General features: G+C 37.4%; 5 protein-coding genes across 34 annotated transcripts; 1 reads left to right on the forward strand and 4 right to left on the reverse strand.

The window, feature by feature from the left end:
• Window positions 1–2,178: 2,178 nt before the first annotated feature.
• Window positions 2,179–23,376, reverse strand: FGL1 (fibrinogen like 1). Of its 2 annotated transcripts, none has more exons than XM_079307201.1 (8): window positions 23,201–23,376; window positions 18,367–18,440; window positions 13,096–13,276; window positions 10,600–10,759; window positions 9,765–9,862; window positions 8,749–8,837; window positions 8,056–8,243; window positions 2,179–3,838 (listed from the first exon to the last, which is right to left on the reverse strand). In XM_079307201.1, exons 2-8 carry the CDS (start codon window positions 18,430–18,432, stop codon window positions 3,679–3,681), a joined length of 942 nt encoding a protein of 313 aa, XP_079163327.1. In that variant the 5' UTR covers window positions 18,433–18,440; window positions 23,201–23,376; the 3' UTR covers window positions 2,179–3,678. The 2 variants fall into 2 exon arrangements, with proteins under 2 accessions (XP_079163327.1, XP_079163328.1); XM_079307202.1 differs by having other exon boundaries at window positions 23,188–23,305.
• Window positions 23,377–33,626: 10,250 nt separating this feature from the next.
• On the forward strand, window positions 33,627–74,210 carry PCM1 (pericentriolar material 1). Of its 29 annotated transcripts, none has more exons than XM_079306426.1 (41): window positions 33,627–33,840; window positions 37,874–37,992; window positions 38,592–38,837; window positions 39,963–40,235; window positions 40,750–40,920; window positions 41,097–41,213; window positions 42,398–42,586; window positions 44,321–44,498; window positions 45,495–45,604; window positions 46,040–46,250; window positions 47,478–47,676; window positions 47,986–48,162; window positions 48,904–49,061; window positions 49,275–49,489; window positions 51,072–51,223; window positions 51,305–51,434; window positions 52,112–52,246; window positions 53,300–53,493; window positions 54,657–54,854; window positions 55,774–55,996; window positions 56,114–56,259; window positions 57,151–57,341; window positions 58,476–58,662; window positions 59,311–59,669; window positions 60,206–60,364; window positions 61,134–61,190; window positions 62,348–62,520; window positions 62,605–62,733; window positions 63,319–63,436; window positions 63,741–63,878; window positions 64,119–64,252; window positions 65,294–65,428; window positions 65,983–66,180; window positions 68,430–68,489; window positions 69,696–69,834; window positions 70,467–70,612; window positions 71,507–71,582; window positions 72,517–72,767; window positions 72,999–73,091; window positions 73,206–73,329; window positions 73,878–74,210. In XM_079306426.1, the coding sequence occupies exons 2-41, from the start codon at window positions 37,897–37,899 to the stop codon at window positions 73,901–73,903; spliced, it is 6,411 nt and encodes a 2,136-aa protein (XP_079162552.1). In that variant the 5' UTR covers window positions 33,627–33,840; window positions 37,874–37,896; the 3' UTR covers window positions 73,904–74,210. The 29 variants fall into 29 exon arrangements, with proteins under 29 accessions (XP_079162552.1, XP_079162564.1, XP_079162541.1 ...); XM_079306438.1 differs by having other exon boundaries at window positions 33,627–33,834; XM_079306415.1 differs by lacking the exon at window positions 33,627–33,840 and adding an exon at window positions 33,851–34,105.
• Window positions 74,211–76,835: 2,625 nt separating this feature from the next.
• On the reverse strand, window positions 76,836–84,164 carry LOC306802468 (general transcription factor IIE subunit 1-like). Its single transcript, XM_079306744.1, has 5 exons — window positions 83,992–84,164; window positions 80,067–80,542; window positions 78,627–78,828; window positions 77,889–78,115; window positions 76,836–77,507 (listed from the first exon to the last, which is right to left on the reverse strand). The coding sequence occupies exons 2-5, from the start codon at window positions 80,509–80,511 to the stop codon at window positions 77,119–77,121; spliced, it is 1,263 nt and encodes a 420-aa protein (XP_079162870.1). The 5' UTR covers window positions 80,512–80,542; window positions 83,992–84,164; the 3' UTR covers window positions 76,836–77,118.
• Window positions 84,165–90,304: 6,140 nt separating this feature from the next.
• ASAH1 (N-acylsphingosine amidohydrolase 1) lies at window positions 90,305–107,735 on the reverse strand. The gene is made up of 14 exons (XM_079306446.1): window positions 107,581–107,735; window positions 102,408–102,454; window positions 102,126–102,216; window positions 100,806–100,892; window positions 99,810–99,888; window positions 98,833–98,907; window positions 97,981–98,026; window positions 96,568–96,712; window positions 95,340–95,394; window positions 95,056–95,137; window positions 94,336–94,467; window positions 93,976–94,099; window positions 93,209–93,265; window positions 90,305–92,572 (listed from the first exon to the last, which is right to left on the reverse strand). Exons 1-14 carry the CDS (start codon window positions 107,698–107,700, stop codon window positions 92,483–92,485), a joined length of 1,230 nt encoding a protein of 409 aa, XP_079162572.1. The 5' UTR covers window positions 107,701–107,735; the 3' UTR covers window positions 90,305–92,482.
• A 3,165-nt stretch (window positions 107,736–110,900) lies between these two features.
• FRG1 (FSHD region gene 1) lies at window positions 110,901–117,857 on the reverse strand. Its single transcript, XM_079306447.1, has 9 exons — window positions 117,727–117,857; window positions 117,339–117,406; window positions 116,365–116,487; window positions 115,373–115,430; window positions 115,086–115,200; window positions 114,593–114,697; window positions 113,761–113,852; window positions 112,634–112,744; window positions 110,901–111,751 (listed from the first exon to the last, which is right to left on the reverse strand). The coding sequence occupies exons 1-9, from the start codon at window positions 117,786–117,788 to the stop codon at window positions 111,715–111,717; spliced, it is 771 nt and encodes a 256-aa protein (XP_079162573.1). The 5' UTR covers window positions 117,789–117,857; the 3' UTR covers window positions 110,901–111,714.
• Between the last annotated feature and the right edge of the window lie 26,322 nt (window positions 117,858–144,179).

Below are 144,179 nucleotides of genomic sequence, written 5' to 3' on the forward strand. Positions count from 1 at the left end.
CATTTATGCTTTCCAAGTTGACTGCTTAAAAAACAATTAAAAAAAAAAAAACAGAAATAAGTGCAAATTTTTCAAAATTTAGATACAGAATACTTCCCTGGATACTTCTGCTCAATCTCTTTTACAACTGCCAAAGAAAACCTATGCTGAAAGCAAAAAAAAGGGGGAAAAAGTAGCTCATTCTTTTGAACTAGTGAAGAGTGAACTAAAGGAACATGATAGGAATGTTCACAGACCTGACAACCTGTGGTTTGAATCCCCATTCTGAGTGTACCATTTCAAGAGCACGAAGATGTAGAATAAAATGCTATGCTTACAAAAGGCATTCAGGAATTGATGTGAGGAGTAACAGTTTTGGGAATGGTGAGGAGAGGTAGACTGTAGCAAGACAGTAGAGCTGAAGAGAAGAATCCCAATGGGAAGCAGTAGGCCAGACTGCAGTGCCTCAGCTCTATCAATGCATTCTAGATATTATAGGGAAAACAAATGCTGTAACATAAAATGCTGTGTTACTGCTCATTTAATTCACTTGGAATTGTGGTTTCCATTCTTTTATTATCCAATATGCTGAGCAAATACAAGAACACAGACATAGAAATAAAATACAAGAGTGTTTCTCTTGAACTAATATTACAAAAATATGTATTTTTGATTCCACATTACTGGCGACATAATTATGTTCTTTATTAACATGAATGACAAAATATTTTCATTGTTATTTTCTCAGTACTTACTTGTATTCTTTTAGGTTAAATGATTTCTATGAAATAATATGGATTCATTTTTAGCTATTTGGGTCCAATGTTCTGTCTAACACCAGAAAAAAATAAACTGGCCTGTGTTCTGCTATCTTGTAATAATAAAGAATGTTTAGAACATGTTTGTACCTGTTGCTGAAATAAATTATTGTGACCAGGCAAGCCTGGCAGAGGAAATAATTCTCTTCCAACATTATGTCTTGTATGGTAGCTATTAAAACTTCCCTTTTGAAAATAAATGGTTTGTTTATATAAGAACAATTATATGACCATTTTGAATTACAACAGTTTCACATGCTTTTCATGTGGCCAGAAAGATTTATTGCACCAAAAAAAGGCCATGGAAAAATGGTGGAAATTAAATACAGTATTTGTATATTGCTGACAGTATGCTAGATGGTTCCTTGTTCTGAAGAGCATTCAGTCGAAATAACATATAAGTGCATTAGAAGATGTACAGACAGATTTGATTCTTCTTCATTTTATGATTTACAGTATAGAAAATGAATCAAATTTTATATCAGAATATGTCAAAAGCACCCTAACTCAGCCAAAAGTTTTCATAGGGTTCTTATAAACAAAGAGGATGGATACATGAAAAAAATACATCATAGATTTTATAAGCACAATCTGTACATTTTGAAAGACTTTTTTTGAGTGTGTATGCTAAAGATCAAACTTTCCTATGTATAAATCCTCCTTGTTTTTTATTTTGGTTGAATATGATCTGCTTTGATACTCTCCAAATTCATGAGTTAATCTTTCAATTTTCCTGTGAAAAACTAAAGATGTTTTTACATCATGGCATTCTGTTTGTTTGGAGTTTTTTTTCAAATAATTAAAGCTTTCTCCTCTTAGAGTGGAAAAAGAATTTGAAAATCATTATGGGAAATACTGTACTCACAACGTTTTTTTAAACTACTCCAAAACTTCATTACATTATTAATAACCCATACCTAGAGACATATGCATAGTTACATATGAACCCAACTGAAGTTCTGTGACAAAACTGAATAAAAACACTTTATCAGAATTTCTGTTTTAATGCAGAGTTTCTCTCACTTTCTCTCTCTCTGCTTTCCTCCGTCCCCCTTACCCCTCAGACACACACACATATCGGGTGATAGGACTTCCTCTCAGATACCAAATATAATTTTGTGTAACTAATTAAACAAAGTTCAAAATAAGCAATTGCAGAGCTGTTCATTGGTCCTCTCATGCATGGATACAGGGATGTGCTAAAGGCTAGACACCTCTAGCACAGTATCAATTGATACATCAAGACTGGATTATCTAGAATATCTGGTATTACCATGAAAAGAAGAGACCTTAAAACCTCTATACTGCAGGTTTTTATTGGCACAACTTTTACATTATAACATGATTTTAGCTGCCTGAACACTGCTTTTTCCTCACACTGTTTGTTTGTTTGTTTGTTTGTTTGTTTGTTTGTTTTGTTTAGGTGTAACATGATTTATCTTTTTAGTGAGATTGTTTCATAAGAACTCTCTTTCTTCCTCCCTAGTTGTTCCAAACATCCTCCCTCCCTTATTCCATGTAATTCTCTCAAGGATTCTTTACAAACTTTTGTTTCAGGAGGATGAAAATGGATGGAAAAATTGCCTTACAGAGTTATATTCAGCTGACCTGTATTCATAGCAATGTGGTTATGAACTTTACCAAAACTTAGTTTCAATTATGTTAAGCATGATGGAAAGTGGCTGCCATGTGCAAAATTGTATTTGCACAGGGGGACAGAGAGTGGCAGTTCAACTACAAAAGCAAAATTATTTTAGGAAAAGCAAGACCAGGTCTTTCTTTTTTTTTTCTTTTTTTTTTTTTTCTTTTTTTTTTTGTTAAGTCTTCATTTGCATCTGCCCAGCAGAAATGAACATTTCATTGGATAGCTTTCCAGAGAGTATTCCTATCTTCTCCATGGCAGCAAGCACCAGTTAGCAACTCTTGCTATTACTGGCTATTCAAGTCTATGGTAGTGCCAGGCACAAAAGCCAGGGGTAGGCAAAGTCTTTCTTACCATTATTCTTGTACAAGAAAAATATTATTAAAACTCCAAATATCAGTATATTGAAGTCCTTAAAAAAAGAGAAATAAAAATAAAAATAAAAATAAAAATAAAAATAAAAATAAAAATAAAAATAAAAATAAAAATAAAAATAAAAATAAAAAGAAAAAGAAAAAGAAAAAGAAAAAGAAAAAGAAAGGCATTACAGTGACCAAGAAGGAGAAAAGCATAATTACCAACCATGTAAAAATGCTAGATTGAGATATTGGGACCAGCCCTAGAAATGCTTCAGCAAACAACAGATAATCCACTTCTCTATGCTGGGTTCAATTGATTGTACCCTGGTAGCACCCCTTCTCTTTCTTCAGTTCCCTGCCTCATTCTTTAAACCCTTTATGTAGGATATGTACACAACACGTGCAAATATTACATCAGGGATTTACAGGAAACTCATTTCTTAAGTCATGAACCTTTCAAGCAGGTATGTTCCAACCACTGGGTAAACCTTATGCTTCTATTTGAGTAGGGGTTTTTTTTGTAATTGTGTAAGTACAATTAATTTTCTTTTTTGAGACAACACAGTAACAATACTTCTTTTTTTACGGGTGAAAGGATTTGGAGTTACTGTAAAACCAAAAATTCTCCGTCTTAATGAAGATGTCCTAATTCCTAGGTGAGCACTTGTCTTTTTTTAAAAAAAAACAAACTGGACCCATTAGCATTAATATTTTTATCTGAATGTTCATAGCCTAGCTTGTCTTTTTACTTACATGTCATAAAGCTGTTTGTTGCAGAGGAATTATTCCAAATTTATACATACATAGACTGAGAAGTAAAAATATGCCCATTTTAATTTGGAATTAATATCCTAAGAGATTAATAGTGTTAATAGAATATTTAAACAATATTACGTTCAAAGTCTGCAGGTCTGACCTTCATGACAACGGATTTTAGGGAATACCACCACCCATGCCAGGTGTACCAAACAATCCCATTGTCTGTCTTGGCGGTGTAGGGACCTCTGTAGTACAACCCATTCAGGTTGGCAGAGTGACACCTGGTGGGAAAGTAAAGGGAAACAACAATAAGGCCTCCTGCTAAAAAGTTTCAAGCATTTGTTATTTATTTCTCTGTGAGACAAAAATTTTGTCATGTTGATGCCAGCCTGTAAAACAGCTGCATTAATTTCCATTTGTGGATTCTGTGCACATAAACAACAGTGGTTTAATTAGGGAAGAACTGCAAAGGTGTTTTGCTTTTAACCAAAAGTGCTCCTTGTTCTTCCCAAGTTTTCTGACATTACTAGCTCTTGGAGTTTTTCCTGCTAATTTTTTCAGTGGAAAATTCTTCCAGAGTTGTTCAGCATTAATAACAGTAGGGCATACACCTTACTGTGGGAAAGAAATACTGTTGTGTTTTTCTGTTGTCTCAGACTAGCCCCACTCAAGTTTTCCAGTCACACCACATGGTATTTTGTATGATAAAAAATGAATACCACCATCAGTTTGCCTATCCACCTGTGGACTTCTGTTTACAAATAGGTGAATTCTGACAGCTGATTACACACATGTACCAACTCACTGGATCACTGGAGCTGGCATTTTATTTGACTATACAAAACTGAGGGGGGGTTGGTTTTTTTTAACAGACTGAAGCAGAAATGCAATTATAGGCTGTTAAATACAGTAGTTGAAACAAACAAAAAACCCTAGCAAAACCCAAAAGACTTGAAAAGGAAGCAGCACAACCTTGATACTTGCCTGTTTTCTATGAGAAACAAGTTTAGATCTTTATGTGACCATATGGAAAGCAAATTGGCTGTTCCTTTTGCAGTACATTGTGATGAATCAGCTTGATTTATCTGCTCATTCAGAATTTCATTATAAACGTTGTTAATATCTAGCTGTTGGAACACCATGTTGGATTCCAAAAGCAGACTTCAGAAAGTATGCAAATAGAAAACATTTCAAATGAACCTTACGAGTTTTGTTACTGGCAAATCTTAGTCTTTTTGGCTTTGCTTGCACTTCATTAACAAAGTTTTTGAGAACTGAGTTAAAAACTATGAGAAAAACTCCATAGAAAAATTCTCATCTATATATCCTTATTTATTGCTTACAATTTTTAAAGTCAGTTTTGATAATGTGTTAATTGAAAGGTTATAAATTGTGAACATCAAAAGTGAGTCTGTTTTTGAGAAGGACAAACTTGTATCAGAGCTGACATAATTTTTCTAATCATACAAATTCTGCAATGAGCAGGCACTCTGCCTACTTTGAATCAAAACACAGATTTCATTAAAAGAATCATAAGAAGGCACACCATAATTTTGCCAACAGCAATATGAGCCAGTAAAAATCTTAATTAGTACTGGGAAGCATGAATAGTGAAAATTACAGTATTCAGTATCCAACTAGAGGCTGTCTAAAGTAACTGTACATACTAAATTAACAACTGGCATGTGATTATTGATATGATATTGTGAAAAAACATTCATTATTCACGAGTCAATAAATACCTTAAAGTTAGTCTGTGTTCCTCGTATCTTTTCAATAGCCTAATAAAAAGTTTAAAACTACACTGCAAGAGTTTCAAAAGTATAGCCAACTCTCAAGTGTCCATGGGTATTTTATCTGAAGTATGTATTAACTGTGGGACAGACGTGGACATGGGAGTTGGTCCCTGAAGAAGCCTTTGAATTCTTTCTGGATTTACTGACTCCACTGACTCCACATGAATGCAGTTATGCAGTCTCTGGGATGATTGGTGAGGCAGAAGCTTGAGTTAGTGATATCTGGCCCCAAGTTGTTGCCTAACAGATCTCTGTTACCACCCATAAATGGTATAACTAAAAATGGGAGTGCTGGGAGAGAATAAGCTGATGTCCAGCTGGAATTGTTCTCTCTCACTACTTATGAACATGCTGAGCTTTGCAATGCCCTGGATGCTGGAAAGCTTATGACCTGCAGGTAGTACCAGAGTGAACCCAGCTTTGTGGATTTCCATTCAAGATAAAAATCTCTGCTAGAGCTTTGCTTACAAAAGGAAGCATTTTTCTGCAGATATCCAGGATAACAAATGCTGTGTTGGAGCAAGACTGGTGGCTTTAAACCAGCTCTGAGCTACTTCCATGTGGCCTCACTTGTGTCACATCCCTTGGTTTTCATATTATCTGGGCTTTTCTGTATTTCATTAGTCCTGATAGCATAGTGTTGGCTATAAACAATTCCTTCATAGCTGGGAGCTCTTATGCAAACCAGCCAAGAGCACTAATTCCTTCTATATTTGCTAATCTGTGCATGACAAATATGTGTTTCTGAGTGCTTTCCTTTCTCTGCCAGTACTGTTCTTATGAGTAGGACTTAATGATACTGACATTTTCTAGTATTTTGCAGTTTTCAGTTTTATGTTAGGCTGAACATTAAAATTCAATAACAAAGCAGTGAAATAACACTATTAGTAACTCATTTTCATTATCAAGCTAGACTGTCACTTTAAGAGCATAAGCTACACAACCATAATAAGAACTAGCCTAGCAGGAGTCAGCTATCTTTAGAAGTTATGTAGCACCAACTACAAGGTATAAATAACTGTCAAGTCCTGCTATGCAACTACTTTTGCAAAGTGGTCATTCTTTTGTACAAATTAATCCAATACAAATAAAATTTTTAAAAGGTAAAAAATGTATTGAGTGGTCTAAAAGTGATTAGTAATTCAGTCTTAATGAAATCCATGGCATGATATCAGTTTTATGTGATTTGAGGTCCAGATACTCCTTTAAATCTACAAAAGTTCTGATTTCATGGGAAAAGAAGCTCCAACATTGTTGCCTTTCCCTTTCATAACTTAGCTTTCCTGAGAAATGCAAAAAAAACTTTGTCTATGTGTGACTTTTTCCAAGTCTCAAACATACTGCTGACTGGCTACCCATGCAAATATCTTAAAATGTATTAAAATAAGTAGTTAATTGTGAAACACTGAGTAAATAGCTACTCCACATAATCTAAGGTGGTCACAGACTACTTATGAAAACAAAATTTGGCAAATGAGGAGTTAAAAAGAGAAACAAAGGATGACACAACAGAAACAATGGAGTTGATCCAGCCTGGCACCTCTTGCCAAGTGAACTGAGATCACAGTGAGAGAGTAGTATGCCTCCCTGAGCTGTATTTTAAACCTCTATCACACAGCTAGACTGCAGGGTTTCTCTTCATGGCTGTATTTATCTAATTAATTACAGGAAAGAACATAGCTGATCTGTACAGGCTAAGGCTACCAGTTTTATCCTTTCTTTTTGATTTGGTATCTTGCATGTAAGTAGAATATTTAAATTATTTTATTGAACTGTATTTAAAAAAATCTTTCACTCAGTCTAGACATGCACACTGACAGAAAATGAGTGGACACATTACCATCTCCATTTGGAAAGAATAACAAGAGTGAGATACAGTGAAGTGAGGTGAAAAAAATTAGTCTTGATAACCTGGCACTAGTTTAGCTTGTCAGATATTTGCAGTGCTGCCACATCTGGTCTAGTGCAACACAAGAGTGAAGTACAGCAGGGATATATCTGCAAACTCTACATGACCTACTTGTGTAAAAACTAGTTATCTCAGAGGGGCAGAATCATCTCCTGCTCACTGCCTGTTAACAAACATGACCTGTGGCAAATGCCATTATCACAGACCAGCCTGAGCTGCACAGTAGGTGCTGTCACTTCAAAGGTGAGCCTCAGTCTTATCAGCACTGAGATCTCTGCCAGGGGACAAGGGCACATTGCAAATTGTGGGCTTCATTGAAGCCACAGGCTGAAAATTGCAAGGGCCTGAGGCCTTTTTCTCCTTTCTCATGCTAAGGAGAATTTCTCTCGGGTCTGCTGCAGTTTGCCTGTTCCTCCCTGGATCTTCCCAAGGTGATAAACCTCGGGAAAAACAGGAAGGAATTCATAACAAGATTAAGCACCTGCTGTTTTTCAGAAAGTAAGGAAAAACAGTTCTCACGATCCGTGAGAACGTTCTGTTTTCTTTTACTATTCAATGGACGGCCGTTCCTCTCTTCTTCAGCGATCCACACTATAAAAGTGGTTCGCCTTCACAATAAAGTTGCTTCTCTTTGCTGCTAGCTGGAGGAGTCATTGTCGTTATTCTCCGCAGCCGTATCGCGAATAACGACACAAATAATGAACAATCCCAATCTATCTTCTACCATATGTTATTTTTTTATGAATACACGTGGAGCAGAATAGTTGACCATACCCATATAAAATCAAAATACCTGTTAAACCACCAGCCAGCCTTTTCCTCTTCAGCACAGTTCCCTTCATAGTTGTCATTATCCCTGTCTCTAGTACTGAATTTCATTCCTCGTTGATCAGCCCACCATTTTACCTCAGGATGAAATCCACCAGCAAGGGAATCACCAGCTGTGCCAGAGTATTCACCACAACTCATCTCATAAGAATGCTAATGAAAGATGTGAAGAAATAAAAAATAAATAAATAAAATTCCAGTATGTCTTTAGCCCTTAGCATGTCAGAGAGTGAAACCACAAAGAAGAACCTAATGTGTTCCATTTGTTGCTATTTTTATGCTAAGAAATGTCATGTCACTTAAGCATGATGTACTTAATAATGAAAGGCTGTAAATATGGGATAAAATTTGTCATTAACCTTATGTATAAATAGCCTCCTCTAAACAACATTAGGGATAGTTTGCAGTACACATTAGCAAATCAGAACATTTTGTACCATTATTGTTAGTAATATCAACAAAAATAGAAAAACTGCTTTTATCCATGTCTGCTAAACCAAATGATTCATATCTCCTACAGAGTGTGAAATTAATGTATCAGAGTGAAACACTTTTATTAGATATTTGAAAATTATAAGCATAGGGAATCTGTATGCTTATTGTTTGTCTACAGAGTCCACATTTTCATTAAAACTTTTAGTCATTTCATATTTTATACCTCTTCTCCTGAAACTCTGAATCTTGCATACTGTGCAAAACGCCGTTCTCCTTCAAAATCAGTTAGATCAATTCTTAAAGTATAATTCCCTTTAAAAAAAAATACAAATTATTTTAGTTAAATTAGCCCATCTCACTACTTTTCAGAACTGGGCATTACTGTAGGAGATTAAAAGAAAATGTTTTTATCATTAATTTCTATCACCTCAGCATATTTCATGGGATTTTATCTTCTTTCATGCATACTAAAGCATATATTGTTGTTCTTTGCCTTTTTTTCAGCCAAGTCAGTTTAGAAAATTTTAGAAATATTCCAATACAAATTTTCAAATATAGGGAAAAAATTTGCAAAAAAATATGGCCTTAAAGATTTTAGTACAATATTTGAGATGGTAATGAAAGCATAGTAAAAATTGATCAATAAATGTCCACCTATGTAAACTAGATTTTTATACTAAAAATAAAAGAATTATACTAGGATCACATCCTGGTGGCACTGATTTCCATATGATTCAGCTGGCTAAACCAATGGATAAGTTTTGTATCTGTAGCAGTCTACAACAAACCAGAAGTTAGCTTACATTGAGTGACTATTAGAAAGATGCAAATAACTTTCTACTACTGGCCTAATCAACAGGACTGGACTAAAATTACTTCCATGTAATAGCCCACACTGCTAAAAAGCTCTAAGTGTCTTGGTACAGCATATACCTGTCTCTGGACTGTTAATGATGCTGATGGAAAATGGATAGAGACAATTTTTTTAAGGTAAACTTCTGTGTCCTATTCCCTGTTTCACAGGGGCTCTCAGTAGGCCACTGGACTAAAGATAGTTTTGAACCTTTTGTAAGAAAACATATATTTAAATGTGGTTTTTTTCTGAAACTTAGAGAAGTCTATGCAGCCTAATAACAGAATTCGGGGTTTATTGTAACAAAAAGAGGAAACACAAAAAAATGGCCTGGAAAGAGTAAAGAAACAGAAACCATAAGACTATTGTTACAATACAAATCTTACCTTGATTAGTCAAATAATGAAGATTTTTGTTTCCAAGCCAAAATTCACCATTTTTCGAAACAAAATTTCCAAAACCTTCTTCATAGTCAGCCCAGACTCTGAAAAGGGTATCAATTAATAATTTCTAAAAAAAGCAAGTTTATTTGGATGTTTTATAATACAGTTTTAGATCACAGAATAACTCAAACTGGAAGGAACCTCAGGAGGCAAGCTAGCCCAGTGTCATTCTCAAGCCAGAATCAGCCATGAGATCAGACCAGGTTGTTCAGGGTTTGTCCATTCAGATCCCAAAAACTTCCCAGAATGGAGACTGCACATTCTCTTTGGGCAACCTGCTGACTCTTTTCATGGTGAAAAAGTTTCTTCTTATTTCCAGTCTGAATCTCTTTTGTTTCAACTTAGGTACTTTGTTTCTCATCCTCCCACTAGACATGTCTGTGAAGAACATTTTTACTCAAAGACCTCTCAGATTGCTTACTTTTTTTTTTTTTTTTTTTTTTTTTTTTTTTAGATTTTTACAATTGCAGAAGACAATCTAGTCCTTTATCATCATAAAGAGTCCTTGCTCCAACAGCTGTTAATGTATTTGACAGTGAATTGTCCTCGTATCAAATGCAGAAGTTGTCAGAAAAAGATTAGAATGGATGTCTCACAGAAGACAACCAGAAACAGAAGTGGTATTTCATTTGGAGGCTGTCCTACAGAGCAACCATTCCTCCCTTTTATCTAGGATAACAACTCACTCACTTACTTCTAAAGTTCAGATTTAACTTAGCTCCATTTGGTTTGTTTCTTTACTTTGTTTCCAGTTTTAATTATCACCTCTAGTACCTACCTATCAAAATTCTGGCTGCCATCAGAACGTCTCTGAAACACAGTCCAGCCACCTCCTTCAGACATGTCACAGAATGCAAGGAATTCTCTAGGACTCTGGGTTGGTTTTATTCGATAAAATCCATTCTGCTTATGGCCTTCATTGTAGATTTCTGCACAATCTGTTCACACAATGTTAATTGGACATAACATTTTTAGTCCTGTACTTACTGGCAATATCAGAAATCAAATCAATAATAGTAATCAAGTCATGCTATGTAGAAGTCACATAAAAACCACACTAATGAAATGTCTCTGCAAACCCATTTCTTTGACTTTTGGGTAATGTTTGGATTTGTGTTGCTTTAAAGCTTTGCTGGGCTATAATTATTGTGATATATCTTTGAAATAATATCTTCCCACCATGAAATATTATAGTTTTTGTTTCGACTTGACTAGCAAAATAATTCCTCTAAGTGATGTCACTTTTAATTTAAAGTGGTATCATCCACATTAGAATTCTGTTACAACCATTGTAACATGTAAGACACCACTAAGTAACCTTTAAAAACAACCATAGGAGTCTATGTCCAGAAAGTCTGCAGAAGTGCCAAAAATGAAAGTATGGAATCTCCAGTGTTAAAAACCAGAAACAATTGCGAGGCTCAATTCAGTCCCTTCTACCAAATAGGTTCACAAGACTACACCCAAAAAGTGCAGTGTATGCGTAAAATGATACTCTGACTTGGTACCATTCACAGTTGAGTCTGCATTGCTGTTGATGAATATAATGTACAACAATAACAAAATTCAGAGTTTGTGGAAATATTAAAGCAATGTAATTGTATAATCTTGTATTTTTTCCTCTAGAAATTAAGAAATGAAAGGAATTCTTTGTTTATATGTCATACAGAAAAGGCACACAATTTTTTCTTTTTTTCCTGGCTAAGGTAGAGCTGATTAACTTTAAAGAATTCTCTGAGTTGGCTGAACTTCCAGACTTGGTTGGAACTTCATGAACTATCATATTTCTTTCCAGTAAAAAGTGTCAGTGAAGATTAGACATATAAAGTAAACACTTTATACTGAAAACAAATAGTTCTGCCAGAACTTTAATAAACTCTAATAGAAAACATAATTCAAATAACGTCTGTCTTCATAGAGAATGTGTGATTGGCTTAGAGAAAATAGCATTTATTGTCCATTAATTTCTTAGAAGGACAGCAAAACACAAGTGTATCTTAATTTTTAGCAGGTGTATATAGTGTGGAATTTCCCCCTTATTATCTAACTCAAAATTTTCCAGCTCTGTTGACATTATCAAGAAGATAATGCAATATGAACAGGGAAAGGCATTTTCCAAGCTGTAAAGAAAGCGAAAAAAATAATGGGAGGGGGCGGGGGGGAAATAATAAGAAACAGGAACAAATTAGATCTGTTTTTTAGAATAACATTGTAAAAGAATTAATTGGGGAATATGCTAAGAAAGGACAAATACCTTGCAGAGAATCTTTTCCAGTAACAAATGAGTCAGCCCTAATAATAAAAATAAAGTGTTCCAGGATGCTAAGTGCATAAATACATAACTAAAATTTAAAGTCAGATTTACAACTGCTTTTAATTTAATTTTAATGGTGTTTTATTGTAGTTGATGCCTTGGGATCAAATGTTATATATATTGGTATTTCTTCCAGCAGAATAAGCACTACAACCATTTTCAAACAAGGCTGCTAAAATATTAGTAGTTAAGACTTTCTGGCACTGGACAGCTAGAAACAAACACCATCTACAACACAGACTCCTAAACTGTATTTTCAATCCAACTATTGTTTTGGATGGTGTTTCATAATACCAAGAGTTTACATAGTGTTTTATTATATACTGTAGAAGGAGTGGATCACCACCAGAATGCTGGTGAAATTAGAAAAACAACTTTAAACTAGTATTTTAAAAGCTGTGATGCCATGAGCTGAATCCAACTCAGTGAAAATGTTATTAAAGTGAGATGCAGATGTCATTATGCCAGGCTTATGTGTGTAAATATGGATCTCTCAGGGACTTCAAAGTCTGGAACAAAGACAGTTGCTTGTAATCCAGGCAACCTTTGAATGTATGAATGTGAAATAACTCTGTTAGATTGCTAGAACTTCTGACATTAGTCAAAGAATGATATTTAGAAATCTGTAACTTCTGATTAACATTTTGTAAATGTCTACTATTGGTTTTATCTGTTGTATTGCTGATATTTATGCTTCATTTACTGCTCACTGATTGTTTTTTTAAATTATGCACTATTAATAAATCAGTAAAATTTTTAAATTCTGATTTGATTTCTACCATCTGACATTAAAAAAAATGTTTCCCTGTACAGCAGGTCTTGGTAAAAGCTGAGCACTGTGTTTTAAACAAACATTCTATGATGAGTTTTTAAAACAATAACTCAATAGGCCCAATTGTGCTAAACCTTCTGGGTGTCATTACAATGAATGGAAATGAAAAGAATAGCTTCATTTCTAACCTGAATACTGTCTTTTTCCTCTCAAGTCAATGACACTGTTTTCATCTTCTCCGTCACTGGACTGAATCTCTTTCTTCTCTAAGAGCTGTATGATTTTTAACTGCTGCTGTTTCACACGATGTTCCAGAAGCCTCACCTGGCCCTGAAGTCGTAGCTGCTCTTGAAAACATTTCTGTAAATCCTAGAGAGGACAACATATCTTATTGTAAAATCAACAAATTGTTTGTGATATTTAACATGTAACACAAAGAACCAACCAACCAAACCATAAATAAAATTAAACTTCAATAAAACATTTTGGTCACAATTTCTCACAGACACTATGTTGACTTCCATCTCTGTTGCAATGTTGTTTAAATTATTCCATATGCTACTGCATGTAATATATAAAATATACTTATTATGAACATTTTGCAAAGATACTTATTCTTTAGTACTACCAGCTCTAAGTGCAAACATGCAGCAGGGACTTTGGAGAAAACCACTATAATACAGGCCCTATCATAACAAGGCCCCATCTATCATTTTCCATGCACAGAGATTTTCTATCCAGTGAAGGCTGCTACTGATACTGTGAAGGTTCTAAACAGTTTTAAAGAAATGCAATCCACATGGATATGTTTTCAACTTCATAGTACATTTTTTGAATGCTTTTAAATTACACACTTCTTATAATAAGAATGCTAACATTGCCAACATAAATATTGTTAAGTTTTAAGCTCCTTTTTGGCATGCTGAAATAGTCCCTAAGAAGCCGTGGGTATACATGAAAAATAAAATTTAAAACAAAAGTTGAAGTCAATGTTGTGCTTTGACTTGTGTACTTAATTTTGCCATGCAGAGTGGGTGAGATGTGGCAATTCTGATACTGTGTTGCCTAGCACTCACTTGATCCTCAAGAGCTGGAATAACTTCAAATTCTGACATGCTGAATGCACGCTGAGCAATAAATAATTGGTTTTAAATTAAAGACCATGGTAAAATAGCCAAAATGAACAGAACCTGATCTGGAGAACTTAAATTAAAACAATCTGTATGGTTTAAAATATATATTAAATAAATTTCATTTCAGTGTGAAGGGGAGAAAAGCTTTTGGAAACATGATGCATGTTTTGCATCAGTAACAGTGAAATTTTATATGAGCAGAGTTCAGTGGCTTGTAAAAGAGCACAACTAGCAAAAGCAAATTTTGCAAAGGCAAAATCAAAGGGTGACTTTATGGAAATCTGACATTTGAGATCAAATTTGCAGTAGTTCTAAATTGGTGCTACCTTATTCATAGCGAACATTATTTACATATGAACCTGCAATATTTGCCACCCATATGGAAGAACTGATATCTCAGAACATTGCCCTATCACACCAAACTATAGAAATGTCTGCAACAGCATACTGCTGTGGATGGTGAGGTGCACCTCAGTGGTGTCTGCATACTTTTCTTTGCAACAAATCGTTCCATTTCTCTGCAATATTTAGTTACACTGAAAAATTTGATCATAAGACTGTGCAGAACAATCCTGAAGACAGACTTGTGCCTTAAGTATTACTAAAGCATATCAGAGACTTCCTTTAATTCATACTTAACTGCAATCTAAAATACACTGTGAAATAAAAGAATGGGGGGAAAATATACACACTAACTATATAACTAGGCATAGCTGGGCAGTTTTCCAGCGCCCTGTTGGGGAAGGATGCCTGTGTTGGGGCTGCCCAAGTCGCAGCTCGTTCTGCTGCGCGCCCGGCGCTCAGCCCAGGCCGGCCCAGGAGCTGCCGGGCCACCGAGGCGGCGCTTGGCCACAAGGGGACGCTGTACAGCCAGAGGCACATTTCACCTTTCCTAGAGGGTCATTCCCGAAGGACACAGCAATATCCCGAAAGTCTTGTCTTATTTAACAACCTCAGCTTGAAAATATTTTTCAGTTGTTGATACGAGATGCTTAGCATATCATCCTTTTCTTCTAGCCGGAAACAAGAGAAAAAAATAGTTAAAATATATGGACATACAAAGTTACTACAGTGGCTTAGAGGGATGTTACTTGACTGTATGCACTGGTTAATGTGGGACATATTGCATATTACAAGGAAAAGATGCACTATTTATTGTGCAGCCTTTTCAGGGTGGTTGTCTCAATTGTCTCTGCAACTTCGTACAAACCTATATATACAAACGTATAAAAGCTGAATTTTCTATTCATTGGGAATCAATTCAGTGGGAGATTCAGAAGAGCCTTCCTTGATAGGTGTCTGCAATTTGTCAGTCTAGTCCTGTGTGAATACAGGAAATTACAGAGGACTGCAGAGCTTTAGACAAAGAGAGAAAGAGATGCACAGGTGGATTGAGAAAGAGTGAATACATTTTAAAAGTATTGAAAAATATTTCCAGGCTCACTCTGATGAGCTAATGCTAACTACAAAAGAAGAGCTGTCCAAAAATTCCCATGTTCCCAGGAAGATCAAATATTTATTCTAATCACACTAAGTTAACAGTGATAAAGAAGCCACCATGTCACAGTTACCAGTTTTACAGAGAAATTTAGCCTGTATCAGTCTTAATTCAGTCCTCACAGCCTTGGAGGACATGGTAAAACACAATAGGAGAGACCTACTTTTTGCCAATCCCATTGCCAATCCCTGCAATTTCACAGACAAGACTTCAGATGGGCAACCACTCTGACACGTGGCAAGATCTGAGACACAAAACTAGTTTCCATTCTGGAAACAGTGAGGGACAGTGCATTTGAGGAGAGGTAGCTACAGGCAGCTATGTGTGTTTCTTTCAGGTAAAAGAAATGCCTCTATCAGTTCCCCTTTCATACTGCTGAAAGTCGCTCTCCTGCTGTGATTAAATTATATAGTACAAGTATAGAACTTCTGAAAAAATATTACCTTAGAAAAACTTGGTATCTAAATTCAATGTGACACTACATATAACACATTAAAAGGTCCTTTCCTTTGAATCACATTAAGCACAAGTCTGCAACAGGCTGTCTCTCTAAATATTAAACAGTATTTTAAATCCATATTTTGTTATTTTTTATTAAAAATTATTAATTAACTCATAAAAATTAAAAACTAACTATGACCTGATTCTCATCTGTTTTACAGACAATACACTCATGATGGGGTGAACAGTGATATGTCTACCTACACATACCAATTTCCTTATTTAAAAGGCTTTAAGCTCTTAATGCTTATGAAATGACAGTAATTTAGAAGTGACAATCAAGACATGACTAGCCACACTGAATAATTACAGCATAAGGAAAAAAAAAACTAACTTGAGCAGAAATAAAGTTTTGAAAGTAACCTACATATGAAAAGTACTGGTACCTGATACTTTCTCTTATCTCTCTGACTTCAGCTTTGTCATTGATGACTCTCTCTGTCAACTCCAGATTAAACCCCTTAAACTTCCCTGCTGAACAGCTAAACCACTGTTCTCATATTTGGAATTCCATGTCTATTTTTTCCATGGGACAATCACAAGGTAATTGTAACTTCAATTGGATCTTCAGTTAACCAGACTGTTATTTCAACATGCTGCTACAATTTTTTTCACGGGATAGTCCTTTAAAAGCTATCAGAGTTAAATCAGTGCACAGATGGAGTAATAAAGAAGCAAATGTAAATTAGGGTTCTAAGTCAGGAGCTATAACATATTGTTATTCCATTTGCTAGATGTGGACCAAAATTAAATCATTACAGTGTGGAAATACTCAACAAAATGTGAATTTTACTGTGGCTGTCTCTAGTGGACAGTGGTGCTCACTGAGTGAAACCAGACTGAACACAACCTGTTCTGTCTGTTTCAGTGAAGCAACTGTTTGCACTACACATTGAGAAGCAATTATCTAACAACTGCTGACAGCTCTGCTTTTGGGCAAACAGTCCCACATTTAACCAGCTGCTGCAATTAATGTGCATTCACTTTCATTATTGTGTGAATTATTTAGCAGCCAGTGACCTTCCATTACAATTATTGCTACAAATTAGAATACTTCATGAAAACTATAAAATCACAGGTCTTTTTCCTGTGGTGCTATTTCCTATACTTTTTAGAATATAAATTAGGACCAAAATATCTCTATATTGAGATTAATGTTTTAATGAGATTAAAAGTTTAAAACGTTGAGATGAAGTTCTGAATATTCCCAGTTTTTACTTACGTCAGCTAAAGTCCACAATATTAAAAATGAAAAATATAATTTAATGTTAATAATTAAAAAGTAAATAAATGCATTTAATAGTGATGCCTCTATTCACAGCAGACCTCTTCAGAAATTAGTAATGTTTTTCTCCACTGAGCAGAAGTGATTACAGAGCCAGGTGCTTCCCATTCTGCCTTTATAAAGCTATTTATCTGAATGAAAGTTATCCATAAGGTAATGTAAGCCACAAACAATAGTTGAAAATTCAGCAACCAATTCCACCTAGGCAATCATGAATCAAGAATTCAATCCCTTTAGCCTCTGCTATTTGGGATCTGAATATGAAACTAGAAAGGACAGCCATGACATGCAGTGCAGGATTGGTGAGGCTAGAGGTATTTTTAACTGTGAAGCAAGTGTGATTTTCTTAGGGCTTTTGTTGGAGAAACAGTATGGTTTTGGGAGCTTGAAGTGAAGCAGCTTTGATCATTGTTTCTGAGTGTCAACTAAAATGTAGTTACATGGAAAGAAGTAAGAATATGAAGTTATGAATCTTGTCTGAGAAAAAGTTATATGGTGAGTGGACAAGGTAGAAAAGGATGGAAATATTCTGCATAGCAGGTGTCAGTGACCAGAATTACAACTGCTCCAGCCTCTTGCTTTAGGAGTTCTTGTGTTTTGCCCTTCTGTAAGTATGCTGCTCAAAACTACAGGTGTTACTCTGAGCTAGCATCACCCCTGAATGGTAGTATAACCATCTTGTGTGCCTTCTGTACAGTGTGTCTCCATGCACCATATGGTATCTGTTTTAGGAAAGATGTGTTGGCTCTTCTTTCATATCAGATCCAGTCACAAACTGACTGGATTTCTTTCTTCGATGCTATTGCCTAGAGATTTATCTTCCATTGTAAATTTATGCATTTTTTCCCTCTTTCCTTATTGGAAACTTGTCCCCACTGAACACCATTTGAAGATATTTCCCCATTCTTTCATTTTTAAATGAATTCTAATCTTTTCCATCAAATGTTCTGCCATCATGTGTAGAGATTGAGAACACTATAGAGGATAAGGTGTGCAGTATTTAGAAGAAACTCTACAGAAAAATTTAATTACTAGAACTTACAGAGCTGCCAATGACATCCATCAACATAGCTGCAAGGAGAAAATCAATGATTATCAAAATCTTCATTTTGGAAGCTGTGAAGTAGAGAAACAAAGGAAACACTAGTTAACTTAAACATAAAAACTAAAATTTACACTTGACATCTTAAATCTTATTCAAAAGAGTCTATTTAACCTACAATTATTTTCTTGCAAATTGTAAAATTATATATGCAGGATTCATTATAAATGTCTAAAATAGTCTGATAAAATGTAACTCCAAAAGCCAATAAAATGATAATTTATCCTTTTATGCCATTTTGCATTAGAGTTCTCCATGTATTTTAGGACAGCTATTCAATACTCAAACATACTGATTTTATTTTCAAGACAAGAGCAAAAGAAACGTTTTAAACAAGGTAAAGAGGAAAATATTCCTTGTTGATACTTTAAATTTTTAAGAAAGCTCTCTGTCATAGACAAGAAATTAAAATCTCAATTGGGCTAGTTGTCCTTGTTCTAAAGATTTGTGCAAATTTTGTACACCAGGAGAGGATCAAGATAATTTGACCATCTTAGAGTAATTCAGGGGAAAAATCCAAAATAGTTATCAGCTTTTATTCTAATGGTGACAAGGATATCTTTGAACTGATTGCTGTGGATACTTTGTACTGTATGACCCATAGCATTTTAAACCCCATTTTTTCATATGAAAATTATTCTATAGGCCAAACCAATCATCACTGTATCTCACTGTTTTGCAAATGTTAGCTGATAGAACTACAAAATTGTTTTGTAAGACAGATGTGTGCTTTTCACAGAGGAGAAACCAGGGTCTCCAATCAGTAAAATATTTACATAAATTACACATAAATTATTCTGAATTAATTACTTAAACTTCTGCAAGCTATCAACTGAGGAATATTTTCTTTTCTTTTGTAACTACAAATACTTTCATTTAGCATATTCTAACATCTAATTAAACCAGAATATGTGTCTACTCTGCTTTTCCTACCATAGAGTTATTAAGGAAAAGACCTCCAAGATCATCGAGTTGAACCATTAACTTAATACTGACAGGTCCACCACTACAGCACCACATCTACATTTTTTGAATGCTTCCAGGGATGGTGACACACTAAGGCATTTGTGGTTAGACAAAGTGTTAGATTTATAATAGAGATTAATGATTCAATACCAGCATGTGTTTATTGAAACATCAACTTTACAAAAATTTCCACTTGTGTTTCTACTGGGATTACTATAAAACATGAGTGGAACTTTGGCAGACTGTGATTTTTACAGCACAAAGGTAAACAAGGTGCTTATGAGAAGTATGTTTTTAAGTTCATGCAAAATTGGACAAGTCCAACTGTATTTTCTCCAATTTCTGAAAATGTCATAAAAGACTGGAAATTACAGCCCAGACAAATCTCAGATTTCAACACTTACCTGTAAAATACTTATGATGCTTTTAAAAATTACAGTTATTTAAGTAAGTAACGTTGGTTTGGTCTTGGTTTGTTTTTGTTTCTGAGGTTTGCTGGTTTGAAAGCATCATATCTGAAAGCACAGAGTTTTGAGGCCCAAGTGTATCTGTATATAGCTCATCCCACCTCTTGCATAGGACTGACACAAAGTGTAGAGGGTACTCTGTACCCATTGACCCATGTCACTGCATTCAGAATTTTTTTAAGCATTTTGGACATACCTCTATCATTAAGCTGAAAAGCACTATACTAAGCTGATGTCTATCTCTGAAGATTCCAAAGGAATCCATCTATTGAGTGAAAATATGAACTGAAAATCTTAGGCTGAGTCATTTCTATGCCATAAACTTTCTGAATTTAAAACTGTAAGTTGCTCTTCATGCTAACCAAATAAATGTTATACCATTTGAATTAGAAACTTTACTACAATTCGAATCAACAATTTTGTTTGAAGGGGCAAATCCTACAAACTACAGGCTTAAAAAATGGTGGTATGTGTGTGTGAGGAATCTGCAAGAACTGCCTGGCAATTAATTGGTTATTTAGATGTCAGAAGTTTCTGCCATGATAAAGCATGCACTTTCACCTTACAACATTAGCAATTATAGCTATTACAGTCACTTCTATTTTGAAAGCAGCTGTTGCCACCTGTTGGGATGACATTGTCTGTGACAGGAGTGACCAAACAGTACATCTGGAGAGCCTGCAAATGATCTGTCTCTGCTATCTGCTGTCCTGACTCCTTATACACTTAAATATGTTTTCTAAGAGAGAAGTGACTCTATTTTCTTCACTGGAAGATTCTTATTTCATATACTCTGCTTCATCCCTGTTATTTTAATTACAAAACCACAGTATCCTCCCTCACATTAGTCTTAGTATTTGTACTCTTCTATGATGATTTCACTGGCTGTGAATGCCTGAACACCAGAATCAATCTTAAAAAGCCCCAGTCTTAAATGGATTGCACAATTTTACAAGTACAATATTCTTACTTTTTTAAAAAATACTATCTAGTAAATCTTGCATACTGTTCAGAGAAACTTATGCTAGTTAAAAAAAAAAATAACACTATGAGGCATATTAAAGGCAGGTAAGTCCCTTACAGCTTGAATGAGCTGCTATGAGCAAGCTGCACAAAAAGAATGAATGGCTGAGGAGTGTAGAGTGTATGCAGTTGGTTTAGTTTGTCATTTTTAGATGAAGTCACCTTTCTATTTAAGGATGCCTCTTTCTATAGAATGTTCCTCTTGTGGGAAACGTCATAAGGGCTGCACATGGGAGACAATGTGTCAGCTTTAGGGCTGAACTAAAACATGCTCAAAAGATATACCAAAATATAAAAATAGTTTCATAAATTTCTAAATCTGACAATTTAAATAAATTGGTGAAAATATTTTAATCCCAGAGTTTCATTTTTAAGAAAGCAAGCTGGACAGTAAACTCAAGATGGAGTATTGATCCTGGAGCCACTCACGATATAAGGTCACTAAGAATGTAAAACAAGAGGCTTATAAAGAGGGAGAATCTGAGAGCTCCATTTGGCAGGTCTATCAGTCTGAGACAGGGAAGACTGAAACAGAGAAGACACAGGGTAAAAAAACCCACAGAGGAACCTTTAGTAGGGTTGGGGAAAACAAAATCTTTGTGCAGCTATCCTGCAAAGAAAGGGAGAAGGTCAAAAAGACTAGGAAGAGACCTGAAAACTCAAACTTTTAAAAGCTTAAAAGTGACTTAAAAGCATTTCTCTGTATCTGTCACTGCCCAGCAGGTAGACCCCAATGAGGCAGGGAGCAATCAGCAGTACTGGTCCTGGACCTTGCACCTTTAAGCCAGCTTCTCAGCAGCCATAGACTCCTGTAGTTTGTTTTTCTCAGTTTTAGTGACATGAGATTCACTAAGTGGGCAACTTTACAGTGACAAGAAAAGTGGTAGAGTCAAGCCCCTTGCATGTTCAAAGCACTTTGATACACTACCTAAATCATCAGGTTCAGACATGGAATTAATGTGGGTAACTTTTTACTTAGTTGCATTTCCAAAAAAAAAGTTTCAGTAGAGGTTGCATTAATAACAGTTCTCTGAAGGTGCACATCTATGGTCTTCAGTAACATGGAAACCTAAATTTCTATTCAAGAGAAGTTTAACATCTTGCTGTAGGAAAACTCCTTTGTAATTCAGTTTCTTAAACTAATTTCTTCAATTCTCTAAATATTTATCCTTGTTATATAGCTATTTTCTGACAATATCCAATTGAATAAAATCCTTCACTCAAAAAACCCGCAAAAAATTACAAATTTTAATCTGTCTCAAAGGAACCCAAAGAGTTAATAAGTTTTGAGAGACTTCCAAGACTTTTTGTAACACCTGGGTTGAATTAACAAAAAGAAAAAAACCACTTTGTACAGGGGATATCCCTTTCCAGGAAAATCTTAATCGCAGACAGTAGACATGTGGATTAATTATCATGCCAGAGTGAGAAAATTTGGTGTTGTATTTCCAACATGAAACACAAGCCCTTAACAGTTAGCTGGGAAAAAAAGAAATCACCTTCTTTTTTAAAGAAATGAAATGTATGTACAATTCTTGTGAAACCTTGAAATTTTATCCCAGGGGTTAGTTATTTACTATTCCAAGATTATACCTGGAATATGCATTTTACAGTTGAGGAGAAATTTTTCCCCAAAGCCATGGAATCAAAATTCTAGAAATACATCTTTTTTCTTCTCTGCACCCAGGCATGCTTTAAAGGATACACAGATGACCATTCCTATATTCAAATTTCCCCTGAATTTGATGTTTTTTCATTACTAAATAGATTTGATGACATTAAAGAAGTTCTGTGCTATGAAATTTTTGAACCATTATAATACTTTTTTTTTTAATTTAAAAGAGCAAACTAGATGGAATACAGATGCCTGTTTGAGTTGGCACAGTGTCAATAAGACTTGCACTGCTAATAAATACAATAATTGTAAGAGAAAATGTACCAAAATATTAGATTTTTAAAATTCCAATAATTAACCTCATGCACAGATTTTGCTTTGTTTAAATTTGGTGGTGTTACAAAAATTGCTATTTTCCTCTTCTGAAAAACAGGTCATGATTTGATTTACTTTTAGGTTCTAAAAGAAGCCTTGTTCATATAGCCATGTACTAATATAAATTAAGAAACTGCAGATTCAAATACTGGGTTTATTAACTACCTAGAAATGCAGGAAAAGAGCTAGATCTTGGTAAAACATTCATACATCATTATCAACACTGCACCAGTTATATGGCCTTCAAAAACAAAGTACTTTTAAACCATAACTACAGAAATTAGCCAAACTTCTTCCTTCTTCTCTTATAGGTACCTTAAATGTTTACCTTTACCTTCTGGACAGAACTCAAAGTTGTTAAATCTTCGTAAGCTGATGCAAATAATTCCAGAGCCCTTCCCAATCTGCGATTGTTTTTGCTATTAAATTCTGCAGAGTTGAGGCTTACATCTGCTATGAGTCACCAGGCTGGAATGCTGCTGAGAAGTTGCAGTTATCAAGACTAAATTGCAACATAAGAAGGAGATGACGGTAATTCTGGGACTAACACAACACTTCTGAAACAAAAATAAACCAAAAATAACAAAGCATCATCTATTCCCTTTCACTGTTGGGATTCAGGAAATTGGTCTCTCTATCATATTCAGCTTAATACTCCAGTCCTTTCTATAGTCACAGCCTAAATCTCTTAGGCTTCAGAGGTACAGATTTAAGAAAAAAGCCAATAATCATTCAGACTAGAAGTTACATGTCAGAGGTGTAACAAAAAAAGAAATATGCTAAATAAAACCTAACCCAAAGTAACAAACACAGCACAGGCAAAGCTGAAGGGAACAAGAAAAAATACCAAAAAATGTGGTTTTTTAGTCAAGGCATTGAGAAGCACAGCATCTCAATTACTTCATCGGACAAAATTATTTTCTATACAAGATTTTTAGAGCCAGATGAATAAATCAAAGAATGTTTTTAAATACAATCTGTTTTGAGTGTTTGCCCTTCTATGCTGGCTCTTCCCAAATTCAATAAATGACTATGCTTAAAGGAATGTGCTGGAAAAAAAGAAGTCTTAAGGAAATATTGAACAATAACCATAAAATGAGATTTACATTCCAGAATATAAATACAGAATCAAAGAATGCCATGGGTTGGAAAGGAGCTTAAAGGTTACCTAGTTCCAAACCTCCTTCTGTGGGCAGGGACATCCTCCACTAGACCAGGCTGCTCAAAGCCAAATCCAGCCTGGCCTCAAGCACTCCCAGGGATGGGGCATCTTAAATTTCTCTGTCCCACCACCCTTACAGCAAAGAATTTATTTTAGTATTTAATCTAAACCTACTCTCTCTCAGTTTAAAGTCCTTCTCCCTTGTCCTGTCACTACATGTCCTTGTAAGTGGCCTCTCTCTGTCTTTTTTCATAACCATTGAATGTTCTAAGTTGGAAGGGACACACAAGGATCATCAAGTCTGGCTCTTAAGTGAAGAGCCCACACAGGGATCAAACATCACAGCATTATTAGCACCCACACTCAGACCAACTGAGCTAATCTCAGAGTTTTGTACTGCCCTTCATGTACCTCCAATTAAAGATTAATACTTGTTGCAAACTCCCTCAGAATAATTTCTGGTGCATTACTTAGAATCTGGTTACCTGGCAGTACTTCTCTTTACACATCACATTATATTACATTACATTACATTACATTACATTACATTACATTACATTACATACATTATGTTACATTACATCCACTAATTAAATTAATATTCTGAATTTCAAATCTTTATTAATTACAGGAAATTACTCCTGAGGACCCTACAATAAGAATCATTCCAAAATTCAAAATCATTCAGCAATTAATTTTTACTGAGAATCTTACTATGACTAATGACTGTTACAAGGAGGGACAAACCTGTTCATAGTGTGACTCCTAACCAATAGTTACTCAGTGGGTGGGCTCTGAATTTAAAAAGTGGAAAAAAAGCATGGCATTTTACAGTTGTATTCTTTAACAATAAATAAATCAAATTAAGAAAATAAAATTTAAAAAATTATTGAACATTGTAAGTGGATTGTCCATCACTCAAGGGCTTTAAACAAAGACTAGATGGCTAAAATACATTACTAATAGTGTCAAGTCAGAGATTTGTGTTATTCTAGAAATCTATATGCTACCCATCATTAGAATGGTTTTGGAAAAATAAACATACTAGATACAAGACTTTCAAAGAATATACAAATGGATATCATATAAGCACAAAAGGAAGAGAGAAATGTCCTTTTAGACCTGTTGAGTACATTCCATATTGAAAACTGGCAAATGTGGGAGACTGGAGGAGATGACTGGCTCAAAAATTTTCAGGCTCCTGTGAGGGGAAAGGGGCAGACTAAGTCTTGCCCTGGCAAGGCAACTCTCTGCTCCCACCCCTGGGTCCTGTATCCCAGCCCCCATAGGAGCTGCCAATCCCTGGCACACCAGGGGCCGTGCTCCACACCTACCCCGGAGCCCCTAACCCAGCTCTTGAGTAGCTACCAGAAGTCCCACCTGGGGAAGGGCCCAGGAAAGCCAAAATGTACCTCAGCCAGAGCACAAGGCACATATATTTTCTTGACACTTACCTCCCTTGGGTTTTGATCAGCTGAAACACTACAGGAAACAGGAGTAGTAGCTATATTTGTATCTCTTGTCCCTTTTGCCTTCTTCTTCCTATAATTCCCTCTTCTCAAAGTTTGAGTAACTTAAAGTCGGGTGGGTTGGAGTTCGGTTCATTGGGCTGAGTTTGCTAAGTTACTGCTTTGTGAAATGCTTTATGTTGATTGAATGTTGTTTTCAACTTTTTGCCAAAGTTCCCTGATTTTCTGAAGTTTGACAGTAAAGTTTCTGTTGTTTTGACCTCTTGAAGAATATCTTGCTGATATTTTCTGGCACACATCTGACTCAGGTTACGTAAAAGAATATTCATCCCTTTCACGAAATTCACTGAGTGAGATCTGAGGCTCTACAGTGTCAGAGACCTTAATGTGGCCAGTGTGGATGCTCACACAGATATTTAGATTTGCTGTTCTTAGAAGAGTTTGCAGAGAAGTGAAGGAAAACATTGCAAGGATCATTAATAACCATTCTATCATTTTACATAGAGTATATATAAAGGATAAAATGCTTTTTTTTCACTTCTACTAAATCAAGATGTTTATACTTCCCCCAGGCCAAGTAAAAACATTCAGTTCTATTATGTCCACTGTATACCTTTTTATTTAAGTTTAAAAGAAAAAGCTAGCACAATAAATCAATGGTCTTTTTTTTTTCCATTTAGCACTTGCAGCTGAGTACCTCTCCAGGTATTTTAATCTGACAAGGTTAAAACAAATCTTAACAATTTAGGACAATCCCAGACATAGATACCAGTTGGTAATGGGTGGATTAAGAGCAGATCTTAAGAGATGGGCTTAGTGGATGAAAAACTAAATATGAGCCAGCAACACGTGTTTGCAGCCCAGAAAACAAATTTGATCCCAAGCTGCATCAAGAGACAGCTGGAAGGTCAAGGGAGGTGATTATGCCCCTCTACTCCACTCATATAACACCCCATGGAGTACTGCATCCAGCTCATAGGCCCTCAGCACAGGAAAGACATGGCTCTGTTGGAGCAAAGCCAAAGTAGCCCACAAAGATGATCAGAGGGCTGAAGCACCTCTCCTGCAAAGACACAGATGGGACAAAGAGAGAGATGGGGTCATTCGGCTTGGAGAAAAGGAGTATCCAGGGGGATTTAACTGCAGCCTTCCAGTATCTAAAGGGAGCTTAAAAGAAAGTTGGAGACAAACTTTTCTCAAGGGCCTGTACTAATAGGACAAGGGGCAATGGCTTTAAGTTGAATAAAGAACAGACACTGCAACAGGCTTCCCAGAGAAGCTGTGGTGCCTCAACCCCAGAAGAGTTCAAACCAGGCTGGATGTGGCTTTGAGCAACCTGGTCTGGTGGAAGGTGTCCCTGTTTATGGCAGAGAGGTTGGAACTACATGATCTTTTAGGTCCCTTCCATGCAAAAACATTTTCTGCTTCCATGATCGTAACATCAGCAAATGCAAGATAATGTATTCATAATATGACTCTTTATCATTCAGACTCAAAAGAAGTTGCAAGCATACGATGATCTTTAATAATATAAGGAACTATAGATTCTTCCCTTCTGAGTTGTTACACAGTGTTAAGAATGAGAAAAAGTATACCTTTATAGATTATGTGTACAATTTTTATTCAGGAAAGTTGTGAATCACCTTCAGGTTGTCATGGTAGAAATGTGGAAGGGTCAAAGATTGTATAACCACAACACGGTAACTGTGTTTGTCAAAATGTACTTTTATCTTTTATAAATTCATTTGTTTATGCACTTTTCCGCACTGTTTTCATTTGTGTAATGCTAAAGACAAAATAGAGAATATGTAATGTATTTCATTCTAGTATTGGCTAAGGTTATGTATTTGAAAACGTGCATCCAACACTGTATATCCACCATAATGAAATGGTCTTTCACATATGCCAAAAAGTTACAATAATAAATTGAAAATACTTTGAAATGGAATATGATGCTTGGGTTAATAACTTTGATAATAGGTTTTGCTGCTTTTTTTTTTTTTTTTTTTTTTTCTGAAGGGTAAAAGCAAGTAAACAAACAAAAGAACCCCAAAACCCATCCTGATCATGAAAATCAGGACGTCTGAGTAAACTTAACTTCGGTAAACTTTTTTTGCATGAAATAGTAATGATGGGGTATTCCCATACTAATATTTTGTTTGCGAAACAGAACAAAGCTGAAATAAAATATAAGCCATACTCAGCTTTATGACTAAAAAACTCTGCATGTTAGTGTTGTTAAAGGTAGCCTTCTTTTCAAAATAGACTGACTTAAAAACTGCATGTTGTTTTTGCAAGGAAATCCAGTTAAGTAGCTATCATAATTTATGATGTGCTCATTTACCAGATGCTATTATATCTTCTTTTTTTAAGTGTATTCTACAAATAAAAGCATTGTGTACGAGATTCTCACCCATAATGCTGTGGAGGTTTGCATAGGTGGTAGGTGATTAATGCCTTCCAACATTAGGCTACTGATGAAAGTGAGTACAACTCTATCTGCTTAAGTGGAGCTACTTCAGATTGTTCAACAGTTCACTTCAACTATATTTACATATGAGATAATCCACATATACAAGATAATAAAATTATAAAAAGCTACACTCTATTTAATCAACAGTTTGGACTGCTTTAAAAATTTTATCCATTAAGATTTTAAAAATTAAATATAGTTATTAGCTGTTAATATTTTATGTTTCTTTGGAAACCACAGCCTATCATAGTTACTTCTGCATTAATAGATTCTGTGTATTTCTTCTTACTAAAGCAATTCTGAATTTCAATATTCCTTTGGAATAATCTTTATCAGTTTAACAGAGTCCTACGTAGTCAAGTGACAGCAACTTTGTGTACTGTCTCATTTATATACAAGAATCTTGTACCTGAGTATTAGAATAGCTACAAAACAAGATTAAATTTAAAATTACATGCTCTTGCCAGTACATATCCCTGAAGTTCATGAAATGCTGATGACTGACCCCCCTGAAGGAATTCCACTTATTCACAGGGAAGTATATGAAGTATATGAAGAAGTTCTGTTGTACCCAACATAACCGAAATCAACAGAAGACAGCAGGATTATTATCCACTATTCCAAATCTCCACTTAGTTACTACTGTTTGGTGAGGGTTACTGATTTTTTTTGTCTTGGTCTGGGACATTGTTGCCTTCTTCCTGTATTTCAGCTTCTGCCTCTTTCTTTGTATTGATTATTAGTAATATTTTACTTTTACAGTGACAGATGAGTCAGAGTACTACAAGCCACTACTTTGCTTACTTTTAAAATAAGAGGCTTCACAATTGTTTAAATTTCTTTATTTGTTTTAGCACGCTGTCTTCAAAATGCTTCAAAATCCTAATGAAAGCGGTGGTAGAAATAAGTTGCAGCAAAAATACAACAATCCATTTATAAACTTCTGAAGATTTTGCCATATTTTTATATTCACCAAACATATTGCATGCAGTGACCAGAGCCTATTACTGGAACCTGTGTAGATGTTCTCTAAAGCATGTGATCTCTAAAAGTTACATAATCACATGATCAATTTGAAATGTTACGTCAATAAATGCCATTCCCTAATGAGACCAAGATATAAGCAGAAAAGAACTTCTTAGTATTCTAAAGAAACAGAATGAAGGAACCTTGTTTTTTGATGTATGGATAAAACACACAAAAATAAATGACAGTTTTAAATAATTTACTTCATTTTTGTACAGTGTTCTAAGAAATAGGTGCATAATTTAGTAATTTAATAATCTGTCATTTCAGATATATAATACAGAAATCAGCAGTATATCACTATCATGGATAATAAGACTAGTAAATTCAACATATTTATACATTATTTTATCGCACACCAAATATGGGAAAAAATCCCCAATTCTTATTAAAAATATAAAAAAACAGGTCCTCCCATCTTTTTCAACAGGCAGTAGCAAAGACAGTGTAACTAGCATAGGTGGAACACATTACAGAGTTGAAGACCTAACAAACCTCTAGGTCTGCACACATCTTTGCAGAATAAAGAAAAACAGTGAACTCAGAGAAGACCCATAGCAACCATAAAAAAATTATCACAGTAAGTTCCATTGCTGGTGTTTATTTTCTATTCATCACTCTCAAAATAAAAACAAATATGAATTAAACTACATTGTGAGGAAATGTATCTGACAAAGTGACCTGCTCAAGATCTTAGTGTGAGTGCCAAGAAAAGAACATGGTCCATAATCTTCTGCCTTATTTAGAAGAACAGCTTACATATCCTGACTTCTCCTGCCTTCTTTACACAGGAAGCTTCCTGTTGGCCTCAGTTTTCCTTTTGCCCTCTTCAAAGACATCCTTCTCCCACATTCTACCTTTTGAAAAGTATGGAATGTCTTTGGAAAGGTGCACCAACTAATCCTTTCTCCCTGGTATTGATAAATTTAGTGCTGTTGTCCATTTGTACCAGCCCTAATAACAGCATAATTGGAACCTCTCTACCAACAGAAAAAGAAAGGAACCAGGAAAGTAATTTATTAGAAATGTGACAGAAATATTTAGATTTAAAAGTTATTAAAAACCTTTCAAAATTACTTAAATTTAAATCTTGATATAGATATAGATACATATGTATGTATGTATGAATATAGTCATTGGACATGCAAGGCCATCATACTTTGTTACTTGGTTTCTTCTTTTTCTACTTCTTTTTCTACTTGAAAAACCAGTATCACAAAAGCAAGTACCTATTTCAAAAGCATTATTGCCAAAGGATAAAATGCAGAGCATCATACAATTAATCAACTCTGTGTAGCTACAGTGGAACTCCTTAAAAACCTTTTTTAATCAGAAGTCAGCATAACTGATTATGAACAAAAAGCCACATAATTATTTGGAACTTTTTTCTTTTTGTAGACTGGATGTTCACTAGCAAACTGCTTAGTGGCTGTAAAATGACACTCAACTTCAGCAGATTTCTTCCCTTTTAAAAAATATAAACACATATGAAAAAAATATTAAGTGGCTTTGAAGAATTCACTGTAGCATTTATATGCTATTTTAATGCCTGTAAGTCTTCAACATAACTGAAGCCACATAGCATAGAGAAAGCACTTAATTATGAATGTACAGGAGTGACTGATATCAGGTACCTTGCAGATTGTCAGCTACAAAGCAAAATTAAAAGAAAGGGAAGAATCTACAACCTTTTCCTCTTCCAATTTTAATATAATGTTCAATGAAAAAACATAGCAGAACGTCCAGATTATATCCCATATTTCTATGTTGCTCATGAAATTTTACTTGATTTCTAAAGAGTGAAATAATGAAATAATGGTGCTAATAAGACCTCTTTTAAAACAGTTTTCAAAATAGGTTTTAAGGGAGTCCAACTTCAAAGATGACAATTGGAAAAATGTGGTCTTACAGCTTCTAGGCAGGGCACCATTGGTGATCCTGATGTGTTCTGGTTGTGTGAAATAAATCTGTTCAATAAAACAAAGCTGGTTATGTCTTGTGGGTCCATCCATCACTTTATCACTTGGTCTGACTCCAGTCACTAATATTTTACTAGAATGTAATAGCTGGAGTGCATATAGCAGCAAATGTTACAGATTGGTAAGATAACAGCAGTACCAAGAGGATTATTTTCTGCACCCTCAAGGAAGTGGAAAAGACTTACAAAGGTTTACAATCTCTTCATCTGAGATTTTTCTTGGGATCTGGCCAAGTTAGCTAATATCGATCTTCAATTATTCCTCTTTCTTTTTTTGTTTCTGATGACTGTTTTGCTTGAATGGATAATCAAAAATAGTTTCCTTTCTGTCCTAGTTTTTTCATTAGTATTAAACTGGTGGATCTTGACCAGCCTACAGCTTGGCTTTGTGATCTTAAATGCCTGTTCCTCCCCCCTAACACCTGCCTAACTTGTTATCAGACCTCATAGGGATAAGTGGACACTTCATTTTCCTATATATATCAACTTGAAACTCTTTGTTAATACCTTAAAAGATATTTCCAATCTAAAGTTATGCAAAGAAAGAAAAATACGTTTAATATAGTAGCTTGGTTGCCACTTGGTAGAGTGCAACCATACTATGGTAGACTGATAAATTTTGGCCAGTTTAAATTTTGCAGCAAAAACCTCTTTGTCATAAAATTAGGAAATAAAAAATGGACAACTACTGCTTGAACCAAATGCTCAATTAATTACTATATTTGTTTAAAAATCTCTCTCCCCAGAAGTTTCTCACATCTCCTTTGTCTCAGTAAAACATTAATCTTTCACTTATTTTTGTCTCCAGTCCTTATATGCCTGTATTTAGTTTGCTTTCTTTCACTTTGTAATGATAAAGTAAAATTAACAAGGTACAGCCATCAGTTGTTTAAAGAGAACATAATTATGTCTCTGACATAGCCTTCAATCCTAATTTAATTGGGTTATCTCAAAGATAATCCATTCAGTTTCTGTGAGGATGCACTTATTACCATGTCTGCTGAGGGAAATGCTTATAACAGAGATGTTTGTAGAGGGATTTAATTGCTGTCTGTCTAGAGGCTCACTGATATAGGACTTCCCCCCAAATATTTATTTTGTTTAATTAACAAGACATTCTTTAAGCCATATGAGTTTTGCCTCATAATCATTCCCAAATCCTGTTTGGATTTGGAGATGTTATTTTACAACAGTAGTGGAGAACCACCTACTGGAAATAATGCTTCTTGCAGTGCAATCCACAATTCCTTCGTGCCTGTTGTATCTTTTTGAATACTCCATCCCAAATGAAAAATGACTATGAGGAGGCCTTTCTAAAATAAACAAACAGACAAAAAACACACAAACATGTTTGCAGCCAATTCCAAAAGAGGGGCAGAAAATAAGAAAACAAGAAGAGAAAAATCCTCCATCCTCCTAATGTCAAGTAGGAATCAGAGTAATAATGCTGTAATCTCATACTGTGCTAAGGAAAACATGCAGTTATAACATATAAGGGACTACACTAAAATACTCCATTGTTACTGAAACATATTACAGTCAATTTATTTTTTTTTCCTTGACAAAGTACTACTTTTTAAAATGTAAGTTTGCTGGGTTTTTTTTCTTTTTTTTTTTTTTTTTTTTTTTTTTTTTTTTTTCCTGAAGGAAACAATGAAGGACCTGCACTGTAAGAATAAGGTACAGCAAAAAAAAAAAAAAAAAAAAAAAAATTACAATTATTGTAGTAAGTGCAGTATTTTCTTCTAAGTTCTGCCTTCACCTGCCATGCTGTGGGAGATTTGTCACTGCATCTTGTCAACAACAGAAATCATCTTGTCAACAGCAACACTGCCAATATTGTCATGAATATCCAGACATGATACCTGAGTTCAGAAAAAATAGGAAATTAGTTAAAAGTATAATAAAAATACTGACAAACTAATTTCTTTATTAGCTGCATGACTGCAGTAGCGATTAATAATATATACACATAATATATTACATTAATATATAAAATATATATTAATCAAGGAGCTTCCATCAAACTGTTGTAGATTGTTTGCAAAGTGATTGCATTTGTGGCTGTACCATCAAGTAGCTCGTGGTAGAAATGGGAGAGAGATTCTGCTCAAATATGCTGTCTTACATCCCCCTCTTTCATTCACTCAGTATTGTCCAGAACTATCTCTTTCATATGGGGGAATGTGCTGGAGATAACTTAATAACCAGAGTGGGATCTTCAAGGGACTCTTCCACTCAGCATATTCCATGATTCCAACAACAACTTCGGCTGAATACCGAGCACAGCACACAGGCTTTTACACACAACTACTGTTTTTTAAATGTCAAACCCTCTATCTATATTTCCCCCCTTCCCCCAAAGGAAAGCATAAAGAACCTAAATGGGTAAACTCGATGCCACAAATCAAGGAGTAAAACCCGCCAAAGGCTGACAGGAACAGAGCAGTCGATACCGCTCCAAAATCGGGCAAGAGCCTTGTCCACGCTTAGTTTTGATGTGATTTTACTGCGCAAAAGCATTTACAGAGTTAATCGCCGTTTTCGTATTTCATTTACTAAGAAAATCACGCTCGGCTATTCGCCACTGGCCGCACAACAGCGGGGTGGATGTCCCCCTGTCATGGGGCGGGGCCGTGCCCTGAGTGGAAAACTACCACTCCCAGGAGGCACCGCCGCCGGCCCGGGAGCCGCTGCGCCCCGCACAATGCACGCTGGGAGTTGGAGTTTCTTCGCCCACCGCTGTTCCCCCTGAGCGCCCCGGCGGTTGCGCGGGGATCCTCGGGCGCCCCGCGGTTCGGGTCGGGCGGGGCACGCGCAGTGCGGAAGGGCCTGGGCGGGCGGAGGTTACCAGGTAACGGTGAGTGTCTGTCTGTCTGTCTGTCTGTGTCTGTATCCCTCCGCCAGGGCCCGCCCCCGCGTCCCCGGCAGAGTGGCGGCCAAGATGGCGGCGGTGGCTGAGGCAGGAGCGCTGTGAGCGCCTCGGCTATAGCCCTGTCCCGCCGCGTCGGGCGAAGCGAGGCCGCGCCGTTCCGCCGCTGCCCGAAGGCGAAACGTTCGTCCGGGCAGCCCCGCCGCCGCCTGCGAGAGGTCACCCGGCCTGGCTCCTCCTCCACCGGCGCGGGGTGAGCCGCCTTCCCCTGCTCCTCACGCGGCGCGCTGCCTCTTCCCCGTCTCTTTCGCCCCGTGCGGTGCGGCCGCGCCGGGGCAGGGCGGCGGCCCGTGAGGCAGCGGGCTCGGAGGCAGGTGCGGGGCGGCGGGGAAACCGTGCGGTGGCAGCGGGCGGTGCGGGCCGCGCCCCTCGCACCGGGCAGGGCGCGTTGTCCGCTCTCCAAGGAGACGCCGCCGCCGCGTTCGCGGCAGTGGAGGCGCCTTGAGCAGAGCCCGCCTACCCACGCAGCCCGCGGCGCCCGGGGTTTGGCGCCGGGAAGGAGCGGGATCTGCGCCCGCCGCCCCCGGGCCGGCAGCTTCGCCCGCCTCAGGCAGAGCCGCGGGGCCGTCGCTCGCTCCGCCGGGCCCGTTGGCGGTGACGGGACCCGCCGGGCCTGGGCTGGGCTCCCGCCGTGGGATCGGAGCAGGTCGGGACGGCAGAGCCTGCGGGCGCTGGGAAGGCCCCGGCGCTGGGAGAGCCGGCACACCGCTCCTAGCCAGGGTGTGTGAGCGCTGTCCGGTGGGGCACGATTTGCTCTGTTGGCTGCTCCTGTGTGATGATACTGTACGGTTTGCTTCTAAGGAGTTAATGCCCTGCGAGGAGCGCGCGTCTTAAAAAGCTAAACTTAAGAAGAAATGTTTGGCCCCATTTTTAGCCTGTGTGGTAGTATGATGGCTTTTTGCAACTTTCTGTTTTCCGTTTAATTTTTTTTAATTGTCAAAAGTTTTCCCTTTGAGTATTAGATGCTCTAGAGAGCTCTTGCATTCATGCGAGTGCTGTAGGAAAAAATTGTCTAGAGCATCTTTACTGTAGAAAAAAAAAGCCTTTTGAAGTAAATACCTTTATTGTGCTTGGACGTTAAGTAGTGTTTCTTCTGTGCAATCTACTTATTGCTGTTACATGTGCAGAATATATTTTGACTTTAATCTTACATGTTTTTCCTATAATCCTGCATGACATCTGAAGTTCTTACTTCTGTAGAAAGTATACCTGAAAGTCTTTTTTTTTTTTTTCTCAAACCCCTGGTAAATGTTATAAGGCCTATGGACGTGCTCAAAAGCTTTTATAGAAATCCTGTAACTTGCAGGAACCTGAATTTCACAATGGGTGAAATATAGCTGTAGATAGACAGATAGATAATGGGAAGATAGCAAAGCTTTTGGCGGAGGATTTTTTTGTAGAAATAGCTGGTAAAAAGAAAACAAAAAAATGCATATTGCTGAAATGTGTATGTGAAGGTGGAAAGCACAGCTTCATGTGAAAGAAGAAAAAATCTAGCTGAATCTTTTTCTGTTTTTCAATTGAGTTGAAGAGGTACAATGACATCAGAGCTCTCTGATCTTAAACTTGCTTGCTATAGTTCATTTGGAAGATCAGAGTGTATAACAGAAGAATGTTTAGAAACTTTTTGAAATAGCACAGTTCTGCTATAACACTTTAAAATCTGCTTGCTGGAAATGATGAAGATATTGTTATTTTTGAGCTGTATTTTTCAGGGCATGTTGGTTGAGAGTCCTGTTACTCATAATATTCCATCTGGGACAGTGAATTTACTTCAGAGGTAATGAGAGTCTCCTGCAGTAAAAATAGTTAAGAACAGGTTTTGTGAATGTTTTAAAAGAAATAAATGTTGAGTAGTTACTTGTATTGTGTAAAGGTAAATGCTGCCACTTCTTTGTACAGTGGATGGTAGGGAAAAACTACTTTTGGTATGGTTTTAGTAGAATTATATAACATGATGATGAGGAAACAGCTTACAGAATTGGACTGTAAACCCAGATGGCCTCTAATCTTCCTCATTATGCTCAGTGACAGGTCAGGATACAGTGTCTGTGGAAATGGTGAGTCTTGCACATCTACAAAGCTGAACAGTTCATCTGTAGCTGAAGAAGGTTCTTCAAAATCCTGGCTCTTTTAAAACTGATAACTATGCATTTGCTTTGAATGCTTTTAAGTTTTAGCATGAGCTTCCCTGTGAACTTTTTATAGGATGCTTCTGTTCCTACACGAAAATAAACAAAATGTTAAAGGATCTTGCGTTCTAATTTTCTAACTGAATCAGACAAATTACCTGAAAGTTGCATAGAAGGAACATGTAGTTTTTGTATAGTCATAAGGTTAGGCACATGAGGAAGTTTATGCAGAAGTTTATCCAGTTCTAAATGTGTCTAGGTTGGGGTTTTTTTAGTTCTAGTATTATTTGTTGGTCATCTAGTTCATAGGTGGTACCCTCTGATTGCGTGGCCTAGTGGGCACTTCTGTTGGGATGAAGAAGGGAATACGAGTTCTTGTGAGGGACAGTAGGGCCAAGTTCCCTAAGTATCAGGCACTTAGACCTGTTGTGGGTGTGTTATGATCGTGGTTGTGAGGTGCAGAAGTGGAATGGCTCCTAGCTGTGCCCATGACCTGGGCTGGCACACGGCCGAGCAGAGATGTGGTTATGGTGTTAGGAGCATGCCTGCTAGATCCCATTCCTTTATCAGTTACTGATAGGCTGTGTTTGCATGGCAACACTGCTTTGTGCAAGTGTGCCTGCTGAGAGGCCTGTACTGTGTGATTTTGATTGAATCCTATACCTAAGCAAGATAGGTGTCCTAGGACAGCTTTTAGACTTAGTTCAAGTTTAATCTGTTTTCTTTTCTGGAACTGATACTGAAGAAAAACCGACAAACTTACTATATGCATGTTGAGAAAGTGGTTCCTATCAACTTCTATACTTTCGTTTTTTCAATTAAGTTTAGAATTATGTCCTAACATAGCAGTGGGAAAGAACTGGAAAAGGTAAATCTCTGCAAGACTGCTTTTCTTCTGCATGTGCTACAGTTCTTCATAGGTAAAGTTTGTAGCTTTCTGCAGTGGAATTATGCCAGCAGCACTTAGCAAATATAGTTATGTATTCTTTACCTTTTGGAACAGGCTAATCTAATTTTACTCTCATAAAGGAATACTTTTTCTGATCTTTTAACTTTAACATTTTTTTTTATTTCTAATGTCAACGCAAGAAGTGAAAGTGAAAACTTGGAGCATTTAAGTTGCTTTATATTGCACAGAGTGACACTGATGGAGGGCAGCAAAGCTCTATGAAGCCCACAGTATTTTGTTTGGTTTTGGTAGAAACTGTAATTTGAGTGATAGGTCATTCACTGCTTAAATAGCTTAATGTGTGGTAATGAAAGCAAAAATCCTTTAATTAATGTCTGTTTTCCTTGTGTTTTTTCCAGTGTGTTATTCAGAACTCTGTTGTCAGCATCTCAGTATTAAAATGAATGTGAAAGTTTGACATACAGTGTCTCCAAAGTCACTTGTGTCAAGCAGACATCACCCTGGGCCTGAAAGTGTAGGCTTTATGAATTACAAAGCAGCCTTTCTCAGAATTGTATAGTTTGTTTTAAAGTAAGGACAACTGAATCCCTTAAAAAAAACAACCAAACAAACAAACAAAAAAAACCCAACAAACAAAAAAACAAACAAAAAAAACCCCAGCAACTTTCTTTCGAGATCAGAGGTTAAAAAGCCCGAAACCCACAACTACTCTTTCTTTATTTTTTGATGCCAGTTTCTGTGTTCTGCTCATTGATACATTTCTAATAACACAGGTTAGCAAATGGGGAGTTTACTTTCCTAAACAGCTTTGTGTTTACAACTTAAGAATATGTAGTTGTCTTCTTAGATCATGAATCTTTAAAATTTTCTATGCAAACTGATTTTAATACAGCACATTTCTTTCAACTCCTTCTTATAGATTGCTTTTATTGATCACTTGTCATGGCAACAGGAGGTGGCCCCTTTGAAGAACACATGAATGATCAGGACTTGCCCAGCTGGAGCAATGAGAGCCTTGATGACCGGCTGAACAACACGGTAAAATTATTCTTTTCTTTCTGTTGCCATTTAATGCTGTACATTAGAATTACCAGCTGAATTCTGTTAGTAGCAGGTAACAATGCAAGTCCCTAAGCCTCATCATGCAAGGATTTGCATTCAGTACAGCTTTACCTGGAAAACCTGAGGAAGATGTAAGCAAGCAATGGGTATAATTCAGAGATTGTGAGGTCTGTAGAGGTATTTATGGCAAGCCTTTTGGCTAAATAAAGTAGCTAGACACAGAAGCATTGTAGGTGACATGAAAGTAAAAGCTTTAATTTTGAAAGTTCTGAACTCTTAAAGAGTCCCCAGCAAAGAAGAAAAATAGAACTTGAGGCTTCATTTGAAATTAATTTAATACATTTAGGATTTAAAATAGATTTAAAATATTCTGACAAGCTATTTTTAATTATGCAGTTGAGAAAATTTTATTTTTTAAAGTGACGTTTGCTCTAGAAAATGAAGTGCATATTTCAGTGTGCATTGCTATTTGTACTTCTTAGATGGAAGTAAACTCTCTGACAGAATGCAAACATTTGCATTTTGTCTGTATGGATAACAAATATGGTTTTTTGTTCTCTCTCCTTCCCCTTAAGGACTGGGGAGGTCAACAGAAGAAAGCAAACAGATCTTCAGAAAAAAACAAGAAAAAGCTTAGTGGTGAAGGTGAAACGAGACTTACTAATGACATATCTCCAGAATCTTCACCTGGAATGCAACGACGGAAGACCAGAACTTCTCATAGCTTTCCTCATGCTCGATACATGACTCAGATGTCTGTTCCAGAGCAGGCTGAACTAGAAAGGCTTAAACAAAGAATAAACTTCAGTGATCTGGATCAGGTTTGTGTGAATGCTAGGTCCCACTAGAAATGTGATTGCAAAATGTAGTCAGTTATCTCTTCATAAAAGACAGATGAGTAAAGAATCCTTTTACAAGTGATCGAGGTAGAAAAACCCCTTTTAGACCCCATGAAATCAAATCAAAATTCTGCTTTTGAACTTCAGAAAATAAGAGAAAACTCAGGACCATGACTTTCCTCTGTTTGTGTACTAGCTGTCTTCACTTTCTCTCAGCCATTAATAAATTCCTGGGTCCTTTGAGCGATATTTCTTGCTCATCGTACTTGCATTCTGCTTGAAAATAGCTGTTACCTTTTTTTGAAAGTCTGTTCTTGAACTGCCAGTTCGTGATCCTGAACATTGTTACCCTTGTCTGTTAAGCACAGGAGTACTGTTAAAATGTGCTCCTCAGTAGATTAGAAATTTTTGTGGCACAAATTCTTGAGCCATAACTACTTGTTTGGAAATACAGCGCATTCATCCTTCCCTTATCCAAAATTAAGGAAAAGTATGAAGGATTAATTCTTTTGGAACAAGGCATAAATTTGTGTTAACAGTTTTAGACCAGAGACTAGTTCATCTTTACTGAAGGTTGTTGCTAACTTCTTTGGTTGTGAAGATTCTTTCCAGTGTGGTTCATTGTGTTGACTTAGCAGTTTAAAGGCTGGGCATAACTTCCTCCTCAAGTATATGTTAGGGCAACATGTTGCTATTCACAGGCTTTTAAAGAAAAGCTGAAGTTCTGAGGTATTGTATTCTGCACAGGAATATGTTGCTCTTTTATTATTGTTATTTTCTCAAATATACCTGGAGAAGTAGAATGCCTTTTGCTACAGTAAAGGTCGAGGTCACAGCAAAAATGAGGAACTAAATTCTGAGAAATTTCAGAATGGTTTTGCATCTCTTTGTTCCGAGAGGATGGATTTGTTTTCTGAAAACTTCATGGCAAAGAATCATTGGCACTGTCTTCGACTAGCTTTTGGCCAGTTGGTGACTGATTAAGTAACTTTAAAATCAGTCTAATAATACTGTAGAAATAATAATACAAGCAGGGAAACTAAGCAGTGTTGAGAACATATTGGATGAAAAAATAAAGCAATTGTTCTTTCTTTTGTTTATATATAGAGAAGCATTGGAAGTGATTCTCAAGGCCGGGCAACGGCTGCTAATAACAAACGTCAACTTAATGAAAACAAAAAACCATTCAACTTCCTGTCACTGCAGATTAACACTAACAAAAGCAAAGATCCTGCCTCAGGTTCCCAAAAGAAGGAAAGTGGGGTATCAGCACAATGTAAAGAGTTGTTCGGAGCTGCTCTAAGCAAAGATTTCTTGCAAAATTGTCAAGTGTCTGCTCAAGAAGATGCAGTGGGAGAACAAGCGATGGATAGTAGCCAGGTATTTACACAGCCTATAAAGTCTACTCTTAACCTTCTATGCTGCCTTCTAAATTTCTTCACAGTATAAATCTTTATTGGAAATATTTTACTTACTACTCTTCTGAAACTTGAAGAAAATGTGAAACCAAACTTAATCACTGTTCTTTAGAAATCTGTTTGTCGGTAACAGAAGTGATAATAATTTTCATTTTAGAGGTTGGTTCCCTTTTATATGATTGCAGAAAGTGCTCTCACAGTTGATTTTTTTTTTTCCTATGTTGATAAGCTCAGTTGTGTTTTAGCCTGTGTTGACCAGAAGCCCTGTGCTTCAGCCTTGCAACAACCTGCATGCATAAATCTATCCTTATAAAGGCTGTTGACTTTTAGCCACTTGTGGAAGAGTGCTCATAGGAGTGAAAGTACTAACATGCCCCCCATTCACTACTCCTTTGCTGTTGCTATCACTATGTCTTGTGCATTGAATACATTGCAGTTGCAGCTGAATGCATTCAGTAACTTCAGTGTCTTTGCAGATTGTGAGCAGACTAGTTCAGATTCGCGACTATATTGCTAAGGCCAGCTCCATGCGGGATGATCTTGTAGAGAAAAATGAAAGATCGGCCAATGTTGAGCGTTTATCACACCTTATAGATGACCTTAAAGAGCAGGAGAAATCCTATCTGAAATTTTTGCAAAAGATGCTTGTAAGTTTGAGAACATGATATGTTTGTTTCTGCACTGTAAGTGTTTTTTTAGGAGTTGACGGTTTATGTTTTGATGGTGCTACTGAGGGTGTTGATTTTGATATGTAGTACCTTCCATAATTTATTTTTACTGCCCCCTTATATAGCTTTTGATTTGTGCCCATGAAATATTTCAGGCTAGAGAAAATGAGGAGGATGATGTTCGGACTATAGATTCAGCTGTGGGATCTGGTTCTGTAGGTGAGAGCACATCGCTAAACATTGATGTGCAGTCTGAGGCTTCAGATACCACGGTAAGCTGCCTTCTGGTAATTAAGGTAGAAGTTAGGGCTTTAGTTTGTTTTTTTCATGGGTCTTATTAGTGTCATAATCTGCATTTCAATTAAAAAACAGTAAATCCCCAAGCACTCCATTCAACAGGTGTCCATGCATGTGTGGATTTTTTTTTTTTTTAACATGAGGAAAAAATGATTCTGTCACAACAATCCGAAGAATCTTTTAAATCTTTATTCTTTATTCAAATGCAATAAAGAATTAAATGTGTGCTTTGGTAGAGAATTCACTGACTTGATAGGAAGAAATACCTTTCTATACAGTTTTTCATCTTTAAGTTTGTCTCTGTTAGTGGGGAAAACTTGGATGTTGTGTGATGGGAGGGTTAGAAATGTGTCATTAGTGGGCTGTTGTCCAAGTATATTTCTAGTGATACAATAGAAGTATTGACCTAACACAGAAGTTTCTCTCATTTCTTGGAAAGATGGGCTTCTCTTTAGAAAATGTAATCTGAATTTTGTGCCAAGACAAACAGTCTTCCTTTCTGTTTATAAAAACTTTTTTTTTTAATATGGTAAACATATCTTGTAGTAGATACAAAAGCATTTTAATAACTTAAGTTTTGTGTCTTCCATTATATTGCACTGAAGTAAAGTACCAGAGAGAAAGTGCTCTTTCTGGCCAGTTAGCACACTGAATGTCCCGTGGATAAAGAGAATTTACCTGCTTGGAAATAAAACAGTTAAAGCATTAAGAAGCTTTTGTAATTATTTTTAGCTTTATAAGAACTCTGTCTATCCCTGTAAAGAAATAACTTAAAAGAAATTAAGTTTGAAAAATTCAGAAAAAGAGAGGTAGGTTTTTAAAGAAGTATCCACATGAACTTGTCTTTGCCTTAATATTTGCAAAATTTGCAGTTCAGTTTTTTGTTTGGCTCTTAATTTTGCATCCAAGCTCTCTTTACATGCAGCTTGAATATTTTACATGCAGAGTGCATACTTCTGGTTGTATAATGTTGATTGCTATATGGAGTTTTATTGTTATGCAAATTCTAAGAATTACTAAAAATGTCTTCACTCTTTAGTGAATGTTATTAGATATTAATTTCCATTATTCGACAAGATAAAGTGGTTAGGTTTGTTAAAAATGCATGCTAAGTTGGAGCACATTTTCAAAATCTAACATACTAAACTATTCAATATAGGAGATATCTTTTAGTTTGAGTGGTCGGCCCCGCATTGAGGACAAACTAGGGAATTCAGCTTCACAAGAACAGGTTACAGACATTGATGTTACACCAAGCTCTAAAGGGAAAAGTGAGAGAGCTGCTCTGAATGACAGGGAAATCTGGCATTGTCTGATTAATAGCCAGGATCGTGGATTGCTTCCAAAGGTACACTTCAAAAGTTACTTTAGCCTCAAGTAGGATACAGGCTAGTCTTCCCTCTCCCCCCATCTCCCTTGTTAATTGCTTCAAATGTACTTGTTACTTGCAGTGAATGTTTCCACTGGATTGCTCATCTGTATCCACCTGTCTTTTCATGAATTAATCTTCTTTGCCTGGAATACTTTTTCTTTGAATACAAATGTTTCACAACTTTTTCTTCTGAATTGTAAGCATTGACAGTTAGTATTGATGTAACTCTGTATAGCAGGTGTTTTATGTAGAACATCCTTCTAAGTTTTGTTGTTGACTTCTTGGGAAAACATATTATAAATGTGACTTTCAGACACTTCTCCTGGTTACACTAATATGCCAATGCATATTTAAACTAATACCAAATGCCAAAATGAATTAGAATTTAGTAGCCTTAACTTGTTCAACAAATCGTTTTGTCTAGCTGTTGATGTAAATACTTGGTTGGAAGGGGGAAGACTTTCAAGAGGTGCAGTGTATAAAACATCTATTTTTACCCATTGTGAGCTTTTAAAAAAATTAAATCACAGGAAGAAAATTGATATATGAAGTCTTAAATAACACTGAAATTTTTTTGTCAAGCTTACTAGTATAAATGTAGAACTAAGCCTGAAAAATTTGTTAGCACAATTTTCATGAACTCAGGCAAATCTGGTACTTTAGATAAAGCCTGAATTAATGGGTGAGTGAGACTGAGACACATACCCTTGCTCCATTTCTTCCACTTGTTTGTTCCTGTGCTAATTTCAGTGTGTGATCTATTTTTACTCTACTCTGCTGTTTGTATGAAAGGTGAGAGTTTAGCAGCAATCATCAGTGTGAGTTGCAGTGCAACTTCTAGTGACGCTTCAAAGAGTTTAAAATTCTGCATGTTTCCACCTTTCACTGCTGTAAAGTTGAGCATTCCTTAATATGTAGAACTAGTTAATAAGATGCCTGCTTCTGTTTGACATTTGATGCAGAATATTTGTACTGAATTTTGTACTTCAGAAATTTAATACTATGTGGATAGAAGATTATGCTTTCAAGTTAGTAGTGTTCTTTGTAAATGCTTGGTATTTTCCATGATTTCACCTACAAAGTGCAATAATGCAACTTCAGATAGGATAAGGATCTTAACTGTGGATGTCTCGTTAAAATACTTGAGTAAAAGTTTTGATGCAAATCTCCAGCTCCTAATTAGCATAGGATGAGGAAAATAACTGAGTTTTAATATATTTTAATTGCTTAGTATGCTTTCATTAATTTCATTATAGGTTAGAAAAAAGTTACTGCCTGAATCTGCTTAAACATTCTGCTGAAAATATTAGAGATTTTAGGCCAGTGAATCAATTGAGATCTTGTATGATATAATGCCTTATCTTGCTTACCTTTAACAGTCTTGAAGGTTAATTACCTTCTGTTATGATTTAAAAGACATAGGAAGGCTTGAGTTAGTCTTTGGGTTATATTAGGGCAGCTGACTGGCTTTGTAAGGAAAACTTAAACCCTCAGGAGCTATAAACATGTCTTGGTGGTATAGGCTTCATCCTATTGCGTGTCTGAAGTTTTTAAATAAAGGACTATCAGGTGAAGCTGTTTCAATTTTACTTTTTTCCATTAATGAAGCTGTTCATTTATATACAAATTGTGCTTGCTTTGACCTTTCTTTTACTAGTTCTTAACTGATAAATGGTTGTAGTTACGGAGATGTTGCTCCATCTCTTGCAGGCCAGAGATCCTCAGCATGAAGCTAAAGAGGAGTTGGAGAACTTGAAGAAACAGCATGATTTATTGAAAAGGATGCTACAACAGCAGGAGCAATTAAAAGCTCTTCAAGGAAGACAGGCAGCTCTTCTTGCTTTGCAGCATAAGGCAGAGCAAGCTATTGCTGTCCTGGATGATTCTGGTATGTGGAATGATGGTGTCTCAGCTTATATCATGTTAGCATGCTGACTGAATTGATTAAAGCTGGAATTGTGAAATATACATTAAAAGGGCTTTTTTTACTGCTTCTCTTTCTGAAGAGTTGACAACGTAACATTATAAAATATGTCATTTGAAAGCCCAGAGCTGATTACTGCAGTTTACCTGTAGGAATCCTAAAAGTGTGGGTTTTTCTCATAAGAATTGGTCTACACAATGTTAAGATTCAGATTCAACTTAGGGCAAGATGAATGTTTTCAAAATTTGAGAACAGTGAAACTTTACTATGTGTGTAATGAACTCATAATCTCTGGGGAAAATAAAGAATATTTGTGCTTGATTTTTCTTGTGAACTGTTGGTTTCTATTTGGAGGGAAATAGGAAGAATTATTTGGGTCTTTCAACTGCCTTTTGCATATTTAGTACTACTTGAATTTGAACTTTGAGGCAGGGGAAAAAAAGCTTCCTTTTAAATTCATTTCACTTATAAAGCTTTTTGAAGAGCAATCCTCCAAGACTCCATTTGCAGATTTAAATGTTGCAACTTATACCAATATGAAAGCTTGGTGTTTTGTTAATTTATTATTTTGAGAAAGTGAAATTACCTGCACTCTTGTTAGTTTAGCCATATTAAATAATTAATAATAATTAAATAAGTTTTATTTCTAATAATTTTCTATCAGCCTTAGACAAATGAGTTGCTTTCATTTTGCTTTGACCTTTTTAGCAAAACACGGAACAAACCTAAAGTCCTTTTATCCTTTGGTCCTTTACAAAGCAGCTCTGAGTTGTCTTGTTAGTTGCAGAATTCAACTTTCAAGAGTAAAGCTGGGGGAAAGGACACAAAATTAGAAATACATGCTGTTTTTAGAGGGTCAGTATATTGATGTTGTTGTTAAACCAAACATTTTTATTTAAATAGCCTTTATTTAATTGCTGTGGAAAATACTTATATTTTCCCCTTTTTCCATATTCCCAGTTGTTACAGAAACTACAGGTAGTGTTTCAGGAGTAAGTCTTACATCAGAACTGAATGAAGAATTGAATGACTTAATTCAACGCTTTCACAACCAACTTCATGATTCTCAGGTCAGTCCTGAGATTGTACTGTATAGATTTTGCCATTATCAGTTTTTATTCTATTTAACAAGGCAGTTCAATGTTTGTCTTGCTCATCTGTGTGTACCTGCTAGTGAAGTTATCAGAGTACCCCCAAAACAGAAAGCTCTTCAAACTTGAAAATTCTTAAGGGTTATTAGCTGATTGATCTATGCTTTGTGTCTCATGGGTTACCATGAAAGTCTAGAGAAGTAGTTTCTTTATCAATCTAATTATTAACTCAGTATAAAATTGGAATGTCATTAGAGTGTTTTCAGTATATTTCTCTTTATAATATTCTTTGATTTGGTGTTGATACTGGTGTTCTGTATAGAAAGCCCATAAGAAAGCTTTTTGTTTCTTACAGTTTATTTACCTATTTTTGTAGTACTCTGATTAAAATGGAATTACTCTTTTTATACACAGTCTGTGCCTGACAACAGAAGGCAAGCAGAAAGCCTTTCACTTAGCAGAGAGATTTCACAAAGCAGAAACTCTTCAATGTCTGAACACCAGTCAGATGAGAAGGCACAGCTTTTTAACAAGATGCGAATATTGCAGGGTAAAAAGCAAAAAATGGACAAACTATTAGGAGAGCTTCATACCCTTCGTGACCAGCATCTAAATAACTCTTCTTGTAAGTCACTATAGGCAGAATTGTATTTTTGTCATGAATACAATGTTTTAAATGTGCATGTTTGTAACATTGTCTTTTGGATTGCAATTGCTCAGTGAAATGCTGGTGGTAAAAGTTGTACTGGGGCAATATTAATGTAAAATATTTTTAATGCTGTAGAAGTTGCTGTCTTAAGAACTCTTTGAGTAATGATGATGTGTGTCTATTAGCACTTTGGTTTATAACATTGAAGTTGACTGATGGGAGGATGTGGTGGTTTTTTTCTTCAAGGCTTGTCTGTGACATATCTGGCTTGTGGAAAAAAATGCCATATGAACTTGGGCTTTGTGTGTTTTTATCACAGTACATCTGCATTTGTGTACTTGTCACTTCCATGTGTTAGTAGCTTTATGGCAATGCAGCTTTGCTCCCTCTCTGTCAAAAGGCTTTCAGGTGCACTTGTGGCAGGGACTTCAATCACAGACCATTCTACATGGCCTTACCTGTCTAACTGGACTAGAGCTTTGGCCTTTTCTTATAATGGCTTTGTGCTCTCCTTATTGATGCAGACCCATCTACTTGCTGCTCTCGCTCTCAGTTTCTAGCAGTTCATTTGTACTGGTGAAGTTTGTCCTCTTGCTGGAAACTTTTGAGGAGTGATCACTGCATATTCTAGTTAGCATTGAGAAATGGGGCCTTGAAGCATGCTCTTGGAGAAGGACAGTGCTGATTTATTAGTTACGTTACTATACCCCAATTTTTCTGCATGTATTTAATGCATATAATATCAATATATTTGGATATGATTTCACATAGCTGGAAGAAGCAAAAGAAGTTTGTTTTACAGCTAATAGACAAAATGGCTTAGCAGATGTGAAAAATTTGCTAGGATTTTTCTTTTAATCAAAATTCTAAAATGTTTGATTTTTATTGAAAAGCAATGCAGCCTTAAGTAAACTCTTAAAAAACTCCATGGGCAGATTCACAGCATGAAAGCTCCTACAACTGACATTTGATAAAGCCAAAAGGGAATAATAGAAGTCTTCACAAAAGCTACCTTATTACTCATTCCCTATTGACATTACATGCAAAAAAACATAAGAAAAAAGTTTTTGTTTTGCTAAGGAAAGAAGTTATTAATTGCAGTTTTGTCTATTGGTAATATTTTCTGTCATTATTTTAATATAATTCAGTTAAGCTGATTCCTTATTACGAATTATTCACATAAGCTGTATTTCTTTTCTGTAGTTTTTCCTGCTTCGGGTTCTCCTCAAAGGAGTGTTGATCAAAGGAGTACAACTTCAGCTGCTTCTGGTCCTGTAGGCATAGTAACTGTTGTCAACGGTGAATCAAATAGTCTGGCATCTGCTCCCTATCCTCCTGATTCCCTGGTTTCTCAAAATGAGAGTGAAGAGGATGAGAATCTAAATCCAACAGAAAAGCTTCAGTAAAAGTTCTTTAATTTTTTTTCACTGTTTGTTTTAGTAACTTGGAGTACTTCTTTTTTAATAAGTTTTGTGTTAAGTAGCTATTGCCATTTTTTGATCTACTTAATTTAGTATTACAGACTCCTTAGTAAACAATCTAATGGAGTTAACTGAATTCAGATATTGAAGTGAAATGTTCTTACAGCTTGGAAACTGGCAGTAAACTCTAAAAACTTTAAAGTATATATTTTCTTTTTAAGTCTATTTAAATCTGCATAGATTGGCTTAATAAGGCAAAACAGATTATATGCTCTTGTTTTCCTCCTCAGGAAGCTAAATGAGGTTCGTAAGAGGCTGAATGAGTTACGTGAGTTAGTTCACTACTATGAACAGACATCTGATATGATGACAGATGCTGTGAATGAAAACACTAAGGAGGAGGAAGAAACAGAAGAATCAGAAAGTGATTCTGAACATGAGGATCCACAGCCTGCTACAAATATTAGGTTGTATTTTTTGTTATCCAAAGTCTTTGTAGCCAAGTTGTTGCTTCAAGAAACCTGCAATACCTTATTTGAGTCAACCAGAAGTAACTTAAATCAATGCTTATTACATTAACAAAATTAATTTTCTTTTTAATTTGAGGGAACTATTACACAGACTTTTAATAATTATCTAATCCTTGGTGTCTTATTTATTTAGATTAGCATAAACATTTGGAAAATCACTATAAGACTTCAAAAATCTGTAATTCCTTTGGGTTTAAATACTGAATTCTGTGTATGGCATTTCACTAGATTATACTCTTAGACTAGAGAATTGGAGTAAAAAAACTCTTTGGTTTACAGACATTTACAGCTATAGTCTGGCACCTGTGTCCTTTGAGGATCTTCACTCAGTAAAAATGAGCAGTCACTAATCTATGAATCATATATAGCTTTTTTTAGTATAGACATATACCTGTAAGACCTTAAATATTATTGCAGATCTAGCAGGGGAAATTTAAGTTGCTTTGATTGTTTTTGTTTTTTTTTTTTATAAAGTATTCTGTTGGAGAGATGAATATGGAAAATCTCCCAGTGTCTGGACTGATTTTTATATGGGGTTGGAGTTTGTTGGGGGTTTTGTTGGTTTTTTTAAGGGGAGTGGTCAGAACACCCATTCCTAAAAAAGCTAGGTAGAAAAACGCCAAAGTGAAATCCATACCAGTTTTAAAAAGTTACCATGAGTAATTTATTTTACCCTAGGAACCCTCAAGGAATCAGTAGTTGGAGTGAAATAAATAGCAACTCAAATGTACAATGTGGAACTAACAATAGAGATGGAAGACATCTTAATACAGACTGTGAAATTAACAACCGATCTGCTGCTAATATAAGGACTCTAAAAATGTCTTCTGCTTTAGGTATGTTCTAAAATCTTCCAATAATTTTACTTCTTAGTGCAAATAACTCTGATAGCTGCACAGATTTTGGGAGATCCTTGTTTGATGAACAGAGAATCTAAGAGCCTGATCATTAAGCTAATATTTTTCTAATGTCCAGTAATTACAGTGGACTTCAGAAGTTCAATAATGTGTCTTTGGTATTGTTTTGTTTCCCCCTCTCCCTGTTTCCAGACTGTCATAATAGGGAGAATGACAAACACCTTGCCCTACCCCAAGGTGAAGATGATGAAGTGGAAGAAGATCAAGTTAGTGAAGATTCCGTATCTAGTCACAGAAGCAGCCTGGGTGATGTTGCTGGAGATGCTGAGTTTGAGCAGAAGATCAATAGGCTTATAGCTGCAAAACAGAAGCTTAGACAGTTACAAAACCTTGCTGCTATGGTGCAGGTATGTTAGAAACTTGTGCACAAAAATCTAACATTCATTATTTCATGTAATGTGCAATTTCTGAGATGGAAAACTTTCTTAATGCAACATTTTAAGTGCTTATTTTTAGGCTAGGGAAAAAGAGATGCTGTTTGATTTTTCCTAAATTCAAGGGTGCTACTTCTGAAGTTCAATTCAGGGATTTTCTTGGAGGATGCTAGCCAAAGAGAACACTGGTCTTAATGTTGAACCTTAGCACTTGATTACAAAATACAAACCAAGAAGTGGATCAGCGTTATTTTTTAAAATATTAGACATTTTTTAAGATTATAGTGAACATTCAACATGTTTAGGTTTTTAAACCCTAGGTTTTACGTTGTTCAGTCAGTGAATATTTTTCATTGAAATCTTTGGACGTTGCAATGTTTGACTTGCATTATTTTGGTTTGGGGGCAGTGGTTTTATTTATTTCAAGAGTTTTGAGGGCCAGTTATAAGTTCAAAGTGTTTTTCTTTTAGGATATCTCATGCTAATTTAGCGATGTTAGCAGCACAGTATCATGTATCAAATGTCCCTTCAGAATGCTCACATTGAGCATCATCTAATGTAATGTCTGCACACTGAATACACATAGATGTATCAGAAATGAAAAGACTACATGAGAACTTTAAAATAGTGCTCATTTGGAACCTATGATTTACAATAGCAACCATATAAACACAATATTATTACTTCAAGATAATACTTGTATCAGAAATTTCTCAGCATATAGATCAGTGTTGTTTTTTATGATCACTGTAGAGACGCTAACTGTGCAGTAGTATAAATTGGAATTGGAGATGATTTAGCAGCTTCCTTAATAAATAACCTAATTAATTGCATACCTTCCATTATCATCTTTCCAAGGCTTGTTATGTGTATGTATTCAGCAAAGATACAGTAGGTGTGTGAGCTAGTAGGTGTGTGTCATTCTTGGTCACCAGTGGTCTTTCCTGTTCAGCGGAGTCTTTAGGAAGAAGGATCACATTGGAAAACAAAAGCAGTAGTGGCTGCTGCTTTCGTAATTTTTTTTTCCAATTTGAGAAATGAAAATACAGAAATTATGAAAAAAATAAGAATAGAGAACCTTTAGGACTTTCTCAAATATTTTAGATTTAGTTTTCAAGAGTAGTTTTGTTATTAATAAAGTTGTTAATATTTAACTTCACTGACTGCAGTAAATAAGCAGTCTTGTTCACATCAGTCTCCTATTCTGCCTCCTGCTGTGCTGTTGTTTCTTCATATACTTGTATGTTTCTGTCTGCTGAATTACAGGCAAGTGGTTTATGCTTCCAGAATGAGATAAATTATTTGCATTTGTAGTGGAAGTTTTAGTAGTTGAGGTTGAGCTAAATAACTAAATTCTCTCATTAACTCAATTTGTCTTAAAGTCATGATGCCATGGTGAGAATCACTTCTCTGTTCTTGAGTTGCACTGAAGATAAAGCTATTCAGGCTGATGAGTTTTAAAAAAATCAAACTAGACAAACTTGACAAAATTGGTTTGTTACATTTTCTTAATCAACGTGAAAATAGCCTAATTGCCTTTCTGACATCCTTTTAGGATGATGATCCAGAGCCTCAAGGAACAATGGCAAATGCATCTAATTTTGGTGACTTGTTGGGTGGGATGGAAGAGACAAAGCAACAACCAAATAATGTCCGAGCAAGTTCCAACAAGTTAAAAAAAGATGTACGACTAAATGAAAAAGCAAGGTGAGCCTTTGTCAGAGGATGGTAGAGCTGTGCTTTAGGCGACTTCTTGTCAAGTAACATGTGGATAACTTATTTACGCAGAGAGAAGTTCTATGAAGCTAAACTTCAGCAGCAGCAACGGGAGCTTAAGCAGTTACAAGAAGAAAGAAGAAAACTGATTGAAATCCAGGAAAAAATTCAAGTGTTACAGAAAGCTTGTCCTGACCTTCAAGTAGGTAGAATGTATTTCTTTGCCGTCTTAAGGTGTTGATGAAAGAAACCTAAAATATCTTGCTCACCATTTCTTCCTATGAAAATTGGAATAAACTTAAAATTGGTAATACTTGTATACTGTAAGCAGGTGGACTTCTAAACCTGGAGTTCTGCTTATGTCATTCACTTTTCAATGGTTCTTGTTCAGTAGTTGGTGTATCTTAATTTCACTGTCACTTGTCTTAAAAAGCCTTGATAGAGTGTTCAAAGATATAGAACCTTCTGTCTTATTTTTAGCCTGAAATTTGCCTGTCCACGCTGTCACTGCTTCTTTAATTCTCTTAGTAGTCATTTGCTGGTATCTTGGAGCAATGCTGTGTCTTGTAAGCATAATCAGCACTTCGTTTCTACAGGGCTTTCCTGTTTTTCATGCTCTTTGGTGATTAACTTCTTTCTGTGAAATGAGCAATAAATTATCTACACAGTGCATCTAGAATATGATGTAATAATACATAAATTAAGTTTTGTTGATTTCTAGTTAAGCTTTGAAATAAACATTTAGCCTTGATTCAAAAATCCTTTTCCCAGGATACTGACTTTCTAGCCTCATAGAGCCTTAACTGTGTTGGGTTTTAACTGGAGGTAAGTTTAAAAAAGGCATTACATTCTATTTTGCCATTTTGCTTTCTCTTTCAGTTGTCAGCTGACCTGGGTAACTGCCCAGCAAATAGACAGACTTCACAGGTAACATCCACTCCAGCCACGAATGAGTGTAATGCAGCTGGCAAGCCTTTATTTGAATGTGGTGAATCTGTACCAGTAGGCAATGAGGTATTTCATACTTGATATACAGTAACTTAAAAAGGGTTTGGAAAGGGGAAGTTTCAGGTTGCTTGGACACATTTAAAGTAGCTGGCCAGGTAAGTGGAGTAAGTAGCTATTTTAACAAAGCATGTATAATTTCTTTATTTCATGTCTGGAAAGAAGGAAATTTTGGCTTGTACTGGCAAGACATTTTCCCCAAGTATAGCACTTGATACTAAAGATTAATGTGAAAGTTGAATTAATTTTGAATTTTTACCACGAACATTTGGTAATGTATGTTATAAATGAGAAACAAAGTCTCAATATTTAGCAAAATTTAGATTGGTTTATTTTATATAGACAGAGCAAGCAGCGCGCTGGGGAAAACGTGAGGAGTCACCACCCACTCCACACTTCTACCGAACTTGGCTTGCAGCTCCCTTTTTATAGTGTGGTTTTCCTTGTAGTAATCAATAATCCTTATTGTTTTGTTGTAGTAATTCTGCAAGTTAAGTAGTGGTGGTCAAAGAAACTTCCAAACTTCCGTGTGACGGTTCTTCGGACAGTTGGTCATGTAACCATCTGGTCTTGGTAGATAAAAAACAGGAGAAGTAGGAAACCTGATCTTTAGTAGATAGTTTGTGATTGATCACACAAAGGCAGGAAATCTGATTCTGCAGAATCTGTTGGGCTGTGTGAAAGCCTTGTTTTGCAAGCTGTCAGTAGATACAACTTATTTAGGAAACATAATATTCATAACAGAGGGATTTAAACAGAATGGGTTTAATAATATATTTCCCTTTATCTAGGTCCATGTTCTTTTCTTATTTTAAGTATTCTTGTTTATACAAACTCCAAAACTTCTATGATTAACACGAATCATTTATCAATTATCGCATGCATACTGTTGGCAGATCATCCTTGGAGAAAACTATGAAAGTGTTTGCTCAAACCTGATTTAACTTTGTGTCTTCCTTCACCTTTTCCCCTGAAATTATCTTTAATAATGATCTTGATATTACTTACTCTTTCTTGAAATTTTGCTAGCATTATATTCTAATTCTTCCATTTTACTACAAGCAGTTATGGTCTGAAATGAGAAGACATGAGATTTTAAGAGAAGAATTGCGACAGAGAAGAAAGCAACTTGAAGCTTTAATGGCTGAAGATCAGAGAAGGAGAGAGCTTGCAGAAACAATAGCTACTGTTGCTGCATCTGTTAAAAGTGAAGGGTCAGAAACTCGATGTACTCCACAGCAGAGCAGGACTGAAAAGTAAGAGCACAAATTATTCTGTATTAAGCAATGGGTGGTTCTGTTGTTCAGTGGGATGTCAGTGTTGGGGGCAGTTGCTTATGTTCATCTGAACATTGAATGTGATGATTTAACAAAGCAGGAAGTTAATTTCTTGACTTGTAAAGTGATTGTTATTTAGGAGCTTGCCAGATTTCTGAGTTTTCCCAGCATATTTAGTCTCTTCTGTTCTACCAATGAGGGAATGAATCACCTAAGAAGAAGAAAATGCCTCGAAAATGCCAAATGATCAGAGTAATTATTTTCCATCTTAACCTATTTGATAGCATAGTAAAGTAATGCATTTCCAAAACAGACATTAATTTCACTTATCTGTCCCAGTATTAGAAGCAGATTGCAAGTTTGCATTAGTGAGAATCACAGTATCAACTGGGTTGGAAAAGACTTTGAAGATAGAGTCCAACCTATGACCTGACACCACCTTGCCAACAAGACCATGTCACTGAGTGCCACATCCAGTCTTCTCTTAAATGCTTCCAGGGGCGGTGACTCCACCACTTCCCTGAACAGCCCATTCCAGTGCCCAGTCACTCTGTGAAGAACTTCTTCCTGAAGTCCAGGCTGAACCTCCCCTGAGTCGGGTTAAGACTGTCCTCATGCCCCATCACTGGGAGACGAGGGTGATCCCCACCTGGGTACAGCCTCCTTTCAGGCAGTTGTAGAGGGTGATGAGGTCTCCCCTAAAACTCCTCCAGGCTAAACAACCCCAGCTCCCTCAGCCACTCCTCATAGGAGCTGTGTTCCAGACCCCTCACCAGCCTTGTTGCTCTTCTCTGAATATGCTCCAGCATCTCAACATCCTTCCTTAACTGAGGGGCCCAGAACTGGACACAGCACTCAAGGAGGGCCTCACCTGTGGCAAGTACAGGGGAAGAATCTCTTCCCTGGTCTTGCTGGCCACACTGTTCCTGATAGAGGCAAGGTCACTATTGGCCTTCTTGACCATGTGGGCACACTGCTGGCTCATGTTCAGAATGGTTTAACTCTTTTTGGTGCAGCTTGATTAATTGCAGATAGACTTGCAATTATCAATAGATTGTTTTAATAATTCATCATGAACTTGAAAAAAAAAGTACTCTTTTTCTGAACACTCTTTTTCTCCCTGACCCTGCAATGTTCACTAGGACAATGGCTACCTGGGGAGGTTCTACCCAGTGTGCCCTAGAGGAAGATAATGGAGATGAAGATGGTTATCTCTCTGATGGAGTTGATCAGGCGGAGGAAGAGGAAGAAGATGCATCAAGTTTGAATGACAGTTTCTCTGTTTATCCCAATAACAACATACCAGAAAATGCCTATTTTGTTAAAGGAAACAAAGATAGGTTAGTAGAGTTATTTGTTGATCTAATGCTTATCTGGGTGTATTTAGAAGAGGGTGGAAGAAGCATTGCATTAATTACAAGGCATCCTCACAGCAAAAAAATACTTCTTTCTGCTTTTTAAGGAGCTGTGTGCAGTGACAGTTTCTTGTTCTGAGTCTTTGTAGCTGCAATGCATATAACTGATTTGGTGCTTTCTTTTGTTTTCATTCTTACTAAAAGGCTGCCATTGAGCTTTCCAGTTGTGTGGCAGTGGTTTCAGGTGTTCCCATTTATTTTTAATCAGCTTCAAAGATAACCAATCTGTATGAAATTTTTGCTGTGATATAAATCAGTCTTTTAAAAAATAGTAGTTCAGAGAATTAAACTAACTCTGAATTTTTTCCCTCTGAATTACTGGCTTCTGTCATTGTGAAAACTATTTCTTAATTATTGTCAATAATTTAAACTCTTGTTTACCTGATAGACTTCCTTCATAACTTTAGTGAGATTAAATGAAAATGCCATGTTAAATGTAATATATATAAATATATATATATGTGCAGTTATTTCTTCTGGTTTGGATACCAAAATAAGTTTAGTAGACTTTTTAGTGGGCTAATCAGCAGCTAGACCTGTCAGTGTATATTGTTGGTGGCTTCTATTCTCATCAAATACATGTTATAGAGTAGTAATGGAAAATACTAGAAACAAGACCTAGACACATCCTTAGCCCTTCTTTTTTGACAGTCATAGTCAGGTGGGAGGCTCCTATTTTCCATTTGTTTAGAATAATGTTGGGTTGACAAAATGGCATGTGTGATTAGCTGGCCTGTGCCATGTGAGTTTTTGATGTACAACTTAAACTTAATTTGAATAATGGAAGTATCATTAGATGTTTGAATTGTCTGATTTTGTCCTCATTCGTGTTTTGCCAACCCAGGTGGAGAAATTGCCGTCCCCTTTCAGCAGATGGAAATTACCGTCCAGTGTCTAAGGCCAGACAACAACAAAACATAAGTATGCGGCGCCAGGAAAATTTTCGGTGGATGTCTGAGCTTTCCTATGTAGAAGAAAAGGAACGATGGCAAGAGCAGATCAATCAGTTAAAGAAGCAGCATGAATTTAGTGTCAGCATTTGTCAAACTTTGATGCAGGATCAGCAGGTAGATACAAAGAACGTTCATTTTATTGTTCTTATTTGCCTCTTATTTTCTAGCTCTTTCTAGCAATGGCTTCTGGTTTTTGTAATTTGGTCACTGTTGCATATTTTCTTTCTACAGACCCTCTCTTGCCTTCTACAGACTTTGCTTACAGGCCCCTATGGTATGATGTCAAATAATGTTGCATCTTCACAAATACATCTCATTATGCATCAATTGAACCAGTGTTACACTCAACTGACTTGGCAGCAGAATAACGTCCAAAGGTTTGTGTTAGTGCTTAACTATGGAATTTGAAATGCTTCAGTAACAGGAACATCTTAAGATTACAGATAATGGTAAAATATGAGACTCTAGAACTTCTGAGTTGATTACAAGCTTTTGAAATTGCATGCAGCATTTTTGGCTGTCTTTTTTCCCCCCCACCACCTCTTTAACATGTTTAAAAGTACTTTTGTAGTAATCTTCATTGAAGAGAACCAAAAGTTGGCAAAAATCTGTTGCAATAGGTATTTTTTTAATATGCTTTTGTGTCTGTAATCTTCACTAGACCTACCTCACAAGATTCTGGACTCTGATGGTAATATACAGAAAATCAGCTTTTTGTCCTTTTTTAGTGTTTTGAGTTAGAATTTAGCTTCTTATATTCCATTTGGGTGTACTAAATTTGCCTTCTGAACAACAGTATTTTTTGAAAAAAGATGTAATAGTCATATTAATTAATTGCATGAAAGTTGGAGCTCTTCATCTCTGTTTCGTATTTGGTAAGTGGTATATAGATGCTGTCCTCTTACACAATTCTTAAAATTAATTTTAACCTCAGTTCTGTAAATACTTTGTATATTTGATTGTTTCTATTGAAGTTTTCAGCTTGCTTATTTTTTTAGTAGCTAGTCAGTTGTTTTTGTTGTTCTGGCAAGGATATTTAACCTGTGTATACATGACCACTAGTACAGAGCAGTTGATTTTAAACCAACTCAGGATTAAATATAAGTAATTTTTGTCTCGAAGGTTTTTTAATTAGCTAAATAGTGCCCTTCTTTACACACATTACATATTGTAGGTGAAACAATATGAAGCTCAAATTACTTGAGTATAAATTTACAGTTTTCCTCTAATATTTTTTCCCCAAGTTGTTATTTTTTCTTATTTTCAAGGCTGAAACAAATGTTAAGTGATCTTATGCAGCAGCAAGAACAACAGTGTCAAGAGAAACCATCGCAAAAGGAGAGAGGCAGTAGTGCACCACCACCTCCATCTCCTGTTTTCTGTCCATTCAACTTCTCTCCACAACCTGTGAACCTCTTTAGTGTTCCAGGATTTACTAATTTTTCTTCCTTTTCTCCAGGTGAGTATTGCTGTAAGTGTGAGAAGTAACATGAATTTCAAGAATTTATATTTTCTTATTTAATTGAAATTGTAATGTGAACTTAAGTAAACTCTGTCACTTTTCCTTTATATCAAAATGTTCTGAAGCAGAAGTTTACTATTTATTGCTGAATAGTGGTATATTTTTACTTCAATATGAAGAGCAAGGCTCTCTCAGTATGTAGTTACACTCCATGTAAGGTTTCAAATGTTCTTCATCCAACGTATGAAAAGTAGTGTTTGAAGCTTTTACATACCTTCAGCACTCATTTCATAGTTGAAATTGTGTTCCAAGTGAACCATGTAATTGGAATGTGGCACTTGGTAATTATTTATATTTTTCTTGGAACTTCAAACACTCCTCTTTGTTATAAATGCCTGTAAATGGAGCATGCTAACCAATTTTTGTTCTCACCAGAGTTATACAGTAACTGTTGACTTGGATACAGTATTCCTAATCTCTTTCTCTAATCTGGTTTTGCTGTTGAATTTAGAGGAAAAGAGTGTTGGTATTTTACTGTATAATTCAAAGTAAACAAAACTGTCTTAATATATTTCAGTCTTTTAGGAAACAGGAAATAGGCATAGGCCTAGATTAGATTCAAATTGCAAAGTCTGTTTTCTGTTTGAGAACATTTTTAAAATTACATGGAACCTGTCCAGAAGAATGGTTATATTCAGTTTGCCACTTCCGTAAAGTTTCTGATGTCAAAATTGAAGTAGTATGAATCTATGACTTCTTTGATTCTATAAGTACTTGAACCACTGGAATTTTTTTGTCAATTTGGTGGTGATTGAAATATTGATAAAGTCTTCAGGCAGACAGAAGTCTGCCTTTGTTTTGGAAATGTTATTTTTATAGGAGCTCTTTATTGGAATTTCTTAAAGGACCTTCCTCTCCACTGATGGAATTGTAGTATCTAGTAATGTTTGAAACCTGCCCTAAAGATAAATTCTGATTGCTTACAGTACTTTCAGGATGAAAACAGTTATTGCTTACTTCCCCACTGTACTTTTGTTTCATAATTTCATGCTGCCACACAGTATGTATCAAATTAGAATTTTACTACACAAATAAATGAGGTAGGATCTTCTGACTCTCTTGTTTACTTAGTAGGTATTAACTATAATCCAGTGTTCCCGTCTGGTTTTGGGGATTTTGCACATAATATTTCACCACGCAGCAGTGAGCAGCAGGAGCAACAGCATCCTCTAGATCATAATACTTCTGGGAAAACTGAGTATATGGCATTCCCCAAACCCTTTGAAAGCAGTTCCTCTAATGGAGCAGAAAAACAAAGGTATTTAATGTCAAAGTGCAGCTCTCCTTTAATAATTTCTCCTCCCTTTACTGGGGCTTGTGGGAATTTATCCTTCACTATGGGAATTTATTGTCATAGAATTACAATATGAGCATTACTTTTGTAAATTCTAATTTAATTTCTTTCATTTTTTTTCAGTAGTGCTCTGCTTTTCTATATATTAATTAATGTATCATTTAATGAGCATTTTAAAATCAAATCCAATCTTGGAGTGGTTTTGTGACACTTTCTGTAAGTAGAGGAAGATTCTGTTTTTGTGGGAGTGTTTTGAAACTGAGATGTTTGAATAACTAGAGGATATAATTTTAGTGAATACTTATTTTTTGTGCTACTATAGATGGTACTGAATGTTACTTTAAGAAATGTTTTGACCTACGGTACTATTTGAGCACAGCAGTAACTGCCTAAATATATTCATATTGAAGCCAGAGACAGATGACAGATGGGAAGTTTCATTTGGAAGGGTTCTCTTGAATTATTTTTCAATATTCATTTGTTGTATAAGTAACAAGGTCAGATAATTTGTATTACAATAAACTGTTTGCCTGGTAATACATGATGCTTCTATCTGAGAGATCAGGTTATGGTATATTGAGATTGGTCTGTGGGTCTGTTTTTTTCTGACAGAAGGAATCATAGACAACCTGAAGAGGAAATGGAAAACAGATCAACTTGGCTTGATGATAGCCAAGAAATGAAAAAAGATGATCAGTCTCAGCTAAATGCAGGTTTTGCAGTTCCAGTGCAAAATGTTGCTTCTGGTCATAAAAATCAGTGTGATACAAACAGGAGAAGAGAGTTGGATGAAGAGTCTTTGGAGAGTTTCAGTAGCATGCCTGATCCAATAGACCCAACTACTGTAACAAAGACATTTAGATCTAGAAAAGCATCAGCGCAAGCAAGCCTGGCATCAAAAGATAAAACGCCCAGATCTAAGAATAAGAGGAAGAGTTCTTCTCAGCTGAAGGGCAGAGCTAAAAATACTGGTAGGTTGTAAAGTAATCTTGGATTACTTTGCATTTACAAGACAATACTTTACATTTACTGTGGCAAACTTGGCTCGGATTATAATAATTGTATTCCAGAGAATTTACTCTCCATAAATGGTACCTATAATAATGAAAATAAATTATTCATTTTATATACTACAACTGCATAAGTTTTTTTAGGATTTCAGTAAATAGAAAATAAATAATCAGTTGAAAAAAAGGATCATGGATGCAGATTTGAAGTAACAAGTAGAATCTTCTTCATTGGCTTCATGTTCAAACTGGATTTGCTGATAACTATGCTTCAATAAAATTCTGAGAAGGGAAGGACAGTACTAGTTATTATAGTGATACTATTGCAGTTGCTGAGGATTTAGTAATACTGAATGGCTTCAGTGTACAGGGCAGGATTTTAGTCTAGGAAGCATCATTAGTATTTTGCATCTTTAAGAGTGCCCTTGAGTAATCTTTTTTAAAGTAACAAAAACATTCTGTAAGCTATTTCTTTATTCTTTTTCATTTCCTCCCATTAGGTTATGAAAGTGCAAGTGCTTCTAGTGTGTGTGAACCCTGCAAGAACAATAAAAGCAGACACTCAGATGATGTGGTTCATGCAAAGGTGTTCAGCAAAAGGAATCAGGAGCAATTGGAAAAAATAATCAAATATAGTAGATCTACAGAAATGTCTTCAGGTACTCTTTTCTAAATGCCTAATTATTTTACCAACTTCTGTGAGTAAGGGACGTTAGTTGCTAGTGCAGTATTTAAATGCAGTGAATTTTGACAGAAAGAAGGGACTGTATATTTAGCATGTGGATGTTGCATTTTAATTTCTAATTATGCTGTAAATGTTAGTGTGTAAAAAGCTGGATACTAATTGCTTTTGGGTGTTTTCTGTATATTAAGTACTCGATTTAAGTAATTTAGAAACCTGTTACGGTACAACAAGCAATAATATAGCCAATCTCACTCATTTGTTGATTTTAGTAACTGCAAAACTGATGAAACTTTGCTTAGTGTTTAAACTACATCCTGTACTGCATACATGTCTTCTTCCTATTCATGCTTAAATGAGCTCCATCAAATATCATTCAAATTCAGCCTTATCACATAAACCCTTACATTTTTGCCATCTGCACTGCTTTTCTTGTATCTAGATCATAAAACCTCTCCTGTGCCTTTTTTGGTTCTGCCAGTATTTCTGTTTTGTTTGAGAGATGCGGAGATTTTAGTCATTGTAGCACAATATAAAGCTTTGCCAGTGTAGCTGTGTCCACACTAGGAGCTGTTTATTGGTGTACATAATAAACTTCACTGGTCAAGTTCTCATTCTCACAATAAGCAGCTCTGATGTGGTTTGGATAACTAAGCAGTCTTCCTCCTGCTGTTTTGTATAGACCCTGTCTTTATTTCTGGTGCGCATTTTTGTGTTTATCACTGTCTATCCCCACTTTCCTACAGCGCATGCTAGGAGAATTCTGCAGCAGTCTAACAGAAATGCATGCATTGAAGCGCCAGGTAATGCATTCACTGCTTAGCTTCAACAATATCCTATTACTTTTATTTTCTTCTCTTACCTTTGGTCCTATAACTCACTGTTTAGCAGATGTTCAAGATTAGTGCTATTGCAGCACCTTCTCTATAACCAAAACTAGAGAAATAACCTTGCAAAAAATGCAGTGTTACAAACTGCTTTGAATTACAGTTGTAGAGAACGTGGTTGCCACGTTCTTGATTAGTAACAATTACAAATAAAAAATGTGGTAGATACTACATCAAAAAACTAATTTCAATAGGCATTTTTAGTATGTGTAAAAGCTATTACATATCAGTAATTGGGGAGGGAAGCAATTTGTGGTAACTTTTCAAATGTTGAAAAAGCTTACCTGTCCTTAAAAAATTGGTAAATTTGCAGAAAATCAAATTGCATGGTAATGTTTGCTGTATTGCTAATAACTTCATTAATTTGAATACTAATAATTACACATCTGTTAAACTGAGTTTTCCAAATTAAACTATGTTTCCATTCAGCACTTTCCAAATAATGTATGTAATAATTTGATTGTTGTGATGCAAGGATAATCTTTAAATCCCAAATGAACGGGAGATTTATTAGGGAAATACTACATATGTAGTAGGGTTTAAGTGTAGGAGGTTTTTGTGAACTTGGGAGTGATACTAGACATGTATAAGAATGTAGCATTTATGTTGGGAAAGAGTGGCTTTCTGGAGTTCAGTCTACAGCTTTCTTAATGCTGCTTGTGTTGCAGAAGTGTGGACTGCATGTATTCTATAAACTTGAGACCTTTCGCTCTCTTTCTTGAAATGTCTTAAAACTCCATTTTCAGTGTTCAATACCTATTCTGAAAGCTTCATTGTGATGTGTGCAATATTTTTTTAATAAAGAGTACTTTCTAAAGGTATTGTTCAGAAGCGCAAAGAAAATAATTATGATTGCTCTATGTTGTATTTCATATATTAAAGATTTTGTAAGGTACAATTTAAGGATGTTTGCCCTTCAGGAAATTAGTAAGCTTCATGAAAGCAGCTGTATTAGGGAATCTGCAATGCTTGAGACATAATTTGTATACCTGTAACTTACATACCTGATAGGCAGTTGTCTGTTAAATAGATGCCTGCCAAAGACTTGACAAGTTCCTTTTTTTTTTCTACAGAAACTGGTAGTGATCTTTCTATGTTTGAAGCTTTGCGAGACACAATTTATTCTGAAGTGGCAACTCTTATTTCTCAAAATGAGTCTCGTCCCCACTTTCTTATTGAACTTTTCCATGAGCTTCAGCTGCTAAATACAGATTATCTGAGGCAAAGAGCCCTATATGCTTTACAGGTATGCACACAATTTTTGATTTTGTATGTGAATCAAGCAGACCTTAGATTTTTTTTTTTTTACAGCATAGGTTATCTCTTCCAGGATATAGTGACCAGACATTTAGCTGAGAAAAACGAAAAAGGAAAGTGTGCAAAATCACTTAATTCTGCAACATGGGTGGCATCAAATTCTGAACTCACTCCTAGTGAAAGCCTTGCCTCTACAGATGATGTAAGTTTTTTAATTCAGAAACTACTGGCAGCTTTTCCTGTATTTCAGTTTACACACATGTATTCTTGTCTATTGAAATCTATTGGACCTGAATTTCAAAATTAATATGGACTTATACAGACTTTTCTAAAGAACTAGTGACAAAAGAATCAGTGCAAAAGTCATAAAACATGGTAGGATTCTCAGTACTGGAAATGAGTGATGTGTCAGGGATACATGCAACATGGAGACGGATGTAAATTGGAAACTTATACATTCAGAAAGAGCCAAAATCCTCTTCTGAGTAGGGGCAGGGCAAGTACTGATTACACAGTTCTCCAAAAATTTTTACTTTTTCATATTTAAGAAGTTGCTTACACCTCTGTACAGTTTCTTACATGTTTTGTACTTGAAGTATTTGAAGCAAGTGTGGTAGATACACATAATGGATTTGTATCCTGGAGGTAGGGTTGTTCTCGAGTCAGGGAGTCTGATGACAAATGCTAATGCCACAACAAGTCACTGAAAAGAATTGCGGGCTTGTTCATACATCTGTGAGAGTATGGTGTGTTCCTTCTTTGTATTCAGTTGTCTGGAATTTTTTAGGAAACTTTTGGCAAGAATGTTACAGAAGCATGTCAAGATTGTGAACAAGCTGATGTAGACAATGGGAGTACTATGTCTACTTCTTCAAATTTTGAACCCTTTGCCACTGATGACCTTGGTGAGAATCCTGTGACTTAGTGTTTTAAGTTCCTCCCTCTCTCCCTAAATGTCTGCAGTTGTCTGCACTTTAGTACACTGTTACTTGATTTTTAGTGTGTAAACACATGTTTTGTGAGACAAAACATAGCTAAATTAGCTAATTGGTGAAACACTGAATTTATCAAAGTGTGTAATAAAATATTATAACTAGTTATAAGTAGATTTCAAAACTTGAGGCCTTAAAGAAATTTTTATCATTGTTTATTGTCTGTCAATGGAAAACTTTTTATTTAGATTAAAAAGTGTTTTTATTCTAAATATAGGCAACACAGTGATTCACTTAGATAAAGCTTTGTCTTGGATGAGGGAATATGAGCGTATGAAAGTTGAAGCTGAAAGTACGCTTGACTCTGAGGGCTGCTCTAGTAATTTTCAGGGTGCTTCTACTGCTAAATTAGAAGGTAGGCACATATACATATATTTTGCTTAGTATTAGAAAATAACTGTAGTAACTATCAAGCTAAATTGCTTTCTTCTTTATTTATATTGAAAACTTAGCAAAGGATATTTACATACTTAAGGAAATAATTTTTTTTTAATAGAAAATGAATTTTGAAAGTGTTATTTCTTTAATAGTAATGTTGAATGTATTAAATTTACTGTTTTGTTTTGTTGTTGTTTTTTTTTTAAATTAAAATGAGGTCCAGGTACTGGTGAATGTCAGTCTGTTCCACATTCAGGTGATGTTTCTGAAGTTCCATGTCCTCGTATAGATACTCAGCAGCTTGACCGGCAGATTAAAGCAATTATGAAAGAGGTCATTCCTTTTCTGAAGGTAAGGGGTCTTTATAATGCAGTGTGAATTAGAAGAATAAGAAAAACAGTTGTATAACTACAGAGAAGAACATTATTTAAAATCTAAAAGTTGCCTCTTAAAAACAGCTGCTAATAAATATGTGTTCAGTTGCAGACTTGCTGAAGATGAAGTAAGAATTAGATGTTCTCACAGAAAGATCCTTTGTAGTTTTAAATAGGAGAAATAAATGGTGAGGTTTCTAGGTTTCATAGGGCGGGTGGGCTTCACATCAAAAAGAATAGACATTGCTTGCTTTGGAGCTGACAAAATTTAATATAGGTATGTTTGACAATGTTCTTCTGAAATATTTGGTGCTTTTTAGCAGACAGAAATTAGATCACTAATTAAACAGTAATAGGGTATTTTTTAAGAATACCTCTGAGAGCAGTTGATTTTTAGCATTATTTTCTCCTGTTTATAAATATTTTTAGAGTTGTAGAGAGCTTTTAACTTATTACAGAGAAGAAATGTTCTTCTTTAAAGAGAGAGAAGTAATCACAGTTCCTCCTTTGCAAGGTTGGAGAGCAGAGAAGATTGAGTTGTAAGATGATTAAGGCCTATCCCTGTTCCCTTTTATAGTATGCAGAGTGTATAAACTTAAGTTTGTCTAATAAGGTATTTTGTTGATGCTAAGTTAAAAACTGTATATTGTTGACATGCTAGAGTCAGAGTGCCTATAGACTTGTTTTTTTATCTGCATTTTTAAGGCTGCATGTAACAGTAGGTATCTTAATATACACTTTAATACACTTGAGTATACAGCCACAATATATGAAGCTTCTTATTTTGACCAGACATTTTAAGATGCCAAATACTCATGTACTAGAAAACTGAGATAAATCTTTGTGTATTTTGACCAATCAGTCATTCATCAAGTATGGTGTTTGTGAGATTGGTTAAGACTTTCTTTGTGGTGTGCTGTTCCTTCAGTAGGTGTTTTTTTATAAATTCTGTATTTGAGTTGATGGCTAACTTTTCTTTTGAAGTGGTAACAAAGTTCATTCTGTGATACTTGTGTAGGAACACATGGATGAAGTATGCTCTTCTCAATTACTGACATCAGTAAGACGTATGGTCTTGACTCTTACACAACAACATGATGAAAGTAAAGAATTTGTGAAGTTCTTTCATAAGCAGCTTGGCAGTATACTTCAGGTTAGTAGTTTTTCAGTGCTGATTTGCACCGCTCAAGTTGGCTGATGAGCAACAGATAACCCAGCTTCTCTGAAATTGTATTTTACACCTTGAATACATAGCTGCTGTTCTCCTTCAGCTTTGATACAATGATGAGGTATTACCTTTATTCCTAAACTAATGATTTACTGCACACAGAACATCTTTTCTGTCACAGAAGGTAGTGAGAGGTGTATCTCTGGCCTGTGGCTGTCTTCAAGGAAAGCTCTGGTGATGCTTTTCATGGACATCTTGTGTAAATTCCTGAAAATCTGTACTCTACACTTTTTCATTCTGCTTTTTATTTTCTACAAGCATGGGGTTTAAATCATGAGCTTATTAAGTTCTGTGCTAAGTTACTAGAGATTCCATGTAAAATCTGTTTAAGATGCTAAACTTTTTTTTAAAGATGAGCTAATATATATATAGCTAATTCTGAGTTAGTAGAAATATGAAAAAATTAAAGTCTTTAAAAAATTAAGTCTTTAAAGCTTGAAAACCTGTTTCAGAAACTGAAGAATTATTTCTCTTCACAGGATTCACTAGCAAAATTTGCTGGTAGAAAATTAAAAGATTGTGGGGAGGATCTTCTTGTGGAGATCTCTGAAGTGTTATTTAATGAATTAGCCTTTTTTAAACTCATGCAAGACTTGGACAACAACAGTATTTCTGTAAAGCAGAGATGTAAACGAAAAACAGAAACTACTGAAGGAATGCAGTCTTTTGCTAAAGAGGTTTGTTGTATTTTATTTTTGAAATATGTAGCTTTTCTGAGATTGCTAAATATGTGTATTTTCTAAACTAATTTGATTACCTTATTTTATACCTTATATATGTTTATTTATTTATTTACCAGTTGCTGTGTAATCACAGTATTGCTTGTGTAGGAGTGTGAACTGGTTTTCTTCAGTAATGGCAAGTCCTGTTACAGATACCTAATTGTATACACTTTGTTCATAATTCAGAAGAAATTTCTAATGGTTATATGTGAACACAGGAAGGAATAAGCAAGTGTTGAAATATTTTTAACATCTGGGGCCATTGAGTAGTTTTACCCCAGCAGGCAGCTGAGCCTCTTATAACCACCCTGTGGGATGGGATACAGTCAGAAGGGTAAAATTGAGGAAGATGATGGGTTGAGATAAAGACGTTGAATTCATAGAGCAAAACAAGGAATTCATTCACCACTTTCCATAGGCTGGCAGGTGTTCAGCCACCTCTAGGAGAGCAGGGCTCCATCACATGTAATGGTGACTTGGGAAGTCAAGCACCATCACTTTGGATCTCCCCCACTTCCTCACTCTTTGCCCAGCTTTATATGCTGAGCATGATGCCATGTCATGTGGAACATCCCTTGGGTTAATGAGGATCATCTTCCCTGGCTGCATCCTCTTTGATGTGGACTCTGACCTCTTGCTTTTGCAGTGGAGTGGGGAGCAGAGAAAGTCTTGACGCAGTGGAATGCTGTTCAGTGATAATGAAAAACATCCCTGTGCAATTAACCCTGTGTTCAGCACAAATTGAAAACACAGCCTCATACAATCTGCTGTGAAGAAGTTTAATTCTATGCCAGTGTATTGTTTTTGCATGGCTCCACTACACCCAGCTAACTGCTTAGACATATTGGAGGTCCCAGTTCATTATCTCTTTAGGTTTGCCTGCTGGTTTCCTTGCAGTATCTCAGTTAGGTATCATCTTTAACAAACTGGAGTAATTCTTCTGAAGTTGTCATGTAGTTGGTTTGTTGGTTTGCTGATGCAGAAAGAATCAGTTTCTGGATTTGGTGTGTAAAATACATATAAAGTCTTCAGAAATATGTGCAACTGTAGGATATATTCTTGCTCTAAAAAACAAGCTTTGGCTAGGTTTCACACCATTTACATTATTAATTTTAGTATTGCTTTTATTGGGAGCATAGTTGCCTTTTTAAAAGTTATATGGTCTGTTTACAAAACAAATGATAAACCAGATCACATTCATGTCTTTCTGATTTCAGTGTCCTTTCAGCTTTCTTCTAGAAACACAAATACCAAAGCAAACCCTTAATTAATCTTTAAATGCCAGCAAAAGATTTTTTTGAACCTGTTATAAACAAAAAGTCCTAAAAGTATTTATAGGTGTACCACTAGCTATATTTCAAGATTATCAATTTACATATATCACTAGCATGACTGGTATGAGGGAGACTGTGGAGTGCCTTGTAAAGAGGCCAGAGGAACGCTGAATCCGGAAAGATTTAGACACGACTTTTCTGTTTTATCTGAAGTTGTCCACCGGGCCTTTTACAATAAAGAGTTGGTTTATACCTGCTATGAGAAAACATGGAGCCAGCTTAGATTCAGCATTTCTTCTCTCCTGAAAGAAAGAACTAGGGTTAAGGTCAATGTTTGCCTCATTGCTGTGGCAGAGGTTCAGGTTCAACAAAGCCAGAGATGAGCCAGAAGTGGTAGGTCCTGGTTACTTTACAGACCTGCACAATTATCTCTGTATGGTCTTCTCACAGCCCTCAGCTCTAGAATCTGATGCAGACATACTTGATCTTGCTCAGTTTTCTGGCTGTCTTGAGCCCAGTTAAGTAACTGCTGAAAATACTATTCTTTGTCTTGATCAGAGTTAGAATCATGAAGTGGTTTGAGTTGGAAAGGACCTTAAAGATCGTCTAGTTTCAACCCCCCTGCATACATTAGATGATGTATCTAATTTGATATGCTAGGTATGGTTCAACCACAGACTGTAGGATTGGCCCAGTATAAGTGTAATTGTTGAAATTAGAAGGGTTAGCACAGATTTTTTTTCAATGCTTTGCACCTCTGAAATTTTGAAGTCATCTGTGTATACAAAAGTCCCTGTGGCTTCCTGCTGTTTTAAGATAGCAATTCTTAGTAAGATTAGTATTTCAACCTGGCTTTCGTGAGCTATAGTTTGATTCAGTATTTCCAAATTATTTCAGTTCAGATTTGAAGACAGTTTGTGTTTCTTCTAGGCAAAAAAAGGTCTCCAGGTGGATGTTTGTTCTTCTGTTGAAGATGTCGATGAGGACAAAGTATGTGTATGCCTTTCAACTGTCTTTATTCCTCAGATAAGTTTAGAGATCACTTAGTCTAACTGTTGTCTGTCATAGGAATCAAGTATCTGTAAGGAGTCCATTTTCCAGTCTTCAGAAATTTATTAATCTCCTTTCTGTTATTTTCAGTGATTTATCTTATTGAAGTAACAAAGTAAATTATAATGTCTGTTTCTAAAACAGCTTAACTATTTTTAGCTGTTAACCTTTTCTATTTTAATGGTATGGAATAAATTGATTTACTTTCCATCTGTGGGAGAAGGTAGATGTTCTCAATTGGTACATGTGGTATTTGAGGTTTCAGAGTCCAGGCCTGCCTGTGCTATGAGTATGAAATGTTAGTGCTCAGAATTTGTCCCTTTTCTCCTCAAGTTTATTTTGAAAACCATTCAAGTTTCTTCTGATATCACTGGGGAAATGTGTTGTGTATGAAGTTTTAAATGGTCTGCTGTAATGTTCAGCTTTCTTCAGCCAAGGTGTATATACTAAGCAGAATGTTGAATGCTTTCCTAAATGGATATAGGTAGGCATGTGTGGGAGTGGAGTCAGTGCTTTCTTCTAGGGCTTAGGGCTTCTGTCATACTTCTTTGGAAGTAAAAGTAGGAAGTTGTACATCACTTGTTACAGTTGCTTTACTGTAGAAGAGTCCTTTCAAGATTTGGAGCCAAGCCTGGGGCTTTGCTTGAGGTTCATATAGGAACAGCCGAATTTTCTCATTCAACATATTTAGCAAATTATTCAGTAGGGAGACTGCTGAGGAGGTACTGCCAAAGAGATGAGAAGCTGCAGTTAGGAATATTTTTACTCCTCATTTAGGAGGAGCAGAGAAGTTGCTGGAAGGTAATAATGCAGGTGTGTCCAGCTTCTTGATAATGACTAATCTAATTTAAAGAATTTTTTTAACCTAGCATGATCAATGTCAAGCTTTCCAGATACTGACATACTCTGTAGTTATTAGGTCCTTGAAAGCTGTGTCTGAACAGTGCCATGATCTCTTACAAGAAGTTCTGATGTTCTGTTTTAGGAGTCCTGTTCTGCTGTATTCATTTCAAGGCCATAAGGACTACTTAAACTTGTTTTCAGTAGATACTTTTTAACTTTTGAGAAATAACTCCTTTATGTAGAAACCTTAGTGTAGTCTTCAGATAAATGTGAATTTGCACAGTATTTTCCATGTTTTCCTAGGATAAGGATGAGACTGAAACGGCTAAACAAGTACCAGACTCAGAAGTGTGTGCTGGTAACAGAGTGCCAGAAAGTATTAGATCTGATGCATCTGATCAAGAGGAAGATGAAGAAAGTGAAAGAGGTCCAGTGGCAATAAGTAAGACACTTTTATGTAGTTCATTATTCAATGCTTCCACTGTAGTTTTGACCAGCTAATTTTACAATAGGATTTGCATGAAGTAGTGCTGTGTGACACCTTCTCTCGCAAATTTTATAGTCAGTCCTTTGTCAGTGAAAGTTTTGCAGTACTGTATTTCCTAGTGTTATGTCAAGGGTTAAATATTCCAATTAGAGGAGCTCATTTTTTCACAATCAGCTTAACTCCAAGTTTCTCAGTCTTTAGCCTGAATTATGTGAAAGCTGTGCAAATTTTACGCAGTTTTTCATTTAAATAATGTGTCTTTTTAAAATGTGGTTTTACTTTAAAGTAAAGCTTGCATATATTTGTTTGTCTATGTCATTTTTTTGTTTTACACCAACTACTTCTAACTTGGATTGCTTTACCATTTACATTCTTTGCACCAGCTTGTTTAATAACTTTGACATTTCACACCAATACAGGGGTGTTTGTTCATAATATAGCTGCTGTGAAACATACAGGTCTTTGAAAGTTAAGTTGCTACTGCATCTTAATCTTAAAGAATGTTTTGAAATTAGGGGTATCATTGCATTAAATTCGCCAGCAGGATTTGGCAAATCAAAGGTGGTTCTACATTGATTTGCCTTTAGGTTTATCAAAGGCAGAAACCCAAGCTCTGACTAACTATGGCAGTGGAGAAGATGAGAATGAAGATGAAGAAATAGAATTTGAGGAAGGACCTGTTGATGTGCAAACATCACTACAAGCCAGCAGTGAAACAACTGAAAATGAACAGGTACTGTCAAAATTTTAAAAGCAGAACAAACCTGTGCCAGTGCACAGCTTTTTAGTATATATTTATAGGTACCTCATTTTTTCCTGTTGCACTGTATACTGCTGAAAGTAAAAGAATAATACAAGAAATTGTGTGATACCAGTAGCTGCTACATGCAAAATGTAGCATTCCTCACCTAAGTTTGTTACAGTTGATGCCAAAGTGGATGGATGGACAGAGACAAAACTAATCTGCTATGAGAGAGGAAAAAATGTTAAGCTGCAAGTGAGAAGTTAAACTTTCAAAAAAGTGTAATTTTAAACCTTTAAATAGTTCTTTATCTGTGTCTGCTGAGATGGAGTTCTAATTGGGAGTAATTCACTCTTGTATTCTAGCATGTCTTTTGTTTGTCTTTTCCTCCCTTTTGTGATAATTATTTCTGGAACAATGGTAAAATATTATTGGGTATGAATGTCATTTCACTGTTAGTTTTCTTAAAAAGGTTTAAATGTGTGACCTGGTTTTAGAGAATTTTTAGTTCTTTATATATTAAATAAGATTGACAATTTAGAAACTTGGGTTTGCTTAGCAGGTATTAACATTAGGCAAGGATGTAACTGGAACATTTTACTTTAAAGGCTAAAACAGTAGATCTTTTAAGTGCAACCAAAGAGTTTACCTGGGAACTACTGCAGTGAAAAGAAAATGTTCAGATAAAACATGCTTATCAGTGTTAATGGTTTTGTAAACTGTTGCTGACTAGCTGGCAAATAGGAACTTGCTGTCTTTATTTCAAACTACTGAAAAGACAAATTCATGGAGAAAGCGAACAGTTTCTTTCCAGTAAGTAAATTAGCCAATAAACTATGAAGCTGATCAGTAAAATTTTGTTACCATTTTTACCTTCCCCAATAGACTTCAAACCAAGAGTTGAGTAAGGCAAAAAGCAGTGAGATTTTGTCATCAGAACAAGAATCTGTTAATGTTAAAGGTAAGCCCTGTATGCAGTAACTGAGAGACTAACACTTCCATATGAATTTCCATATGGTGAGACTTGTCTTGGACAGTGCCTCTGTAATTAAGAGTGAGATGATCAAATTTACTGGACTGTTTTTCTCAGAGAACTGTATCAGTTGCCTGGATGTACCTGTGTTGACACAATAAACCTTTTAAAGAGGAAAAATTGAATAATCTTGCTTAGGTAGATGAGGTTTTGATGCTTGATGTGAGCAAGAATTTTAGCTGATTGTTGCTGCTCTTGGCATACAACTGTATCAGAATTAATGTGTGTTACAGTGTTTTGATGTTTAGATTTATCCTGTGTTTGTTCCATTTACTAGTAGCAATTTTTTTTTTTTTTTCTGTGAGTAATGTAACTGATTAAGAGTGAAGAAATTGTTTTCCATCAAAAGAAGGGAGCATTACTGGGTAGTATGAATGTTATTTCTAGTGTAACTGTTGTTACTACCACATTCCCTGTGTTTTTCTGTTGCAAACACTAGCTTTGTTCTTGGCCTTTTTTGGTAGACTGAAAATCAGTATTAGAGTGGCAAAATATTAAGGAACTAACTGTTCTGTATTATATCTCCTCATACTTAGAATGAATATTTTATAATAAGGTACTTAGTTCTGGAAGTTGTGTTTTGCGTTTTTTATTTTTAAACTTTTTTGAGTCAGAAATCAAATCACATACTCTCATGGGATAAATTGCTTGTACTTAAGTGTGTAAGGGTACAAATAACTGATGTTTTACTTCAATCAGCTTTGTATTGGTCTAAGAGACTATAATTCACTTTCATTGCTTATTTGTAGCTTTGGATCATAATTTTTAGAATAATAATAATAATAGTAATAATCTGGCATTTTTGTGTGTTCAGAATATTTTACTACCTCTGCCTAGTTAAAATGTAATTCTGTGGTTTTAGGTGAACAAGATGTGGCTGCAGTTGTACCTCATTACCTCAGTGTCATGGAGAATACACCAGCTTTAACAGTCAATACCCCAGAGTCCTTTATAACAGCCACTGTGAAAACAGAAGGATCAAGCTCATCTTTAGCAGTGAATGAAACTCAAACACAGGATACCACGTGTGCAGAAAACAAATCTGGTGCAAGTTCTGAAAGCTCCATGGCTGGCAGCCCTGATACAGAATCACCTGTGCTAGTGAACGAATATGTGTGTATATTTCAGTTAAGATGCATCCAAGAGAAATGATAAGCTTTTTTCTATTTCAGTGTTATTTCTGGTTTGCAGTCTTTTTTTCCATCTGCAAATTCGGGATTTTGTTTGTTTTTTTTTTTTCCATCTGCAGATTTGATATGCACGTTGGGTTTTTAAATGTACTTTAATAGGAGTGAAAAGAACACAAAATATCACTTCTTAAATAACCACAATTTTTATTAACAGGAGCCTGGTTCTGGAAATGTAAGTCAAAAATCTGATGAAGATGACTTTGTGAAAGTTGAAGACTTGTCCCTCAAACTTGCTGTGTATTCAGAGGTATTTTGCTATTATTTGTGGAATTGTTGTTCAGAAGTGCATACCCTTAAATGTCTATGTTACCATTAGTAAGAATTGTCCAGAATTTTGAGATTTGCTTTTTCTGTTATAAAGGCAGATTTGATGAAGAAAATGGAAACAGAGGCCCAAACCAAGAGCTTGTCTGATGAATTACTGGGTGGAGGTGGAGCTCAAGATCAAGAATTAGCAGGAGATGGCCAAACACTGAAGGAACCTGGTAATTGTTTTCTATATTCTGCATATTGGGAAAACACTCTGGAATGCTGGAATTTAAATGTTGCTGATTGAAATAAGCAGTTATTGTGGTGCTGTAAAAATACTGGGTTTTATTATCATGTATTTGAAAATGTTATGTTGATATGAAGGGATTTTATCTTGCTATCCATCTCCCTTCTATATACTTTTTTAGATTCTGTGGCTGATAAAGTCATAAAAATCAACATATTTAAAGTGTATGTCACAACATAATGGTTTTGAAACTTATCCAAAGCAAAGTTTTTGTTTCTTGTTACACAAGCTTGGGTTTAATAATATTGTAAATTATAATTACTATTATCTGATTTAATAGCACTTAGTATAATTTCCTGACAGACTGCTCAGTGTTTTTCTGATAGTAACATTCAAGAGATTTTTCAGAATAGTAAAACATCTCCTCAGGGAGAAAGAAATTATTTTTCATATGAAGTATACTGTGTGGTGAAATGTGGTCATGAGCTGTTTGATGCCTTGTAGATGTTAGACAATGCTTTTTTTCTTATTTTTCAGAAAGTTTTGGAGCTCAAAATGTGTAAGAATAACACGAAGATGTGTGCATTTATAAACTCTACGTATACAAATGCATATGGAAGATCAGCATTAATTTCCCAGAATTCTGGAAGTGTATAAAAATGTAAAATTTTTAATACACTGCCTCTTAGAATAGGTATGTGATCTTCTGCCTGTGGCAGTTTAAACAGCTGGAACTGAATCCACTTCTATTCAGTTTTGCTGCAGTGTTCTTTTTCTGTCTTAATTTTTTATTTTTTATTGTGACTTGTTTGGTAATTTTAAAATTGTTCAAAATGGTAGTTTTAAATAAAGTTTGGACTTGTCTGTAAATTTTCTCTTTTGAAAAATTTTCTTTGGCTTACAAACTGGATATGCTGAGTTTGTTGCTGGAAGTTAATTGACTTGTTAGCATGCTTGTTTACTCTTCTCTTACAAGAAATACTGCTAATTTTCCTGGGACAAGAAATTCTCCAAGTTTCTTGCATCATCTCAAAATGCAAGGTATATACCTACATGTTGTCTTTATAGCCTGGAGTATAGCTTGTCTATTACAAAAAAGTTCTTGTTCATGGCTGTGAAATTCCTTTCTATCATCACATTTATCTGAGGTGAAGTTGAATACCCCAGGTTTATAGTTAACTGCACAAACCAGCTGTATTTTTCTGCTTTTGCTGAATCCTTTTGCTGTTCAAAGGATTAAACCTGTCTGAAAATGTTAGTATCTTTTCATAGCTAACACTTAAAATTGCTGCAATTGAGGGTCTGGAGAATCTGTTCTAAAGTGTTTGACTTTGTAATGAAATTTAGGAAACTACAATTAAAGTTAATGTTTTTAAACAACTGTTTAAGTCAGCCACCTCCTGGAGTCTCATGGTAAAGGTGGAATTAGAATTACAGAAAAGTAGATTGGGAAATTTTGTTCCATCTTTCAGGTCAGAGTTGCTAATAACACCAAGTCATAAAAATGAGCTACAAGAAGCTTATTCAGTAAACCTGCTGCATTATAAAGATCCTGTTTACCTTAAACACAAGGCTTTTCTGAAAATAGTTAAAATGCACTGGTCATCTTTAATTCAGGATTGTGTTGCTTTTGAGGTTAGTATGAAAATATGGCTATATACTGTGAGAGACAGTATAGTGATGGTGAAGCCTAAATATGCTTGAAGTTTAAATAAAATGAGAATGTAATTCTTCTGTGATTTTTTTTTCTAGTTTGTTTGGAGTATATCTAGGTTTTATGAATTAATTTTGAATTGGCATATTACGGTCATGTGCCTCTCATGTCCAAGGATGAAAGTAGATTATCAAAAGGTTTGAAGTTACTCTGCAGGCTTCTAAACTGGTGGTACTGCTGTAGGCAGAAGAAACTTTACCATTTTGAGGACCAAAGAAATACATTGTAACAGAGGAAAGCCTGTGAAATGGAAACTGTCGAAGTTCTAATTACTAATTTAGCCCAAGAATCACTCAGACCTAAAAGAGGATATTTTTTATAAAGTGGAGTGAGATTATATGTGCAGATTTGAAATAAAGCTAGTTTATATGTTGAATCATTAAATTCTAAGCTCAAGAAAGAGCCTGAGCACACCCCGTTCCTGAATTCTTGCCCTGGAATAATGGGTTTAACCCTAGTCAGTAACTGAGCACCAAGCAGGTGGTTGCTCACTCATCAACCATTGGGATCAGAGTGAGAAGGGGAAGAGTGAAAACAAAGTAATTCATAGTTGTAAGAAAGATTATTCAGTAAAGCAAAAGCTGCACATGCAAGCAAAGCAAAATGGCAAGCATTTAGCCATCTCCAGGAAAACAGGGCTCTATGATGCATGACAAGGATTTGGGAAGGACAGATGCTATTACTCTGACCAGAACCTGCTAGTTCTTTGAGCTCTGTATATGCTGAGCAGGATGCTCTATGGTGTGGAATAGCCCTTTGGTCAGTGTGGGGCAGCTATCCCTGTATGATTCCCCTCCTAACTGCAGCCCCAGCCTTCTCACTGTGATGAGCAGGAAGGTCTGGACTCTGTGGAAGTGCTGCTCAGCAATAATGAAAACATCTCTGTGTTATCAACACTTACTTTCAGCACAGATTCCAAACAGCCCCACACCAGCTATTGAAAACTACCTTTGAAAACCAATAGTATGTGTACATGAAAAATGCATTGAAATGGTATTTCTTTGCTCATAACCTTCTCTCTGTTTTGTCATGGAGTGGTCAGCAGGGAACCTCTCAAGGTCATCTTGTACCAGCAGGGCCACTCAGAGCTGTTTGCCAAAGTAGCTTTTGAGTATCTTCCTGGTGGGAGACTACCACCTCTCTGAGCAACCTCTGCCAGTGTTTGTCACCCTTACAGTGAAGCTTTCCTAATATTCAAAGGGAACCTCCTGTGTTTTGCTTTGTGCCCATCTAGTCTACTTTCATTATGTCTTGCTCAAGTAGTAGAACTGCTGAAATTAAACTCACTTATGTCTAATGCCAGTCCTTCTACTCACATAGTTCATTTCAAGCAGAATTTATTTCTTGCAAAAAAGAACACAGGGGAGTATGGGAGTGAGATGGGAGAAGCAGAGTCTTGTGCTTAAGACATTGCTTGCTCCCTTACTGATCTGTACCAAAATGAAATTTTACATTTTACTGTCCAGTGTTTACCACTCATGATGGTTCTGTAATGCCCTGGGTACAAAGAATTGGAAAAATTATTCTTAGAATGAAAACTCTAAGGCCAGAGTTACTTCTCCTCTAATGCAGTTCCTAATGCAGTTTAGTAACAGCTGTGCCCTTAGGAGGAGGTTGCTGTGTGACACCTGTCCTTTACTGTTGTACACTGAGTGACCTAATGAACCAGTGGAATGCACATATGGAATGGAACCAAGTCATACTGGATTTGGACTCATTTTCACTGCTGGAAGTAACTTACTTCTGGGAGGAAGGTGGAATAATTTATTTCTTACTATAGATTGCATCACTGCTTTTGAAATGTTATTTTAATCAGATCCAAATGTATCCTGAAATTATTCATACTCCAAAACTAATTACATCATCCACAAAGTCTAGGCATTACAACAACAAACACTTGCTGTGGCTGCAATGATAATATTTGAACTGTAGTTACCTACTACAGGATTACCATCTTGCTTAAGAGCAAGTTCAGACAAAACCCTTCAGTGGTAAACTTTGAAGAACATTAAGTCAGAAGCCTTCATCCATTATATGCAAGGTTGGATATTCCTACAGTAGTAGTTACTCAAAGACAGACTGGAATATTTCTTGCCCTACTTTTATATAAGCATCTCTCTCTTCATTAGTCATGAGAGACACAAGCTCTGGGTTTTCACTAACTTCGCCATATGAACAGGGCTGGCCAGCTACCATTAAAATAGGACCCAGAGTTTCCTGTTCCTCCTCTTGCTCAAAGTTGCTGCCAGCTACTTTCATTCCTTCTCTTGAGTGCTTGGCATCCTCTTCAAACTCACTGTTATCACGATGTGATCCATGGATTTTGCTTTTGATGGGAGCCTGGTCTGTGCTAGATGATGACTTGAATTCATGGATCAGAAGAGTCTTGATGATTTCATTATCAGTGACAGTTTCTTTAATATTTTCTTCAGTTTCTTCAGAAGCATTTACTCCTAGTACACAATACTAAGTGTTAGAGGGGTCAATTGTTCACAGTTACCACAGGCATCCTACATAGATGATGTTTTTCTACTCTGGATCTTTTTTACCCACACTAGAATTCTCTTGAAAGTACAGACATTTCTGAGAGCTTTCCATGGTAAACATTACCACTAAAATTACTGCATGGCTAAAGCCAGAATTTCAGGACCCACCTGATCTCTGGCTTTAGAAATACAACCTCAGTCAATCTTAAAACTGGATTTTGGAAACTAAGGTCTGATAACCACTAATACAGAATTGAAACCTTATCTTCTAAGCCAAGCTCAGTACATTTTCAGTGTATTTAACTGCACTAAGGCTTCTGAATTAATTTGTGAATTCACTAAACTTACCAACACTATTGTTGGTGGCTGTTGCTGCTCCTTCCACAGTGCTCTGTGACAACCAAATAGGTTGCTTTTCAATTGCTTTTTCTCTTCTTTTCTTCTCGTGCTTTGAGTTTTGGACATCAATAGTTAAGTTTTGGGTGTATGTAAGGCCAAAAGTAGCACTTTTGTGTGTCCATTTTTCAGGGTGGCTGCAGGATTCCAGCACACTTGAGCCCGACATTGGATCAAAGCTGAATGAGGTTGAATTTTGAAGAGGTAGAATTCAGGCAAGAACCTCTTCCAGTTCCCATTATAAAAACAAACAATGATCACAAACAAACAAACCAACCCCAAACAACATGTTTTTGTCAGCAGATTAGCTTTAGCAAGTGCCCTAATAATTTACATTCCCTTTTACTTCTCTCAGAGGCAAGTGGTTCTGAACCATTGATTTTTGCAAGGTCTCTTCAGTAGTGCATCTCTGGATGAAGCACACTTGATAGAGAAACATTTTTTATAGAAAGGGCTATGAACATTAGCTGAAGGAGTAATCTTGGAAATAAATTTATAAAAATGTATCAAAAAACTAAAAAGGTATAGAAATAATTTAGGATGCCTTAGATATTACAGACTTCATTAAACTGTACTGAACAAAGAAGAATAGAGTACATAGGCTGCAAGTTCAGTATTTCAAAGATTTTACAACTGTGAAGTTGTTGGGAGGATTTGCATTGAACAGAAGTTCTAGGGTGCTGTTCATACCTTTCTGATAATTCTGGTATTTCCGTTGGCTGAGGCTCCAGCAAGTCATAGGGCAGGACAATATCTTCAGTCTCCCGCAGCAGCACAAAGATGGGCTCCATCTGCTCGTTGAATTTGGCCAGCAAGGTTCGGGCGTCCTGCTTCGGAAACGCTGAGCCGTCTTCCTCTACCTCAGTGTTGCAGAAAGTGCAGCGGAAAGTCTCTGCAACATTTCCCAAAGTGGGAATGCTCATGTTCACGGAATGCAAAAAGATCACGGTACCTTGTTAAGCAGTCTGCAGCCTGGACACTTACCCAGACATCCTCACTTTATCCATTTGTTCACAGAAAACTTGGGATAGACTGGTATTACACACTTGTTACGCAAGTGAGAAATGTCTCAGGAAAGAAAGTTAAACTGGACAGATGTGTAATACCATCAGTTTATTTTTTTCTTCTCTAGTCTCACCTTCTCAGTTCTTAATGTAAGAAAAGACATTTTCAAGCATAAGGAGCATGTGGTTTTAGTTGTTCCAGAGTCAGAGTAAAGGCATATGCTAAAACCCAATATTTATGTCTTCAGTAAAACAAACAAAACTTCAAACTTACTGTGTGAAAATATATCACTAGCCTCAATGTTTGCATTTCAGTAACATGACAGAGTCCCTTCATTTGGAAGAAAAGGATGATTTTGCTAAGTGGCAGAACACAAATTTCACCATTGGAATTTCAGGTTAGTCATATGTAAAGCTCATTCTGCCTAGCTCTGGCATTCTTTGCAGATCCCATGACCCAGATGTCAGCACAGTAGCTGTGCTCTGAGTAATGTATTGCACTATGATGCCATTTTGACTCATTTTGAAATAATATTCAGTAGAGTTATTTTGATTTTAGAGAAGAAAAACCCACAAGTTCTGAAACCACTTCTGCTGTGGATGTGTTGTGTTGAGCCATGAGGAGCCTGAACTTCCCAGCCCGGGAGTGAGAGAACAGCTGTGCTCTGGTACCACTGAACTGCAAGATGCTTATTACAGTAGGTGACTGCAAACGATTTTACCCATCTTGTCCAACTCTTCCATCAGAAGGACTGACCCCACAAATGGATTACCTAAGAGATTCAAAACAGTAAAGACAGTGCTGTGTTCATATTCCCATATGAGGAAGTGAGACTCACAAGACTTGGATAAGTTAAGATTACTCAACCAGATTCAAAGCAAAGCTGAGGCCTGGAATCTGATTCTCAATCCCAGCTCATACACTCAAGATTAATCTTCCTTTTGTTTGGCCTGTTCTATAGAGGCAATGCTTTTCTTACCCTCCCCTCCCAGCAACCCCCGTTCACCAGCAAACAAAAAGCATATTCTAACAAACATGCTTTAACTGCAAAGTTCTTGGAAACAATTTTGTGCTATCAAAGTTACTCTTTACAATAACAGCAAATAAGGAATAAAAGTAACACACCTGTAAATGCATCAAAGAGCTGATTGACTTCAAGGTCTGTGTACGTGCTCAAGCAAGATGGACATTTAAAAGAGGATCTGGTGGTGGAATCCCGCTCATCCACTTCTATTTTCCGGCGTACTTGATCCAGTTTGTATTTTACCACATCCACCAGCACCTTGTAATTAATGTAATAGTAATTGTGCCTCGTGCTCTTCCCATTAGGTGCCGTTTCAACTCGCATCCGCAGCTTCACCAGCTTGTCTGCCTTGAGCGTGTTGAGGACGGTGCGCAGCTGCTTCCGCTCGTACTTGAGCAGCTGTAACAAGTCATCCTCTCTCACACAGGGGTAGCGGATCAGCACGTCCAGGGCCAGGGAACACTCCACACCATAGAACCCCCGCACTGTGTACTTGGCCAGGCACTTTAGGGCTGCCGGCACCTCGCCAGGAGCGCTTTGCTCCATCAGCAGCTGAACCACTGTCAGTGGAGAAGTGCTGGGCAGCAAAGAGAAGGGAGGTAAGCTGCAGAGAATCCTTCTTAGCCATCACAGGCAGGTGTAAAACAGGTCATTTGTTGTGCTGCACTTCTGCAACAGTCTTCACTGACTAGAGGAATGTAAAATCCTTTAACTGCATTGGGAATGGGGAAGGTATTAATAGGTATCAGAAATTATCTAATCTTGAAGTATAATGGTTACACCTGAAACATTAATATCCTCTTGTGTAAAGATCAACAGAAGATATCTAGGAAAACATGTTACAGAAAGTTCATAATCCTCCCAGAAGACAGCAAATTTATTAAAGCTCAGGACAAGAAATCTTAGCTGAAACTGTATCTGCCCTAGTGGCAAAGCCACAAGAGGTATTTGAGGTATTTGTGGTATTTCTGCTGGCTGCTGTGATGAAAGACTTTGCAAAGCTGGGTCACAGGATGCTCCAAGTTATCTGGCCCTCACAGTATAGGGTATTTGGGGTAGCACATTTTATGTCTTGGTGCTCTTCTCTTAGAAGTAGGACTTCTGGCCATATTCCTAATCTCATTAGCAAGACTGTAACTAATTTTAATCAGTCTAACTTCCTAACCATTTCTCATTTGTAAGAAATGAGAATTTAAAAAATTAAGGCATGTTTCAACAAAGCTACATCCCAATTCCCTTATTTGAGGCATGTCAAAATCCTACAGTAGTATTTGACATTGCCACCTCTAGCCAGGTTGCTTTGCAGCGAGCCATGCAATGCACAGTCAGAGTGCTGGTGTAGCCACTGGCTCAGGAGCTGGGCTGGTAGAGGATGGCATGTTATGGCACACTACATCCAGCCCTAGCACCCACTGCAGAGGGTGGCAAAGCTCTAGCCCAGGTAACTGCATATTGCTATCAGAGCTTCCAGGGAAACTTTATCAGAAATCCTGGTTAAACAAACAAAACCACTTGCACTAGCCTTGTACTTGGGCCATAATTAAATTTGCACTTCACACGGTGCACCTTATGGAAAACAAAGACAATGGAAACCTGCTGGACTGAGTCTGGAAACCCTAAAGGTGACAGCACCACAATGACCTAAATTTCCTACAGGAAAAGTGAGGGAACACTGGAATGGGCTGCCCAGGAAAGAGGTTGAATTTCTGTACTTGAACAGGACAAGAACTGGAGCAGACTGACCTAGCTTTGAGAGTTGTTTTGCCATGAGCAAGGGACCAGATGGCTTCCAGACCCTCCTCCTAACCAAAATTCCTCTGTTCTGAGAGAGTTAAAGTTAACAACAGTAAGGAGTAAAGCTTTGGCAATGTTAGTCTGTTCCTTGATAACCTTTCTCAGACTAAGAGCAGCATTTCTGTGCTTTTTGAAAAAAGCCTTCATGAATAAGCACTTTTTTAAAATTGCGGGGGTTTTTTGTTATAATTTTTATGTTATTCTTTCACTTCTCCTTTGCCCTCATCCTCAAAAAGGGTTTAAAAAATTTAATCCACAGAGAAATATGCTAATTTATGCTTTTCTTTCCAGCCTAATTTTGAATTTTTTTCTGTTCAGTGCTTTATAGTTAACCGTAAGGAAAGGATAGACAATGTTCTCAGCCAGTTCCAGAGAAGAGTAGGATGGCTTTGAGTTTCCTCAGGGAAGCACTCTGGAGAGCACTGAGCCTTGTCCTTCCACACTGGGCAGAGTCCACAGAATGGAGGCACTGCAGCCTCCAGTCCAGGCCCAAAGGAAAGCAGCCGCCTGTAATCCTAAACCAGCCCAGCCCCACTGAGGAGCACCAAGGGCAGCCCCAGCTTCCCTATCAGAAGTGTTACCACTCACATGCATGGGTCTGGGATACATCTCAGAAAGAGCTGGGTGCCCTCTGTGTGGCTTACTGTCATATGACCCCCAGCTGGATTGTGGCAGTATTAAACAAAAGAACAAGACTGCTTATTCATCCAGTTCTTGGCAAATATGTCAGCAGAATGCTGACACTTCAAGGACTTGTATTAGGTATAGCTCTCATGACTCCTTTTTCTTACCCTAACTCAAGTACAGAATGAAATTATTTCAAAGGGAGTATGATAAGTAGGTAATATCATTAGAGAAGGACCTGAACAGTGAGCAGGTTTGCTGACCTATCTGTTCTCTGGATGGCTCCTTATCTCACACTGGCACTTCGTACTTGCATCTCTAAAGCAAGCACTACTCTGAAGGGTTTCTGAGCACTTTGATCTTAAAAGCTTGTCAGGTATAGTCTTACAACCATGTAAAATAGTCATGGAAGGAAAAAACCAAACAACCAAACACACAGAAACCCCACCACAGTCATACAACAGAGCCTAACCTTCCCCCCCACCATACCTAAACATACTTTAGATATCAACATATTCTGGCATACAAGTGAGCAGTTATTTTTCCAAAAACAAATCCACAGAGCCCACTGTCCATTTGCAGGGGAATTTTAAATATGTAAGCCTTTGGTTCAATAGAAAAGGAAATGGCTTTCTTTTAGAAAAATGACTGAATTTGACCTAAATAAGAGACACTCATGGATAAAATAACCCCCTCAAGAAATCTTCCTTTAGGCTACAAAAGAATCAAAAGTGGATGTATTCTATAATAAAAATTATTTAAAATAAAAACGGAGGAACTCTTTTTCTACCATGCTCTGCTATATTTAACATTTTAGTTCTCCAATCCACTCAAAAAACCTCTCAGCCATTTAATCACCCTATTTCAAATCTCACAGTTCTTAAAGACTACTTATTTTTAAGTTATTGTGTAGTTTTCAGTTGGCAGGCAGCAGTTCTCTTTTGAGAGGAGCTGGAGACCACCTTTACCAAGGAAAGGAGTAGAAAGTATGTAGCCCTCTGCAGCAAGAAGGGCTTTAGACAGGAATCTGCTCTGCAGCTGAGTTGCAGTGTTAAGAGACAGGTATTTTACTACTCATGTAGATTCCCCCCCCCCTCCTTTATTTTCCCCCAGTTGACAGCATGAATGGACAAGATATTCTAGAATCAGAGTTTAACTTTGCACTTTCTCTGCTTTTAAAGTATTTATTTTTATGAGGGTAGGAGCTACCTTATTATTGCATTAATTATTTTTAAAATTATCCAGTAACTTAGATTTTTGAGTGGCCCTTCTGCTTATAGTTTATATGCAGCCATTCCCATAAGCAGAAACTACATTTAAGATCCCCTTCTTGCTGTGGGAAACCTACACAGAGTTACTTGTGCCAGCAGGCAACTATTAAAAGCAGGATTTCAAGTCAAGAGGCATCATACAGAGCGAGTTCTGCAAGGTTTCTCTGAAGCCAGTTGCTTAATTAACTTTTTTTTTTTTTTTTTTTTTTAGCTGAGTGACAAGACAAAGTAGCCATCTCACAATTTAAAAGGCACTAAACCAGAAAGATTTGATAGGATTTTGTCAGACTTCATATAACCCTATCACTTGCAAATCAGTTAAAAACCTTATCATTACCTCTCTTTTATGGGCAGAAAACTTCAGGCTGATGTTGTAGAGAAATTGCTCCTTTCCTAAGAGCTCAAAGTAACTGCAAAACAAGCTTAAGTATTTCCCAGCCTTTTCCTAGACCTATCTGTGATAAGCCCTAATCATCACCCAGCTGGTGCAAGAGTTCCCAAATCACATTTCATTAGCACCTGAATGAGTTCAGCCTTATATTCGTTGTGTCATGATGGAGCTATAAATCTTATTGCTCAATGAAATCCACCTACAACAGGCAAGGACTGAAAATGGGACTGCAATCTTTGATTAATGTTTTCATTAGCATAACTTTAGAAGACTAAAAGTAACATCATCATTAACTTCTTTTGTTGTTGTGAACCAAGTATTTAGGATAAGTAATTTACATAATTTGTTTAGAAGCTTTCAGAACCAAGCCAAACTAGAAATTTTAATATCTTAAAGGAAAAAGTGGAATGTTTACTAGTTCCCATATTTTTACTTATTAATCCTTTTAGGTGGTTCATGTCTTCAAAAGGAAAGAAAGAGCAATTTTTTGCTGTACTTTTCTAAAGACAAAGTTATAGATACTATTTTATGGATGAGACATCTGTGTTTAAAAGCAATGTAGAAATAAGGTTGCCAGACATTGTACAGTACAGAGTTAAAATATTGAATTCTATTAGGATTGCAATCATCACATTTCATCTCAGATCTGTGCCTCTTTCAGAATTGTTTTTTATATATGCACAGTGGAGGCTAATGCTTTGTAGTGACACAACTTAATATCTCCAGTGTACGTGTTGCAGCATGTATTGTGCTTTTGTTACTGCTCTTGGTGGCTGGATTTCTGACTCCCTGTCTTACCAGGCACGTGGGTCCACTGAGGACTCAAGGTGTGGGTGTTTGTCTGCATAGGACAGACTGTGGGACTGGCATCTGTAATGTCACTACACAAGGTAGTGCCTCTGAGAACTGGTGGATACCAGGAAAAAAACTCTCATATTTTAACAGTTGTAAGCAGGAATTTAGATTCAAGAACTTCAAAGGTTTGAGACTTCTTTTTAGAAACTGCAAGAAGAGGTGACTGTAAAAAAAATCCCTGAGATTAGCTCTGGTCTTGCTTCTAATTTACAGTAATAGAAGTAATAGATTGGTTTCATCCCTTATGCTGAGAAAAATTCTGCTATTGCTCTTTTATATCCCCCCCCCCCATTAATAAGAATCCACTTGGCAGATACTCAGAGCTGAGAAGTATATTTGACATAAATCTTCAACTGCAAACGCAGAATGTCCAGAGGGTAAAATTTAAGAGATACACCTCATTCCATATAGTGGTTCCTTTGTTGTCGTTACACAGAAAATGCAGGGTAGCAAGACTGCTTGCTACTACCTGTTGGGTTTAGTCTGTGGGAAATGTTTACAATAAGCAATTCCTGTGGGCTTCCTTGCCCAATGATTTGAACAGGGAAAGTGTCGTGTAACCTCAGTGCTGTTATTCCTGTTACAGCCCTCAGCCTGCAAGTGGAAGTGTAGAACTAGATGAAACAAAACAGCTTTCTAAATTAAGGAGAGGGATGGTGTGGCTGGTAACACTGCTTTCAGAAAGAGGAAATGGCTGTCACCTGTCATGCTGTGGCTGACAACTCCTTTGGCAAGGACAGCTAACCCCCATGTAGCAGACAGAGGAGCTTACTCAGCTCTGCACAGAGCCAAGCCAAGGAAAAAGGGAAAAAAGGAAGTGTGGTCTGAGAAGGTATTTCAGACTGCAGGTAGCCCTGGCACCAAGGGCCGTGGGAAGCAGGATTTGTGCTGGTATGTTGTGTAACACAGACATTATTGAAAGTGGGAGCTTGAGATGGGGATAGGCAAAGTCACTTGGCTTCCTTTCAAACTCATTTGGGTGGCTGGAATGTTTATCTGGAATGGTATGGGCATGCACTACACTTGCAGGCTGCTTAATAGAATGGAGGCAATTGATCAACTGAGCCGTCTCAGGAAAAAATAAATTTAGAGTCTGATCAGAGGTTGGAGGAGAAAATTAGCAGGCTGCTGCTTTGGGGGGGCAAAGTTATAGGGAAGATCATCAGAAAGCAAAGGCAGTACGCTTGACCCATTGGCAGAGCAGAGGCTGGTGCAGATGGCATGGTGGGAGGTTATGGTGTACACCTTGAGTAAATGGGATGTGTGTCCAGTTCCTTTATTGTCTCTCACAGACACATGGAAGACACAATCTCCTGTATCTTTCATTCTCCTCATCAATTAATACCAGCCCTCAGTTTAAAAAATAAAATCGTGACCGGTCTAGCTCAGACAACTCAAGCACTACAAAACAAGGAAACAGCAGAATCATAGTAAGTACCTGTATGTAACCTGCTGCCCTGTGCTCACAGGGCTCTTAACCACACAGTCACATCTCTCCTCTTTTCCCTGCATTTTTCCTTTCACAAAGTCAATGTCTCAGTCAACATGAAGGTGTCTATGTACAGCATGCTGTGTGTGGCTCTGAGCCTTGCTTATTTTGTGAACCATTCAAACCTTGCATTGAAGTGATTCATTTTTTATCAGTTACCCTATGGTACTCTCCCTTCCATGATCCTTGAAGGCTTACTGGGATCAAACTAAATAAACTTTCTTTGACAGCTTTAGACTTTTTGCATTAGTTTATCTTCCTGATAATGAGAAAAGTAAGGGAATATTGTGCCTGTGTTACATATGGAGCTCTGTTGTACAGAGTTTGAAATCAAGACTGCTGGATTCTCTTGAGAGCTTGAGCTGAGATGTAAAAAAAATTAGGGTTCACTTTACAGTACTTTATATGATTGCAGCATAGCTGCATCTTAATTGCCTTTGTAATCAGTACTTCCAAAATACAACCCTTGGTATCACAGAGTGGTAGCAGCTAGACACCATAACTTATAGCCTTGTGCAGCACCTGGCAGAACTGGGGTGGTGAGAGTTTAGTGGACCCAGTAGTTATTGAAGAATGTATAGTCTGTAACATCATTCCTTTCTCTTCCAAGAGAGGTATCTTGAAAACTGGAACAGGTTTTTGTTATGTTGTTCTCATTCTTCACAGGAACACAGTCCATCCTGTGCAGTGAGTGAAACAAGGGATCTCTTAAAGGGAATTTTGGAATCATACAAAGAGACTGTATCTGATTCAAACAGAAAGGGGAATGAGTGGCTTCTATGCTTCTGTCCATTTACAGCCTAAGTATTCTTCAAATGCAACTTACCTTGGTTTTAAATCTGAAGAACAGTTGCTTGAGATAATATGTATTTTTAATTTCAATATTCTTTTCTTAAAGAATTATTTTACATCTACTGTCTCTCAGCATAATTTGAAAATATATGCTGACAGCAGTTGCTGCAGATAAGGAGGCACATTTTGGTTGGGGATTCAGCTGACAGCACATGAAGGGTCAGTAGAGCATACTGCAGTAACCTGCCACTATTGCCTGTCTTCTTGTGCTGTTTTACTTCCTCTTTCCTCTGACATTTCCTGACCTTTCCATCCAGTCATTTTTACTTCTTTTTCCCACCTGGTTCACACAGAAGGGATGAAAGTTCATGGAGCTGGATATGGACTGTCTTAATAGAACTGTTTCCATCTCTTAGGGGACGGTGCATGTACACCTCTTGCAGGAATGTAAATGTAGCATTTTGGAAACTAAGCTGATGCAAATTATATGTAACTACTCAAAGGTTTAAATACTGGTGCAATTCAGACAGTGGGTGTAGCCTGAGAAAAGACTATGCCTAATCCAAACACCTCCAGGTACCTGAATTAAAGTTCTGCTTTAAAAACAAGATGGCAGTGCAGGACTTTGCTACAACTCAGTGCTTGTGATCTAATCTTTTTTACTGCACACACACTTTTTTTTTTTTTTTTTTTTTTTTTTCTCTGAGATTTTTTCATTTTCACTGAAATATAAAGAGGAAAACACCTAGGGATGTTTGTTTTTTTTTCCTACACTGTGTATCTGCCAAATAGAGAAAATTCAGTAAGTTTAAAAGAAAGACAAGACTAACAGTACAAAACATTAAGCAAAGACTGGAGTTACCTTAAATGCAGAATCTCCAACAGAGACAGTCTCAGTGGAAACCTGTTATTGCTCATGTGTAACCCTTGAGCTAGGAGAACAAACTTTGCAAAACAAATTAGACTGAGATTGTCCCATAAACAATTAATGTAATTTGGAGCTGATTCACCAGAGATCACAAAATGTCCTGAGTATAGTGCTTCTTGCTATGTAAACAGGCTAGTTCCTCTTTAATTACTCTCCTCTCCTGTAAGTAACTGTGTGGGAGCAGACATAGTTACAAAGGGCCTTCAAAATCTTGGCTTCTGCCAAGTTACAATGGTCTGAAAAGCTGGTAGGCAGAGCTTGAGGGAACAACCTCATGGTCTGCTTGGTTCTAGATCACAGCCTTTGGCCAACTGGTCTGTTCAGTTTCCAGACTCTCTTAACTGTCAAAAGCAGCTTCATACAAAGTGCATAAATTTTCTTTCCAAGGCAAACTGTGGCTTGTGCCACTTCTTTGAGCATTCCTCCTGGCTCATCTTGTTCTTCTGGTCCAAAGGATGAGAGGTTTTACTGCTCAGAGAGCTTGGGTGTGCCCTTCACACTAACACTTCTGGTCCTCCAAAAGCAGAAGAGTTTATTTGATGTTCCATGCCATAAGCAGGATCTTACCATAAGCTGCTGTTGCCAGCCACTGCAGTGAAATCCAAGCTTTTTCTCCTTGCACCTGTAGACCAAAGAGCTAAAAAAAAAAGTGTAAAAAGTGTCCTGTGTAAAAACAGGACACTTGTTTGTGCTGGGAGGAAGGAGTATCTCGTTGTTAGTTTTGTGGAGCCTGCCTGAAGCTCTCACTGGCTTCTTGTCCATCCACTCTCCATCATGCCTGTTCATGCCAGTGAAAATCTTTTATTTAGTCTTTATGCTTTCCTTGCATGTATTGTCAGGACAGCTGTAGGCCCTACTCTGCAGTTTTGCTTCTAAGCGAAACCTTGACTTGTAATTGACTCTAAAACAAACTCACTTGCATGTGTGTCCCAGAACTACTGCTTGATTTTGATAAAATTCCAATTCCTGCCATTTCCTGTCCTAATTAACTGCCAAAATTTTGCTTTTTAACATGGGAGGTGAGATTATTTCTTCCTCTGAAATAGTATGGGGCTTCACTGCATGGGTTCCTGAAACCGTAAAGGTGAAAAATTTTATTGGCAAACTGACTTTTTTAAATGCCAGCACCCAAACAGCTTGGTCTCTTCTGTAACCTTATTTAATCCAGTTTGCAGTAAACTGGATTAACTCTTTGTATTTACAAACAGCAAATCTGCTAGAAGCTAAGACTGAGGCTGGTTTTTCTGGAACTAGGCTATGCAGAAATAATCAAAAAGCAAGTATGTTTTTCTTGTTGCTCACATAATGACTTTTTATCACAGAAATTTGATTGTTTTTCACAACAGAATTCGGAAAGCTGCATAAATCTCTAATGTAAAATTGAAGAGGAAAATATATATGACTGGTTACTTGACCTGGAAAAAAAAAAAAAACCTTAAGAAAAGTAACCAGACCACCCCCTCAGTGTCTGTGAAGTATCTCAACTATGTGCACAGCAAATTAATACAAAAAACCACACTCATTGTCATTCTGTGTTTCTATGTAAAATAAAAGGCAGCTAAACAAAATCCATGCATTGCAAGTAGCTGCAAACACTTCTTCAGTGAAATGGTCTTCCACCACTGTGCCTAGCAGCAGCAGGGGCAAGGCAGGAAATTTACATTAAAAAGAGTTATGTCTTTCTGTAATAAAAGCAAATTAAACTTTTTTCCTGGCTTGAGGAAATTTTCAGACTTGACAGATGAAAGTTAAATCAATAAGCAATTAACCACATTCATCACTTTTTGTATATTAAGGCAGACACAGTAAAACAGTTGTTGGGGGTTTTGTTTTTAAATAGCTTTGTTTATTTTAGTCAATAGCAGCATGGTATTCAGGCTCTGGACAGATATCCATGGAATTTAGCTGTCCTTCTGCAATTGTAAAGCAATTTCAAGTGTGGAAATGTGGATTGTCTTACATAAGGGACATTACTTAATAACTGTAAATAGTCTACACTACCTTGTTCTACATATGCTAAAGTGGGACAAGACTAATTAAGCAAGTAAACTGATTTTTAAATTGCAAAGTAATTTGATTATGGCTGTTACACAACTTCCACATAAATCCGAACAATCTCCTACTAGGTTGAGGTGTGCACTCAGAAATATGTGATGGGCTCTTTGCAGCCCAGACTGCAACATCTAACTTGGATGAATTGTCTTTTATGAATCAAATTGTCCAGGAGCTGCATTTCACATTAATTTAAATTGTAATGTTATATTTGGTTTACATAGATTCAATATTCATAGTTGAGATTAAAAATGGACCCTGGTATTACAATCATGCTAACACACTTCTGTTTGCATGCTTCAGTTAAAAAAAGAAATTAGATGTATAACTGTACTTCCCCTTGTTTAATCAGTGGGATGCTGATTTTGGCGTGCTCTCAATTTGTCAGTGTTACATCCCCCGAATTGCTTCTTGCTGTGCTACTACAGGTATTATTCTAAGGCCTAGAATATCAGTGTTTCATTTTCTTTAACCAGAAGCAGTGCTTCTTAATCAGCTGCTAAAATCTTTTGATAAATAGCATTCCTGTTGTCCCTGCTTTTTCCAATGCTGTTGGAAGGAGAGCCTCTACTAAAAACCCAGTTTGCAGTAAAATGGTAACCTGGCTACTGAAACAAGGAATGATTTAAAGTCATCTTTTAACCATAAAACATGGAGCTGAAAAGAATCTCAAGGATCAGCTGGTCCAATCTTTTTGGCAAAAGCCCAGTCTAGATAAGAAGGCCCAGCACACTGTTCAGCTGACTCTTAAATGCTCAGAGTTAGGTAATCCTTCACATTTTCCCTGAAGAGATTATTTTGGGTAATCACGTGATTCCCCTTCTGTACACTTCTTAGTGTCAAATTCCCAATTATGAGGAAAAAAATGTAATACCCTTCAGTGTTTGGAACAGGAAGCTGTAGTAAACTGTGCTCTCAACTTCTGCATTATACTAAGTATTGTTCTGCAAGTCCTGGCTATCAAGAGTCCCATTGTGACTGGATGTCATGAACTTACAGGTTTTAATTGGAATGCCTTATGCAATACTGTCTCTGTAGACACCAAAGAGAAAGCAAACACTTCCCTTACACTCCTGGCAACTTTGAATTCCTGGTGCAATGGGAATATGAACAGCACCTCCTTCCTAGGGGGGTGAGAAAAGATTACAAGGGAACCACTGCAGATACCAGCCCCTAAGCTCACTCTGCAGTGTCTTCACTTGTGTATTAGAAAAAACAGGAGCTGGAACTGTAAGCTAGTCCCAGCAATACAGCCAGTGGCACAGGTAAAACTACTGCCTCCTAGGATATTAGGGTGCTACTACTCTCTAGAGGACCTTTCTTTCTTAACTTGAATTCCAGACAATGGTGCAATCTGACCTGGCATCCTTTCCCCACTTTCAAAAAAGCCAACCAACCAAAACAACCTGATTACCTTATTATTGTAACAGCTTTAACTACCAGTTTACAAAATCAGAAGAAATCAGTTTTTCAGACAGTCTGTTTGGAAATGAAAGCAGTTTATGCCATGTGGTATCTAACATGCATGATGCCTTAGACTGAAGTACAAAATCAGTACATGTGCACTTTGGTCACAGAAAGTATCTTTTCTTTATTGTATTAGTTTTTTTTTTTTTTTGAGACAACAGAAAAACCTGTATTAAAAAACCACATTTGTTAACAGGCCAAGAAAGAGCTTCAGCCAGAGAGTCATAAATCAGTAGCAAGACATTCTTGGCTCAGATCTTGTTTCAGGTATTTCCCCAAGACCTTTTCTCTGTGACTAAATATGACACTTACCAGGTTATTTTATAAAAGTGCATATCAGGCATATCCTCATATTATACCAAAACAATAGCAATTCATTTTAAGTGCTTATGAAAGAATAACAGAATTGTATTGCCCCAGATGGTCTTCTTATACCAAATTATTTTTGATGCTTTTTAAGTGCCATTATAACTCTGTTTCCTTTAAAAGGATTTTAATCCTAATAAACCAAACCAAAAAACCAAAAATTAACAAACCCCCAACCAACACACCAAGAATACTGCCAAGACTGAAGAGATCTAGAACTAACTGCTGAACTCATTTGGCAGAAATGGCTGAAATCATACCAGACACTCATGAGGATACATTTATTGTCAGCAGAACTGCTTGTTATAAAGCAAGAAGAGTCTGCTGTGAGACAGGGTCCTTCATTGTTAGAAGTGCTTTGCCATTTCTGTAGAGCCATTAGATTTCTGAACAAAGGAGTTAGACCGAGTAATCTCTTTCCAGAAGGATTTTCTCATGGAGGAGAGCCAATTTGGACAAGCAGCTTCCAGCTCAGGAGAGGTCCAGGGCTACCAAGGGCTACAGGGATCTGGGCATTCCCGCAGGTAAGTCTCTGTATGGCCACTGTACACCTCCATCAGCGTTGTGCACACAGTCAGCTAATGGGCAGGGGGAGGAAGAAGAAAGAAGAAACCACATCACAAGAATTAGTGAAAAACTCTCTCTGCTACAGCTGAAGAGTTCCACTAAAATTAGCATTTACCTTCTTTAGTCAACAACATGCAAATATGAATTTTCTGCATTCTCAGTCAAGAACACTGCCTCCACTTAACACAGGAACTAAACTTCATTCAAAAACTTTTAAAAACTATTTCTTTCAGGTTTTTTTTTCCTAAACACCAAAATTCCAAGGTCAGAGTAAAGCCTCTTGTGCTGCAAGAATAATGTGCTTCTAGTATGCCTAAATGATGAGGTATATTAACTTGTTTTATGTGAATTTACAAAGACATAGATCACACATTAATTCTGGTTGGGAGGGTGCTCAAGATGTCTGCAGAGCAGCTGCTGCCTCAAACCAGGGCCAGCTATGAAGAAAGGGCTCAGGCTACTGAGAATTTTAAAGCTGTAGGGGAAAATAGCTATTCTAACAATTATATTTTGCTTTTAGAAAGTAATGTGAAATTTGTTTTTACATTCACATTTTTAGCTACGAAACCCTGAATTAACCACTTAGGTGTAGAGTAGATAGTGGTCTGCTCCCCATTCTAAACTTCTGGCAAAAATAGAAGCATTACCTTATTGAGCACAGGCTTTGTGGAGAGAACATCATAAATGGCTGGTAGAGAGAGATTCTGGAAGAAAATAATACACTGATAGTAAGGGGCATTAACTTGTTAATGTAATGCTGAGAACCAACTTTTTTACATCCCACTTAAATAACAAGATACACCTTTAAGAGTACAAGATACCCATAACACTTTGATATCAGAAGAATGTGGACTGCAAAAACTTGACCAGACCAGATCTTAATTAAGCACAGCACACTTAAGTGTGTTTGCTGCCTGAGAGTGAGTGTTTGAATTTCACTGGTAAAACTACCCTGAAAACACCCCAAGTCTTTCTCAAATTATCTCCAGGCATCTCCTGTGTATGCAGCTGCTGAAAACACTTTCAGGAAACCCACCTAGATGGTAAGAAAGCCCAAACCAAAACAACCAACCAACCAAAAAAAACCCAAACCAAATCAAAAGAATCCCGAAAAACCCAATCCCCCCCTAAAACTACCATCAAAACCCAACCCAAAACACAAAACAATACCCCAAAACCCCCCAAACAAATAACAAATGAATAAAAAAAAAAAAAAAAAACCACAACCTCTCCCATGTGAAGAATCAGCTTCTTATAACCCAGAAGCAGAGACAAATTATTACAAAATCATCAGCCACTTGTGCCATTACAGCAGTGCTCGAAAATAACCTGAATGCTCTGGGCTGTGTCAGGTCAGTACTGCAACTTGGGAGTTTCAGACCAGCAGGATATGAAGTATTTGAAGAATGTTTACCTCTTGTGTTGTCTGGTTCAGGCATTTCATTGCAGGTCCTCTACGATTATCCAGCACCAGTGGAGGCTTCCAGCGATCGTAGTTGGTTTCTAACACGTACCATGTGCCCTTCTTGATATCAAGGCTGGAAAAGAGGTCCAAGTTTGTGCTTTGCTTCTCTAAGAATATAGTAAGTACATGTATACAATATATACTATATACAGATGCATTATCTTTTTAGGCTTGCTCTGGTATTTTTCAATGATGGTGAAGAAGTCAGCTCTTGCACAACAGCAGTCACAAGAAACAGAGCACACCATTATTGGTGGAACCTGTCCTCTTCTGGAAGATTGTGTCAGGTGTCAGGTCAAGCATACTCACTCCCAGATATCCAGAGCAGCTGTCCTGGATCGAGTTATCACACACCCTTCTCCAGAATTTTTTCCACCCAGAATAAAGTAAGCTGGAGCCAGAAGTCTTGTTTTTGCCAGTCTGTCTTTTGCATCCTGGTAACTGTGGGTAAAATAATGTTGGACTATTAAATGCAATAAATGATTCAAGTACTGAAGATCAAGTTTCACAGACCCAGGGAAAGTTTAGGTAGTTAAGCCTTTCTTCCTATTTCACACACATATGAGAAAGGATCATGATAAAGCAAAGCTTTTCATCTCATTTTGTATTTAAAGTATGACTGTTTAGAAGGGCTCTTTGCAGTTTTTCTACACTTAATACATGACTAAAGTGATGACATACAGTGTCATATTCCACTGAATTAATTTATTGAATAACAGCTTTGTTTCTGGTTACTTCCTACAATGTACCAGTACCTGTTGGATGTGTTTTGATGCACAGTGCTGTTGCACATTTAGATTACAAACAGGTTCATCAGGAAACTAGAAATCTGACAAAAAAATATTTCAGGGATCATGTGTGATGCTTTACCTCCCGTCCCAGAGTACCAGCAAAACCAGAACTATTTAAAGTTAAGGTCACTAGGGAGGATTCTGTATCACAGGGTATTAAGAATACATCTTCAGTATTCATGGTAGTTGAATGCAAAGCAGATTAAATTAGCATAATACTTAGAGAGAGAGGGAATACCTTGTAGCATTCTCTAATACTGTTCTTGTAAGAAAGCCCATCCACATACCATCTCTTCTACCAAGAAACCATTCGAAGATTCCTGCAAAATATCACAATAATTTGTTTTTAGACAGTTCACTCATGCTATTTTAACTTTCACAGCTGGTTTTAAAATGAGCTGTGTTTTATCTTACTCATCTGCAATCTTTTCACCATTTGTGGGCCTCTTTATTAAAGTAACTGGTTTGCACAACGTCTGGAAAACTTGGGTAGAAATAGTGAAAGAAATGAACATTACTCACCCACATAACCACCATCAAGACTGAAACGCTCATTCATTGTCAGAGTGAACAAGTTCTGAAAAACATTAAACAAGCCAACCTTCAGCCATTGCCAGCCCACAAGTACCAGTGATAAACAAGAGGCAGCATTACAATTTAGATGTCAACTGAGCTTCTCATTTGTTAGACTCTTCCCCTTTGAGTAATGGACTGCAAGATCAAGCTCATGTAGAGAAGAACCTATTTTATCACAGCTTGAATAAATAGAAATTAGTTTTTTGACCTGGCAGACAATCAGCAAGGCATGCTTTTAATGCTAAGCAAGTCAAGACTGTGGCCATTTTTTCTTCTTGGTCTGTGTTGTATCACTGAATTAGCAGTTTTCCTTTCCCTGCTGTATGTTACCTTCTTCTCAGACCTCTGAGTACTATTCTAGTTTGAAAGCAGATTTTTGAGTCCCAGTGCTAAGCACACCCTGATATGTTGCTGCTATTCACATGGGCATACAGCTGCACACTCTGCAGTCCATGCTACTTGGAACACACAATTCAAACTCAAATCTCAGTCTTCTTCAACTAATGTTTCAGACAAAAACTGAATTTAGCTACACTGAATCATTTTCAGAATGCACTCCTCCCAATTTATATGGGCAGAAGACAAAATAAATGGATACAATGCAGGAATTTGTGCCAGAAATGCTCCACAAGAAGAAACACTAACTACAATGGAAGATAGAGCATGTAGAAAAGGAGAAGTTGTGGTAAGTTGGACACCCTGATATAGTTTTGTACTGCTGGTTTATAAGATGTATATAAAACCGATTTTAAGCGCCTACTAAACAAAAACCCAACAAATAATATCTTAAAATGCAGGATGCCTTTTCCAAGAAGGATTGGAGAAAGAATTAAATAGCACAAGTGTGCTGTTTTACTTCTGGGATCACAGCATTAGCTATTAGCCAGCAAGAAACTCTAACCACTTCAGCACTTTGAATTCACTCCTGTTCATATTCGAAATTTAATGCTGTTTTTAAGAACTGTCCAAACTGAAACATTTAATTTAGGCAATCTCCTTTCACAAGGAAGGGTGCAGGATTGTTTTCTTTTATCTGTCTTCAAGTAGCTATGCTGTGCACCAGAACAACTAAGAGACTATTTGTTGGAGAACATCCCAAGGCAGAGCATTAAAGCAGAAAAATTTAAATATTAAAGGAAAGTCTGAAGCATCAAGGCCCCATCCCCATACTCACTGGTTTGACTCCAGACACCATGCCAATGTATCCTGCAAAATTTGTGGACTTGAACACTGTTTTGTTGTTTCTCTGAAAGTCCAAGAGTACCACTAAAGGCTTCAGTTCCCGAGTTAACGTCCAGGAATTATTTTTAACGTCCCACCTGCAGGAGACAATACAGCATTTGAAACTTCCCTCTCTCAGTAGTTTTCAAAGTTTCCCTTCACAGCATGCAGACATTCTGTGTGTGATGCCTGTCCTCATGTCAGCCAACATCACTGCTTTGCAGTTACCTGAGCAGCACCAGCAAGGAACAACTAAGAAGTCTAAATGCACAGGCAGGCAGTGAAAAGAACTTTAGTTCTGTTTGAACCAAGAGCATATGTGTTGCTCAGGATTAAACAGCACCATTAAACAGCTGGTTTGTTTTGAACACAACTTTGTTCTCTACCTGCTGGCAAAGGGAGACACAGATACTACCTGTGACCCCAAACCTCAAATTCTTGTTTTTTCAAAGGCAGAAAAAAAACATGTATTACTGGATTTGCTCTACATGAAGGGAAGTACCAATTCTAGTCCATAAACCAGACCGGTCTGTAGGCAAAAGGCTGATAAAGAGCACTTGGCACACCGTTAATTCTCTGGAAATAATCCAGATTCTGGGAGCAGCTTTCAATTTTCTTTAATTTTCAGGAAGCATTTTCACAGTATTTCTGACAAGTGAGAGAAGTCCAACATGAGCCAAACCAAGGGACAGGTGGAGTCACACTACACAACATGGGAGTTTTTAATAGTTAGATAAGAATTTTAATAAAGATAAGCATTTCAATTCCAATTGTGCATTGAGCATCATCTGGATGAGTGGTACTACAAAATACACTGGGATAACAAAAGCAAACATTGAACTACCTGATCACATAGTATGAAAGGAGAACTAATGAGTGCTGGGCAACAAACTAAGAGTTTGTACAGAAATGAAGAATGATGGGAAGTGCCAGTGGAGCATAGTATAATAACTGGGGGGGAGGAAATTACTAAAACCCCAAGCCCTAATCTAATCCACATTTCACTGCATATATTAAAATTGCTGCTTCATCCTTTCATGTAAAGAAAAAGATATACTGTGCCTCAGAGATCAGGCTACATGGGCCATCCTTTGGTTTGAGACAGTTTGAACTGAAGCTGAGAAAAATAGTAAGACAGCAAACCACAACTATTCTTGACGCACTTGGGGCAATTTGAGATAATATCAGAATATCCTGATCTTTTCATTTTAGCCATTTTTTACAAGACACAATGGAGAATTACTTGTCTTATGGTCATCCACAGTCTTATGGATGTCCAAAGACTCAAAGAATGTACGTAGCTATTTTAAGTTCAGCTTGCTTTTACTTTGGATTTAATAAAAACAGTCACAAGTTTAATACTTACCCTAGGAAGAGTCCAAAATCCAAGTTTCTGGCGTGGTACAGTTTCCCTATGCAACAAAAAATAATTAAATACAATTTTCCAAAGAAATAGACAAATTTCAGCTTAGAAACCCAAGAAATGAGTAAGCAGTCAAATACCTGTGAAAGTAGGCAAGGAAAATAGCATTCTCTACTTGCCCTTTTTATAACCACAATATAATGATGAGTTTTTATTGGTCAGAGAAGTGTTTTGCCATCACTGAAATCAAGTAATCTCAGCCTCTAATCTTTACACCTTATCTTAATGCAATGGCAACACCCTGAAGTTCTTCTAAAAGTGAGATGTTTGTAAGCCCTCTGAGAATTCTTTAGAAACTTCCAAACTTGGAACAGGTGCAGACAAGGCCTGCAGAACTAAGTAGGAGAATTAAAGTGTCTCTTTTCTTAGAAGAGACTGTCCATTTTTTCTACCAGCATACACATGCAACATCTAGAAACTAGCTGCAAAATCCTGCATGACACTGAGAAAGTTTCAGGTTGTGTTGCTGGTGTTTGTTTCCCCTAGAAACACAAATATCACCTATTAAACCCTGCCCCCCCACCAACCAATACAAAAACCTCACCATCCAACAAAACCAAAACCAAACTATCTTTGAAAGTATTTTTGTCCTTTTTTTTTAAACCTAAGGCACTTAGGAACTATGATTCCCTTTCTCAAGGAATACCTTTTATTATCAGTCTTTAGGCATTATTACCTTTTAGTCTCCTTAATAGACTTTACTGCCTGCAGTTGAGGAGGCATGTTTTTGCATAACTGAGGTGGACCCTCTTCTACATAAAAGAAAACTGTTATCACTGTTTTGGATTGCATTACCTGTTTTATCTTCTGCCACTATTGATGTACATACAGTAAAAATTTCATAAAAAATGTTAAAAATAACGATTTCCCCTAGAAAAAAAAAAACAAACAAAAGAAACAAAGTTTAATAGTTTGAAACTTGCCATGAACAGAAAAAAAAAAGAAAGAAGCACAGTGCAAAGTTCAGCATTCTGTAATATTTCTGTTAAGTATTTAAATTTAAATCTCCTTTGATCTTTAAAATGGCAGGTTCAGCAAAATCAAGAGCTTCCTGAAAGGAAAATAGAGGGATCAGAATCCCCTGAACTTCTGCCTTACCATGCACAGAACTGAGTCATTGCTATTTCCTCCTCTGGAAACTTCAAAACAAGCTATAAAGTTCACTTTAAAGAATAAAGCTGCTATGTGTACCACTACTGCCACATAAGAGCTGCTGCTAGCAGCAGGTGTACTGCTCCTGTGTGAGGGAAGCAGTGCAAACAGGCAGTGGTGCTCTGTCTCAGTTCTGGAAGAACTCAGTTCCTGCTCCTCACCTGGAATGGCCTTCTTTTGCAGGAGGTACAGAGGAAAGGAAGAAGGATGTGAAAAGAACCACAAGGGAAAGAAAGAACAGCAGGAAACTGAGCCTTGACTTCTTTCTATGTTAACAGCAGACACACAGCAGAGTGCAAAACCAACAGGAATAAAGGATTACCTCACATTTTGGTGCACAGGAGCTGAGACTTGCTCCACTTCCCAAAACCTAGGAGTAAGAACTTGCAGCTCTACAGAGAAGTCCCAGCCTGATAAAAGGCTTATGTGATTCATTCCATTCTCCTCTAAAACACTGTTTTTGTTTGGTGTGAGATGCAATTCATTGCTTTAACTACTTAATTAATCATTTGTTAAAGTCACAGACAACTACAACTAACTGCATATTGGTAAACACACTAATTTTAAATGAGTTGGTATTCAGCTTTCCACTATGTTAATAAAGTGTTGGAAACTGTTACCCAGAGGAATCCCAGATGAATTTGCAATCCCTTGGAGCTCTTCATTGAAAGGATAAGGAAGTGTGGCAGTCAGATGAGCCTGAAAGGAAAAGTTTTCTATGACACGTGCTTAAATTAACAGTATTTTGTAACTCATAACAAATGTCTCCTCAATAGGCACACTTTTCTCACAGCCATCAAGTGTTTAATTTCTCTGCAACCCGTAGAACTTGAGGATGTTTGCAGAGTCCTTTGAAGACAAGTATACACTTAAGGCAATTAAAACTTACCAAAACACTGACGTGAGCAATGGACATGAGCACAGCCTCTCTTAGCAGCAACAGATAGAAAAGTGAAGTAGGACTGGTATAAATTAAAATTCTGCTGCAATGGAGCTCAATGTTGGTGTTTTTGGGCATTTCTGACTTTCACACCTGTACAAGCTGCCTGTATGTCCACCCCACTCAGGCACACAAGGACATGCTGTAACTAAAGATGGTGTAGAGATCTGATCTTTTGCTGTCTCTAACCTTACACTGCTTTCCTCTGTTCCATGCCAAAGCTTACTTCAATCAGAATCAAATTAATTTTTAAGGCGAGGCCTGGTCAAAGCTGTCCCTCTGATCAGACATTTATGACAGTTTTCAAAATCTGATTTTACTCTACTGTTTAAAAGTAGTGGAATATGGTAAAAAATTTCAGTCAAGTGTTTTGCTACAGTAACTAAGTCTTTTGCTTATTTATCCAGTGTTACCAGTCCAAACTTGAAAAGATCTTAGGAAAAATGAGAGGAGGAAGACATGCACTTTTTGTTTGATGGCTTCAATCATTCACAGCAGACAAGAAGGCAACATTTCAGAGTGACTATTTGAAATAGCATTTTTGTTCTGTTCCAGAAATGGAATTGAGAACTTGTAAATTAGCAACTCTGAAAGTTCTTAATTGCCAGATTTAGAAGCATTCTAATTCTGTAGTCAGAGCATACAGTAAAAAAATAATTAAGCTGAAAATACTTACTATTTTATTATCCACTATGTCAACAACTTTGCCACTGGGGAAGAAGGTGTTTGCTATATCTTTAATATTCTGGACAACAGTCTTCAGCTAAAAAGAGTAAGGGCTTTTATTGAATAGATGATCTTAAGTGTAAGAATTGCTAGAATACTAACAGCACTCCTTGACATACTTTTGAAGAAAACACTTTGTTGTAAAAATACATATTTAAATTAAGAACGAAATGTCACCTTCTTAGTGAGACAAAAGCCCCCAGCTCCCCACTAGAATCACTCTTCAAGCTTTGTTCAAGTAACTTTCTTGATTAATTCCAATGTGCCCTTCTACCAGAAACAACAAATTACAGCAAAGCCTTCCTTGTGTTCTGCTGCTTTGAACACATTTTAGTACTCTGCACTCTTCTATCTTTCAGAAGGTTAATTTCAAGCTCTTTGGTTAAGAACTGATGTTACTGAAGACAAAAACACTCGATAAATTTCTTATTAAAGCACATGCTTTCAATTTGCAACATGTAAATGTCACAAGTAAGAGTTCCACTTCATGTGATCTAATTCCAAAGTACACTAGAGATAAAATTCTTCAGAATTTAAGGTGAAACCTGAAACTTCTAATACCCATTGGCTTAAAAGAGACTTTTAAAATAAATATTAGCATGTAAGTAGAACTTGTCTGGCTTTCAGAATGGAAAGGCCAAAGCCAAGGGATATAGCAAAAAGCCCTGGCCTTGTTTGAGAAATTAACAATTACTGAACTAAATTTTCAGTCATCTTCAGAACTGCTGTTTTAAAGTATTTTGAAAAAGGGTCAGATATTAAAAAATTTATTTGTGCTTTGCAAAAACCAGTGCTACAACCAGCATTCCAGAAAAGGGCAGGAAGTTCTTAATTTCCCCCTTGCCATTTCATCATCTCATGTAGCATTTTGAGAGAAGTAGGGAGGTGCAGAGAAGAGATAGTGCCTCAGTTTCACTTCAGCTTACCAAGGCTGTTTCTCTGGTGTGTCACTCCCTCTTCATTCTGCACCACTTCACGACTAAAGAGATTTGATAAATGGAATGGCACATGCTTGTTTATGGCACACTGGTTTTCACACCTCACCATCCCAGACACCAGTGTCTCTACACTTGATGCTGCTAGCTTAAGTGTTAAACAGAAAAAAAATTTACCCAAGCAATTATTTTGGACTGGAATCATATTAGAAAAGTCAACTGGAAATATTATCCCTTTCAGATACTTTTAGCACATTTAAATTTTTTCTCAAAATAAAAGGCTATGTCCTAGCTTTATATCTGCTAAGCCTCATAGCAGGTTCTGAATTTCTCACCTCTGTCTTTTTGTCACGCATCAATTCATCCCACCTCTTGCTGGGAGGTAAATCGAGATTTATGACATATGTGGGTATATTCCCTTTGAACCTGAAAGACAAATACCAGAGATCAAATTTAAAGAAGGCTCTGAAAACACATTTGACAAGATAGATGCATCCCACCTGTAACCAGCAGTAGACCCTGCAACAGGAACAAGTTAGAAGAAAAAACCCCATGTTCAGACTTGCAGATCACAACTTCTCTGTAATTTGCTAGACAAGTTGAATCAGATTACTTACGTTGGTCCTGAAGGAGGGTACATCTTGCTCCTGCATTCCTCTCCATACTGCAAAGACAATAGAACATTACTACTTAGCTTCTTTGTTACAACACTATTATTCTAGTAGAATTAGTTTCAAATTAAATCTTTAGGACTAGTCAGTTAATTCAAACTCTTGGGACCTTGCAGCAACTTCCCCATGCTGTCTGACAGACCTTTAGACAACTTTTCTAGTGTAGTTGGGCAAACACAAGAGTATGACAAATATACAAACTGTAGATATATTTTTACTTCATGTGATTTAATGAAGAGCATTTCAAAAGCACAGTCTTTATACAAGTTCAGGAACTTTAGATCTCAGCATGGACCAGCCTGTTCTGTTCATCCAATTCATAATGCCATTTCATAGTGTCATTCCTAATTATGTTTAGTGTTTAGCTGCACAGTGCAGCTAGGGCAGGAAAAGCATAATGAACTTTAGGCAAACCCTCAGCTGGTGGAATGAGCTATATGGCACAACTTTGGATTCAGTGTACAGAAGTTCGGCTGAAGTGATGTTAACATTATGTGGGGTGCAATTCAGGAATGTGACTAACATATACCTTCACTCCTGGGAGCATGGCTAGTTACAAATGAAAGTTTGTGAACTATTTTAGGCATGTTCAAAGTGAATGCAAGTTGTTTTTCTATCAATTACATAAAGCACGCATACAAATATATAAACATATGCATATACATACCTCAATTATAATTGTTTTACCCAGTGACATACAAGCAAATGCCTACTGGCCACCCACACTTGTTCCTCAAGCCAGTTGAGAGCAGGCCAGATTTGGTCCTGAAACTATGTGAGAAGCTCAGAAAACTCCTTAGAGTATAATATATCTCACTAAGAAAAAGGGAAGGTACATATGTTGTTCTGGGAGCCCATAGAAAAGCTCCCAAAGCACAATTGTTTGGGAGACAGAACACAAACAAAACACAGAGTGATCCTTCCACCACTTCCCTTCCTCCCCACCCTTGATTTCCAGTATTTATTAGGCTGTATTAATTAGATTACTAGTGTCCTTATAATGCATCTTGGTTCCAATGGTAACTGTGACAACATCTCCAGCACCTATGTAACTGGGACAAAGATAAATAATGTCAATGTTCTCCTTGGGCTAATCTCATTATCTATTTTTAATGCATTATTATAGAAAACACAGTGTCTTACACAATGCCATGGACTTTAAACACTGGCCTAAGTTGTTACAACTGGAAATAGCAATTCTAAATTGGGATTGATTTCTGTGTGTTGCAATGCTATCTCTTTCTACTGTTTCCAGTTGGTGGGAGAAAGTGTGAGATGAAGTTTGGTTTTCCAACACTTGAGGTGAAGGAATAAGACCAGCAGCTTTGTGTATCCCAGATTTCACTGCAGTGCAGTTACAACCTTTGCACAGCTGGAACAAAAAGTCAAACACAAAAGGCCATTTAATTTTCAGTGAGGAAGCATCAAAACAAGGAGGGTAGGAGGGATATCAGATGACTAATTAGGCAACAAAAGTCAGAGGTTTTGTGCAAAGCCAGACAAATGCTTAATAGTATTGACGCAACTGACTTGTGCAATTTTCCATCCTGCAATGCTAAAATCCATCAGAAAAAACCGACATTACATATCCTACTGCAATGGATGTACAGATTTGAACCTTCAGGAAATACCTCCACCAAATACATTTCCTGACAGATAGAGCTTCTAACAAAATAGTTATCCAAAGTGGATGAGAATTCAGTTGCTCTGTCAATAGAGCTCACGCTCAAAGAGGAAAGAGAGGCACCTGTACAAAACTGATTTCAGAGGATTTTAAGCTAAAGGTGCTAAACGTTATGTCACTCCTGGCAGGTTCCCTGGTGATTTTAATCCTGTATCTACAGCTATTTTTGTCTTCCCAGAGCTTTGCAGCCTAAGCCACAAAAAAGGTGAGGAAATCAACAATTAAAGGGAGAGAGAACAGAGAAAATGTTCCCTCCCTTACACGTGGTATTTTTAGATTTCTAGCCTGTCTGTGTGTAAAGCAAGGTAAAGAAGCCAGTAATTCCTAGAACAACCTGTACAACTTTCAAAACTGATTGAGGTATCTGAAGAAATTAGAAATTACTAACTGTTTCTTTGGGTTAACTACCACATCACGGAATCACAGAATATCCTGAGTTAGAAGGTACCCACAAGGATCATCAAGTCCAACTCCTGGCCCTGCATGGGACAAGTCCAAGAGTCACACCCTGTGCCTGAGAACACAAATGCATCTTGATCTCTGACAGGCAGTGCCCCACCACCCTCGGTGAAAAACCTTTCCCTCATACCAAATTTAAACCTCCCCTGACACAGCTTCAGGCCATTCCCTCAGGTCCTATTGCTGATCAGCAACAAGAAGAGATCAGTGCCTGCCCTGTGCTTCCCCTTGTGAGGAGCTGTAGAGTGAAATGAGGTCTCCCCTCAGTCTCCTCTCTAAACCAAGTGACTGCAACAGCTCCGTGCGTGGCTTCGCCTGGCACACAGGCAGCAACTTAAAAAACGTCAAGAAAATCAGAAAACTAGAAAGTGGGGTGTTTTCTTGTTTTGAGTTTTTTTACACAAAGTTCTAACAAGGAACAAAAAAATTGTTACCCTCTGCAACCAGTGAAAGATTAACTGCAAAGCTTTCTGAGAAGATTAAAAAAAAAAAAGAAAAAAGAATAATAATTTTCTGGTAGCAGCAGAAAAAACATCAAGCACTTTTTATAACCAGATTAAATAAGCAGCTATGAAGTTACTACTGTGGTCAGTGGGGTTCTCCTCTCTGCAGAGGCTAGACACTGGAAGAGGAACAATAAATTCTGTCCAAGAAAAGCAGGAACATCCCTCCAGCATGACAGAATCACCTTCAGTTTCCAATGTGACAAGCCAGAGATCATCCCCTAGAAAAAGCTATTGGCAGCTGAACCCAAACAGCAGGTTACCACTATAAATGTGCTTTCCAAACATGCACTGAACCCCCTGAGAGCAATACAGCTATTCTTGAACAGAGATTAAATTGTCCCTTTGTTTTGCTTTTCAAAATATACTGTTACCAGCAAGTTGCATATCTTGGTTATCTCATATACTGCCAACTTTCAAACTGAGAGGTAGGTAATGATACAAAACCAGACATGTGGCAGCACAGGATCTAAACACTAACAGGAAGATGACACAGTGGAGGAGAAGTGGAACGTGATATAGAGAAAGATGGAAAAAAGTGGAAGTAGAACAGAAGATTTATACTTTGACTAATTGTATTTAAAATAAAGTGGAACAGAAACCAAATAACTAGCAAGCTGTTGAGAGGAATTGGATGAACTGTAGAAAAAAAATCAAGTAGTAACAGTTACTACTGACTGCAGTACAGAAAATTAATGCACGATTTAATGACTGCTGATTAAATACTTTGACACTTAGTCTGATTTCATTAATATGAAATAGACTGAATGTCACTTGTCCAGTCTAAGGAATACCAGCACTTCCTTTATTTCTTTATTTTTGATGTAGACCATCTCTGGCTTCCCTCCTTAATATTTATGTAGTTTATATTTTTCACCTTCTTATGTAAAAAAAAAGCAGAAAATTACCTCTTTGATGTAATTTAATATAATTCTGTATTTTCAGTCAATCTGTTATATCCAGCATCTTTTGGTCTATGAACTCTGTGATCTAACACATTTTTTTCTCTGCTCCTCTTCCCTGATGGGATGATGCCAATGCAACACTGCTGTGCTGCAGGAGTCCCAGTGCTGTTCACCTTTCTGAACACAGAGGTTAGCAGTATTCTTGCAATACCAAAGAAACAGTGACAAGACAAAAACTGCAGTTTGGACACAAAGGTCAGTATGGTTGAGGGGGCCTCAATGAAAGCTAAAGGGACTGACAGTCTGCACCTCTGAGATGAACTTCAGGGCTTTTATCCTCTGTGTTCTTTGTTAATGAGATGAACCCAGTGGCACTTAGGAAGAATTCTTCAGCAAATGATGCATCCCTGCATCTCAAGCAACAATAAAATACCTAAGCCTAATAGCTGGCTGCACAGCAGCACAATCTGCAACCTGCATATACAGTGGATATTGTGCAAGTGCAAAGATGTACCAAGTGAAATCAAATGCAAATCAAGCTCTAATGCTACTACTTTGTTGTCAGCTGGCACTTTCTCCTATGACTCCACATTCCAGGATACTTTTGGCCAAAATCCTGGAGTGTTTTAAGCCAGAGATAGCTTTTAGTGCTAGGAAGCTGCTCTTGGCCAGTAGGGTGGGACTAGAAGAGAAATGAGGGGAGAGAGAAAACCCCAGTTCTGTGTAGAAAAGACACTAAGGAAACACTTTCCATCCAGATGTCCACAGTAATTTCCTGCAGCTCTTCCTTTTCGCAAAATTCATACTAATTTTCCCGATATCAATGTAATTTGCTTAAAAAAAAAAAAAAAGAAAAAAAAAGAAAAAAAAAAAAGAAAAAAAAGAAAAGAAAAAGACTCGGAGCAAACTAAAGAATAAAAGAGGTTGTATGTTCCTAAAAAATATTTTGTAATTCAGAGATACTTAAAACCTGTCCTCTTCATAGAGGAGGAATAAATTTAGGAACTTCAAGAGATGGAAGAATGCTTCGCTGCTTCAGGAATACACCAGGAAGCAAAGCAACTGTTTACTCGCCCAGGAGATAGAGGCCAGCCTGCTCCAAAGGACTTCCCCCACTTTCCCAATTCCACTAAAAATTAAATATTTCACTTATCAGTTAAAAAAACCCTAATAGCCGAGAGAGCAAGAAACGACACACCAAGTCCACCTGCTCGGCGTTCCTCCCCTGGGGTGAGCTACAGCGCACACACTCAGCAGATTCAGAACCGTGCGCGTTTCTAGCACGGTTCTGCTCTCCCATTCCGGACTTTCCTCCAGGAAATCGCGGCTGCGGTGCAGCAGGGCAGCACTGACACTAGAGACGCGCACGAAACCGAGCGGAGCAGCAAGGACTTGTCGGACACGGCCGCGGCCCGTCCCTCGCCACGGGACCCGCGGGGCAGCGCCGCGCTCCACACGCGTGGGCTCCAGGCTCGCCCGGCCTCCCGGCGGGAAGGGCGGCGGCCGCATCCCCCCCAACGCCGCGGCGACCCGCTCCCGGCCGCGCTCCCCGTCCCCGCCAGGCTCACCGGGTCCGGCGCCCAGGCGGGCAGCGCCAGGGCGAGCAGCGCCAGCAGCGCCCAGCCCCGGCCCGCCATGGTCCTGCCCGGCTCGGCTCCGAGCGGCGCTTCCCGGAGCGGCGGCCACATGACAGAGCCCCGCCCGCCGTGGGCGGGAGCGGCGGCGCGGCCCCGCCCGGGCAGCCAGGGCACCGCGCAGCAGCTGCTTTTCACTCGCCTTCCACAAAAGGCAACTTCCGCACAGCAGTCTGAAATAAAATCGCCTCTCTTTGGCAACGCTCAGAGAACCAGTGGCACCAGTTTTCACTTTGGCAGTACTGCGATTTTTAATTACTCTCTGTCCTGCGGAGATTCTAGGCAGGCTGTGGAGTGATGCCTATATAACTTAGGTCAAAGTTACAAGGTGCTTATAGAGGTTGAGTTATAAGATACCAGTATAACCTGATCTATATAAGCTGATGTAAATACAACCTGAATCATAGCTTTTTATACCTATATAACCTTTTTATACCCTATATCAATAACTATCTATACAATGGCTGGCTAGTATATGGCTAATTAGTTGCTTACTGCTGAATAGGCAAAAAAACCAAGAAAAAACTCACCAGGTGGCTGGCTTTAGTGATAGGTTAGTACTAATGAGAAATTGACAAATGTAAAGCCAATTAGCCACAAAATTAAGAATTTAGACTGGTTGGGACCAGACAGACCAAGGGACACCGTAACTGTGCATGCTCCGAAGTCAAAGTTGAAAAGTTCAGTTGCAAAAAAGACCTTACAAGCCTTCATCAGTGACCCCTGACAATCCCCAGACTGGGGAGGCACAAGTGCAGAGTGAAAGAACTATCTAATAACCACAAGATCATACTATGTAAATTTGTTCTGGCACATATATGATGATGCTACAGTGACACAGGCACTAGTCACCAATACTAAGCAATACCTACTGTACAAATACACCAACTTGACAAAGGTGGCTGGGTTAGGTGGAGATATCCCCCTCACCTCCAACACTTCAATAAACAAGTACCTGCTCTACAGACATCAGTCTATGATGAGATTTATTTCCAGCCTAACTTTTGAGCATCACTGGTAATGAAAGATGCCAGGCAGGTGCATTCTTGAGGATTTTTCTCCATCTTGTGGCATAGGAGTTCAGGAAGCAGGCAACTGGGGAGACAGACTAATGCATCCGTCTATAAGTGTCCTGCCTTCTAGTCATTATTTAAATGGTATCTATGTCATAGAATTGGAGAATGGTTTGACTTGGAAGGAACCTTAAAGATCATCTAGTTCCAAGCCCCCTGCTAGAGGCAGGGCCACCTTGCACTAGACCAGGCTGCTGTAATATCAAGTACAAAACAGCAGCCAAGTTTAGGGGTGGACTGTCATTTTAGTATGAGCATTATTTAGTATGAGCAAATGAATGCAAATTAATGTGGGTGTGTACCTTGGCAACTGTTGGTGGAAGCACCATGAAAAAGTACCCAAACCCTTCCAGGATGCCTGTGTTTAAGCTTGTCTCGTGCTCTGTGCAGTTCCCAAGACATGTCAGATGTTTTTAAGGCACACAGAAAAGAAGTGATGCAGTCTTTATATCATTATTTAATTGCCTGGGCAATTAACTCTCTTACAAAACCAGGTGGAGGTGGCAAGAAAGAGAAGGGAAGTCCTTGGCAAAAGGCTGATTGGAAAGCTGCATGGAGCTGCAAAAATTAAGAAACAGGAAAGGATAAAAAATGTACTATAGTGTGGGAAAGCCTTGGAGGAGAGCATGCAATAGTGTAGGAAGGAGCCAGCTCAGAGCAGAAGCTGAAAATTGCACAGAGCTTTAGGGATCAAGGCAGAAAAAAATTAAGCACTGGTGAAAGAAGATACAGAACCAATCTGAGGATTTAGAAACTGAGGAAAACTACAGTGTAACAGATTTTCATGGGAGTATTCTTTAAAAACAGGAAATCAGGCAGTTTCTATGGGGTCTGGAAAATATTTTCCGTTGAAAACAAATACATGCAAGACAAGAATCCTGTGTTTACTTCCAGATATCTGAATATAATACTATGGGCTATGGTAAGAAAAAGTCTGTTAAGTTGGTTCTGTTATTTTCTGAACATCTGCAACCCTTTTTGCTCATCTTTTTATCTGGGGCAGACAGCTGTCAGAGACTTTAGTATCTTTGTCTAGATGCTTTACTGTCTTTGGTACATTTTTGACAGGAGAAAATAAACAATGACTTTGGAAAATTAAAAACTCTTTCCAAATGCTCTGAAGACAAAATTATGTCATTGCCACATTACACAGTGTACTTTTTTGAGGCCTCTGTGATTCCAGTTTAGTTCTTTCACTGGTCAAGAAATCTCAGTTTAAGAGAATTTCAGCACCAGTTGCCTTCTCTGACTATGGCTATTCTGCTGTGTTCTAATCCCAATGCCTTGTCTTCAGGGCCCCAGCACCTTAGGCGCTCCATTTAGTTTAGGCTTCTTCTGTGTTTTCAAAAATCTAAGAAGGAAAATGCTTCTAAAGATGTAGAGTTAGCTTGCTAACTATACTGACAGCTGGTCCCACTGATATTTTAGCATTTATGTCCACCCTTCTGCTCTCTCATACTCTTCTATCCAGTACTGTATTACCACTCTCCAGATCTGTTCATTCCCCCTTTAAGACAGACTAGTTACTGCCCAAATTACTTCCCCCTTTCTTCTGTTTCAGTTAAATTAAAGCTCCTTGTGCTAGCACTATTGTCAGGATGTAGTATCTTCAAGATGTCTCCGTGAGTACCTCCATTGGGAAAACATCCAAAGACTCCTCATAGCAATAGTTAAACACACATACTGATCTTCACTGTTTTGTTATACCTTTGATTTCATTTTCTTGGGACTAGATTTCTAGTGAATTCCCCAGATCCCCATTTCTGTGCTCAGAACATACTTTTTCAAGACTCTAGTGTGTCATTAATCCCAACATACAGGGCAACCCCAAAGCTACTAAAATACCCTTATTCTCTGCAAGGCTGCCAGTCCCTTGCCAGTTCTAGTACTTCCTCTCCTACTAGGGACAGTTTCATTTCATTTGCTGTGCCATTGCTTTTTACTTCACTTACTGCTCTGTGACAAACATCCCTCTCAGTTCCATTTTTCTCTTACTATCACTTAGAGCTACTTGCAACGCACTGCATTCTCCTATTTAAGCTAATATGAAATGGAAAATTCCCTTTCAAGGGTAATTCCCAGGCTCTTATTCTGCTGCTGAGCAGTCCTTTCAGTACCCTCCCCCACAAGAGTATATATTTCTGCTTCCAGGTGTATCTGTGTTTTTTGTGGGTTCTACCAGGAAAGTCTTTATTCAAACAATATATTCTTGAAAGAAAAACAGATGCTGTAATATCAGTCTACTTCCACCATCAGCATTCACTGCTGATCTATTTAAGATTCACAGTGACTATGGATCAATAACACCTGCAATGAACTTTCAATAAAGAGTTACTCTGGCCGGCAGCCTGCTCCTTGCAGTGCTGTCTTTTTCTCAGTGCTTCTGAGAGTACTTTTGGCAGCAAGCCACTTCCAGAACTGTGATATTCCAATGGTTCAGTGTACATCAGCCACTTACATTTCTGGAGAAGGACATGTAGCATGTACCTACAGCTAGTTAATGACCCCTAATCCCCAGTCCTAGACCAAACTAAGTAGCTCTGGAGAAAAATTACTAACTTTTTTTCCTCCCTCTCTTCCACAGCATACCTCATAGTATGCATTTTTATCCAAGAATTCCTGACTGTGGCCAGGAACATTTGCCAACAATCATCTATTTATTTCTAGATTTTGTCCTAAAGGCAACTAAAGCCAGGGAGCTTTCTCTCTAAATCAGTGCACAGTCTGTCTCCCAGGCTTAATTTACATGGCAAATACCTTACCATCATTAATTGATACACCTTTAATTTTTGTTGGAGCCATTCCCTTAACATGAGTCAAGTATTCACAAATGATACAGTTAACAAGATTTTATAGATGGGTTATTAGTATTTGAGAAAATTTTAATACAATACTGAAGATACTTTAAAAAATGCCTTAAATAAAAAAGAATTACAAAATATTTTACTCTTTTTCAATTTGATGCTGCCATCAAAGTTGCAGAAGAAAAGGGATGTCACTTGCAGTATCTATCTGCTTTCACTTTAGCTCTCCTGTATGGGAAGAGAGAATGAAAAAAGATTAAGACCAAACACAATTACACCTGGGTGTTTTACCTGCCTCAATGTTTTAAGAATGCATTAAAAGCAATTTTTCTTAAACTTTGCTTCAAAGTGTATATAAAGGCCTAACAACACTTTGGATTTATTAATTAATTTTGTTTTCCTAAGGAGATAGAACTACAATGCCTAAAGCTAACCTTGACTTTCCCCTCAAATCATCATAATTGCCTTTTTGTCTCCTCTGAGGAATGTAATTCAGATTCAGTGTGATCTGAAGCTGACCACCTGTGAGAGCCCAGGAGTGTTCTCACATCACTAGCAATTATCAGAAATAGTTTTCTGCATTCCACGCACTGAATTAATGCAAATATTTATACTATATACTGACATAAAAGGCTTTAAAAATGCAAGACATTCTCTTCAGTCTCAGCTCAAGGGAGAAAAAAAATATCACTAGATAACATGAAGACTCTCCTTAATAAACACTACTTCTTTTAAAAATAAAAATTCTGCCTCTCCAAAATGTTCTGGTACCAGAGATACAGAAAAATGTCAAAAATTAGCTCAATTTTCATGATTAAAAAGATTAATACATCAACAATTCCATATTAAACAAATTGAATAACCTAGTTAAAGATTTCCAAAAGAACTAATTTACAGGTAAATTCAAACCTGCAAACTTCATCTATAGAAGTGAAATCCAGATAAAAAAAGTGGCAACCCCCAGGCCTCAGGCAAAACACCCACCAGTAGAAAAATGCTCAGGAAGCTATCTCCCTGAAATCTAGCCTTCTTTTGTACCCCATATTTTACTGTAATTCCATCTCTCAGTAGTTTTTTAATCAATACATTACTTCTAGCACTTTGAAGTACCTGTCAAGTAGCATTTCATGAAAAGTGCCTTCTTTCCTGGCTTTTCTAAGGGCTTTTGTATCTTCTTTGCTTATTTTAAGCTTTTTGTCTTGAAAACTTTGGAATTTCTTCCTGTAAGGGGGAAGAAAAGTAGTAAAGAACTGGAACTTTTTAGAATTTTTGTTTTCCAACACAACAGCAGGTAAGAATCTTAGCTCCTATTAAAGCAGGAGCTCTAATAAAAATACAATAAAATCCAGCAAATCAACCAACTAAGGTTGCACTAAGGCTTCTGTAGTTGAAAACTATATTCAGATTCTATTTTTTTGGCAGTCTAAGTAGGAATGAGCCCCCTATATGACTAACATGAAGTCGTTACAAATTCTAAAGAGCTCCTCCTTCAACCCAGCAGTCAGGGAGCAAAAATGTACTGGATGTAGTTGCAAGGTGCTGACAGTAAGGAAGGTGCAGGGGTTTTCTCTGTGAGAAAAGGCTAGGGGATGCCCCGTGCTGGACAGAGCTGGCTCTCAAGACATCCACTACAGGACACATCCAAATCCACCAGCAGAGATACTGGCACCCCTATGAAAACATATTTAAAATAAGGCAAAATGCCACACAAGCAGAGAAGGAAAAAAAACCTTAAAAGTGCAAAATGGCAGTGTGAACATCAAGCACAGAGAAGGAGAGGAAGAGGATGCTTTAGGCACTGGAGCAAATATTACCTCCCAGCTCATGAATAAGCCCATAGCAGAGCAGGGAAAAAGTGGTAAAGGAAGAGAATGGCTGAAACAAACCATTGTGTATTGACCTATAGCCAATCTGGCTTGGAGAAGCGGGTAGAAGAGTCTGGAGTGAAGCTGAGCTTGGGAGATGGGAGAAGGAAAGGTGGTGTTTTAAATTTTTGTTTCTCAGTATCTACACCCACTTTAAAAAAAAAAAAATTAACTAATTTTTCACAGTTAACCCTGGGACAGTATCTCTCCTTTATCTCAACCAAAGAGCTTTCTAATCCTGTTTTCTTCCCTTCTCCTGCTAATGAAAAGCAAGTGAAAGGCTGGATGGGAGTTGGGCTCTTCCACCAAAGAGGGCCTCAATTAGAAGCAAAAAATGGTACTTGAGCCTGTTACCAGCTCTAAAGGACATACACATAATTGATTTCACACTGTTTAACGTTTCCTTTGTCTTCCTGTGGAACTTCATCTTTCTTCTTAGCTTCTCTTTCAGCACAAGTACGAATCTAATCATTGAAAGAAAAAAAGAAAAAACCCCAAAACACAATAGAAAGCACCTGTATTTTAAAAACATTAAGTTACAGGTTAAAGATTACTACATATGCTTCATAACAGAATGAGAGTCACAATGACTTTTCAAATTCAGAGTTTTCAAACTGGTTAACCAGAGACAACTGCATAAGTAAGAGCTGCCTGAAATATGGGAAACATTAAGTGCAATCCTTGATACTACGGTAAGACATAATTGCCTTCATCTCAAAGAAGCACTATTAAGTTCCTAATTTTGACAGGGAAAATTCAGAGATTGACTTAAAAATACTATTGTTCTGAATAGTTAAGACACTATCTCTATTCGGAGAGATACATATATTTTCCATGTTCAGATAAAGTCAAGATAGTCTTTTTAGATTCTCTTAAGAGATCTCCCCTTCTGGATCATTCTGGTAAACCCTTCTCTCTCCCTGATTTGGTCACAATTCCTCTCTTCTGTCCCAAGCCATTTAGAACTACCAGGAAGATCACATAGACTCTTTTGTCCTCCTGAGTGGTAAAGTATCTTCTTATCTCTATAGGAAGTACTGAGAATTTATGCAGTCCTGGAACTCATTTACCTTTCTTGTGGCCAGATTACTTGACAGTTTAGGAAGCAACTATAACGGTATTAACACAAAATTGTAGCACACAGACACCTGCTTGTTTGAGTATTCCTGCCAACCCTGAGTTAGCTGTAGAAGTTATAGATTACCTTTATCATTTCTTCTTCCCCTGCAGTTTTGCTTTTGGCTTCTATGTCCCCCTCTTCATTACATCTAATAAATCGGCTGTTTGCTGCGAGTAATGCCATTTTCCTCTGCAGAAATAATATCATGCATTGTGAGTATAACAAGGCTATATATAATCCTTGATTTGTAACATTTATCCCCTACAATATACCAAAAGTCTCTGTGAATGGGTTTAATTCTTTTATGTATGGATACTTCAACAGCTAGCCAGCAGACTTCCAGACTTGCTTGAAGCAGACTTGCTGGCTCCTTCAGTTTGAAGATGCTTATAGCTGCCAAAATGCAGCTATTAAGTACTTTAAAAACTTTCAATTACAAAAAATGCATTGCAGTTGGAAAATCATAAGTTACAATATGAAAGAGATTGCAAAAGGCTTTTACTTCATAGACATAAACCATCTGCACAGATTAACTCAAAATACAGCAAGATCAAATAAATTATTCCAAACAGCTTACATCTTGGAAGACAGGTTCCCACTGCTCTCTTGATCCTATTGCATCGGAACGTCCAACAACAAGTCCATCTGAATTTATACCAAGATATTTGCCATAACCAGACTTGAGAGCAATCCTTAAAGAGAAAATGTAGGAAAACAATAGTGTTTTTAATTCATGTGATTCACAATATCGACACATCACAGACACTTCTAGTAGTAGACAATGTATTTCAAAGAGTATTAAAATGCCCTCTCACAAAATCCAAAGATAACAAGTGTCAAAACTTGAAACATTACAGTAATTACCTCGTATCAGACAACTTTACTGCTGTAAACTGCTCAGGAGGACTAGGGCCTTCATCACCTGAGGAATGAATTTTTTTATTAGTTAAGTATGAGGCAGAAACATAAACATATTAGTCTATTAATATTGCAGTAGCAAAAAAAAAATAATCATTGACCATTTCTAAATACTATTGAAAGCATTTATTACTCTAACAATTCCTTTTTTGAGTATTCACTTCTAAAAAACCAATGCAGGTGCTAATTTATGCTCATGTATTTACAGTGCTTAAAACAAGACACAAAATAAAGATGATCCTCATTTAAAGAAATTTATAATTGAGAATTTTTTTTTAATTCTCCTGATGGCTTTGAAAACCTTAATCTCCTTGTAATGTTACTTCTTTCATAACAAAATGCATTATGGTTCAGCTATGGTAACTCAACTCAGTATCCTAAAAGCTACAAGCTTCTCTGTCCCTCAAAATCAAAACAAAAGAATATGGCCACTGTTGCTCTGATCTCACTCCCATACACTGTCAGGGATCTGGAAAAGTCCATGTCAGTCATGGCTCCCAAAAATCAAAGAACAAGCTAATTATCCCAACACATTAGCAGTCCTCTTGTGCAGTGACGAAACAAGTACATTAAGACAAGGAGGCAGCAATAAACATTAAAACTCATCTACATTGAATTTCATTCTTCCAGTGACACCTTATAAGTTTTAATAAAAATTATACCACTTTTTATCCAGCAACTGGTATGGCCTTTAACAGGTAATCATCTCCAGTGCAGTTCAATTTATTGCACACACAAGCCAGCATGAAACTAGATGAGTGAAACTGATTGGTAATTCATTAGGTTTAAGTCATCTGCACGCTTCTGCTAGAATGATTGCATTTTTGTAGTAAACTGGTTTCAGCTGTAACACTGCTTGCCTTGAAGTGATGCTAATTCTATGCTTTCAGGCACTTCATTATTAAAATACTATTATTTTCAAAATTCCTGGAACAAACCTTTGTGGGGTGCTCCAAGTGTAAACAAACCATTGTCGAGGGCATGGATGTAAGCTCCTTTATCCATTTCTATAGCTATAGTTCCAGTAATTTCACCAAAATTACTGACAGCCCACCAGTTTCCTGTAATACAAAACCATGACAGTTTATTAACACAGTAATCACAACTTCTGATTACAGTAGCTCAAGAGAATATATTTCCATGTTTTCTCTGAAATTTTAAATGCAAAAGATAATATTATTATAACCATCTCGCAATCTTTGTGCATTATTTTATAGGCCAGAGCCAATTTAATGGTGTTCCTGCTGCTGCTTCAGAAAGTCCTGCTCTTTGACCTCCTGTCATCCCTAGTTACAAGCTCCTGTGCTTTATTCCTTCTTTGTGTTAGTCAACAGACCAAACTGATTCATTCAGCTGATGTAGCAAAGATACACCTCACAAGGAAAATATTTTTTCTCTCTGGATCTGTCACCTGCAGTTTTGGGGATATATCCATTTATTAGATTTTCCAGTGTAAGAGAAACAGAGATACTATTTCATCTTGCTGTTAAACATGTGAGTTGCAATCCTTAGACTTCAGTTGTTCAAATCAATCTGGGTTTGAGCATTTGACTGCTACAGAATTCTAACAAAGTAAAGGTAGCCTTTCCCATGCGCACAACTTAGAGCTTTTACATTTTTTGAACTGTAAAATTTTCTCCTTGTATACTGTCTTACAAATATTTCCTACCTCACTAAGATAGGAACAGGTTTTTTTTTTTTTTTTAATTACTTATAAAAATCTGAATCCATCCCATTTGTGTCCCAAGTTCCGTTTGGAATCTAGGAAGATACAAATACCATGTTATGAGAAAGAGTGATATATCTCTATAGGGGTTACACTGCTTTACAAAGTCCTATAACGATCTATTTAGCTTCTGCCACATCCCCTACAGTTTCCACACTGTCACGTAACTCCTGGAAAGCCGCTCACCAACAATATCGAGCTGCTCTGCCGCATCTTCTTCCCTTTTCCTTTTCTTTTCTTTGTGCTTTTTCTTGCTGCAAGGGAAGATGCAAAGAAGTGAGAAGGTGCCGCGGGCCCAGCCCTCGTCCCTCATGGCCTCACGCCCGGACCCATACCCCGGCCGGGAGCGGGACCCAGACCCCGGCCGGGAGCCAGCGGCTGCCAGCCCGGCCCGCTGCCCTGCCGGCGGGCTCGGGGGTGTCCCCGGCCGCAGGGGAGGGGAGGGGAGGGAAGGGCCGGCCCGGTCTCATCCCTGCCCAGCCTGCAAACCGGGCCCCGCCGCGGGTGCCGGCCCCTGCGGCTACCGCAGCCCCGGGCAGGGCAGGGGCGGCGCGGCGGGCAGCCCGCTCCTCACCTCTTCTCTTTCGACCCTTTGAGGACCAGCTTGGTGGATTTGACGCAGGAATACTCCGCCATGTCGGGATCCGGGAGGGCGGGCGCACGCAGCCGGCCCCGCCCCGGCCGGGCGGAAGCGCTGAAGCCGCGGCCCTTCCTCCGCCCGGCTGTGGGCGGGGAGCGGCGATGCAGCGTCCCACGTGGGGGAGAAAATAAAACAAGAAGAGTTTAAAATTACATTTGAACGATATGTCCCTGGGTATCTTTCCCTTCCGAGTCTGGCTTGGCTCCCTGTGTACAGTGCCTGCCCTTTGGCGGACTGCAGGCAAAGAGCGCTAAGGAATGAGGCGCCCACAGCTTCTACAGCCCGTGGGTGCGTGTGTGTTGTCAAACACAAATCATGGACATCAGCAAAACCCTCGGACGTGAGGGCAGCAGGCCTTGCCTCTGGCAGGGTTACACGGGAACTGGACACTTGGATGTGCTGGTGAAGGAGTAAAAACTTCCAGGGACGCCTGTGAAGACCAGCTGGGGAAATGAAGCTTGCAAGTCAGCCAGGTGTACCATGCTAGGGGTGAAATGAGGTATAAAAATTTTTTTCCCATCCTGTTAAGCCACTTGGTATTACACAAAGTAAAATCTACCTCACACTTCCCCCTTGGTATTTAACAATCTTTTTCTCATATTAAGATAGCACGCTCTAGACAGGTACCAATACTCTCCTTGGGAGCAGCCTTACTAGCACATATGTGATTAGAATCCCAATTACAGTAGTAATTTGTGTTTAGTCTTCAAATATATTGCTTTTACTTCACATTCATGAGAGGAGAGGCTTCATCCCCAAAAAGTTGCCTGTTGATTATATTACCCGGTTAAATGAAAAATACTATCCCTATGAAGGCTGCTTGTATATATCTTATCTACAGGTACAGAGATGCTTGCACTGGATTGCTTCTTTTTAGTTTCCAAGTTAATTTCCGATCTATGCTTGTGGGTTTTCAGCGCCTCAGAGGTATCTTCTGCAAGTAAGAAATTATAGTCTCATACATGTTTATGTTAAGGTTTTTAAAGTTACTGAAAGCATGAGCAGCTGATAAAGCTTGGTGTGTACAATGTCCCAGTCAATGACCTTGGAGTTGGTGGATGACTGCAGGTGTCTTCCACAGAAACTTTGGCTGGATCCAGAGCCCTGCCTTTTCTCACCAAAATACTTTGAATTTCTCTCTGTGTGCCTCAGATGGCACTACCTCGTATTGTTATTTGTGAAGCTGGAGTAGCTGCTCTGATCGTGTAAAATGAAAACAATAGTCATGAACTTCAAGGAGGTTTTGGCAAGTCCCCCATTTTGGAGCTTTGGGGGCATTCAGTGTGTCAGCAGAAGCAATACCTGAATCAAGCTGGCCCATTTAAATTCAGAATACTTTTCATGTGTGAGTGTGTGTTGGATATGTTACTTTCCTGCTAGTAAGTAGGAAAGTACTTACCCTCTGCAGGGTTCTCTTTTATGTTTCAATTTGCCCAGGAGCAGCTTACCCAAGCAGGCATCCTGACATTTTTGCCCAACTTCCTCTTTGTTGGGATGCATTGCTCCTAAGCTTAGAGGAGGTGATCCTTGACTATTAATCATCTTTCTTGGGAACCTCTTCCCTTTGGGGCTTTATCCTGTGGTACTCTCCCATGCAGATCCATGAAGAGATGTAAATCCTCTTGTCTGAACTCTGTGGGAGCCAGCTTGCTGTTCTCCCTCCTGGCTTCCCTAAAGATCTCCAACTCCAGTATTTGATGGTCCCTGGAGCCAAAGCTGCCCTGGTGTTTCACATTCCCCAGCAGCCCCTCCTTGTTGGTGAAAACAAGATCCAGTATTGCACCTCTCCTTCTTGGCTCCTCTTTTCACTTGGAGGAGGAAGTTGTCATTTTAGCCTGTACATTTAAATGTCCCCAACCCTTTGGGATTCACTTCAAGCCAACTTCAGCAGTGAGCAGTTTTACCAAAAAGAGCTACAGCTGTATTTGACTCTTATCATTAAACACTTTTATTGCTGGTTCTAAACAGATATTCCTGTAAGGCAAATATTTTAGTGAAAAGAGTATGAGAGAGGAGAGAGCAATTACATCAAAGTCAGAACAAAGCATAGAGGAGATGAGTGAAGTAGGAAAAAATGAATGACAGCCACCCTAGCATGCTAACTCACCCTTCAGTGGGTATTTTTGGGGATCTGAGTTCTTTTTAGGCTTTGATTCTGTTGAGAGAAAACCTGCAGGAGTTTGCTTTGTTCTCTTAACTATAACTTTGCAACTTTATTTATGATATATTATAATTTTTTGCCTGCTTAATTATTCAACCTTAGTATTTATGGGGTATTTGTACATTTTTGTCAAAGTGGGCCTGTGTTCACTGATAGAATATGACCAGCACTTCATAGTACACAAGCACTTAGCTGAGAGGTCAAATGAGGGAGGAAAAGATAAGAATAAAAAGCATTTATAAGAGATATAATAAATTTAAAGCTGTTAAGAATTATCTAAGGTGTATTATCTAAACTGGATTATTGTTGTGTTATCTTTTTAATTTTAAAAAAAGCAAGAGCAATTAAAACAATTTATATTTTAGAATGCATTTATTTTTATCATATGATAGATGTGCATTTTGCTATTTGTCCACCAGATGCTGCTATAGCCACAAAAATAAATGCAGATTAGGCAGTCTGGGGGAAAAAAAGGAGGTAGTTTTATTTTCATTACAGATGACCCTTACATAATCATGATCCTGGAAAGAATTATGCATGTGCTTACATTTTGTATTAGGAATAGTCCTGGTGAGACCAATTAAGGAGCTCATTTAATGTAAAGTTGATAGTGGTTGCAAGCTTTCTTAGGATGGGGCTATATCAATTGTTTGCTGTTTTCTTAATTTGCTGTTCTGTTTCCCTTCTTCTGTTTTATGAAGAGAAAGTAGGAAAGACAGAATGACAGCGACAATAAATATATTGTTTTAATAGAAATTTATATTTTTTCAGGCTCTGGTAATGTACGATATATTTTATTGTCACTGGGTATAATTTTATTTAAAATTCATGTATCTTAGGTTTCTTTTTAGATTTAGTGACACCAGCAACAAATAGGCATCATTACAGTTTATGCAGAAGATGATAAAACCTTTTCCTTCAGGGCAAAGTGATGAAATCAATCTGAAAACTGTATCTAAAATGGTACTACTTTGGAAAAGCTATTTAGACTCTAATTTGCCAGTTAGTATTTTTGAAATTAAAACATTTCCAATAAGTCTGGGCTATGGTTGTTTAAAAAAAATATAACTGTTCATTTTCTTTATGGCATAGGACATAAATGGAGCCTTTGTGTTGGCAATTCTAGAAAACAAATCACTTTTTTAATGACTGGATTTTCCTGCCAGCTTGGAATTTGCCGCATGTGCATTTTATTTTGAATGCCTAAAGAGTGAAATCATTTGCCGTCTTTCATGCAGATGGGGCAGATTGGCTGAGGTGTCATTTGCAAAATGTGCTCTTTCATCATTCAAGTTTGAAGGGGATCATTACAAAAATGTAATAGAAACTCAGGACTGATGGAAGAGCTGAGATTGTGTCATATCAGCCTGGACCCAAACTTGGGTGCTTTGGAGATTTCTTTTATCATCTTTAGTTAGGCTAGGAAATATTAAAACACCTCTCCAAACCAGAGAAACTTGAATTAGCTCTCTTGATAGCCAAGTTGACAGATTATATATGTTTTTTTCCTCTTTTATTTATAAGTGTGGGCCCCTTGTGAAATATCAAAGCTCTTGTCTGATGTAACAGCCAAGATTGATATAGTTTTGTTTACTCATTTACAGAAGGAGTGAAATCTGATGTGAGTTAGAACCAGAGCAGCTATATTTTAATTTTTCCCTAGTGGGACAAAGTCTGGAATACACATACTCTGGAATGTTGTGTTGGTTTGTCATAATGTTCAGCAGCAGTTGTGCCAGTGTTGAAGCATCCCCAGGACATGATGGTGCATACCACAGTGGCATGACAGATGTAAATTAAAAAGCTAATTTGATTCTTCACATTTTTTATACTGCATGCTGAAAATGGTTTTATTATAACTTCCAAATTTTAAATGTGATCAGAATACATATATACATATATATATATATATAACAAAAAACTGAATTAGATTTTTAGCACAGGTAAATAGATATTCTCAAAATGGCATTTCTCCTACTCAGGTTGTGGTTCAGTCCCTGGGGTATTTGGGAAATAGGAAGGGTTTCTCAGCCTGTCAGGGCAGGATGGAGCCCCAGCTCAGATCCCTCAATCCTCAGCATCCCTGGTACAGAAACTGTGTGTTGGTTCTGGCTTCTCAGCTTCTTCTGCTTTGCCTGATCACTGCCTCACTTTCCTCTGCTGTCACTCTGTAAGGTTTTGTAGTGAAGTTTTTCTAGCTGGCCAGACCCTTAATATCTGCTTCTCCAGACTCGGATCCTGCTCTTACGTTTTTCAGTGGGCACTCACCAAAATTCCTTTCTGCTGGACACTGAGGAAATGCAAAAGAGAAATGAAAAAGTAGCTGCAAACGTACAGTGGTTTCATGCAGATGCCAACTCTCTATGGTGTTTACTTGAACTCAGACCTTCTGGTTTCTACATGTCATCTCAAATGATGCATGTGTACTTCTTCAAATTTTGTTATTCTTTTCTACTAAGTGTTCTTCATTTTATCCTGATATATTAAGGAAAATTTTTATATGCATACAAACACTTTGGCTTGTCTGTTTGCCTGTTTCTTTATCAGTACTTCTTTTAAACTGGCCAGATTTATACATTTTAAACAGGCACAATCACAGCAATGATTGAAATCTGATGAGTTCTGAAACTGTTGTTAGATAAGTAGGAAAAAGACCTGTAACTTCCCTGATGAGGGTAAGGGTTGCAATATAAATTCCCATCTTACTAGAGATGGGAGAGAACACTCATGCAGAAATGAGTCTATGAGAAAAAACTCCTAGTAAATCTAGGGCACTAATGAGTGAAAAATCAAACTGTGTTGCTTCCAGTGCTTAAAAACCAGCCTATTTATCTGTACTGTAACTTCATTTTTTATGGGATGGAAATTTGATTCTGTAATTTGAGCATGTGATTTTTGACGTTTTCTGACAAATAGCTGGCATGTTTGATGCAAATGTAGCTGTAAACTCCTTTCCTTTATTCACTGGTACTATATGGAATATACAGACTAAAATACAGGCTATAAATTAAACACAACAGGATTTTTGTGGCAAGTTACCTGCTTTGTGCTATGTGTCCATGTGCAAACTTTTCCCTCTCTGGGACACACTCTTATCTTGTTTCCAGTGAGCCTTATTTCCCTTGTTCCATGCAGCTTAGTGTGTATCTCAGTAGGAAAGCCACAGGATCCATGGGGAAAGATTTTCTATTTCATGTGTTTGTAGCACTGTTGTGGTTGTTTTTTGTTAGCCTATAATCGAGTTTAATTTAAATACAGTTTCAAACTAGTGCCTTTTAAAATTTATTTAATGCAGTGTTTAAAAAATGTTTTCTCCCTTTTAAAACTTTATTATTTATTTATCTGTGATTTAGGAAAAAAATAAACAGGTAGTTGTGACTACCTGGGCAGATTGTTCTCACCTCCACAGCATTTCTTCTGAGGATACTTACCAAGGATAAACCCCCCAACCCCACAATAATATGTGGCTTCATTTTGGGCTATATATTTTTCCTACTTTGTTTTCTCTGAGACTACATGGGTATTCTTTAAAATTTCTATGAAGATATGGATTGGCAGGACTTAAAAGAAGAATGAACCTGTGGCAGGGTGTTCATTTTCAGTTGTTCTGTCCTTATGACCATAAAACTGTATCCCTTCTCTTTGGAAATGATGTTTCCTCTCCCCCAGGATTGCCATATAGTTTCTTTTCATTTAATTTCTTTTCATTTTCATTTTTTTCTCCTGACAGAACTGGAGCATATACCTGCTATTGTTTACATTGCCCATTTGAATTTGAAGAGCTATTGCAGGTGATTTTCTTCTCTTATCCTCTATAGTTTCTGATTCTGTGTAATTTGTCCTGAATGCAAATGCTTTTCCAGAAAAAGGAAATTTTTACTAATCCAGTGGCAGTTAATATCTTGTTAAAAAAGCTTTTGTCCAGACTTAGAAATTTTGGAGGTGAAAAGGAGACCTGTAGGCCATTGCATATAGAATAGATATAGTCTAGGTAAAGACAGAAAAAGCTTTTTGCTCTGGAGGGAATTTTGGGCTATTCATTATCCTTGTCCACCCATTTCCTTGTAAGTGTGTAAAATCTAATTTACAATGGATACAGTTGAGGGGTTTTTCCCCCCTCCTGGCCCAAATATAAAAGGGAAATAAATACAGTTAACTCTTGTTCATTTTTGATGGTCTGATTCAGGCTGTCCTACTTGTTTATTCATCCAGAGAACCTCCAAATGTTGACAGTATTTATTAGATTATGAGGCAGATAGAGATGAAAGGAAAATGTAGAACTTCCTAGTCCTTGGTTTGTTTTTTTTTTTTAATTTTGCTGAACACATATCTAGTAAGTCTGATTTGCCCAGCTTTTTGTCTTCTACTTTCTAAAAGCAGCACAAGCAGGACAAAATAGGTTTACAATCATCACCTCCTTTTTGACATAAGGTTTCTAACACAGTATGGAAACTGTTTTGAAATACTGCAGCCAGAGATGGCAGCATTCACCATCCTAATGCTGCTTGACTTTTTGTTTTAAAGCTTCAGTAACTTGAAGGAATGAATGATGTAAAATTTTTAGCTTCCACTGAAAAAATACAATGCAACCTAGAATGCCTGACCCCATGAATATGAACAGACATAAAATCTGATTGTAAAGGTTTAACAATTTGAAAGGCAGAACAAAAGAAGAGCACACGTATATTTCTTTAAAATTCTGCCTCTAAAGACATTGTTGTGAGTTTTGGAGCCTGACTAATAATTTTTGAGTGCTTTGCATTGGCAACATCTGTTGGCTTTTGTCCTGTCACAGTAGGTAAGTGAGTGGGAGTTGAAAGTGCTGATCTTTCCATGTTCTGATCCTGAGAGAAAAGGAAAGGGAACATTCAGTATGCATCACCTGTTTTCAGGCTGTTTTCCTCATAGCATATTGTTGGTGTACATCAGTGCTCTTCTTATAGTCTAGGTGCAGCAGAAGGTATTTTTTCCCAATTAAGCTTTATTTTGCTGAAGGAGTGGCTACTGCTTCTGGAAATCTCAAATCTTATTAATTTGGCAATGATAAAAATAGTCTTTTTGCTGTCACAGCTTCATGAAACTATGTTGTGACAAGATATGATCTGGTTTAGATCCTGAAAGGTGAAATCTGTGAGACTGGCTAAGGTGTTTCAGCGCATCCCAGAGTAATAGGGAATAATCCAGGAAGGATTTCTGTAATGTGCAGTAGATGGGATGTAATTTATACAATTAACTTTTTAACAGAGTATTGAGCCATATCCTTACTATTCTTTAGCCTGTTTGAGGGTGGAATCCCTTGGGATATGATTGAGGATAGTCTGTAACTGGACCAGAGCACTAGACATGAAATTCTCCCTGACCTGTTCAGGTGTTTAGTACTATGAAGAATCAAAAGTGGTCTCAGTTACATCGGGGTTCAGGGGAAAAATTAAACATTGGTAATGTCTATTGATGCTGTTGCCTTTGTTGCAGATGGCCAAGATCTAGCACAGGTTTCATCACTGCCTGAAGTGCCCCAAACTGCTTTTTCTAGGAAGTACAAGATGTCTAGCTCTGCCAGACCCATGAATGGGACATTTCCCAATATTGAGTGGAAAGGCACAAGTAGTCTAGTTAAAAAAAAACCCGAAAAACAAAACCATACTGCTCTGTTATAGTAACAGTCAATCTGTGTATGGTTAGAGGTGTAGGTTGTGCATAACACACATTGCACTTCATTTTCCCCTGGAGACAGGGAGAAAGACGTTTTCTCTATCCTGAGCAAGGCAGACAGTCCTCTCCAGTGAGTACAGAGGTGCCCTCAGTCGGGGACAGGATGCAAAAGGACAACAATTGCACCTGGTTGAAGTTAGAGTGAAAACAGAAAAGAGCTATGGTTTGTTTCCCCACCTCCTCCCCACCCCTCCCAGTGTAATGCAATTTAAGGAACATGGTCATATTGTTAAAGTAGAGCAATTTTGTAGCATAAAAATAACATTTGTAGTCCTATGGTATGAGACAAGGAGTGAGTCCTGCAAGCCAGGCCACTTAATAACTTTGCAATGCTCTTCTGCTGTGCTGGGGCATTATAAAGGAGAGAGGATATTTATGAATAGGTCAGTTCTTCTTCTCAGAGGCTGGCAGAGTGTACAAAGGACTGCCCCTCTTGGTAGGAGTGTGTAATAGTCAAGATTCACAACCACATAATATTTTCAAATATTGTTTGAAACACTGTTCATGCAGTTTACCGCAACAGTCTGGAAAGCTTCAGCATCAGGTCAGACTTACTGTATTCCTATGTCATGCTTGGGTTTTGGCATGAGACAGATTACACACAGGAAGATGACAAACATAAACACTGATCACATTGTGACCTGACATACTAAAGGCAATGAGAAACAAAAGCACCCTGTGGAATCAAAATGAGTCCAAGGCATGACATCAATTAAAAAGACAAAGGTTTATAGCAGTGTAGGACCTGGATTATCCCTACCCACTCATGCAGATAGAGCCTTTGTCCACCAAATGACAGCCACAACTCTAAAAACATAAAAATGAAAAGAGTCTTCTGCTGTGAGGCCCCCTTTCTTTCTTTACCTGGAAACTATGCCACCTTTCTCACCTGAAGGTGTAGGTCTTTTTCTCCCTTTGCTTCTCAGGGTGTGGGTGCTGATAAGGAATGCTAAGAATACTTGCAGGTGACAGCTCTTGTTTCCTCTCCTCTCCTCTTGTGGAGGCATGTGACAACTCCCTCAGCTTGGTGCCAGTGATGTGTATTTTTAAAAGAGCATCTAAAAAGTATTTATGGCTTCAAATGTGATACTGGATTGAGTGGCAGCCAACCATTTTATTAGTTCTGCTCTCCCCAACAGGTAGATATATAGTAAGACTGGCTATTGAATTTACACTGTCTGTGTTAATTCTGAATTTGTCTGTATCAGACTTACTGCCGTGACTACAACTTCTAAAAGGTTGACATCTGCTTTTGTACTTTGCTCTTTTCTGGAGTTGATGAACTTGAGAGTAAGTTATGTTTAACCCTTGGGAGCAGTGATATGTTCATGGGAGGGCATGTCAGTGTGGGAGTGCAATTCAGGTGAAAGTAACCCAGAGGTGCTGGGGTTTCTTAAAGATTAACTGTGAGTCCCTTGGAAGAAGGAGGTGCAGCTGGAGAAGGCTGTTTTTTCAAATGCCTCCTTTGATATTGGTGACAGAGCACTCATTTTATCTGGATATGTACTACTGTCCTATGCCTTTACAAAGCATCTCTCTACAGAAAGGCTGGGGAATAATCCTGGTTGGATTGATGACATGATTTTGGCTACTGCTGGGATTGTGGTCTCTTCTTGGCATGACAAAGGCAGTGTAGTCATCCTCTGGGCTGTTGTCTGAAGGGCAGATCCTTGCTGTTTCTATTCTCTTCCTGAAGTGCACTAAGATTCTCTACACAGGCTGCATGCTCTATGGTGCCTTCATTCATCCCTGAAACTCACAAATATTTTGCCTTCTGTGTCTTCCCCTCTCCTATAAAGCTATAGACATCTTTATTTTTTTTATGTTTAAAAAAAATTTAAACATTAATTTGGCGCAGATTTTAAATCTGTTACAAACCTGAGAATAGAATCAGGCATTCCTTCAACTCTGTGTCACTTTCTGGAGACTATGATGTGTGCATCTGACTCAGAGACAGATTCCCTAGTGCTGGGACCATACAATACATCAGGCTATTATCTCAAAATAGTTAAATGCTATAGTGAGCTTTTGATTTTTAGAGAGGTTGTGTGTAGCACAGGGTGTGATGGACAAGCGGGGATGGAATTGCTGTCAAAATGAATCAGCAGCCAGCTCCATCTTGAGGGGAAGATGCTGGCAGACTTTAAATGCTGAAGTCAGTAAGCAGCTGGAGAAAAGAGTCATGAGAATACGAAGGGATGTTTATGGGGCCATTTAGGTTCTAGTGAAATACCAATAATTTAACTAGAACATTCCATGAAGAAGATTCAGCCCTATAATCGTGCCAGTAAATATGACACGGATCTTGAGGCAAAGGCTTTCAACCTAAAACAGAAACAAGGGAAAGGATAGTATGTGATTGGGTTACTATTGCTCATATTTTTGAGTTTCAGTTAGCAGCACATGGATGTATTTTCTCTTAAAGAGAAGTTGTAAAGGCAAAGAACTATTTTCTGAAATGTTTTGAGACTTCATTTGGAAGGCTCTTCTGCCTATTTTGTAGGTAACTTTCTAGCTTGTCATTCTATGCATCACATCATGACTAACCAGGATAATGTAGACCTGTTGATCAGCCCTATTTGTCTTTTCCTGTATTTCATTGTCTGCACAGAGGGGGTATGTATGCTGGGAAGCTCAGATCGAAAACCTATTCCATAGCCTGCTTGGAACACAGCTCTCTAGTAAGCACTCAGTATTTCGCCACAGGTGGTGCATGCAGCTTGATAGTTGGCTGATTGGTTTTTAGTTCTATCATCTTCCATTACCTCCCTCAGAAGACCAATAAGGACATTATTCTGTTTTTCTAGTGATGTGCAAAGCAAAACAATGAATGCTGAATCAATAAAGTAATCCACAGTTTAACTGCTCTAAGGCAAAGAAAAAGCATTTTAAACCTATAAATTATTTATTTTTAGTAAAACATTTTAGTGGCACCATCTTTTTATGTTTTACTTGAAATATCATTTGGATTCCATTTATGTGAAAGGCTTTATTTGAAACTTTTTTTCAGACTTAATAGATTAGTTTTAGTAGTGAGCCAGTTGGAGTTAATCAATGGAGAACAACTGTACAGAGGTTCTGTAAGCTAGGCTGGATTTAAAGGGTTTAATTTTAATCGTAGGCTGAGAGCTACAGCTGCTTCATGTTTGTTTAGTAATAGAGTTGATGAGCAGCTAATTTGAAAGGAAAGCTCAAGCACAGGTGTGAAATTCCTCATAGGTGTAAGAGAACTGGCCTTGAATGTTAGAAGGTGGTGCTGAACATACTGCTCTACAGTAAGGCAAAGAGATTCTTGTTGAAATATTTCTAAACTAGCACATGTGACATAAATCCTTCGACTCAAACATCCTTCACCTTTTTAGCATACCATTTAAATGATCATCCAGTATGTCAGAGACCAGGATTTGATTCCCTACTCTGTCTGGTTTTGAGTATGTACCTTCAGGTTCCAGGATTTGAGTCCTAGTGAGACCAGTGCTCTGACCAGGTCATTAATTTTTTCCTTATGATGCTATTCAGATTGCCAGTAAAAGCTAGTAGCAATTTGATTTGAGGAACACCAGTCACTACTGTCCATTCTATATACATGTAGAGGATACAGACATCTGGATCCTTATCTGGTCTAGTTGCCTTCATGCACTTTGTGGGGAGGGAGGCTGCAACTTCTGAAGAAAGGCAGAATTGAAAACACCTTCTCTGGCATTTCCTACTCACCAGGTTACAAGCTCTGTGGGCTGTGTGTTTAGCCCTAGCAAACACTACTCTTTGTAAAGGTTCTGATTTGTGATCCGTGTCATACTTGCTGTGATTACTGTAGCACTCCTGTAGCAGTTGCTGCGAGTGATGGCTGGAAGATGACAATATTGACTTTGACAACTGTCTCCTTAGCATCCTGTGAGTGTACAGGCTGAGGAGATAACACGATTTGCTCTGTTCCCTAAGCCACAAAATTGGTAAGCCGTGTAGCAGGTGAAGGGGCTGCCACTCACAGGTACTGCTGTCAGTGTGGAAGACTTCTGCAGTTAATGTTTTGGTGATTTTCATGGAGCAGGATTCCCTAGGAAGGCAGGGTGTGTGAGACAGGTGGTGTAATGCAATTGCTATTGCAATTTTTGAGTTCCTATGTGCAGCCAGTCCCAAAGCTCCAGTTTACAGCAGCCTAACATGGAGGAAAGAGCTGGATGAGATTCAAAAAAATGTCAAGAGAAATTTGAAATCATCCTAGAAGATTTTGACTAGAGTATATGTACAAAAATGTAGCTGGTGTTCTAGTTCTGCAATGTGGGGACAAAATCATGTTGGTAAAAGTATTCTTCAAATTCATGTGAAAAGCAGGAAAATACTTAACATGTAAGTTATTTTAATGACTGTACTTTTTATAAGATCATAGGCAAAAATACTATCCATTGCTATTGTAGTAAAAATTTTCCGTGTGCTCCAAAATGATGAGCCCAGTCTTGAAGGTTCAACACAGTCACCAGACTGGGGAGTTAAATCAAATCTTTGGCTTCTTTGAATTAATTAAAAAATTAAGTTGTTCAAATAGTTTATTATTAGTGGGGAATGTTAGTGGCATTTCTGTTAGGTAATTAGATGTTAGTGTACATCTTACTGCAGACAGAATGAGAGGAAGGCATACAGAAATGTACAGGTATTTTGAGACTATGCAAGTCAGTGATGTGAGGCAATGATCCAAAAAGTGTCGAATTTAGTCTTCTGTGAAATAATCAGATTTACTGTATTTCCCAGTGCAAAGTAATGCAAATCCTTTTGGGGTTCATTGGACATTAATATTAACTGTATTTGAAATGAAGATCAATGAGGAGAGAGACATACCTTTTCAGTTATAGGAACCTGAGTTGCTACTGCTGCTAATTGACTCAGTTAAAAATACTTTTCTGCTCAGTAAGAGGAGCTTCTATGATTTGAAACAAGTTTAGTTACTTCTATAGCTGTCGATTACTAAGGTGAATCATGGATTTCACACTGCTTTAATATTGTCCAATTCTGATGGAAGAGGGAATTCTTTTTTTTTTTTCCAGCTCTCTTGATATTTCTGGTTGTCATGGTTATTGTACTGTGACAAAATTGATTTCATTTCACAGAATTTTCTTCATTTTACAAAAATGGAGAAACTGATTTTGCTGATATTTTAGTTCTGTAATGCCCATCTTTCTTAGAGAAAACCACTGTGTTGTGAAAGGCTTTGGATGCAGTAGTATGAATAACATCCTGTGCCTGGAAGGCATTGTGAGCCACCAGAATCAATCCAAGAACCTTATCAAGTACAAGTAAAGAATAAAATGAAACCCATTTATCTGAACCGGCAGTACAAATGGACACTCAGTTTAACCCTGTCAATGCCAGCGCAGCAGCAGGAGAAAGTTTTAGACTTCTTGCCTTCTAGTTTCTCTTGTACTCTGTGTGATGCTAGGTGTTCATGGAGGGAAGGTGTGTGTGCATCTCTGTGCACAGACATGCATGTAGATGAAGTCTACAAGCCATCTTCTGTTTCAGATAGAAAAATCAAAACTTTGTTTTAACTAAGGTTGAAAAAACTAATACACCACATGAAAAAAAGGCTGTTTTTCATGTAATTTCTGACTCCTAATATAAAAATCACAACCCTGAGAGTCTTAAAAAACCTTGTCTGTATGACATGCTTTACAATAAGAAAGACTGAAGTGTGTTTTGAAGGAATATGTGAAGAGCAGTTTTCCCTTCAAATGTGATGTTACATTGAGCAGCAGTTATCCATTTGATAAGTTCTGCTCTTTCCACCAAGCAGATACATACTAAGACAATATTGAATTTATATTGTTTTTGTGCAGTGTTTGTCTGTAGCAGGCTTACTGCCATGACTGCAACAGGTCTAACAGGTTGACTGAGTATTTGCTTGCTTTTGTGTCTTGCTCTCCTCATCTCTGAAGCTGATAAAATTGTGAGTAAGTTAAGTTAGTTTGGATATGACTTGCAGTGACTGTGCTTTCATAAAGCCCCAAATGTACAGATAGGTTTTTAGATGCAGCACAGATGCTTTTCACTGTGCTGTTGTTAGACTAGTTGTTTGATTAGAGGCCCCAGAATCTGGGTTTTTTTTCAGCTATAATTAATACAAAATTAATGAGTTTCATCTTAGCTTTTATTATTACTTGCATTCTAGGATCATTTAGCTGCTTGATAACACTGCAAGAGGAAGAGATTGTTTTATTTTAACTTGTTTTCATTGAGTAAGAGTCCACTGTGATCCTGGCAACCTGCACTAGCTCACGCTTCTTGAGCATGCAGGTTGGACTCAAGGGATTGGATCTCAGGAGATCCTTTCAGACCTTAATGATTCTTGGACTACAAGAGGCCAGAGAAAGTATCTATGGATTATGTTATCATTAGTAAATTTAGTTTAAATTAAATAATAAAATAATAGTGATTTTATCAGTTACAGGAGAGAATGTATGTAGTATATTCAGCTGTAGAATCATAGAGTCATTGAGGTTGGAAAATACCCTTAAGCTCATCAAAAGAAACCATAAATCTAATTCTGTCAAGTTCCCTACAAAACCCTAACTCATCTACACCTGTTTTAAATATTTTTAAATACCTCTGGGAATTGTGACATAACCACTTCCCTGGGAAGCCCATTTCAATTCTCAGTAATACTTTCAGTGAAATTTTTCCTAATATCCAATCTAAACCTCCTGGCACAGCTTTCTATTGTCCTCTCACCTGATACATCGGAAAAGAGGCTGTCACCCACCCTGTTGCAACCTCCTTTCAAGTAGTTGTGGAAAAAATAAAGTTCTGCTCAGCCTCCTTTTGTTCAGGCTAAACAACTTTAGAGCTCAGAAACTTGAATGAGAGCTTAGGAAAATGTATAGGTATTTAGCTGAATGAAGCACCTTGGAGAGAATTTAGAATTTAAATAGCAGTGTCTATAAATGTACATGAAATGTAATTAATGTAAGTGGAAATCAGAAGAAAAACACATCTTTTAGGATGGAGTTTGAAAAGTTTGTAGAAGGCATTCCTGGGTATACCCATGGTATCAAGGGAATGAACTTAATTACCCTGGGTAAGTCTTTACCCATTTGTGTTCACGTATATGATTCTGATAAAAATATTGGCAGAGAAATATCTTATTTTATTTTCTAAATCAGTACCAGTAGACAAGTAGGCAGTGATAGAACAAATCTATAATGGTTTATTCTATCATTTTCACAGGTTAATCAACAATATAATTATGATCTGGTAACATCTAAATGTATGATTTTAAATATGTTATAGCATGTGACTTCTTCAGAAAGCAAAATAGCTATAGCAAGAATTTAGTTTTCCCAGCTCTAGTAGTTAGTATTTAAAATGTTTTATCTTACTGTGCAATAAATTTTGAACAGACAATGGGAAGATGAGGTTTTCTGAATTTGTTTCTTGGTTATAACCAAGTCATAACACTTGGAATAGGGATTTGGTACAGGTAAAACACCTAAAATTTTTGATGCCCGTGAGAAAAATACTATGTATGCATAGATTGCCTGCATCCAATTACAAAAATTACTGAAAGATCTGCATGCAATTTCAGATGTTCACTATTTTATCTCCCCAAAGTAAGCAGTAAAGGCAACAAACACGTTCAATGATGCAGCCCTGTGTAGCATATGTATAATTTTAGGTAAAGCTACATGGGAAAAAAAGTTTTCAAAATTATGTTAGTCAAGGTAAATGCTGAATATGTTCCAAATGAATGTATTTAGTGAAGGAAATAACATGGTGTGTCTAAGGAATATGCAGTAAATGCCATTTTTGGGGTTGTTCTCTGTTGCTAATAGGAAAAGAAGGATCTATGATGGTGAAGTGTCCAAAGAAATCTAGCCTGTAAAAGTACATAAAGACCTGTCACAAAGTGACCTTGGGAGACTTCCAGATGCCCTCCCAGCTGCTCTTGCATTCCACCTTCTGAAGAGTATGGAGAAATTATAATAGATGTGGCTGAGATAAAGACCACTTACCAAGTACCATCATGGACAAAACAGCTTAGCTTGGAAAAAATACAAATATAAACCACCTTCCCCTCTCTTTGTCAGGCTCAACTTCACTCCATTCTCCCACCCCCACAGACTCAGGAGGAAGGGGAATTGGATGGTTACAGTCAGTCAAACACAGTTGCTTTCTGCTGCTCCTTCCTCCTCACACTGTTCTGTCCTATAGGCTGAAGCTCTTCTGTAAGAGATTTTTCCAACCTGGGACCTTCACAGGTGTCAGTTTCTGCCAGTAGCTTGTTCTGGTGGGGGCTCTCCATGAGCTGCAGTTTTCTTCAGGGCACATCCACCCACAAGTGTTGCCCTTCATGTGCTGCTTCATTCTGGTGCTTTTCTTGGTTTGCAGGGAATTTCTACTTTGATGTGGTCTTCTTGGGCAGGCTGCTGGGGAATTTCTGCTCCAGTCCTGGAGCACCTTTCCTTCTTTCTCCACCATCCTTGTTTGTGGGATTTTTATTTTTCTCACTTCTCTGTCTCATAACTAATGTGCAATGTTTTTTTTAATCCTTTCTTAAATAAGTCACAGAAATGCCCCCAACTTGCTTGGTATCCTCAACTGTGTCCTGCACTGGGTTTGGAGCTGGCACTGGTTTCTCCTCACACCCCTTGCCATATGAAACCAATACTGAACACCTCCTAAAGCTTCTGACATCTACAAAAAACCAAAAAAATAAAAAACCAAAGCAACTTGGAATAATAGCCTGAAAAAATTGTTGAAAGGGCAATACACTGAACTACTGAACTTTATTAGAAAAATAAGGAAATTAAATGCTTTCTCTGGTCCTTATTAGAGTTTTTGGCATTAATCAGTTTCAGTTCATTTCTTGGCTGGAAAAAGTAATAAGTAATTTTATTATTTTTCATATGCAGGAGTAGTTTTGATGACCTATTTTATGTAACACTCTCAGAAATTCCTTCAATTTGTAGTCTCTTCAACTCTGGAATATTCTCTCTCTCTCTCTCTCTCTAGTGCTATTAGAGTTTGTGGCACTTGAACTATGTGGCACTATAAGCAATAGTAATAAGATGAAGGACTTGAATTTTCTTAATTTGAAAGCTATTACTTTGCAAATGAAGTTCCATTCCCTCTCTGGTAACTTGTTTTGTGGATTGGAAAACAGCTGAGACCACTGCAAGTGGCCACAAACACAATATGTAGCATGTATTTTCCCAAACATACTGAATACTAAAGAAAAAAACCCAAACATTTTCATCCTTTTGGTATATGTGTTGTATATATGTATATATATGACAGTTGACTTTAAAAGGCACTTAAATCTAATAAAGGCAAAAAGTAAGGATTTCACACTGTCATTTGGATAAGCTCTGTTTGGCAAAGCAGTTATCATACTTATGTGTCTTAGCACTTTGAAACATGGCTTTGGTCTCTTATCTACTTAAAGTAAACTCTAGTTTAAAAATTGCTTTTCATGCAGTAGTACTAAGTATACAAATTCTCAGCTAAAGGGAGTAGTTTGTATTCTCAGGAGGATTACCCCCAAAAGTTCTTCAAGCTCTCTCCTATGTTATGACGCGTCTGTTTTTTCAGTCGTGGGAATAAACCAAAATGTTTGGGCAACAGTTTATTTTTCAGAATGATTTGTGAACCTGAACTATTAAAAAAAACCCCTAAAAATCGCTGGTTACTTTTCTTTCTGACTTTCAGGTAAAAATGCTGAAGAAATACATAGATATATTAAAAGACTTTTAACAGATTTTTTAAAGCATTATTTTGCAGGTTTTCTCTTACCAACAAGTCAGTTTCTCCAAACTGAATGATTGAGACAGAGGTATTTCCTTTTCTCTTTTATCAAGGTAGGTGGAAGTGATTAGAGCAAATTCTGTCATGAGTCCCTGGTATTGTACTTTTATCTGGAGTCTTTAATAGGTTGGTTGTGTCAGCATACACTCTAGGTCAGCCCTTGATCTCTTCAGGCAGCCGTAGGCCACCCATGTGCTCAGAGAGATGAGGTGAGGTGAGCTAGAAAGCTTTTTTGAGACTGGCATAGCATTGCTAGCTGTTACCATGTCTGGTATTTCTCCTAAATTTCCATCTCTAAGAGTAATTGCAATCAGAGCTTTAATTTTCAGTGAAACTGAAGGACTTCCAGTCCCTGGTTCCAAGTTAATTTCATGCATTGATTTTGCTGCTGACTATATAAGAGGACCACAGTCCTCCTTTGAGTGCTGAATAACACCTTTTCAAAGGTAGAGAATTTGCAGTATCTTCTGTTTAAAACTATAGATCTCTAGAGAAGAAAGGGTTTCTGTAGCACTGCAGAGGATCCCTGGAAAGGGAAAAAGTGCTTTGGTTCTGTTTGAGATGCATATGTGCCTTACAGCTGCACATACTGCCACGTGATGATTCCTGAGCTGGAGTCCAGGACTGGAGAAGGTGCATTATCTGCTTTTCTTGTGAATTTTTTTCTTCAGGGAGTATTAAATCTTGAATATAAGCTGAGAAAAATGCATTATATTGGAATATTGCTGAAAGCACTTCGAGACAAGAAAAATAAATGTTAGGGGGAAAAAAGGGAGCTTATGGAAGACTTGTCTTTGAAATTGTATTTACAGTAAAATTCCTGCAGCTCAGTATTCTGCAGCTGACTACTCCAGCTTTACCTTTCTATTAACCTACAGGTAACTTCTGTCAGAAAATCAAATGGGGAAGAATGAGTGTTTAGAAATAAATCAATTTTAAAGATTGAATGTTTGTACTCATCACAAGTTAAGTAAATAGACCATCCATTTCCAAGTCAGTCTTTTGGGTACTTGCAGTTAGGTAAACATGAATTACGGGTTATTGATATTAGGAGTTGAAATCCAACACTGTACAAAGTGCTTTAGCAACAAGGACAGAAAAGTTTCTTTAAATGTTTACTGTGTGGTTAGAAAGTTTGTATGAGATGATAAATGAGTTATATTGAGAAGCATTGTAAATGAAATTGAGCACATACTGCTTCAGAATTTTATGATTTACTTTAGATTTTTATGTCATTTTTAGTGTTGAAGGTTGGTTCAATTGTAACTTTTTTCTGTTCCAGAGTATTGTAAGATACAGAAAGAAGGGCAGGTATTTATGTGAACCTGTGAAAGATAAATGATAAATATAATTTTGTTTATAACTTTCATCTAGTTGCAGCCCACTTTGTAAAATATAGATGTATTTGCTAGGTTTCAGCATTCCTGCACCAATTTCAGCCACTGTGTTAGGAGGCTATTTAAACAAATGAGACCAGCAAGCCACAGTAAACATGGTGTAGATGCAGCTTCTGTTCCGAGTTTGTGATTTACAGCCAGTAAGATACCTAAGGTGATAAACTGAGGAAGATAGTCTTCAATAAAGGTGACTGAGGACTCTAGATGGAAGGTGATTTCCTTTAAAAATTTCAGTTCAGCTAATTCCTGCAAGAAATGTGAGAAATTCTCTTGCTGCTTTTTATTTCATAAGACTTTTTCTTTTGGAAATGGATTATTCTCAAAACAGCCTTCTTCTAGTGCCGTAGCTATCCTTGGGAGTACACTTAGAGCTTCTAAAATAAACAAATGTGGATTTTTAAGATATTTGGTTACTTAAACACTGGCACTTTATTTTCTGCCAGGGATTTGGACAGTCCCATAGCATATGTAACAGAGCATTCCTGTCAGAGTTAAACACTGCCAACATTTGCTTATGCCGGCAATCCCAGCTGTGTGCTTTCAAAATGGAGCACACGGTGGGCCAAATCCTTGCTTGCTTTGTTAGATAATCAGCTTTGGGCGAACAGATAGGAATTGATAAAAAGTTTTCAGAGTTGAATGCATAAACTGCTGCAACTTGATCACCAAGTCACAAATCTGCTGCTGGGGCCTGTGTCCATTTGTCTTTGGATGTGATTGATATGAATCAGGCATAAAAAAGCCTGGAAAATGAAACTTTGTTTATTCAGTAACAATTATCTTAAACTGTTTTAGTAACACAAACAGGATTTTGTAAACAATTAACAAATTGAGTTAATAGATATTTAAATCTCCCAAGGGTATCTAATTAAGCCATTTGAGGAAACTGCATAGACAATGCAATAGGCCACAGGAGGGCTCTGGACTCTGCTTCCACAGCTGACTGTCTCTGAAAACAAACAAGAAAAGGCATAATATTTTGTAATTGCAGGCACACAGACAAACTGTTAATATTGTACCTTGAATTTTGTGTAAGACCACTTTATTTTGCCACTGGGTGATCACCTGTGTAGCACAGATCTCGGGTTGCAACTGTGTTAATTAACACGTATTGCATAGCTGCTGTTGCCCACTCTGTCTGCACACTAATTTATCCTTTGGTAGTTAGAGAATGAACAGTACCTGTATAAAGGATAATGGTATGGATCACAGTCTGATAACAACTAGTTCTGTGAAGACTTTATTCTTCTCTTTATCCCAAGTCCTCCACACCTCCTTTTGCTTCATTGAAGGTGTTCTACTTCAACTTTGTGCAAAATAGATTGAACTTCATCCCCCGCAATCAAAGAAAGGCTATTCAGTCTATTGAAGGCTTTCAAAGGTCACTTAAAAAGCAGTACTTGACGAACTGATCTAAAGCAGTGGTTGCTTCTGATTTATTAGTTTTCACAGCAGTCTGCTGCTACACACTTTTAGTCTTCTCTTAGGTGTAATTTTTTGCTTGACTCTGGGGCACGAATGGATCATGAGCAGCTCTTCTGAGAGGGATTTGGGGATGCTGGTGGATGAGAGGCTGGACATAACCCAGCCATATGCACTTGCAGCCCAGGAAGCCAAATGTTCTGGGCTGCATCCAAAGCAGTGTGAGCAGCAGAGCGAGGGAGAGGATTCTACCCCTCTTTGTGTGCTTTACTTGTGTGAGATGCCACCAGGAGTACTGAATCCAGCTGTGAAGGCCTCAGCAAGGGAAGGGTGTGGACCTGTTGGACTGGGTTAAGAGGAAGGCCATGAAGATGATCAGAGTGATGGACTACCTCTTCTGTGAAGATAATCTGAAAGAGTTGGGCTTGTTCAGCCTACAGAAGAGAAGGCTTTGGGGGCATCTAATGGCAGCCTCTCAGTGTTTGAAGGGGCCTTATAAGAAAGGTAGGACAAACTTTTTCACAGGGCTTTAGCAAGTTAAAAGGTTATAGTTTTAAACAGAAGAAGGGTTGATTTAGATTGGATCTAAGGAAGAAGGTTTTTACAATGAGAAACACTGGAATAGATTGCCCAAAGAGGTGGTGGATGCCACATCCTTGGAAACATTCAAGGTCAGATTGGGTGGGTTTTGAGCAGCCTGGATTACTGGAGAATGTGTTGTCCCTACTCAGTGCAGGAGGGATGGAATACATGGCTTTTAAAAGTGCTTTCCAATCCAAACCCATTGTATAATTCTGTATCTCAGAAAGCAAAAGATAAATTCTCTAATTTAGCTTGAGGTACTGCTTTAGAGTATAGTACAGCAATATGCCTGTGCCTGTAAGTGCATATATTCCTAATATTGCAAAGAAGAAATTAAGAAAAAAATGTATGGGGGATACCCATACAGGGGTGCAGCAGAAAAGAAAAAAATGCTGAAAGGGTAAAAAAAGTATTGAATAAGTATCCATTCTTATGATTCCCATTTAAAAAATCTTGTTTGAGACATGGCGTAAAGTACTTTCATTATCTGTTCAATAAGGTCTGTATTCTTGAGAGTTTTAGGATAGAAAACTCATTACTTTTGCCCCAGGTTCAAAGGGGTTCAGTTTCACAATACACATTAATTCTCAGAACATTCTTTCACCTAAGCCTGCACTAAGGTCCTTGAATCATGTTCCTGTCCTTGTGTTAGTAACTCCCCATGCATATTTGCCTGGAAAGTATAATGTATATTAACAGCCTTTTGATACACAATTCCACATATTTTTAGATCTTGTTGTATTTAAATGTAACTGTATTTTACTTAGCAACTATTAAATTGGATATAAAAACGCTGAAAAATTAAGAGAGCATCAGTCTGGCCTTTACAGTTCTTTGTGCTCAATACCAAACAATACTTTCCCTGGCTGACTATTTTTTGGCATGAGGCAAATATCCAAGACCAAAGTATTTTCCAAATATTAATTGGATATTACAACTACATAACTGCTGTGCGGACAAGCAGCCGTACTTGCTCTTCTTTTGTTAATAATGCTAAGCTCTCAGGAACTCATTAGCAATCTTCATTTAGACAATCATTTAAGCATCATGTCTGATGAACAGGATATGGGTCAGTGAATTAGCAAGTAGTCTTTCACTGAGACATCACTCTGCAGCTACAGCATGGCTTGTCAGGCCTAATCAAAAATAAATGTACACAAATATTCATTTGCCACTTGTTCAAAATGCAAGTTTTTCCCTTTCTTATTTCCAGTATGGCACCATATCCTCTGATGTACTCCATCAGCCTCTAGTGCTTCAAGATTTCAAAAAATATGGAAAAAAGGACTAAACAGCATGTATTTATTAACAGTTTCTGTAGAGAGTGGCTTATTTTTCAATCCATATCTAAGATTGTTTCTAATAGGTCTTATCTGACTCTACTGGTTGGAAACTTAAAATAGTTCTTGCAAAAGGAAAGGTCATCTTCGTGTTACTTGTATTATAATACAAAAGCAGTTCATTAGTACCTAGAGAATTACACCTCTGCAGGAGATTAATACAATTCTCTTTCTGCCATAGGCAAGATAATCTTTGCCAGAACTTCAAAGCTCCTTGTAGGTAAAGGGAACTGAGTGTTTCTATGTCATTCTACCATTTCCTTTGTTTGGAAAGTTAAAAGACATTGCTTTAGAAAATTATCTAATAAATCTTTCTTTTGTTATATTATGTTATATATATAGAATGTAGCTTTCATTGTGTAGAAGCTAAAAGGCCAAAAGTACAGATTTGGTTGTGCCCATCACCACAGAACAAAAAAGAAGCACAACGAAGTAACTTCTCCCAGGGGGAAGAATATTGTCAGAGAACATTGTCATCTGTCTTAGAGAAAACCAAAGGATTTCAAAACTCATCCTAGAGATCAGTTTAGAGTGCAGACATTGTAACAGGTAACTCAGAGGAATTAAAACTGCAACTTTCTGTGTATATTTTATTACTGTTTTCTGCATCCTGTAAATATTTGCTGGTTCAATTAATATTGTAATGTTATTTGCATTATAAGTGAAAAGGCAGGCGTATTCTCCTTTCAAATTCCTGTGTCTTGAAGACTGCATTGATTGCAAGGGATTTAGAGATTCTGAGCTCCAAGATAACACATAATGTCTTACTGCAACTGCAATTAGACTGTAAGACAGCAAAGAAATGCTTATGGAGCCAACTTACCTCTGTTTGAGAAAGGCTTTTTTCTGTCTCTGAGCACATTACAAAAGCAGGCAACAATATTTATTTATGGTAAGAAGAAGCATGAGTACCTGCAATTGGACATAGTGCAGACAACAGATGCTGGGCTAACTAGGAAAGAATGCTGCTGATGCAGCAGGTGAAGACAGCCAGAGTTTTGATAGCCTCACCATCAAGCACTGAGACAAAACACACAACCATGCTGAGCAACAGGCTATGTCAAACAAAGCTTGGACTGATCCAGGGGAAAAGGGGAAAAGATGGTGCAGTTGCATCACAGTAACACTGTGCTACTTATGGTCCTGTGGTTTTATTTCATCTGGTTGAGCTGTTATTTTTTTCACCAAACATCTGTTTGTCATCTCTGCCTCTGCTTATGATCTACACTGGTATAGTGTTGATATGGGAGCGCTCAGACTGAAATTAGATACTGAGTTCCTGGACATCCTTCTTAAAACATTTCCTGGCACTACTGCATAACCTGCCTACAGTACAGAACTAATGCCAAAAGTAGCTACTGCTTTCTGGTTTATATTGCTCTGATAGTTGTCAGGGAAGAGAGCAAGCAGATATTAAAGCTGCAGGTAACTACCTTAAATTGCTTGCTAGGGAAATAGGATTAACCACAATTATCCTACAGTACAATGACAAGAATCTTGTACATATAAACATGCACATCAATAAACAGGATAGAAGATTAATCTAAATCTGGAACTTTCTTTGCTATCTCTATTTCAGTCTTAGGATCTATTCTGGCATTTGCCAGAGAGGGGAGAGTAAATAAAAGCCTTTGCCCTCCAAAATCATCTTTTACCAAAGGAAAAAAAGGAGAGATTATAACTGTGGGAATAATTGTTCTTATCAACAAGGGTTCTCAGATGACAGCTTTGGACTTGTTTAAAGTACCATAGATGAGAAATCTGGATGTTTGTATTGCTCTGAGGAAGAAAAAGCAGTAAAGAGAACTGTTTAAGCATCCCTGACATATAAAACTAAACTCTGCTGTTTAAAGACAGATTGCTTGTGATTCCTCATGGCATCACCCTGCCACTTTTAAAGATCAGAGGAACTTGTGAAGCTGTGTGCTTGTTGGCATATTCACCACGTATGACAACTGACTATTAAGTAAAAATAAAGATGAACACTGATTTGTTGAGTGCTACAGGAATACTGGACTGAAGACTGGGAATGGGGAAGTGAATAATAAAAAGCTGTGCTTTCTCATAATTCATAACTGAATTTTTTTCCCTACATCCTACTGGTCCTCCATTTTTCACCTTCTCATATGTTGCCAATCCTTATGCACTCATAAAATATTGAGAAACAGGTGAGAAGAGTAACAAAACATGGGACACAATACAAGTCAGGGAGCAGCTAGGAAACCAATTTTAAAATTGCTTTGAAAACTTGGAATGCTACAGGGGAATAGAAGTTCTTCTTGGATTTCTTCTTTTGCAACATCCCATTACTTTTTGGCTGAAAGTAGATCCAGTGTTAAATTTTATCTACTACTTTTCCATCAGATTTCTCAATTGTGTAAAAACACCCTCTGAAACCTTTATCTTCATATGCTAGAAAACATTTCTTTCTCAAGGATATTCAAACACTGGACTATGCTTCCTAGAGAGGTGGTTGATACCCCAAACCTGCCAGTATTTAATATGTATTTGAAAACACACTTAATGATATACTTTAACTTCTATTCATCCCTGAGGTGGTCAGGCAGTTAGACTGGATGACTATTGTCCCTTCCAACTGAACTATTCCATTCTACTCCAGTTGTATTTAAAGGAGCAGACCACACCATACTTTTTGCCTTTTCTAGCTTCCCCCTGTGCAACTTTTTCTTACCTAACTCAAAAACAGTTACTGTAGGCAAAGAAAATAACCCTTTTGCTCCAGTTAAATAAAAAGTAAATACAGAAAACTGCCTCCCTCTCCATGTTTCTTCATGTGTGATCTTAAACTGGTAAAGAGTTCACATCAAGTTGTGCCCTGCACATACTTACAGGATGTGGATGTATTCTTAATATTCTTAATAATAATATTAATACAGAGGGTTTTGACAGGTATAAATTGGGACCAGCAGTGTACAAAGTACTAAACTCACACCTTACTCTCTTTACTCCCTTAGGTAAGTAATATGTCTAGAGAGAATACAATAGCAGATAATTGGGAGTTATTATTAACAAATGCTCACTCTTTTTTTCTATGTATGTCTTTACAAATATTGGGTAGTAGAAACTGAGAGAAATATTTTTTCTCCTCAGTATTGAGAGACAATGGCTAGGAGAGAATTAAACCTGGCTAAAGACTACATTAATTACCATTGATTCTAAAAATAATTTGTGCTTACATTGCTAGGAATTGGACTCTATGTTCCATTCTTATCAATACTACTTATGATTATAATCTGTTGTATTGCTGTAAGTGTTGTCTCAAACAGCTCCAAGATGTGGTAAGTAAAGAAATAAACTAATTCAGGAACTGGGAATTTAGATGCTTCTGGAGCATTTCTCATGCTTCATAAAGCTTAGTCACTATATTTGTAATCCTTTATATTTATACATAGTTTTGAGATGAATAGGATCTGGCAGATATTTTCCTGCTTTTGAGGAACATATTCAGATACCACAGGGTTGATGCACATTAATATATAAAGTAGAGAAAAATCTCCAAACTTCAGTTAAATTTCAAAGATGCTGTACTTTGAAAGACAACAAAGGTCTGTTGCACTCATCCACTGGAAATAAATTGTCTTCATCACTGATACTGAAAGAATGAAATGTTTGTGGTTGCTGTTTATTTTTCTCCTGTGGTAGTTTGCAGCACGTCTGTTAAAGTGCTTCTCTCTCCATAAAGAGTGATTAAGGTTGTAAACTAACCTGTGAGGGAAGCTGAAAACCATACTTTTTCCATGTTCTCCATGTTGTGAATGTTTCTAGCCTCAACTTTCATGGGCATGTCTCATTTTACATCTGGACCGGCACAGCTGTATAAATTAGTCTAACTCGATTTAATTGAGGTATGTATGCTAACAGGGTTTTCCACCAGCATTATATGTACATCTGTACAGTGTGTTATTGTCACAGGTGTTCTAAAAATGACAGGAACCTGATGGAATCACATCAATCAAA

Source organism: Erithacus rubecula (genome assembly GCF_903797595.1).
Source record: "Erithacus rubecula genome assembly, chromosome: 5".
NCBI lineage: Eukaryota > Metazoa > Chordata > Aves > Passeriformes > Muscicapidae > Erithacus > Erithacus rubecula.

Bases quoted from the DNA above. Each gene is read 5' to 3' on its own strand.
- FGL1 (XM_079307201.1), bottom strand. From the start codon at position 18,432: ATGAAGATTTTGATAATCATTGATTTTCTCCTTGCAGCTATGTTGATG. The intron at 8,838-9,764 runs GTAAGATTTGTA...TTTTTTTTAAAG, and splicing joins TCATTATTTGACTAATCAAG to GGAATTATACTTTAAGAATT. The intron at 8,244-8,748 runs GTATAAAATATG...ATCTTTCATTAG, and splicing joins TCAGAGTTTCAGGAGAAGAG to CATTCTTATGAGATGAGTTG.
- PCM1 (XM_079306426.1), top strand. From the start codon at position 37,897: ATGGCAACAGGAGGTGGCCCCTTTGAAGAACACATGAATGATCAGGAC. The intron at 48,163-48,903 runs GTTGTATTTTTT...ATTTTACCCTAG, and splicing joins CAGCCTGCTACAAATATTAG to GAACCCTCAAGGAATCAGTA. The intron at 60,365-61,133 runs GTACTCTTTTCT...ACTTTCCTACAG, and splicing joins ATCTACAGAAATGTCTTCAG to CGCATGCTAGGAGAATTCTG.
- LOC306802468 (XM_079306744.1), bottom strand. From the start codon at position 80,511: ATGGAGCAAAGCGCTCCTGGCGAGGTGCCGGCAGCCCTAAAGTGCCTG. The intron at 78,829-80,066 runs GTGTGTTACTTT...GAAATGTTGCAG, and splicing joins GCTCTTTGATGCATTTACAG to AGACTTTCCGCTGCACTTTC. The intron at 77,508-77,888 runs GTAAGTTTAGTG...ATTGTGTACTAG, and splicing joins AGCCACCAACAATAGTGTTG to GAGTAAATGCTTCTGAAGAA.
- ASAH1 (XM_079306446.1), bottom strand. From the start codon at position 107,700: ATGTGGCCGCCGCTCCGGGAAGCGCCGCTCGGAGCCGAGCCGGGCAGG. The intron at 96,713-97,980 runs GTAAGTATTAAA...TGTCTCCTGCAG, and splicing joins GATTTTGGACTCTTCCTAGG to GTGGGACGTTAAAAATAATT. The intron at 94,100-94,335 runs GTGAGTATGCTT...CCTCTTTTCCAG, and splicing joins GCTGCTCTGGATATCTGGGA to CCTTGATATCAAGAAGGGCA.
- FRG1 (XM_079306447.1), bottom strand. From the start codon at position 117,788: ATGGCGGAGTATTCCTGCGTCAAATCCACCAAGCTGGTCCTCAAAGGG. The intron at 115,431-116,364 runs GTTTGTTCCAGG...TTCATTCCTCAG, and splicing joins ACTTGGAGCACCCCACAAAG to GTGATGAAGGCCCTAGTCCT. The intron at 112,745-113,760 runs GTATGTCCTTTA...TCCCCCTTACAG, and splicing joins CAGTGTGAAATCAATTATGT to GAAGAAATTCCAAAGTTTTC.